The sequence below is a fragment of the Oncorhynchus nerka genome, linkage group LG3 (assembly GCF_034236695.1).
Source record: "Oncorhynchus nerka isolate Pitt River linkage group LG3, Oner_Uvic_2.0, whole genome shotgun sequence".
NCBI classification, from domain to species: domain Eukaryota; kingdom Metazoa; phylum Chordata; class Actinopteri; order Salmoniformes; family Salmonidae; genus Oncorhynchus; species Oncorhynchus nerka.
Genome location: NC_088398.1, coordinates 48,646,341 through 48,790,519, shown reverse-complemented (window position 1 = coordinate 48,790,519; position 144,179 = coordinate 48,646,341). Strand labels below are relative to the sequence as shown.

Below are 144,179 nucleotides of genomic sequence, written 5' to 3'. Positions count from 1 at the left end.
TCCAGGCAGGCCTAATTCAAATGCAAATTGTCACCTATCCCCATAATTATAATAGTTATAATCAGACTGTGCTGCCTCAAAACCAGAAGAATGAATCATGCAATCATCCGTGGATTAATGAAAGCACTTTTACCTCATTCTGAGAGGTAGCCTAATGTAGAGCTGTGAAACATGCTGGATGCGAGCCAAACCAGGACACGGTAACAGCGATATGGGCCATGATGATAAAATGTGTTGGCTGAAGTGGAGCAAGATAAATAATTCAGATACTAGTACCAGAACTAACACCATTCTAATCAGAATGCCATTAAAACAACTGCTGGTTTGAAGTGTGCGATATAAAGCATTATGCATTGATTAATAATGCGTTATACATGGTTAGTTCATAGAAAAGATTCCAAAGACACGTATTTTCCATGCATCTCATTCTTACTCTTTTTAATCATGACGGAGTTCCCCGCCAAAGCAACTCCAAAGACAGACTGTAACGCCTAAAGGATATCTGTATCGACATTGTAATTTTGAAGTGAAAACAATTATCACAAACAAATGCATGATTGTGTTTTGTTAAGCACCAACAGCAATGTGGTTTCCAACTGTCCTCTTCCCCCATTGTACGTTCAATGATTGCTATTCAGAATGACAGCCATATGGCATATGGTGGTTTGGTTATCCCACCCCTATTGGTGGTAATGTCAACTTCAAGGAAAAGTAGTCACTTGTCAAAACAAGCCTTTCATTATATGGTTAATGGAATTGCTATTTCATATTCTGCACTTTAAAACAAAGAAGACATCTCTTTAAGAATAATTACTATTATCTGATAAAATCTGTTTGTGATCATTAACTTGTGAAGTTAATCAGCTCACACTGTTCGTTGCGATAAATCTTCCATTGTGTTCTCATGGGAAGTAGACAGCCCTAATTGTCATTGTCACAGTAGGTGTCTAGCCCCACACTTTCCTCCCAGTCCTTGGCCACACTATTCTTCTTGTTCCTCTACACCGTGATAATGGCAGCTACCATGGTGATCACCACGGTGACCATTAAAATTAGCACCATCACGGTCTCCCCGACACACAGCTCATCATCCACCTCTCACGTGGACCTGCTTTTTAGCTCAACGGAATCGCTGCACTTCAGCTCCTGTAATCACCCAGGAAGATCCTGTGGATGATGCACATATTCCTGAACACCCTCTGCAGTTTGCAGTCACAGTGCCAGGGGTTCCCCTCTAGCAGGACGTGGAAGCTGGGAGTGTGGATGATCAGCAGGGTCCTGTAGCCCAGGGTACCCAGGTGGTTGTGGGCCAGGTCCAGCAGGTTTAGGGAAGACATAGGGGAGAAGACCCATGGCTCAGTGGAACTGATCAGGTTTCCCCGAAGGCACAGCACCACCAGGGAGCGCAGCGTCGTGAAGCGGCCCGAGCCCAGGGAAGTAAGAGGTTTTCCCTCCAGGTTGAGCTGGCGCAGGTCTGTCAGGTAACCTAGGGCTCGGGGTTTTACTATGGAGATGAGGTTGCTGCTCAGGTTCAACTTCTGGAGGCTGTCCAGGCTCTTGAAAGTCCCGCTCTCCAGGACTGTGAGATGGTTGTGATCCAGCAGGAGCTCTGTAAGGGAGCCATGTAGCATCCGTCTGCACAGAGCCCAAACTGCCAATAGTTGAACAACACGGAGCAGACAGACCAGACAGCTGACCTGATCCGTCTGTCAGGCTGGAAGGGGTAGTTTTACATCCCCCCTCCCCTCCCCTCCCCTCCACCCCTCTACCTCCCCTCCACTCCCCTCTAGTGCACCTGTTGACAGGTGAGGGCCACTCTGACAATGGCAGTGTGAATAATTCACACAGAGGCAGGAAAAGAGATGACCTCCTGCCCATGCCTGGTCACGGTCACACACAGCACCCAGGGATATGGAAGTCATGGCAGCTGAGAGAAAGGAGGAAGCCTTGGCACCTCATCAATAAACAACACTTACGATACTAACCAGGAGTTACAGTACACCCAGGTCTATAGTAGACTAGGCAATGATAGAAACAGGAGCCGTCTGTTATCTCCAGCTACAACCGTCATTAAAGGGCAGTTGAAACAATAACCAAATTGTTACCCCGCCACATTTTTGGTAAACAGCAGAGTGATGAAGCTGTTAGCGAAATCACAGACTAGCTGTTCCCATAGACTTCCAGTCATTGAGCCAACAACTATCCATTGAAAAGCACGTCTCGTCATGAGCAGCTCTCCATACATCTCTTCTCCAAGTCAGTGGCTCGGACAGGGAACAGAAATAAATGGCTGAATGTTCATCTTGGTGGTTGGATCATGTCTGGTTGTTTCCCTCTTTTTTTTAAATGTCTTTGTTACGTTGTTGTTGCATGCTTGCATGCCGAGACCACGCACCTTTAAGTTTCTCCTCTCACCTTTAAGTACACCATATTGCTTAATTGCTGGACTGTTCTTACAAGAGAAGTTTCAATCATACCATTACATTCAGAGGTAATCATTTCTCATCTGATAGAACACATGTAAAGACTTCAACATAGGAATGACCAATATCAATATTCAGACTATGGTGTCAACGCAGAAGAATGAAAAGGAACGCTCTAAGTAACATCATACCAACGTTTGCAGTATGTTGAGCGCTGTCCCATATGGCACATAGCAAAGGAGTTCCACCTTTGATCATCATCTCAGAAATGTTCACAAGTTGTTCACTGTGTTCACAAGAGACAGACTGACACACCTTTTCTGTTTTAACTCTGTACATATCTACAAAAGTATGTGGACACCCCTTCAAATGAGTGTATTTGTGTCACGGGAGATTTCCTCCTCTTCCTCTGAAGAGGTGAAACAAGGATCGGACCAATACGCAGCGTGGTAGGTGTCCATGGTTTTTAATAAGAAAAACTAAACATGAACACAAATAATAACGTGAACTGGCAATGAAACAGTCCAGTGTGACACAAACACTAACACAGGAAACAATTACCCACAAAATACCCAAAGAATATGGCTGCCTAAATATGGTTCCCAATCAGAGACAACGATAGACAGCTGCCTCTAATTGAGAACCAATCTAGGCAACCATGGACATACAATTTATCTACACAGGACACAGCCCCATAAACATACAAACCCCTAGACAAGACAAACACATGAAACCCCCATGTCACACCCTGACCTAACCAAAATAATAAAGAAAACAAAGATAACTAAGGCCAGGGTGTGACAATTTGATTATTTCAACCACACCCGTTGCTGACAGGTGTATAAAATAAAGTACACAGCCATGCAATCTCCATACACATAGTTGGCAGTAAAATGGCCTTACTGAAGAGCTCAGTGATTTTCAACGTGGTACGGTCATAGAATGTCAACTTTCCAACAAGTCAGTTTGTCAAATTTCGCCCCTGCTAAAGCTCCCCTGATCAACTATAAGTGCTGTTATTGTGAAGTGGAAACATCTAGGAGCAACAACGGCTCAGCCGGGAAGTGGTAGGCCACACAAGATCAAAGAACGGGACTGGTGAGTGCTGAAACGCGGAACACGTAAAAATCATCTGTCATCGGTTGCAACACTCACTACTGAGTTCCAAACTGCCTCTGGAAGCAACGTCAGCAGAAGAACTGTTCGTCGGGAGCTTCATGAAATGGCTGAGCAGCCGCACAGAAGCCTAAGATCACCATGCACAATGCCAAGCATTTTGGCTGGAGTGGTGTAAAGCAGACTGACATTGGACTCTGGAGCAGTGGAAACGCATTCTCTGGAGTGAAGAATCACGCTTCACCATCTGACAGTCCGATGGACGAATCTGGGTTTGGCGGATGCCAGGAAAACGCTATCGGCTCAAACGCATAGAGGATAATAATGGTCTGGGGCTGGTTTTCATGTTTCGGGCTAGGCTCATTAGTTCCAGTGAAGGGAAATCTTAACGCTACAGCATACAATGACATTCTAGATGATCCTGTGCTGGGGAAGGCCCTTTCCTGTTTCAGCATGACAATGCCACCGTGCACAAAGCAAGGTCCATACAGAAATGGTTTGTCGAGATCGGTGTGGAAGTGTCACGGTTCATGAATCCACTGCCTCCTTTTCCTTTTCTCTCTCTCTCTCTCTCTCTCTCTCCCGTGTTTGTGTGGGCGTGGTTCCCAATCTCGGCCTGATTGTCTGCGCCAGCTGGAATCACTTATCTTCCCTTTATATGTTCTGTAACCAGTGTTTCTTGTTGTCAGATCGTTGTTACTTCCCTGAGGTTGTGTCGTGTGTCCGTGCTCATCTCTCGCCGCCCTTGTGTGGATTTTCTGCTGTGCTCCTTCCTACCCATCCGGACACTCTCCCCTGGGTTTCTCAGCACGCTCACATAGGAGGATGCGCCCTAGTCCCTGGGTCGGATTCCGTCTGAGTACAGTCTGTCTGTCCTGTTGCTGCTGTAACCTGTATTCATTAAACCATCGTTGCTTGCATCTTGCATCCGCCTCTGTATTGTTACAGGAAGAACTTGACTGGCCTGCACAGAACCCTGACCTCAACCACATCAAACACCTTTGGGGTGAATTGGAACGCCAACTGTGAGCCAGGCCTAATCTTCAAACATCAGTACCCGACCTCGATAATGCTCTTGTGGCTGAATGGAAGCAAGTCACCGCAGCAATGTTCCAACATCTAGTGGAAAGCCTTCCCAGAAGAGTGGAGGCTATTAAAGCAGTAAAGGGGGGACCAACTCCACATTGATGATTTTGGAATGAGATGTTTGACGAGCAGGTGTCCACATACAGGTGTCCACAAATAATCAAAGAGAAATGACAGTCCGTCATTACTTTAAGACATGAAGGTCAGTCAATAGGAAAAATTTCAAGAACTTTGAAAGTTTCTTCAAGTACAGTCGCAAAAACCACGAAGCGCTATGATGAAACTGGCTCTCATGAGGACCGCCACTGGAAAGGAAGACACAGTTCATTTTAAGTAAAAGACATATCTCAACATAAACTGTTCAGAGGAGATTGCGTGAATCAGGCCTTCATGGTTGAATTGCTGAAAATAAACCACTACTAAAGGACACCAATAATAAGAAGAGACTTTCTTGGGCCAAGAAACATGAGCAATGGTCATTAGAACGGTGGAAATCTGTCCTTTGGGTCTGATGAGTCCAAATTTGAGATTTTTGGTTCCAGCCGCTGTCTTTGTGAGATGCAGAGTAGGTGAACAGAAGATCTCTGCATGTGTGGTTCCCACCTTGAAGCATAGAGGAGGAGGTGTGATGGTGTGGGGATGCTTTGCTGGTGACACTGTCAGTGATTTATTTAGTATTCAAGGCACACTTAAACAGCGTGGCTACCACAGCATTCTACAGTGATACACCATCCAATCTGGTTTGCTCCTAATGGGACTATCATTTCTTGTTCAACAGGAAAATTACCCAACACACCTCCAGGCTGTGTAAGGGCTATTTGATAATGAAGGAGAGTGTTGGAGTGCTGCATCAGAAGACCTGACTTCAAACCCATTTGAGATGGTTTGGGATGAGTTGGACCGCAGAGTGAAGGAAAAACAGCCAACAAGTGCTCAGCATGTTGGAACTCCTTCAAGACTGTTTGAAAAGCATTCCAGGTGAAACTGGTTGAGAGAATGCCAATAATGTGCAAAGCTGTCATCAAGGCAAAGGGTGGCTACTTTAAAGAATGTCAAACCGAAAGTATATTTTGATTTGTTTATCACTTTTTTGCTTACTGCATGATTCCATATGTGTTGTTAGAAAATAGTAAAAAATAAAGAAAAACCCTTGAATGAGTAGGTGTATCCAACATTTTGACTGGTACTGTATATACTGATGATACATTAATATAGGGGAAACACTGGATAAACTATTATTCCACTCCTTATTGACTAGACCTTATTTCATTCCGTCTCATTCAAAAGTCACAGGCTTGATGTGTAAACCCAACAAGGATCAGTAGGATGCTACTACCGGCCTGGAGGTGTGGAGTCTGGAGTCTGCTGCTCCTCTGCTCATTAAAGATGTTTTGAGCTGCAGCCCCTCAGCTAAACCCAGCCCAGCTATCAAGAGGAGGAAACATGATTGGAAAAGAGGTTCATTACTCAATTGCTGTGAGCTGGGGCACAACACCATGTGAGCATGTAAGTTCTATGAAACAAGGAACTGTCAATGAGCGCATGCATTCTACCCAGGAAACTGCTACCTGTGTGATAAACAAGGATAAGGTGTAATTACACATTATTTAATCATGACATGTAACCCCTCTATCAAATTTCATTTGATGTCTTTTTTTTCAAACTGAAGGATTTTGTACTGGTTTACTGAGTGGGTCTCAATAAGAGACAAATACACCAGGTGGCAGCATTGTAGCATGTGATAGCACTTGATTTGCAGAGAGCAATGAGACAATGACAAAGCTAGGACAGATAAGCTATGGAAGACATTACTATGTCAATACATGTAGTACTTTTTGGAGGAATGTCAACTGTATATTGTCTAGATATGCAGCCATTGTCAATGGTAGAGGATGTCTGCTTCAAAACCCTAATGACATACAGTTGAAGTCGGAGGTTTACATACACTTAGGTTGGAGTCATTAAAACTCGTTTTTCAACCACTCCACACATTTCTTGTTCACAAACTATAGTTTTGGCAAGTCAGTTAGGACATCTACTTCGTGCATGACACAAGTAATTTTTCCAACAATTGTTTACAGACAGATTATTTAACTTATAAGTCACTGTATCACAATTCCGTTGGGTCAGAAGTTTACATACACTAAGATGACTGTGCCTTTAAACAGCTTGGAAATGTTCAGAAAATGATGTCATGGCTTTAGAAGCTTCTGATAGGCTAATTGACATAATTTCTGTCAATTGGAGGTGTACCTGTGGATGTATTTCAAGGCCTACCTTCAAACTCAGTGCCTCTTTGCTTGACATCATGGGGAAATCAAACGAAATCAGACAAGACCTTAAAATCAGTAGACGCGTTCTGTCTCCTTGAGATGACTGTACGTTGGTGCGAAAAGTGCAAATCAATCCAGGAACAACAGCAAAGGACCTTGTGAAGATGCTGTCGGAAACAAGTACAAAGTATCTATATCCACAGTAAAACGAGTCCTGTATCGACCTAACCTGAAAGTCCGCTCAGCAAGGAACAAGCCACTGCTCCAAAACCGCCGGTTTGCAACTGCACATGGGGACAAAGATCGTACTTTTTGGAGAAATGTCCTCTGGTCTGATGGAACAAAAATAGAACTGTTTGGCCATAATGACCATCGTTATGTTTTGAGGAAAAAGGGGGAGGCTTGCAAGCCAAAGAACACCATCCTAACCTTGAAGCACAGGGGTGGCAGCATCATGTTGTGGGTGTGCTTTGCTGCAGGAGGGACTGGTGCACTTTACAAAATGGATTGCATTATGAGAAAGGAAATTATGTGGATATATTGAAGCAACATCTCAAGACATAAGTCAGGAAGTTAAAGCTTGGTCGCAAATGGGTCTTCCAAATGGACAATGACCCCAAGCATACTTCCAAAATGGCTTAAGAACAACAAGTCAAGGTATTGGAGTGGCTATCACAAAGCCCTGACCTCAATCCTGTAGAAAATTTGTGGTCAGAGCTGAAAAAGTGTATGCGAGCAAGTAGGCCTACAAACCTGACTCAGTTACACCAGCTCTGTCAGGAGGAATGGGCCAAAATTCACCCAACTTATTGTGGGAAGCTTGTGGAAGGCTACCCGAAACGTTTGACCCAAGTTAAACAATTTAAAGACAGCGCTACCAAATACTAATTGAATGTATGTAAACTTCTGAAGCACTGGGAATGTGACAACATAAATAAAAGCTGAAATAAATCATTCTCTCTACTATTATTCTGACATTTCACATTCTTAAAATAAAGTGGTGATCCTAACTGACCTAAGACAGGGAATGTTTACTAGGATTAAATGTCAGGAATTGTGAAAAACTGAGTTTAAATGTATTTGGCTAAGGTGTATGTAAACCTCCGACTTCAAATGTAGCTCTATTCAAATAGTACTTCGTAGTAGCACCAGTACGCAAAGCACTGCCCCCTCCAAAAGGATTTATTTTGAGAAAGAGAATAACTGTTTGTTTCAGAACAACCTTTGATCCATGTACAGTGGTAGTTCTTCAGAAACAATAGTTACTCCTATATATTATTAAGCACGAGCCAGATGCACTAACAAAGGCTAATTATTATTAGTTTGTTATAATACCAATATAAAACAACTACTCTTACAACTGATGCCATCTTGTATTATGCAAACAGAAAACAGTATTGTTTTAATTCAATGTAATTCAAACTATTGCCACTGTCAAGGTTTAAATGGAAAAAGCATAGACCGTAAACTCGACAACCTGTTTTTTTCCGTTTTTGTGGTCTGACATGGGGATAGTGCTCTCTGTCATCTCCTTTGGCAGGTCATATAATAGCCTTATTGATAATCTGTCAGCACCGGCCTTTTGATCCTAGGCTCATATGATGTGTGAGTGATAAGGCCCTACTGGTCCTATGTCAGTATTCCTGTGTACTATGACATGCATCACATTATGTGGCAGGTTGGGTTTCAGTTAGCTTTTAGTTCCAAATAGACCTGTATTGTGTAAAATAGCTGTTCCGGGCACCTTGAGCTAAAAGCTAGGTTTTTGTTTTCATACTCAGAGAAACAACTGTGTCAAGAATCATACAGTAGCCTACACAGAACAAAACGTTTGGGAGTAAAATTGACATAATATTACATTAGTCGACCCTCACCAACACATTCAAATCAGTGAGGTAGCTGTAAGACAAGGCCAGGCAACATCAATAAAACCTGAGATTTGGGCAAAGTGGTATACATACAACACTTTAATCAGTTGATTATTAAATATGATAATTGCAAGGTGAACTGTGGGCAGTGGCTACAGTTGCTTCTTGGCATTCATTTAGTGATTTTCAAAGCTATAAGCACATATACTTTAGCTTTTACTTTCAGTAAAAATAACACAGAAAAAAAACAGAGCCACTGTGATCCTTTCTGACAGATATTATCTACCTTACAAAGTTTTATCAAATCCAGTTATTTACCATTAAAGTCTACTTTTCACTAAATCTATGATTTCGCATCATTGCAGCACCCTGTGTCATTGCAAGTGAAACAGGCCCATAATTGATTCAGAATTACAACACTTTTCTCTCTGTCTGTGCATTAGTTACTGACTGTGTGGAGGAAAAGATCCCTCTTGGTGGAGAGTGGAGTATATTCACCCAGCTCCGCTCTGCTCTGACTGCACTGGAGCCCGCGCAGGTTTGGGTATACTGTCTGTAGTCTGTGGGGAGGGATGATGATCGTGGCAGTTCTTTTGTGGAAAACACAGAATCGAAGAGAGAATGAGCTCTCCGTAGAGTGATGGAGTCTCATACCGGGATACAATGATTGTAGTCTCTCTTTGTCTGTTCAGACAGGAATCGGAGGCATTGGGACATTTTTCATCCCATTGCACATTTCAAAGGATGACTAATCAATATGATGTCTGGTCCTTTTTGGCAAGTGATGAGAATGGGAATGGATTTAGAGATACTTCATAATTCTACTGTTGGAGGAAAGAAGGTTAAGGTGCTGCTCATTATAGGAAATGATCCAGAATGTTTCAGGTTTGTTTACATGAACGGTGTTTGCCCTGAGAATAATCTTGAACATGTTTCATCCTTTCAGACGTACAGTGCCTTCGGAACTATTCAGACCCCTTGACTTTTTCCACAGTTTATTATGTTACAGCATCATTCTAAAATGGAATAAATGAATAAAAATCCTCAGTAATTAACATAATGACAAAGCGAAAGAGAGTTTTACGTGGTAAGTGCTTCTGCACTCGCCTGTCCTGTTTTGTGAGCTTGTGTGGCCTACCAATTCCCCAGTGAGCTTGTGTGGTCTACCACTTCCCGGCCGAGCCGTTGTTGCTCCTAGATGTTTCACAATAGCAGCACTTACAGTTGATCAGGGGAGCTCTAGCAGGGCAGAAATTTGGCGAAATGACTTGTTGGAAAGGTGGCATCCTATGACGGTGCCACGTTGAAAGTCACTGAGCTCTTCAGTAAGGGCATTCTACGGTCAACCATTGTCTATGGAGATTGCACGGCTGTGTGCTCGATTTTATACACCAGTCAGCAACTGCTGTGGTTGAAATAGTCAAATTCACCAATTTGAAGGGGTGTCCACATACCTTTGTATATATATATATACAGTGCATTCGGAAAGTATTCAGACCCCTTCCCTTTTTCCACATTTTGTTAAGTTACAGCCTTATTCTAAAATGGATTAAATAAAACATTTTCTACATCAATCTACACACAATACCCCATAATGACAAAGCGAAAATAGGTTTTCAGAATTATTAGCAAATTTGGGAGCAGGACCAGACGGAAACCACTCCTCAGCAAAAGGCACATGACAGCCCGCTTGGAGTTTGCCAAAAGGCACCTAAAGACTCTCAGACCATGAGAAACAAGATTCTCTGGTCTGATGAAACCAAGAATGAACTCTGGCCTGAATTCCAAGCGTCACATCTAGAGGAAACCTTGCACCATCCCTACGGTGAAGCATGGTCGTGGCAGCATCATGCTGTGGGGATGTTTTTCAGAGGCAGGAACTGGGAGACTAGTCAGGATCAAGGCAAATATGAATGAAGCAAAGTACAGAGAGATCCTTGATGAAAACCTGCTCCAGATCGCTCAGGACCTCAGACTGGGGGCGAAGGTTCACCTTCCAACAGGACACCGACCCTAAGCACCAAGCCAAACAATGCAGGAGTTACTTCGGGACAAATCTATGAATGTCCTTGAGTGGCCCAGCCAGAGCCTGGACTTGAACCCGATCTAACATTTTGGAGAGACCTGAAGCAATGCTCCCCATCCAACCTGACAGAGCTTGAGAGGATCTGCAGAAAATAATGGGAGAAACACCTCAAGTACAGGTGTGCCAAGCTTGTAGCGTCATTCCCAAGAAGACTCGAGGCTGTAATTGCGACGAAAGGTGCTTCAACAAAGTACTGAGTAAAGGGTCTGAATACTTATGTATATGTGATATTTCAGTTTTTTATTTTGATTAAATTAGCAAAAATGTTTTTTGCTTGTCATTGTATTTTTTGTGTGTAGATTGATGAGGAAAAACAATAACCTAACAAAATGTGAAAAAAGTCAAGGGGTTGAATACTTTCCGAAGGCACTGTAGATGTGCATGTGATCTAGATTTGAGTTTCAAGATTGACTCTTTAGTCAGACTTGCAAGTCTTAAACAATCCCTCCTTGATAATTTGATGTTAATTATGCACAGTTCAATCTTTAAACAGGGTTCATTTGCATTCCTAAATTCTTGATCAATCTGGATATGACAAGGATGAAAATGAATGGACCTTTTCCTTATTATCTTGTGACTGATATGAATGATCGCATTGGGCAAATGTAATTTCCCAGTTATTTTCCTTATCTTTTTTACCTTGTGTCTCACCCTCTTATATTAGTTCTCCTTATGCTGCAGGAGCAATAGCAGCATGAGATGAATGACGATAAAGCATCTCTTTCTTCTGATAATTGGGGCTGTGGGTGGATTTTTCATTTCCGCTCATCTGAGCTCTTAAACGAGGAACGATCTAACGCTGACTCCTCATTTGTTCTCAAGGACTTTAGAGGGACGTTTAAAAAAGTGCTTGCCTATTGAACGGCCCTCTGAAATACAGAGCCCTCTCGCATAGATAGAGAACAAAGCGTAGGCTGCTTCCTATGGAACATGAGTACTAAGCTCCATGACTGACAACGTACAGCACTTCTTTCAGCTCCCAAGCATCCTCTCCCAGCTCGTTTTCGCCCTTCCCGTGTTAGGCGTGAAATTATAATGCTGCCGCTATCATTAGACATGGGAAGAATGACGTGTGAGATTTGAGACTTTGTGCTGATGTGATTGAGGTGGAATATGGTAGTGTGCATATTTTGCATATACTGTATGTGTTTCACTTATTATGCAGTAAAGTGTATTTTTGCAACGTGTGACGTCAACTTTTGAAGTATGAGTCCCTTAGTGAGTTAGGATATCTATTTAACCTATTCTCTTATTAATTAAAATATGTATTTCACTTATTAAGTAAAAGTGTGAGGTGGGATTTCCATAGTACGTTACGATGACTTTATTTAAAATTCTAATTTATAATGATAAATACAATGCCAGAAAGTAGTATGAGAAATGTCAATCTGCTGAGTGGCACTGTGATATCTATAATGGATCAATTTGGCCCATTGCCATTCTATGATATCAAATAACTGAACGAAAAGAATGCAGTAGCATATATTGTGTTATCTTACATATCTTACATTATTTGACCTTCTCACCGATTTCCCGAGGAGGTTAGTGTGTCAATAAAAATGGCATCGATTGATGAGAAATATGTAAGGTGTGATATCCATCAGTGTACTTAATTAAAAACAATTCTAAACATATACATTGTTTGTCCTGCTTATTTTGACAAATGAGAGAAAGTAAACAATGTCAAACATTGATGGATTTGACATTACAAAGATGTAAAAAAGTATGTGTAGGAGAGATCAATATAGCAATAAGGAACAATAGATTGTGTACACTGTGTGCATTTCATCATAGCTGAAAGTTTAGTTTATCAAAGAAGGAAAATATATTTAATTCTCAATTTGTTTGTCTCACATTGTCTCAGCAAACTTTTATTTAATCAATAAAACATTAATTCAGTGTTCAAACTGACCTTTTCTGTCATTTTGAGGAGACCAGAGCAATGCGTCATACAGTACATTTAGTTGATAAACTCAACTGCATTTATTTTGTTTTATCTTCAGCAAACTTAACATGTGTAAATACTTGTATGAACATAACAAGATTCAACAACTGAGACATAAACTGAACAAGTTCCACAGACATGTGACTAACACAAATTGAATAATGTGTCCCTGAACAAAGGGCGGGGGGGTCAAAATCAAAAGTGGCCACCAGCTGCATTAACTACTGCAGTGCATCTCCTCCTCATGGACTGCACCAGATTTGCCAGTTCTTGCTGTGAGATGTTACCCCACTCTTCCACCAAGGCACCTGCAGGTTCCCGGATATTAGCCCTCACTTTTCGATCCAACAAGTCCCAGACGTGCTCAATTGGATTGAGATCCAGGCTCTTCACTGGCCATGGCAGAGCACTGACTTTCCTGTCCTGCAGGAAATCACGCACAGAATGAGCAGTATGGCTGGTGGGATTGTCATGCTGGAGGGTCATGTCAGGATGAGCCTGCAGAAAGGGTACCACATGAGGGAGGAGGATGTCTTCCCTGTAACACACCGCATTGAGATTGCCTGCAATGACAACAAGCTCAGTCCGATGATGCTGTGACACATTGCCCCAGACCATGACGGACCCTCCACCTCCAAATCGATCCCGCTCGAGATTACAGGCCTCAGTGTAATGCTCATTCCTTCAACGAGAAATGCGAATCCAACCATCACCCATGGTGAGACAAACCCACGACTCGTCAGTGAAGAGCACTTTTTGCCAGTCCTGTCTGGTCCAGCGATGGTGGGTTTGTGCCCATAGGCGACGTTGTTGCCAGTGATGTCTGGTGAGGATTTGCTATACAACAGGCCTACAAGCCCTCAGTCCAGCCTCTCTCAGCCTATTCTCCACCTGGCACATCCAGAAGAGGACTGGCCACCCCTCATAGCATGGTTCCTCTCTAGGTTTCTTCCTAGGTCCTAGCCACCATGCTTCTACACCTGCATTGCTTGCTGTTTGGGGTTTTAGGCTGGGTTTCTGTACAGCACTCTGAGATATCAGCTGATGTAAGAAGGGCTTTATAAATAAATTTCAATAAATGTGATATTGCGGACAGTCTGAGCACTGATGGAGGGATTGTGCATTCCTGGTGTAACTCAGGCAGTTGTTGTTGCCATCATGTACCTGTCCCGCAGGTGTGATGTTTGGATGTACCGATCCTGTGCAGGTGTTGTTACACGTGGTCTGCCACTGCAAGGACGATCTGCTATCCATCTTGTCTCCCTGTAGCACTGTCTTAGGCGTCTTACAGTATGGACATGGCAATTTATTGCCCTGGCCACATCTGCTGTCCTCATGCCTCCTTGCAGCATGCCTAAGGCATGTTCACACAGATGAGCAGGGACCTTGGGAATCTTTCTTTTGGTGTTTTTCAGAGTCAGTAGAAAGGCCTCTTTAGTGTCCTAAGCTTCCATAACTGTGACCTTAACTGCCTACTGTCTGTAAGCTGTTAGTGCCTTAATGACCGTTCCACAAGTTCATGTTCATTAACTGTTTATGGTTCATTGAACAAGCATGGGAAACAGTGTTTAAACTTTTACAATTAAGATCTGTGAAGTTATTTGGATTTTTACGAATTATCTTTGAAAGACAGGGTCCTGAAAAAGGGCTGTTTCTTTTTTTGCTGAGTTTAGTTTTATATATATATATATATATATATATATATATATATATATATATATATATATATATATATATGTATATATACAGTGCATTCGGAAAGTATTCAGACCCCTTCCTTTTTTCCACAATTTTGAAAATATTATAACAATTTTGACCGAAATGGCAACCAAATCACAGATTTTTGTTGATATTTTGATCCCTCGATTGAGAAGATCACATTTCAGCATGCTTCTAATGATTTCAAAACATTGATATCTGTGGATTAAAATGATATATAACATGTACCAAAACAGTCCTTGCATGTTACGTAATATTTGCCTTAGTATCATGTCCCATACATCACACTTAAAAAGGTAGAGTTTTATTGGATTGGCTTCTGTCCATGGATGCGGTAAAGGGGTCAGTGGCATGCAGGATTGACGCACATTCAACAAATCTGATCTAACTGTTTTTCAGATCTTTCATGATTTATATAATGTAGCAGGCCCACAATGTGTTTACTCTAAGTCTGATTCTGATATATTTGGCTGTTTCTGCTGCATAACATTTAGAAACTGCCATTTTCATGTGAAGCTAGCATACAGAAATCAGGGGTTGTAGTCAAAGTTGTTTTAGACTGTAATACAGTTGATTGGTGAAGATGACTTGAACATACTTTGTATATATAGTGTATGTGGAAATCCCTTCAAATTAGCTATTTAAGCCACACAATTGCTTCACCATAGGGATGGTGCTAGGTTTCCTCCAGATGTGATGCTTGGCATTCAGGCCAAAGAGTTCAATCACCTCACTGACCAAGGCCCTTCTCCCCCGATTTCTCAATTTGGCCGGGTGGCTAGGTCTAGGGAGAGTCTTGATGGTTCCAAACTTCTTCTGTTTAAGAATGATGGAGGCCACTGTGTTCTTGGGGACCTTCAATGCTGCAGAAATATTTTTGGACCCTTCCCCAGATCTGTGGCTCGACACAATCCTGTCTCGGAGCTCTACAGACAATTCCTTCGATCTCATTGCTTGGTTTTGCTCTGACATGCACTGTCAACCTTTGGACCTTAAATAAACAGGTTTGTACCTTTACAAATCATGTCCAATCAGTTGAATTTACCACAGGTGGACTCCAATCAAGTTGAAGAACCATCTCAAGAATGATCAATGGAAAGAGGATTCACCTGAGCTCGATTTCGAGTCTCATAGCAAAGGGTCTGAATTCTTATGTAGATATGGTATTTCTGTTTTTTTTATTTGATCAATTAGAAAATATTTCTAAGAAACCTGTTTTTGTTTTGTCATTGTGGGGTATTGTGTAGATTGCTGAGGAAAATGTTTCATTTCATCCATTTTCAAATTATTCTGTAACATAACCAAAATGTGTAAAAAGTCAAGGCGTCTGAATACTTTACGAAGGCACTGTATATGGCATACCTGGGTCATTTTATTGTGTTTGCCACACCACCTTGGACATTTTAAGCCATCTTTGGGCTGTAGCAATTATTTATTGAGATATGATCATGTGAATCATGTCCAATTAGAACCAATGCAGCTGGTTGGCGGTCAATTTGGAAAACTGGTCTATTAGAATATAATAGGTTAAATCTGCAATGTAATTTATTTATTTAGACTTTTACTTACTTTGTTTGAAGGCTGAAAGGTCTCATCATAAAAGCATTTGGTTAAAATGGGTTACCTGTCTCTCTGCTGGACATAATTCAGTCCTATGGGATTTCACTTAAAGTGACGTGTATAGGGAAGGTTTCCTCTCACATTTCTTAAAATTGACACAAAACAGAACATCATGTTATGTACACTATTACATGTACAGTATTGGAACTAGCATTGAAAACATTCACAAAAAACAATAATTTACATTTAGATGGGATATTTGGCACATTTTATTGTGTTTTCCAGACCCCCTTGAAGATTTTAAGCCATCATTGGGCTGTATGTACCAATTATTTATGGAGATGTAGCCATGTAAATCATGTTCAATATGGCCTCATGCAGCTGGTTGATGGCCATATTGGAAATGGCCTTCGGTGGGGTAACGGACAAAATCTGCAATGGCACTATAGCCAAAGAAAACATATTTATAATGCCCTAGTTGTGTGTGAAATTTCTTGGCTCTATCACAAATTCCCAAAAACTTTTGCGTAGCCTCTGGACTATGGTCAAAATGATCTCAATATGACCCCATGAACATCTTATTAGTACTTTATGATTAGTATGATTGTCTATATTATCTGTGGGGTTTATTTATTGGGTAGATAACATTACAAAATCATTTTGATATTGTTTGATTTTACCCGCTTTTCTTCTAACAGGAAATTGAATTAAAATGGCTGCCCTGGTTGACTGACAGCCTTCCCAGACTGCCTCCAATCTTTAAAATGTTCCTTAATGTATGTAATATTAGTGTACCAAGTTTGATAATTGTATCATAAAATGCACGATCTTGAGTATATTTTGTTTTTATCTGCTGGACTTATGAGGCCCTTGTAAAGGTCAAAGGCATCATGAAATTTACAGTGTACAATGATATTTTAGCCAAAAACCTGCATGCCTCTGCCAGAAGGCTGAAACTTGGCCGCAACTGGATCTTCCAGCCAGATAATAACTTGAAGCACACATCACAATCCTCAAAGAAATGGTTTAATAGAACATAATAAAAAAATCTCAGTCTCCAGACTTGAAACCCTGTGGTTTAAATTGAAGAGGCCGTCCACAAGTGCAGATGAAGGATATGAAGGATCTGTAAGGATTCTGTATGGAGGAATGGTCTCAGATACCTCCCAATGTGTTGTCCAACTCATAAAATATTTGAGAAAAGCCTCAGTGCTGTTATTTACGCAAGATGAGTTATTGAAAACAGGATGTCAATCATTTTGACCCCTACCTTTTTTAGAGGATTTTTTTATTACTTAGTAAATCTGTTTCTCTGAGCAATTGCATTAATATAAAATAATACAATTTCCCAATGTTTTGGACTGTACAATATACAGTACATAGCCAGAAGTATGTGGACACCCGTCCAAATGAATGGGTTCAGCTATTTCAGCCACACCAGTTACTGACAGGTGTATAAAATTGAGCACACAGCCATGCAATCTCCATAGAGAAACACTGGAAGTAGAATGGCCCATACTGAAGTGCTCAGTGACTTTCAAAGTAGTACCGTCATAGGATGCCAACTTCCCAACAAGTCAGCTCATCAAATATCTGTCCTGCTAGAGCTACCCCGGTCGACTGTAAGTGCTGTTATTGTGAAGTGGAAACATCTAGGAGTAACAACGGCTCAGCTGCAAAGTGGTAGGCCACACAAGTTTAAAGAACGTGACCGCCGAGTCCTGAAGCGCGTAGCACGTAAAGATCTGTCCTCGGTTGCATCACTCACTAGCGAGTTCCAAACTGCCTCTGGAAGCAACGTCAGCAGAATAACTGTTTGTTGGGAGCTTTGTGAAATGGGTTTCCGTGGCCGAGCAGCCGCACACAAGCCTAAGATCACATTGCGCAATGCCAAGCGGCGAATGGAGTGGTTTGAAGCTCGATGCCATTGGACTCACTGGAAATACGTTCTCTGGAGTAATCACACTTCACCATCTGGCAGTCCGTTGGCCGAATCTGGGTTTGGCTACCTGCCCCAATGCATAGTGCAAACTGTAAAGTTTGGTGGATGAGGAATAATGGTCTAGGGCTGTTTTTTATTGTTTGGACTAGGCCCTTTGGTTGCAAGGATGGGAAATCTTAATCTTCCAACTTTGTGGCAACAGTTTGGGGAAGGCCCTTTCCTGTTTTAGCATGACAATGCCCCCAAGTGAGGTCCATACAGAAATGGTTTGTTGAGATCGGTCTGGAAGAACTTGACTGGCCTAACCTCAACCCCATGAAACACTTTTGGGATGAATTGGAATGTCGACTGCGAGCCAGGCCTAATCGCCCAACATCTTTGCCCGTCCTCACTAATGCTCTTGTGGGTGAATGGAAGCAAGTCCCCGCAACAATGTTCCAACATCTAGTGGAAATCCTTCCCAGAAGAGTGGAGGCTGTTATCGCAGCAAAGGGGGATCAACTCCATATTAATGCCCATGGTTTTTGAATGAGATGTTCGACAAGCAGGTGTCCACATACTTTTGCCCATGTAGTGTAGATTTTAATTATTTATTTTATGTAGTCTTTATTGCTCATCTTTATCAAGGGTGTCAATCATTTCAAACACCACTGTACATATAAATATTTCAAGAGATATTTTTTTAATAAAAATAAATATAGTAATAATAATTTGATAATCTAAAACAAATGTAAAATGAAACAAAATATACACAAAAAGAAGATACACTGTGATCCAACATTATTAGCCCTTGATCATCATAAGCAAGTAAAACTGTATAAAATAATTAATACATATACTGAGCTATATTGTTGTGATTTTATACTAATAAAATTGCTCAGAGTAAGATATTTTGTTTAATTATCAAGAAATTAAAAACTATACAAAAAATTTTTGTTCAAAACGATTCTCAGCACTGTTTTCAGTACTCCAGCACACTCCCCTTTCAAGGATAACAGCCTTTTTCTAAAATATTTAATGAGATATGTCGGTACAATGAGATCATGCCGTGTACTGTATACAGCTGCAGGTATAAGTGTAACAACATTGAATATGTATTATGACATACAATGTAGGTGTGCATGCAGATGTCAGGAGTGTATATGTGTATGTGTGTGTGTGTGTGTTACATGTTTTTTGATGTATAATTTCATATGTTTTTAGAGTGTATACATGAGGTGTGGACACAAAACCAAAACAAACACAACGAAATAAAACAAAAACACTAACAAACGCAAAGTCTGTCCCATCTCTCTGGTTGTGGCAAAGGGTAACACATTTAGCTGCCAGCTATCTCTCTCACACACACACCCTGGCTATCAGCAGGCACACAATCACACATATATAAACATGAACCATCCGCTTCTCCTTCTTGGCCTCTATAAGTACATTTATATATATTTCTGACAATGACAGGATATGAAATTATGACCCAAGGTATAATTACTTTACATCTTCAATATCGCTCGGCCTCTTTCCATCCTTAGTAAAAGCCTTTTTATTTCAAATCAAATGAACCTGTTGAAAATGATAAACAATGCAATGATGCTGAACTTCAACTTGATGAATATCCCTGCAATCTTCCCTGCTTTAATGGCTCTCAGCTTTAATCAGATACGATTTTAAAACACCAAAGTGCAAAAACAATTAGGACCAGACCCCAATGAAAAAGGGAAAACAACTGATACCCCTTGTCTTCTAGAAGCCCTTTAGCCTACCCTGTGCATTACAGATTGTAGCCTACCCTGTGTATTACAGATTGTAGCCTACCCTGTGAATTACAGATTGTAGATTACCCTGTGCAATACAGATTGTAGCCTACCCTGTGCATTACAGATTGTAGCCACCCTGTGCATTACAGATTGTAGCCTACCCTGTGCATTACAGATTGTAGTTTACCCTGTGTATTACAGATTGCAGCCTACCCTGTGAATTACAGATTGTAGCCTACCCTGTGATTTACAGATTGTAGCCTACCCTGTGAATTACAGATTGTAGCCTACCCTGTGCATTACAGATTGTAGCCACCCTGTGCATTACAGATTGTAGCCTACCCTGTGCATTACAGATTGTAGCTTACCCTGTGCATTACAGATTGTAGTTTACCCTGTGCATTACAGATTGTAGCTTACCCTGTGCATTACAGATTGTAGCCTACCCTGTGCATTACAGATTGTAGCTTACAATGTGCATTACAGATTGTAGCCTACCCTCTGCATTACAGATTGTGGCCTACCCTGTGATTTACAGATTGTAGCCTACCCTGTGCATTACAGATTGCAGCCTACCCTGTGAATTACAGATTGTAGCCTACCCTGTGTATTACAGATTGTAGCAGATTGTAGCCTACCCTGTAGTATATGCAGTTCTGACTATGGATTGACTTAACCTATATGAATTTTCACATAACCTTTCAATAGACAACATGCCCTTTCTGTCTGACGGTTTGTTAGTTGTCACAGCCTGTTGTAGCATGTTTTGTATAGCGGAAACCAAAGTACAGTGCATTCGGAAAGTATTCAGACACCTTCCCTCTTTCCACATTTCTAAAATTGATTACATGATTTTCCCCCTCATCAATCTACACACAATACCGCATAATTACAGAGCAAAAACCGGGTTTTAGCATTTTTTGAAAATATATTACAAAAACAAACAGAAATACCTTATTTACATAAGTATGCCGATCCTTTGCTATGGGACTCGAAAATGAGCTCAGGTGAATACAGTTTCCATTGATCATTCTTGAGATGTTTCTACAACATGATTCGAGTCCACCTGTGGTAAATTCAATTGATTGGAGATGATTTGAAAAGGCACACACCTTTTCGAAGGAATTGTTCGTAGAGCTCCGAGACAGGATTGTGTCGAGGCACAGATCTGCAGAAGGGTACAAAAATATTTATGTAGCATTGAAGATCCCCAAGAAGACAGTGGCTTCCATCATTCTTAAAAGGAAGTTGTTTGGAACCACCAAGACTCTTCCTAGAGCTGGCCGCCAGAACAAACTGCCAAGCGTCACATTTGGAGGAAACCTGACACCATCCCTATGGTGAAGCATAGCGGTGGCAGCATCATGCTGTGGTGATCGATTTCAGGGACTGGGAGAAAGATGAACGGAGCAAAGTACAGAGAAATACTTGATGAAAACCTGCTGCAGAGCGCTCAGGACCTCATACTAGGGTGAAGGTTCACCTTTCAACAGGACAACAACCCTTAGCACACAGCCAAGACAACGCAGAAGTGGCTTCGGGACAAGTCTCCGAATGTCCTTAAGTGGCCTAGCCAGAGCCCGAACTTAAACCTGATCAAACATCTCTGGAGAGAAAAAGCTGTGCAGCAACGTTCCCAGTCCAACCTGACAGAGCGGATCTGTAGAGAAGAATGGGAGAAACTCCCCAAATACAGGTGTGCCAAGCTTTTAGCGTCACACCCAAGAAGACTCGAGGCTGTAATCGTTGCCAAAGGGTCTCAAACCTTACAGTATGTAAATGTGATATTTCAGTTTTTGTAATTGTTTTGGTGCACATTTATCTAAAAATCTGTTTTTGCTTCGTAATTATGGAGTATTGCGTGCAGATTGATTGAGGCAAAAAACACTGAAATTAATTTGAGAATAATTGTTTTATTTCATCCATTTTCAATTAGGGTGTAACGTAACAAACTCTGAAAAAAGTCAAGGGCTCTGAATACTTTATGAATGCACTGTAGGTCTTACTCTAGTAAGATGCTGTTGGTGTCCTTATACCAATACAACCAACAGATGAACACTAATGCATTGGATTAACTTGGCTTCCATGCATATAACAAACATCCACGTTTTTGGCTGTAGCATTTTTAACCAGCTATAGCGTTGATGCAGTCTCCTTATAAATTAGACTGACGCTTGTTTATTATAAAAAGAGTGCTATATTCCCAAGGCCAGCAGGCCCAGACAGACCTCTGATTGACTTTCTCAGAGGAATACACACACACACACACACACACACACACACACACACACACACACACACACACACACACACACACACACACACACACACACACACACACACACACACACACACACACACACACACACACACACACACACACACACACACACACACAGGAATCAATCAGAGGTAAATTGTGCAAACCTGATCCAACTATAGCTGTAATTACTACCATTATGGCAATGGAGTTGGAGTAAATGTGTTGATACACTGTGTGATACACTGTGTGTGCTTTTGGGGTAGGAGGGAGGGGGGGGGGAAGGGGGGTGCGGTGTGCATGCGTGCGATATTTCATTATATGTTTGTCACCCATGTACACCACTAAATACAGTTGAAGTCGGAAGTTTACATACACTTAGGTTTGGAGTCATTAAAACTTGTTTTTCAACCACTCCACAAATGTCTTGTTAACAAACTACAGTTTTGGCAAGTCGGTTAGGAAATCTACGTTGTGCAGGAAACAAGTAATTTTTCCAACAATTGTTTACAGACAGATTATTTCACTTATAAATCACTGTATCACAATTCCAGTGGGTCAGAAGTTTATAAACACTGAGTTAACTGTGCCTTTAAACAGCTTGGAAAAATCCAGAAAATTATGTCATGGCTTTAGAAGCTTCTGATAGGCTAATTGACATAATTTGAGTCAATTGGAGGTGTACCTGTAGATGTATTTCAAGGCCTACCTTCAAAATCAGTGCCACTTTGCTTGACATCATGGAAAAATCTAAATAAATCAGCCAGACCTCCAAATTGTAGACTTCCACAACTCTGGTTCATCCTTGGGAGCAATTTCCAAATGCCTGAAGGTACCACGTTCATCTGTACAAACAATGTTACACAAGTATAAACACCATGGGACCACGCAGCCATCATACCGCTCAGGAAGGAGACGCATTCTGTCTCCTAGAGATGAACATACTTTGGTGTGCAAAGTGCAAATCAATCCCAGAACAACAAAGGACCTTGTGAAGATGCTGGAGGAAACAGGTACAAAAGTATCTATATCCACAGGAAAACTAGTCGTGTATTGACATAACCTTAAAAGGCCGCTCAGCAAGAAAGAAACCAGTGCCACAAAAAAGCCATAAAAAGCCAGACTACGGTTTGCAACTGCACATGGGGACAAAGATCATACTTTTTGGAGAAATGTCCTCTGGTCTGATGAAAAAAATATATATAACTGTTTGGCCATAACGACCATCGTTATGTTTGGAGGAAAAAGGGCATGCTTGCAAGCCGAAAAACACCATCCCAACCGTGACGCACGGGAGTGGCAGCATCATATTGTGGGGGTTCTTTGCTGCAGGAGGGACTGGTGTACTTCACAAAATAGATGGCATCATGAGGGAGTGAAATAATGTGGATATATTGAAACAACATCTCAAGACATCAGCCAGGAAGTTAAAGCTTGGTCGCAAATGGATCTTCTAAATGGACAACGACCCCAAGCATACTTCCAAAGTGGTGGAAAAATGGCTTAAGGACAACACAGCCAAGATATTAGAGTGGCCATCACAAAGCCCTGACCTCAATCCTATAGAAAATGTGTGGGAAGAACTGAAAAAATGTGTGCGAGCAAGGAGGCCTACAAACCTGACTCAGTTACACCAGCTCAGTCAGGAGGAATGGGCCAAAATTCACCCAACTTATTGTGGGAAGCTTGTGGAAGGCTACCCGAAACATTTGACCCAAGTTAAGCAATTTAGAGGCAATGCTACCAAATATTAACCGAGTGTATGTAAACTTCTGACCCACTGGGAATGTGATGAAAGAATTTAAAGCTGAAATAAATAATTATTTCTGCTATTATTCTGACATTTCACATTCTTAAAATAAAGTGGTGATCAACTTTTTACAAGGATTAAATGTCAGGAATTGTGAAAAAACTGAGTTTAAATGTATTTGGCTAAGGTGTATGTAAACTTCAGAATTCAACTGTATATTATTGATGCAAATTCTAAATTAACTGCAGGTTATGGTCGTAGCTTAGAGTTATTATATGTTTACAGTTACCAAATAGCTGAAATCATTGTGCAGAAAACTAAGCTTATTTCTGTTTTGTACACGGTCATACGATACATGGTATAGAAAAGTAGAGTACAAATTGAAGACACAGTCCCTCTAAATGCCTAGAATCCACGCCCTAGATAAACTGCTTTTTGATTCAATAAGGGGACCTGCTTCCACAAAAGTTTCACATGTGCACGTTTTACATAGATATGTCACATTATTTGTTCTTTTTTATTTTTAAGATAAGCAGTACAGGGTTATTTCAGGATTTCATTATAAAATGTAAAACCATGCAGCATTTCTGTCAGAGCTCAAAAAGTAGTTGTTATAGTATTGTGACTTTTTCAATTCTTTGTAACCCATATAGTCAATAAAACAAAAAATGATATAAAACAAAAAATCCCAATCAAAATCTATCAAAATCATCAAAATCCGCCGGTGTCTCACTTCCGCATCTGCGGTGAAATGTCTGTAGCTTCCGAACGGTTTGACCTACAAACTATTATGACCACTCTATGGAACGGGGAGACTCTCACAAACACTATGGTGTTCTCTGTATCACGGGACTCGTCTCAAGGTAACCGGTACCGTTTAAAAAAATAACTAATGGAAGGCAACACTTCAAATCTTTTTTTTCTTTTGGGGGGGGCTTTTCTTTTTGCCATTGATAAATGTTTTATTCAATGCATTTCTATGGACTTTTTTTTATACCTAAAGGGGTCCTAAAATGCCACATCAAATAGCTAAATGAGCTGTAGTAAGACCATTTTAAAACAATTCCGTATTTCAGTTTAGCACCCCCCCTAAAGAATTAAGTACATTTTCAGTCCCTGAAATTTGATTACATCAACCTTATGTGAAATATACTTACACTAAGAAACTCCAAGCAGATTTTTTTTAACTGGCCTCGCAGGGAGCTATTTGAACCATAGCTCATTAGTCGGGATGTTTTGGAAAAACTTTGCTTCTAAGTGTTCATAAGGCAGTAAAATAACGAGATGAGCAGTGTCCCCCAAAGTTACAATGGATGGCCCTGAAGTCATTAAGTAATTGCTGAATCTAATAAATAAGCAAAGAAAGTGATTTTAATCACTCCATTTCATCCCTCTGGTTTCATGGATACAAGTTTACTGTGTGTGTGTGTGTGTGTGTGTGTGTGTGTGTGTGTGTGTGTGTGTGTGTGTGTGTGTGTGTGTGTGTGTGTGTGTGTGTGTGTGTGTGTGTGTGTGTGTGTGTGTGTGTGTGAGTGTGTGTGTGTGTGTGTGTGTGTGTGTGTGTGTGTGTGTGTGTGTGTGAGTGTGTGTGTGTGTGTGTGTGTGTGTGTGTGTGTGTGTGTGTGTGTGTGTGTGTGTGTGTGTGTGTGTGTGTGTGTGTGTGTGTGTGTGTGTGAAACAAAGTTCAATATACATACAGTGCCTTCTGAGAATATTCGCACTCCCTGGGTTTGTCCAAATTTTGTTGTGTTACAGCCTGAATTTCAAATGTATCAACATGAGTGTTTTGTCACTAGCCTACACACAATAACCCATAAAGCCAAAGTGGAATTTTGTTTTTCAAATTTTATACAAAATAATAAAAAATACAAAGTTGAAATGTCTTCAGTCAATAAGTATTCAACCCCATTGTTATGGCAAGCCTAAATAAGTTCACGAGTAAAAATATGCATGGACTCAATCTGTGTGCAGTAATAGTGACTTAACATGATTTTTAAAAGACCTACTGTAGCTCTGCTGGAGTTACTTTAATTGATAACTTTAACACCTTCTGGAAACAGAAGATAATCTACAGGAATGATCCATCCAAATCATCTTGGCTCCTGGACTGTTGCGTTGAAACAATGACTGGTAAATGATCCAAGACCAGCTCAGTTAATCCCTACCATAGTGACAATGAGTTGTCATAATGCTGTATCAAATGTACATGATCTTAGGGGCATTGGCAAACACAATGTCAGTAATTTAAGTTATTTACCCCTAATTTCACAGAATACATCTGTTTATACTACTACAGCACTTGTAAGCAGTAATCATGAGCCTATAAACCAGAGTTACACTGTTATCACTGAGGCAGTGTGCAATACCATCAAGACCACTTTATGCAGCTCACCCTGCACTATCAGCTCCAATGTAAATAACAAGAGTCAGTCTACCTCTGATAAGCTTCCCAGTAAAGCATTAAAAACAATCAAGCAACCCAGAAAAGTACTAAAAATATCCCATATTAACGTACGTAGCCTAAGAAAGCCACATTTTTACTAATGCTACAGATATTTGCTTTAATGAAGTATCCAAATCCATAGGATGTAGTGATCACAATTTAATAGCCATATCTATGAACACCAAAGTTCCAAAGGCTGGGCCTTTGGTGTATAAGAGGTCATACAAGATGTTTTGTAGTGATTGATATGTTGATGATGTAAAGAATATTTGCTGGTCTGTAGTGTGTAATGAGGAGCAACCAGACGCTGCACATGACGCATTTATGACACTACTTATTCCAGTTACTAATAAGCACACACCCATTAAGAACATTACTGTAAAAACTGTTAAATCCCCTCATCAATCCATGATTGGGAATTAAAACATTGTATGGTTGAGAGTGATGAGGCAAAAGTTATGGCAATTAAGTCTGGCAGCCCAAGTGATTGGCAAACATACTGCAAATTAAGAAATCATATGACTAAACTAAATAAAAATAAAAATAAACTCCACTATTAAACAAAGATAAATTATATAAAGAATGATAGTAAAAAGCTTTGGGGCACCTTAAAAGAAATTGTGGAAAAAAAGCCAACTCAGCTCCTTCATTTATTGAATCAGATGGCTCATTCATCAAAGACCACTGATATTGCAAACTACTTTAATGACTTTTTCATTGGCAAGATAAGCAAACGTAGGGATGACATGCCAGCATCAAATGCTGACCCTACACATCCAAGTATATCGGACCAAATTACGAAAGACAAGGATTGTACTTTTGAATTCCATGAAGTCAGTGTGGAAGAGGTGAAAAATTAAAAAATCTATCAACAATGCAAGCCACCAGGGTCTGACAATCTAGATGGAAAATTACTGAGGATAATAGCAGACGATATTGCCACTCCTATTTTCCACATCTTCAATTTAAGCATACTAGAGAGCGTATGCCCTCAGGCCTGGAGGGAAGCTAAAGTCATTCCGCTACCCAAAAATAGTAAAGCCCCCTTTACTGGCTCAAATAGTTGACCAATCAGCCTGTTACCAAACCTTAGTAAACCTTAGTAAAAAATGTGTTTGACCAGTTACAATGCTATTTTACAGTAAACAAATTGACAAGAGAATTTCAGCATGCTTATAGGGAAGGACACTCAACAAGCATAGCACTTACACAAATTACTGATGATTGGCTGAGAGAACAATATAAATGATGATGATTAAATGACTGTGGGGACTGTCATGTTACATGCTGACCAGACCGGACACTTCGCGTGCGTGAGTGTTGCAAAATAAATGTAGAAATCCATGTTATTCAATTATTACACCAACAATGCTCGCGTGCGCCAACGAAAATCTGCGTTGCCAAGGGCTAAAATAGAAGTCCTTTCTATTTCTGATGCAGATCGTGCTGAAAGTCTTGCCTCTCCCATCTCCTTATTGGTTTATAGAAGCAGGTACCCGTGATTGAAAGATTAAATGTTTTGCCGGTTGCCGTGGTAAAAGTGTAGATGCCATTCACCATATAAGTTAAAAGATGAAAAAGCCTGGAAGGAGGAGCCATGACTAGAAACGATTCGGTTGGCCGTTTTATGTGTGGATTAATTGTCAGAATAGAAGACCTTGTGCATTTCAGGTAAAATAACAATTCAATGTTTATATCCCAGGACAAATTAGCTAGCAACAGCAAGCTAGCAAAATAGGACAAATTAGCTAGCAAGTGCAAGCTAACTAGCTAAATTGCCATACTTGTTTAATGCTTTTCGACCTGTTCCCAAATGAATGTTTCTTTTGATATTTTAACCTGCGTGTCGTGATCGCGTTTGGTGTAGGGGGACAAAATACATTTATGCAGGACAGCGCACGATGGCGATGGTGCACGATAGAGCAGCCGGTTTGGGTTCCGTGTTAGACTTCAGTGCAGCTTTTGACATTATTGATCATAGTCTGCTGCTGGAAAAACGTATGTGTTATGGCTTTACACCCCCTGCTAATGTGGATAAAGAGTTACTTGTCTAACAGAACACAGAGGGTGTTTTTTAATGGAAGCCTATCAAATATGATCCAGTTGTTTAGGCCCGTTGCTTTTTTCATTTTTTACTAATGACATGCCACTGACTTTGAGTAAAGCCAGAGTTTCTATGTATGCGGATGACAACACTATACACGTCAGCTACAACACTCAACAAAGAGCAGCAATTAGTTTCAGAGTGGATGGCAAGGACTAAGTTATCCCTATATATCTCTAAAACTAAAAGCACTGTATTTGGAACAAAACACTCACTAAACCATAAATCTTGTAATAAATAATGTGGAAATTGAGCAAGTTGAGATGACTAAACTGCTTGGAGTAACACTAGACTGTAAACTGTCATGGTCAAAACATATTGATGTAGTAGTAGCTAAGATGGGGAGAAGTCCGTCTATAATATAGCGGAGTTCTGCCTTCTTAACAACACTATCAACAAGGCAGGTCCTACAGGCCCTAGTTTTGTCGCACCTTGTTCAGTCGTGTGGTAAGGTGCCACAAAAAATGACTTTTTTGTTGCTATTGGTTCAGAACAGAGCAGCACGGCTGACCCTTGGATGTACACAGAGAGCTAATATTAATAATATGCATGTCAATCTCTCCTGGCTGAAAGTGGAGGAGAGATTGACTTCATCACTACTTTTATTTATGAGAGGTATTGACATGTTGAATGCTGTCTGTCTGAACTAGCTGGCACACAGCTAGGACACCCACGCATACCCCACAAGGCATGCCACAAGAGGTCTCTTCACAGTCCCCAAGCCCAGACTATGGGAGGCACACAGTACTACATGGAGCCATGACTACATGGAACTCTATTCCACATCAAGTAACTGACGCAAACAGTAAAATTAGATTAAAAAAACAGAAGAAACACCTTATGGACTATGAAGCAACACAAACATTGGCACAGACACACACACCCCCCCTCACACACACACACACACACGCACTATACATACACATGGATTTAGTAATATAGATATGTGGTAGTGGTGGAGTAGGGGCCTGAGGGCACATGGTGTGTTGTGAAATCTGTGAATGTACTGTAATGTTTTAAAATTGTATAAATTGCCTTAATTTCGCTGGACCCCAGGAATAGTGGCTGCTGCTATGGGGATCCATAATAAATACAAATACAAACCACTCAGGGATTTCACCATGAGAGGCCAATGGTGACTTTAAAACAGTTAGAGTTTAATGGATGTGATAGGAGAACATTGAAATTGGATCAACAACATTTTAGTTACTCCACAATACTAACCTAATTGACAGAGTGAAAAAAAGAAACCTATGAAGAAAATAAATATATGGCAAAACATGCATCCTGTTTGCAACAAGGCACTGAATTAATACTGCGAAAAATGTGGCACAGCAAATCATTTCTTCTCCTGAATACAAAGTGTTATATTTGGGGCAAATCCAATACAACACATTACTGAATACCACTCTCTATAATTTTCAAGCATAGTGGTGGCTGCACCATGTTATGAGTATGCTTGTAATTGTTAAGGACTGGGGAGTTTCAGGATAAAAAAATAAATGGAATGGAGCTAAGCACAGGCAAAATCCTAGAGGAAAACCTGGTTCAGTCTGCTTTCCACCAGACACTGGGAGATGAATTCACCTTTCAGCGGGACAATAAACACAAGGCCAAATCTACACCAGAGATGTTTACCAAGAAGACATTGTGGCTGTGTTACCGTTTTGACTGAAATCTATTTGAAAATCTATGGCAAGACCTGCAAATGCTAGTTTAGCAATGATCAACAACCAATTTGACATTGCTTGAAGCATTTTGAAAAGAATAATGGGGAAATGTTGCACAATCCAGTTGTGGAAAGCTCTCAGAGACTTACCCAGAAATACTCACAACTGTAATCTCTGCCAATGGTGCTTCTAGAAAGTATTGACTCAGGGGTGTAAATGCTTATGTAAATTAGATATTTCTGTATTTCATTTTCAATAAATTTGCTGCAATTTCTAAAAACAAGTTTTTACTTTGTCATTATGGAGTATTGTGTGTAGATGGCTGATTAAAACCTAAATGTAATGCATTCTTGAATTCAATCTGTAACACACCAAAATATGGAGTAATTCAAGGGGTATGAATATTTTCTGAAGGCACCGTATACAGTATGTATATATACTGCGTACAGGGAATGTACAGGGAATGTGTCAACTGAAAGCGTCTAGTATACTTCTAAAATGATTGTCTTAGTGTGATTTATGGCCTACACCATATAACAAATATTTCCAATGCAATCCATAACATATTGTTATTTAGACAGTCATGTTATGTGTTTTGTGGCCTACACAAGATAACAAATCTTACCATTGCAATCAATATCATATTGTTATTAAGACAGACAAGTTATACATAACAAAGATTGTCCTCATACAGAAATGTAATCAAATGTCCGATCAAATCAAATTGTATTTGTCACATGCGCCGACCTTACAGTGAAATGCTTACTTACAAGCAATGCAGTTCTTAACCAACAATGCAGTTCAGTTATGCCTTGAAGGTTGGGCAAAAATCACAGTGGCTAGATGTGCCAAGCTTAAAGAGACAAAGACCCAAGGGACTTGAAGCTGTAGTTGCTACAAAAGGTGTCTCTACAAAGTATTGAATTTGGGGGTGGGTGGGGGGTAGTTATTTATTGTTTGTTTCGCAATAAAAAACATGTTTCATCTTCAAAGTGGTAGGCATTTTGGGTAAATTTAATCATACAAATCCCCCAAAAATCAATTTGAATTCCAATTTGTAAAGCAACAAAACAGAAAAAATGCCAAGGGGGGGTGAATACTTTCGCAAGCCACTGTACACCCACACAGTTGTGAAGATGGCACGACAGCACCCCTTCCCCCTCGGAAGTCTGAAAAGATTTGGCATGGGCCCTCAGATCCTCAAAAGGTTCTACAGCTGCACCATTGACAGCATCTTGATTGGCTCCATCAGTGCTTGGTATGGCAACGACAATGCACCCAACCTCACGGAGCTACAGAGGGTGAGTACAGCCCAGTACATCACTGGGGCTGAGCTCCCTGCCATCTAGGACCTCTATTCCAGGCAGTGTCAGAAGAAGGCCCCAAAAATTGTCAAGGACACTAGCCACCCAAGCCATAGACTGTTCTCTCTGCTACCACACAGCAAGTGCTACCAGTTCACAAATTCTGGAACCAACAGGACACTGGACAGCTTCTACCCCCAAGCCAATAAGACTGCTAAACAAGGCTGATGAAAATCTAATCAAATGGCTACCTGGACTACCTGCATTGATCCTTTTTGAACTAACTCTCTTGCACTGACTCTATGCACACACACTGAACTCTACCCACACACTCACACGTACAGTACCAGTCAAAGGTTTGGACACACCTACTCATTCAAAGGGTTTTCTTTCTTTTTTTTACTATTTTCTACATTGTAGAATAATGGTGAAGACATCAACTATGAAATATCACATATGGAATCACGTAGTAACAAATAAAGTGTTAAACAAATCAACATCTATTTTATATTTGAGATTCTTCAAATTAGCCACCCTTTGCCTTGATGAAAACTTTTTGCACACTCTTGGCATTCCTCATTCCTCAACCAGCTTCATGAGGTAGTCACCTGGAAAAGCATTTCCATTAACAGGTGTGCCTTGTTAAAAGTTAATTTGTGGAATTTCTTTCCTTCTTGATGCGTTTGAGCCAAGCAGTTGTGTTGTGACAAGGTAGGGGTGATATACAGAAGATGGCCCTATTTGGTAAAAGACCAAGTCCATATTAAGGCAAGAACAGCTCAAATAGGCAAAGAGAAACGACATGTCTTCACTACTATTCTACAATGTAGAAAATAGTAAAAATAAAGAAAAACCCTGGAATGAGTAGGTGTGTCCAAACGTTTGACTGGTAATGTACTTACACTGACACCCCAACACATGCACATACAGTACACACGCTCACACACACAACATATGCACACATGCATATTGATTCCACACGCATAAACACACATGGACCAAAAACGCTTCTGCTACTGCTCTACATACGATGCTGCTACAGCTCAGTCTATTATCTATCCTGTTGCCTAGTCACTTTACCCCTACTTATATCTACATAGCTACCTCAATAACCTCATACCCCTGTACATCGACTCGTTACTAGTACTCCCTGTATAAGGAAAGGTTATTTTTTACTCAGTTATTGTTATTCAATGTGTATTTATTCTTCATGTCACTATTTCTATTTGTATTTAATCATTTTGTATCTTTAAGTGTTGTTTTCAAAGCATGTGATGAATACAATGTAATTTGATTTGATTTCACACCACCCTCTGTCTGTAACGATTGTCGTCGGGAGAAGGAGAAGAGGACCAAGGTGCAGCGTGGTAAGTATTCATAATGCGTTTTATAAATTCGAACACTTGAACAAAAATCAACAAACGAACAGTTCTGTAAGGTGCAATACAGAAAACACCTACCCACTAACACAGGTGGGAACAGGCTACCTAAGTATGGTTCTCAATCAGAGACAACGATTGACAGCTGCCTCTGATTGGGAACCATACCAGGCCAAACACATAGAAATACAACACACAGAACAAAACAGAATAAAAAACATAGAATGCCCACCCCAACTCACGCCCTGACCAAACCAAAATAGAGACATAAAAAAGGAACTAAGGTCAGGATGTGACACTGTCTGAAGACTGATTGAGAGAACCCCAGGTACACAGAACTGCATAGGCCAAACAGAGATGCTGTGGTCTGGATGGTATCATTGGGATCAATGTTAGCATAACCAGGCATACCGTAAATATAAGAGTAATTATTAACAGACCATGGTGGAAAAACAGCACTGCCTGAGCTAATCCTGTAAAATGACCCTCAACTGGCTCTGTAGCTGGGAGAAAAGGGCCACTGCTCTCCTCCATCCTCTTCATGTTCTTTCAGAAGTAGACATAGGTTCTGCTCCAAGACAGAACCATAGTACAAGAAGATATTAGTAGATGGAAGATATATATTGTGGTGCATATTTTCCCCAGATAGAAAAATATATACCTATCGCTGCCTAATTCTGTAATGGCTTGAAATAGATATGAATTCAAGGGTTGTTCTTCTGGGTCAAGTATAGACACGTAGTCCAAATACCCCTGCAATTAGAACAATAGCACTGTCCGCAACAAGAACAAAGTACACCACGTTCTTGATGTCTCTTTATCCACACGAAAAGCTGTCGATTGTTGGGCACAATGTTGATGGTGATCCAGGTCACTGAAGAAAGGTTGACCACATTGATGAAGTAAATGGCTTCAGGGTCAAATAAAGTCCTTTAACAAAAGGACTGAGGGCAAAATGGTGGATAAAAACTAAACACCACCATAGAAATCAGTAGGACTTTAAGAGGCTGCTGAACATTTACCCCCTGCCCATTTGGAGGACACAGGAGACAAAATGCAAAGACAATACCTATATTTAATGTGATTAAAGTTCAACGATATATTTTGCTTCAGCAGACACTAATCCAACTCAATGAATTGTAGTTGTACTTTGTTTTACTTTGAGCCTGCTTGAATTTCCACCAAACTCCTATTTATCACTAGAACACAGCAGATCTATGTAGCTAGCTAAAGAGAGCATGTAACTACTGCAATATAATTACCCTCTAAGTTAAAAACAGTTGGCCTAATATGAGTATTTACTGGACATCTACTACACTCTTGATCACAAGTGTCAAACATACAGCACATACAGCCCACAAAGGATTTCAGACTCAAATAAAATATGTTGAACACTTAGCCATTACATTAGAAACTCTCTCATTACATTGATTAAAAACTCCCTTAAAGACACCACCTTCTGTCTTAAGACAGTTTGGGAGAGCCCCAGACACAAAGAGCTGCATAAGCCAAACAAATAGGAAACTGTGACCTGGATAAAACCATGGGGATCGAAGTCCTCATATATTGCCAGACTGACAAGAAACATCACACTCATTGTCCATAAACAGCAGGCCAAATACAGAACAGCCTGGACTAAACCTGTAACAGTCACCCTCATCTGGCTCTGTAGCTGTGGCTGGGAGAAAGGGCCACTGCTCTCCTCCATCTTCTTCATGTGTCTTCGCAGGTGCTGCTCCAAGACAGATTCATAGTCCTAAAGCAGAGGATTAAGAAAACATTGGTGCCTAATTCTGCAGTGATGTTGAAGTAGGATGATGAAGTGATGATGTCTCCAGGTTCCCTCGGAGAGTTCATCAATGAGCTTGATGCCTTGATAAGCTCCTTTCCTGAGGACGGCTCACCTCTCACAGTTCTGGGCGACTTTAACCTCCCCACGTCTACCTTTGACTCATTCCTCTCTGCCTCCTTCTTTCCACTCCTCTCCTCTTTTGACCTCACCCTCTCACCTTCCCCCTCTACTCACAAGGCAGGCAATATGCTCGACCTCATCTTTACTAGATGCTGTTCTTCCACTAACCTCACTGCAACTCCTCTCCAAGTCTCCGACCACTACCTTGTATCCTTTTCCCTCTTGCTCTCATCCAACACTTCCCACACTGCCCCTACTCGGATGGTATCGCGCCGTCCCAATCTTCGCTCTCTCTCCCCCGCTACTCTCTCCTCTTCCATCCTATCATCTCTTCCCTCTGCTCAAACCTTCTCCAACCTATCTCCTGATTCTGCCTCCTCAACCCTCCTCTCCTCCCTTTCTGCATCCCTTGATTCTCTATGTCCCCTATCCTCCAGGCCGGCTCGGTCCTCCCCTCCTGCTCCGTGGCTCGACGACTCATTGCGAGCTCACAGAACAGGGCTCCGGGCAGCCGAGCGGAAATGGAGGAAAACTCGCCTCCCTGCGGACCTGGCATCCTTTCACTCCCTCCTCTCTACATTTTCCTCTTCTGTCTCTGCTGCTAAAGCCACTTTCTACCACTCTAAAGTCCAAGCATCTGCCTCTAACCCTAGGAAGCTCTTTGCCACCTTCTCCTCCCTCCTGAATCCTCCTCCCCTCCCCCTCCTCCCTCTCTGCAGATGACTTCGTCAACCATTTTGAAAAGAAGGTCGACGACATCCGATCCTCGTTTGCTAAGTCAAACGACACCGCTGGTTCTGCTCACACTGCCCTACCCTGTGCTCTGACTTCTTTCTCCCCTCTCTCTCCAGATGAAATCTCGCGTCTTGTGACGGCCGGCCGCCCAACAACCTGCCCGCTTGACCCTATTCCCTCCTCTCTTCTCCAGACCATTTCCGGAGACCTTCTCCCTTACCTCACCTCGCTCATCAACTCATCCCTGACCGCTGGCTACGTCCCTTCTGTCTTCAAGAGAGCGAGAGTTGCACCCTTCTGAAAAAACCTACACTCGATCCCTCCGATGTCAACAACTACAGACCAGTATCCCTTCTTTCTTTTCTCTCCAAAACTCTTGAACGTGCCGTCCTTGGCCAGCTCTCCCGCTATCTCTCTCAGAATGACCTTCTTGATCCAAATCAGTCAGGTTTCAAGACTAGTCATTCAACTGAGACTGCTCTTCTCTGTATCACGGAGGCCCTCCGCACTGCTAAAGCTAACTCTCTCTCCTCTGCTCTCATCCTTCTAGACCTATCGGCTGCCTTCGATACTGTGAACCATCAGATCCTCCTCTCCACCCTCTCCGAGTTGGGCATCTCCGGCGCGGCCCATGCTTGGATTGCGTCCTACCTGACAGGTCGCTCCTACCAGGTGACGTGGCGAGAATCTGTCTCCTCACCACGCGCTCTCACCACTGGCGTCCCCCAGGGCTCTGTTCTAGGCCCTCTCCTATTCTCGCTATACACCAAGTCACTTGGCTCTGTCATAACCTCACATGGTCTCTCCTATCATTGCTATGCAGACGACACACAATTAATCTTCTCCTTTCCCCCTTCTGATGACCAGGTGGCGAATCGCATCTCTGCATGTCTGGCAGACATATCAGTGTGGATGACGGATCACCACCTCAAGCTGAACCTCGGCAAGACGGAGCTGCTCTTCCTCCCGGGGAAGGACTGCCCGTTCCATGATCTCGCCATCACGGTTGACAACTCCATTGTGTCCTCCTCCCAGAGCGCTAAGAACCTTGGCGTGATCCTGGACAACACCCTGTCGTTCTCAACTAACATCAAGGCGGTGGCCCGTTCTTGTAGGTTCATGCTCTACAACATCCGCAGAGTACGACCCTGCCTCACACAGGAAGCAGCGCAGGTCCTAATCCAGGCACTTGTCATCTCCCGTCTGGATTACTGCAACTCACGGTTGGCTGGGCTCCCTGCCTGTGCCATTAAACCCCTACAACTCATCCAGAACGCCGCAGCCTGTCTGGTGTTCAACCTTCCCAAGTTCTCTCACGTCACCCCGCTCCTCCGCTCTCTCCACTGGCTTCCAGTTGAAGCTCGCATCCGCTACAAGACCATGGTGCTTGCCTACGGAGCTGTGAGGGGAACGGCACCTCAGTACCTCCAGGCTCTGATCAGGCCCTACACCCAAACAAGGGCACTGCGTTCATCCACCTCTGGCCTGCTCGCCTCCCTACCACTGAGGAAGTACAGTTCCCGCGCAGCCCAGTCAAAACTGTTCGCTGCTCTGGCCCCCCAATGGTGGAACAAACTCCCTCACGACGCCAGGACAGCGGAGTCAATCACCACCTTCCGGAGACACCTGAAACCCCACCTCTTTCAGGAATACCTAGGATAGGATAAAGTAATCCTTCTCACCCCCCCTTAAAAGATTTAGATGCACTATTGTAAAGTGGCTGTTCCACTGGATGTCTTAAGGTGAACGCACCAATTTGTAAGTCGCTCTGGATAAGAGCGTCTGCTAAATGACTTAAATGTAAATGTAAATGATGAGTATAGCCAGCTGACTGCCAAGAAGCACAATTCTTGTCCAAAATGAGACCAATGTATAACACATTCTTGATGTGTCTCTTCAGCCAGACAAAAAAAATTCCGTTGTTGAGCCGATGTTGATGTAGTAGACGTTCACTGAAGATAGATTCACCACACTGGTGAAGTTATAGATCTGATGAAGGATCTCATCCAGTTCAGCCATTGAAGGGATGATAACCTCACAAACAAAGAGCATTATTGTGATTTGGTGGAGAAAAACAGACAAAAACACCATAGAAATCAGGAGGATGTTCAGAGACTGAAGTTTCGCCGCCTGCCCACTCTGGAGACATAGCAGACAAAGGTAAATACCATGTTCAGCACAGCTGTTTTCTTGAGATGTCTCTTCAACAACTCAATCAGTGAATGAATGACAGATCTGTCAGTTTATCATCTCAACAGCCCAACCCTTGTCTAGATAAGATTGGATTTGATTTAACTTATTTTACATCTGCAGTGTCAACAGACATCTTTTTTTAGGCAGCTCATGGCCTTGTTGTTCTTTGTCAATGTAAAGTGGGGAGTGTTTGTATCTATTTGCCTGGAAGATCACAAGAGGTTAGATGAGGATTCAGAGAATTTGAAGCAGATGATCCTATGATCTTGCAATTGCCATTGATTTTTACAATCAATATTTCATTGTAAATTACTACAGTTCGGAAAGTTTCGGATTGACTTGCAAATCCTCCCCACTGGGAATTGACCCTACCAGGTTTTCACATTTTGTCTGCAGTTTTTTTTTTTTACTTTTGAAGTGGGTTCTACACTTTACTCATCTTTCCATTTACAGCAAAATGCTCCCATCTGAGCATAATCCATCATTTATGTAAGGGATATACACTGATGTTCTGTACATTACCTTGGAAATAATGGATGAGCATGAAGATGAGTGCGGTTGAATTTATCCAAGGTAAAGTACATAACGGAGGTGTTTATACCGCTTATACCACCGTTGCCAAACAAAACAATACTAAAGCACACATTTACCCATAGAAACTACATGCTTTATTTATTTTATTATAGTTTTTCTATTATAGAATATGAAAACATTCAATCTACCTGCAGTGAAGCCGCAGAACATTTACATTACATTCAGTCATCTAACAGATTCCCATCCAGAGTGACCGACAGGAGTAGCCAGGGTCTAGCAACCCGCCCAAGGGCACGTCGACAGATTTCCCATCAAGTCAAAACGGGGACCCGAACCAGCGACCTATTGTCCACCGGCCCAAGGTCCCAACTGCCAGGTCACCAACCATCCAAGATCCCCCAACAGTTCCGAGAGCTGCCCCTCCCCCCCCCAATGCACCAACAACCAAAAATAAAAATGCATATGTGTGCGTTTGAATGCGTTTGTGTGTATATGCATGTGTACACGCGAACAAGCACCTGTGCTGCATCAGCCTCAGGCAAACAGGTATTGGATGTAACAGGCATTGGATTGTTCATGCTTTTTATTCGGTTTCCATGCTGTTTGGCAACATTCTTATTCGTTGCTTGCTTGCTAGCTAGTCAGCTAAGGCTAACACAGTCATGTCAACCTCTGCAGCCAGAATAACAGCAAAACGGGGGTCAATGCAAATCGTTCGTTTTTTGGGGCGGGGTTAAGTATCTAATAGTCTTATGGCTTGGGGGGGGGGGGGGGGTAGAAGCTGTTCAGGGTCCTGTTGGTTCCAGACTTGCATCGGTACCGCTTGCTATGTGGTAGCAGAGAGAACATTCTATGACTTGGGTGGCTGGAGTCTCAGAAAATGTTTAGCACCTTCGTCTGAAACCCCCTGCTATAGAGGTCCTGGATGGCAGGCAGCTTGGCCCCAGTGATGTACTGGGCCATATGTAGCGTCTTGCTACAGAGGGTAGTGCAGTCGGAGGCCGAGCAGTTGCCATACCAGGCGGTGATGCAACCAGTCAAGATGCTCTCAATGGTGCAGCTGTAGAACTGTTTGAGAATCTGAGGGCCCATACCAAATCTTTTCAACCATCAGATACGTCATCAGGGCGTGCAACAGAACACTGTACTGTCTACACTAAGTTTGTTTATATTAAAACATTTTCATTAAATCGATTTTATCCCGAACTAAACTTTTGTTGCTAAGGATTCCACAACGTGGTTAGCCTTTACGGCTGGGACTGCAAGTTCGTGTTCCTTTTTTTGCATGGATTCCACGAGTGCTAGCTGGCTGTACTACAGACACCTGTCGTCGTCGTGGGAAAGACTCATTATCTTTCATAAAACAACTGGTTGCAGTAAAGAGCCATTCTGGAAACTAAGGAGATCCTGAGGGAAATCGATGAGTACCAACAGCTTTACGCTATGGAGGAACAACATACTCCATCATGGAAAGATCCGACCACTTCACAAAATAACTTTAACCCGACAAAAAAAAGAAAAACAGATGATTCTACAGACATGGACGATTTACTTACCATTGAGGTAGAGGCTAGTGCTCTGGCTGGAATCCATATAACACTGGAAAAGTTGTTTGAGGAGGTAGCAGGGCTGAGGGGGAGTTTGGAGTTCAGACAGAGTGAAATTCTCATGCTCCAAAGAGAAAACAAGGCACTCGCAGCCAAAGTAAAAATCCACGATTCCAACATGGATTGCCTACTCAGGGAAAATAGGGTGAAGAAGGAGTCGCTACTAGACATACAAAGTCGTAGCATGCATGACATTTTTTTTTCTGGGATTCCTGAAGACGCATCCAATAATCCAGAGGGCGCGATCAGAGAATTCATGCAATCCGCCTTGAAACTTCCCATAGAGACTGTAAACAAAGTGGCTTTCCACCGAGTACACAGATTTGGAGCTCGGAGCCACAAGACGAAGGGTCCCCGACTGATCATTGCAAAATTTGAACACTACCAACAAAAGGAGCGGACCAAAAGCAGGGGAAGGGAGCTTAAAGGGACCGAATTCGGTCGCATTTTCACATTTGGATGAAAAGCGTGGCCCTGAATTTGGATAGAGACCACCCTGCAGTTTCTAAAACTGTTTGAATGATGTCTGTGAGTATAACAGAACTCATATGGCAGGCAAAAACCTGAGAAATATCCAACCAGGAAGTGGGAAATCTGAGGTTTGTAGTTTTGCAACTCTTGGCCTATCGAATACACAGTGTCTATGTGGTCAAATTGCAATTGCTAAGGCTTCCACTAGATGTCAACAGTCTTTAGAACCTTGTTTGACGCTTCTACTGTGAAGGAGGGGGGAATGAGGGCTCTTTGAGTCAGTGGTCTGGTAGACGCGCGTTCACGTGATAGTTAGCTTGAGTTCCATTGCATTTCTGAAGACAAAGAAATTCTCCGGTTCGAACATTATTGAAGATTTATGTTAAACACATCCTAAAGATTGATTCTATACTTCTTTGACATGTTTCTACGGACTGTAACGGAACTTTTTGACTTTTCGTCTGCTAGTGATCATGAATTTGGATCACTGGGCTGAACGCACTAACAAAAAGGAGGTATTTGGACATAAAGATTAACTTTATCGAACAAATCAAACATTTATTGTGGAACTGGTATTCCTGGGAGTGCATTCTGATGAAAATCATCAAAGGTAAGTGAATATTTATAATGCTATTTCTGACTTCTGTTGACTCCAATATGGCAGATATCTGTGCGGCTTGATTTGTTGTCTGAGCGCCATACTCAGATTATTGCATGGTTTGCTTTTTCCGTAAAGGGTTTTTGAAATCTGACACAGCGGTTGCATTAATGTGTTTGTTTGTCTTTTTTATGTATTCGTCTACAAGTTTATATATGTTTACAACAAGCAAGGGGAAGATATCAGAATATGGGCATTAGGGAATAATAACATATTGTACGGACTACATTTGTACTGTAGTGAAGCCGTCTCTAGAATAATGCAAGGTCTCTTTCATGATCATGTGAAACATCAATTGCTATGGAAATGCTGGGATGTGTTTATCAATTATGTTAAAGGTAATTATTATGCAACTATCATGGTGATACGATATGGATTACAATTATCATCGTGAATATTACGGCTAGACGCACTACATGTTACACACATAGACACTCACCCATGAAAAGTTATTATTTATTTGGACATCACACATTATAGTCTTACTCTTATGCAGACATCGTGCACACTCTCACTATGTCACATCCAATATCATACACATCAACCACATCAACCGATTTGCTACACACATAATATCTTCTCTCAATTCTCTAACATCTGTGGCAAACAGGCAAGGGAATAAAACAAATATTGCTAGAACCTATTTCTTGAATTCTAAATATCAGACTTGAAAGATGTGAAAGCTTTGACCTTCATAATACCTCTGATGGCAGTAACTTTACAAGCACGAATTATGGTCAATTTAGACTGAGAATAGTATCTAGGGGTGAAATAAGCACAGCCAGTTATAATTGTAACGGTTTAGCAAATAAAAAAAAGAGGAAGATCAGCCTTTACATGGCTAAAAGAAAAGGAATGTAACATATACTGTTTACATGAAACTCACTCTACATCCTTAGATGAAGTTGCATGGAAAAAGGAATGGGGCGGTGGAATCATTTTCTGTCATAGACAAAGGAACTCAAAGGATGTGATGATATTAATTAACACACATTTCGATCTGAATTGTCAAATAGGTGGGAATGATTCGCAAGGAAGGTGGATCCTTCTGAATATGAAAGTGGACGAAAAAGAGCTTTGGTTTATTAATCTATATGATCCAAATCAGGATGATCCACACTTCTTTGAAAACATTTATACCAATTTATTGAACTTACAGGCAACAAATGATCTAATCATTATGGTAGGAGACTATAACACGGTGTTAAGTACCTCAAAGGACCTTGAAGGTAATCACTCTACAAACTATCAACACCATGCCCTTAAGGAAATATTATGGACTCATTAGAAATAGTTGATATTTGGAGACTAAAAAAACCCCGACCTAGTGAGATATACGTACACGCAGAAGACTTAATCAAGCTAGTCGTCTTGACTACATTCTTGTCTCTTTCTCTCTTGCATCAAAAGTTTTAATAGGAGACAGAATGCGATCGGATCATCATCTAATTGGCATTCACTTAACTCTTATAGATTTTCCACGTGGACGGGGTTATTGTAAATTTAATCAAAGTTTACTGGAGGACAACTTATTTTGAACTAATACAAAATAATTCATAACTTAATTTTCCAGTATAATATAGGTTCAGCAAATCCCCTTATTGTTCGGGATACCTTTAAAACGTACCTTCAGGGGTCATTCAATTCAATATTCATCAATAATAACAAAGCAGTTTCTGGTTAAAGAGACAAGACTAACAAGGGAACTAATAGTACAGGTAGATAGCAATAAAAGTGATACTACAGAGATACAAAATAATTTAGAGGAAAAACAAAAAGATCTTGAGGAACTTATTCAAGAACGATCTAATGTAATCTATTACAAAAATATAGCAAACTGGATGGAATAGGGAGAAAAATGCACAAAATCCTTACTGAATATCCAATACAGGAACGCTAACGAAATGAATTTGCAGAAACTCATTACTGAAGATGGAGTCATCTATGATTCTCCGAATGATATTTTAAAAGCTAATTATTTTAGGCAGATGTTCTAATTATTTTAGGCAGATGTTCTCTTTTCCATCTCATCCTTTCCCACTGAATGAAGATTATGGTAAGGAATTCTTTCCAAATAATATAAAAAACGGAAAATTAACAAATGTACAGAAAGATCAGTGCAAAGGCAAATTACGGAGGAATAATTTTTTGAGGCTATTAAATCCTTTCAGTCTGTAAAAACCCCAGGGCTTAATGGCATACCGGTAGAGGTATATCAAGTATTTTTTGATATACTAAAAGCTCCATTGTTAGATTGTTTTAACTTATTTCCCCTCTGTTTCCCCTCTCTCCACTGGGATACTCTGCCTCTACAGTGGGGCAAAAAAATATTTAGTCAACCACCAATTGTGCAAGTTCTCCCACTTAAAAAGATGAGAGAGGCCTGTCATTTTCATCATAGGTACACTTCAACTATGACAGACAAAATGAAGAAAAAAAATCCAGAAAATCACATTGTAGAATTTTTATGAATTTATTTGCAAATTATGGTGGAAAATAAGTATTTGGTCACCTACAAACAAGCAAGATTTCTGGCTTTCACAGACCTGTAACTTCTTCTTCAAGAGCCTCCTCTGTCCTCCACTCGTTACCTGTATTAATGGCACCTGTTTGAACTTGTTATCAGTATAAAAGACACCTGTCCACAACCTAAAACAGTCACACTCCAAACTCCACTACGGCCAAGACCAAAGAGCTGTCAAAGGACACCAGAAACAAAATTGTAGACCTGCACCAGCCTGGGAAGATTGAATTTGCAATAGGTAAGCAGCTTGGTTTGAAGAAATCAACTGTGGGAGCAATTATTAGGAAATGGAAGACATACAAGACCACTGATAATCTCCCTCGATCTGGGGCTCCACGCAAGATCTCACCCCGTGGGGTCAAAATGATCACAAGAACCGTGAGCAAAAATCCCAGAACCACGCGGGGGGACCTAGTGAATGACCTGCAGAGAGCTGGGACCAAAGTAACAAAGTCTACCATCAGTAACACACTACGTCGCCAGGGACTCAAATCCTGCAGTGCCAGACGTGTCCCCCTGCTTAAGCCAGTACATCCCCAGGCCCGTCTGAAGTTTGCTAGAGAGCATTTGGATGATCCAGAAGAAGATTGGGAGAATGTCATATGGTCAGGTGAAATCAAAATATAACTTTTTGGTAAAACTCAACTCGTCGTGTTTGGAGGACAAAGATTGCTGAGTTGCATCCAAAGAACACCATACCTACTGTGAAGCATGGGGGTGGAAACATCATGCTTTGGGGCTGTTTTTCTGCAAAGGGACCAGGACGACTGATCCGTGTAAAGGAAAGAATGAATGGGGCCATGTATTGTGAGATTTTGAGTGAAAACCTCCTTCCATCAGCAAGGGCATTGAAGATGAAACGTGGCTGGGTCTTTCAGCATGACAATGATCCCAAACACACCGCCCGGGCAACGAAGGAGTGGCTTCGTAAGAAGCATTTCACCCCTCATAGCCTGGTTCCTCTCTAGGTTTCTTCCAAGCTTCTGGCCATTCTAGGGAGTTTTTCCAAGCCACCGTGCTTCTACACCTACATTTCTTGTTGTTTGGGGTTTTAGGCTGGGTTTCTGTACAGCACTTTGTGACATCAGCTGATGTAAGAAGGGCTTTATAAATACATTTGATTGATATAGAAATGGTAGTCTGTCAGGTACTCAGCAGGAATGTCTGATTTCTCTATTTTTAAAAGAAGACCCAGATGGCAAATATAAAGACCCAGTCTATCTAAAAAACTGGAGGCCCCTTACACTTCAATGTTGTGATGCAAAAATACTAGCAAAATGCATAGCACTCAGAATTAAAAAGGGTTTTACCAGGTATTGTTCTGTCACGCCCTGACCTGAGTATTCTTTGTTTTCTTTATATATTTTGGTTAGGCTCAGGGTGTGACATGGGTGATGTATATGTTTTTGGACTGTCTAGGGGTTTTGTAGGTTTATGGGGTTGTTTACCATCTAGGTGTTTATGTATGTCTATGGTTTTTTATTTTATTTTATTTCACCTTTATTTAACCAGGTAGGCTAGTTGAGAACAAGTTCTCATTTGCAACTGCGACCTGGCCAAGATAAAGCATAGCAGTGTGAACAGACAACACAGAGTTACACATGGAGTAAACAATTAACAAGTCAATAACACAGTAGAAAGAAAAAAAGGGGGGAGTCTATATACAATGTGTGCAAAAGGCATGAGGTAGGCGAATAATTACAATTTTGCAGATTAACACTGGAGTGATAAATGATCAGATGGTCATGTACAGGTAGAGATATTGGTGTGCAAAAGAGCAGAAAAGTAAATAAATAAAAACAGTATGGGGATGAGGTAGGTGAAAATGGGTGGGCTATTTACCAATAGACTATGTACAGCTGCAGCGATCGGTTAGCTGCTCAGATAGCTGATGTTTGAAGTTGGTGAGGGAGATAAAAGTCTCCAACTTCAGCTATTTTTGCAATTCGTTCCAGTCACAGGCAGCAGAGTACTGGAACGAAAGGCGGCCGAATGAGGTGTTGGCTTTAGGGATGATCAATGAGATACACCTGCTGGAGCGTGTGCTACGGATGGGTGTTGCCATCGTGACCAGTGAACTGAGATAAGGCGGAGCTTTACCTAGCATGGACTTGTAGATGACCTGGAGCCAGTGGGTCTGGCGACGAATATGTAGCGAGGGCCAGCCGACTAGAGCATACAAGTCGCAGTGGTGGGTGGTATAAGGTGCTTTAGTGACAAAGCGGATGGCACTGTGATAGACTGCATCCAGTTTGCTGAGTAGAGTGTTGGAAGCCATTTTGTAGATGACATCGCCGAAGTAGGTTGCCTAGATTGGTTCTCAATTAGAGGCAGCTGTTTATCGTTGTCTCTGATTGGGAACCATATTTAGGCAGCCATCTTCTTTGGGTATTTTGTGGGTTATTGTCTATGTGATGTTGCATGTTTGCAATCAGTTTTGATAGCGGTCATGTTCATCTTGTTATTTTGTTTGTTTGTTTGTTTGTTTAGTGTACTTCGTGTTTTCCGTCTTTCATAAAAAATATGTATTCACATCACGCTGCACTTTGGTCTCCTCACTACGACGATCGTGACATGTTCATCCTGTTCAGACAGGTTTTTTACACGGACGATACATTGGAGATAATATATTACATTTACATTTAAGTCATTTAGCAGACGCTCTTATCCAGAGCGACTTACAAATTGGTGCGTTCACCTTAAGACATCCAGTGGAACAGCCACTTTACAATAGTGCATCTAAATCTTTTAAGGGGGGGGGGGGGTGAGAAGGATTACTTTATCCTATCCTAGGTATTCCTGAAAGAGGTGGGGTTTCAGGTGTCTCCGGAAGGTGGTGATTGACTCCGCTGTCCTGGCGTCGTGAGGGAGTTTGTTCCACAATTGGGGGGCCAGAGCAGCGAACAGTTTTGACTGGGCTGCGCGGGAACTGTACTTCCTCAGTGGTAGGGAGGCGAGCAGGCCAGAGGTGGATGAACGCAGTGCCCTTGTTTGGGTGTAGGGCCTGATCAGAGCCTGGAGGTACTGAGGTGCCGTTCCCCTCACAGCTCCGTAGGCAAGCACCATGGTCTTGTAGCGGATATATGACAACTACTAGAAATAATAGTAACATAATAAAACGTATAAGAAGCCAGGAATGGTATTTATATTGTATTTTAAAAATGAATTTGATAAAGTAAGACAGATTTTATTTATAAATGCCTGGATTTCTTCAATTTCGGCAATTCTCTTATAAAATGGGTAAAAATAATGTTTAGCAACCCTAGGTGTAAAATAGTAAATAACGGCTACTTCTCAGAGAGATTTGAATTGTCGAAAGGAATTAAACCAGGGTGTCCGCTGTCACCATATCTATTCGTTATGGCCCTCGAAATGCTAGCTATTAAAATCAGATCCAATAACAACATTAGAGGATTAGAAATCCAAGGCTTAATAACAAAGGTGTCCATGTATGCTGATGACTCAAGTTTTATATTAAGTCCGCACGCTAGATCCCTGCAATGTCTCATTGAAGATCTAGATAACTTTTCTGTACTCTCTGTAAAATAATCAAATTATGATAAGTGTACAATATTACATTTTGGATCCTTAAAAAATACAACTTTTACATTACCCAGCAGTTTACCTATAGAATGGGCTGATAGTGAATCAGACATACTCTGTATTCATATCACAAAATATATAAATAAGCTCTCCACAATGAATTTCAATCGAAAACTTGTAAAACGTGCCAATCTATATAATTAATATGAATTGGGTGGGTTGAGATTTTAAATATAAAAGGACTTATCCTCTTGAACCTCTGGGGGCAGTATTTCATTTTTGGATGAAAAACGTTCTCGTTTTAAACAAGATATTTTGTCACGAAAAGATGCTCGACTATGCATATCATTGACAGCTTTGGAAAGGAAACACTCTGACGTTTCCAAAACTGCAAAGATATTGTCTGTGAGTGCCACAGAACTAATGCTACAGGCGAAACCAAGATGAAACTTCAAACAGGAAGTGAGCCAGATTTTTGAGGCGCTGTGTTCCAATGTCTCCTTATATGGCTGTGAATGCGCCAGGAACGAGCCTACACTTTCTGTCGTTTCCCCAATGTGTCTGCAGCATTGTGACGTATTTGTAGGCATATCATTGGAAGATTGACCATAAGAGACTACATTTACCAGGTGTCCGCCTGGTGTCGTCTGTCGAAATTGGTGCGTAATCTCCAGCTGCATGTATTTTTCCATGTGATTCAGAGGAGAAACCAAACTGCCACGAATGACTTATCATCGAATAGATATGTGAAAAACACCTTGAGGATTGATTCTAAACAATGTTTGCCATGTTTCTGTCGATATTATGGAGTTAATTTGGAAAAAAGTTTGGCGTTTTGATGACTGAATTTTCGGGTTTTTTTCTTAGCCAAACGTGATGAACAAAACGGAGCGATTTCTCCTACACAAATAATCTTTTTGGAAAAACTGAACATTTGCTATCTAACTGAGAGTCTCCTCATTGAAAACATCCAAAGTTCTTCAAAGGTAAATTATTTTATTTGAATGCTTTTCTTGTTTTTGTGAAAATGTTGCCTGCTGAATGCTAGGCTTAATGCTATGCTAGCTATCAATACTCTTACACAAATGCTTGTTTAGCTATGGTTGAAAAGCATATTTTGAAAATCTGAGATGACAGTGTTGTTAACAAAAGGCTAAGCTTGAGAGCCAATATATTTATTTCATTTCATTTGCGATTTTCATGAATAGTTAACGTTGCGTTATGGTAATGAGCTTGAGGCTATAATTACACTCCCGGATACGCGTTTTTTTTCTTAGCCAAACGTGATGAACAAAACGGAGCGATTTCTCCTACACATATAATCTTTTTGGAAAAACTGAACATTTGCTATCTAACTGAGAGTCTCCTCATTGAAAACATCCAAAGTTCTTCAAAGGTAAATTATTTTATTTGAATGCTTTTCTTGTTTTTGTGAAAATGTTGCCTGCTGAATGCTAGGCTTAATGCTATGCTAGCTATCAATACTCTTACACAAATGCTTGTTTTGCTATGGTTGAAAAGCATATTTTGAAAATCTGAGATGACAGTGTTGTTAACAAAAGACTAAGCTTGAGAGCCAATATATTTATTTCATTTCATTTGCGATTTTCATGAATAGTTAACGTTGCGTTATGGTAATGAGCTTGAGGCTATAATTACGATCCCGGATACGGGATTGCTCGTCGCAACAGGTTAACCTCTCTCTAAAAGCTTCACTCATTCAAAAGTTTTATTTGATTCCTAAATGGTTGTCAAGTAGATACACTAAGAAAAGTTCATCCATTGTTTAAAATGTGCCTTTTTGCATGTGTGCAGATTGCCATGTCTCATTTTTGATTAATTGAAAATAGTATCTCTCTTTTTCAAACAAGCATTGAAGAGCTGGCTACAATTTCAATTTCATCCCCCTGAAAAGATAGAACAAATATTGCAACTAATATTATGGCTGAACTCAAATATGTTGGTTGATAAAATGCCTGTATTTATTGGAAAGATGTTTGAAAGGGGTATTTTTGTCTTAACCTCATAGTCCGCCCCCCCCCGCATGCGGTAGCGTAAATACAGCCTCAAGCTCATTACCATAACGCAACGTTAGCGATTTCTAAAAATCGCAAATGAAATGAAATAAATATGCCTGTTCTCAAGCTTATCCTTTTCTTAACAATCCTGTCGTCTCAGATTTTCAAAATATGCTTTAGAACCAGAGAAAATCACTAATTTGTGTAAGAGTGGTGATAGTTAGCTTAGCATTAGCGTTAGCATTTAGCACGCAACATATTCACAAAAACCAGCCAAGGAATCAAGTAAAATAATTTACCTTTGAAGAACTTCAGATGTTTCAATGAGGAGACTCTCAGTTACATAGCAGATGTCCAGTTTTTCCTGAAAGATTCTTGTGTAGGACACATCGTTCCGTTTGTTACTATGCATTTGGCTACCGAAACTAACCGAAAATTCAGTCACCTACATGTCGAACTTTTTCCGAATTAACTCCATAATATCGACTGAAACATGGAAAACGTTGTTTGAATCAATCCTGAAGGTGGTTTGTCATATTTCTCTCCATTGAAAGCACCGTCCTTGTAGCCTGGTTTGTTCTGAGATTTGAATGGAAAAATACCGGGACCTGACTTTTGCGCACCAATTGCCACACAGACACCAAGGGGGACACTTGGCAATTGTAGTCTCTTATGGTCAATCTTCCAATGATATGCCTACAAATACGTCACAATGCTGCAAAGACCTTGGGGAAACAAGAGAAAGAGTCCGTTCATTCCTGTCGCATTCACAGCCATATAAGGCGATCATGGAAAACGTAGCCTCAGAAATCCTGTGCATTTCCTGGTCGGTCATACATCTTGGTTTTGCCCGAAGCATTTGTTCTAAGGGACTCACAGTGAAAATCTTTGCATTTCTGGAAACGTAAGACTGTCTTCTTTCCAAAACTATCAATTCCAAGCATATTCGAGCATCTTTTCGTGACAAAATATTGCGCTTAAAACGGGCACGTCTTTTTATCCAAAAATGAAATACTGCCCCTAGAGTCTTAACAGGTTAAATGATATTGTACATTGGAATGGTAGAGTTATGTCCTTCATGTAGTTATCAGAATTGTACAGAAAGGTCTGTTCAATCCAAGAGTACAACCAATTGATTACAGCGTTACCCCAAAAATGGAGGAGGCAGGTGGCAGCGGGAGGAGGTAGGGAACTGGCAGCGGGAGGAGGTAGGGAACTGGTCTGTCTGCCCAATATAAAGGATCAAAACTGGCGGAGGAATAAAAATAGCATGAATAGGAAAGCATGGTGTAATCGTGCCAGGCATGCACACAAACATATACAGTTGGCATTGCTGTTATGATTTTAGCTGTCCTTGATGTCATTTGTTTTAAATTAATTTTTTTGCATTGTTGTTTTCGGTTTTCCTCTGTCTTTTACTTTTTTCTCTTTAGTTCATTCTCTTGGTTGTATAGCATTGGGGGGTTCTTGGGGGTGGGGAATGGAATAAATTGTATTTTTCATTTTTCTTCCTGGGGGGACTGTGGGAGGGGTCTTGCATGGTTGAAGGACAGCTATTGGGGAACTGTGGGGAGATCTTGGAGGGTTCGGGTTCACGGTTTTTTGGCCTGGTGGTAGATTGGTCAACATGCCCTTGATCAGGGCATTGACCCTGGATGCTTCTGTGTAAAGAATAAAAATTAAAAATAGTTGTAAAAAATATTTCCAACCTCCTGATGGGAAAGAGGCGTTGTCATGACTTCAACAGTGTTGCTGTGTTTGAACCATGTTAATTCCTTAGTGATGTTGACACCATAGAACTTGAAGCTATCGACCCGCTCCACTACAGGATGTGGATCGGCCCATGCTCGGCCCTCTGTTTCCTGTAGTTCACAATCAGCTGACATTGAGGGAGAGGTTGATGTCCTGGCACCACACTGCCAGGTAATTAACCTACTCCCAGTATGCTTTTTCATCGTATTCAGTGATCAGGCCTACCATCGTCGTGTTGTCAGCAAACGTAATTATGGTGTTGGAGTCATGCACGGTCACACAGTCGTGGGTGAACCGAGAGTACAGGAGTTGAGTAAGCACCCACCCCTGAGGGGCCCCCGTGTTGAGGTTCAATGTTGCGGATATATATATACTTCCTCCGAAGTCGGTCCCTCTCCTTGTTTGGGCGACGTTCGGCGGTCGACGTCACCGGTCTTCTAGCCATCGTCTATCCACCTTTCATTTTCCATTTGTTTTGTATCGTCTTCCCACACACCTGGTTTCAATTCCATCAATTACATGTTGTGTATTTAACCCTCTGTTCCCCACATGTCCTTGTCCAGTATTGTTTATTGTAAGTGCTTGTGAACGTTATGTCTGGGGTTTTCGTCCCATTGTATATATTGTTTTTGTTAACTGTGATTTTTATCATTAACTGCGCCTGACTTCTCTACCGCCAGTACGCACGCCTTACATTAACCTTTGTCTTGATAAATTTTTATTTGATTTAACTTATTTTACATATACACTGTCAGAGATATATTTTTTAAGCGGCTCATGCCCTAGTTGTTTTATTTCAAACTGACTGTATCAACCCTCCATTGAGCATGTAAAGTGGGGAGTGTTTGTATCTATTTGCCTGGAAGATCACAAGAGGTTAGATAAGGATTTGGGGAATATTACATGATCCTATAATCATGCATTTCATATTATATTTCAATCAACATATTTTAATGTAGGTTACTACATTTCTGAAGATCGGATTGACTTGCAAATCCACATAATTTTAATTGAATATGACAGTCAACTGAACTATTCCAAGGGATGTAAGAAGGGAATAAGGTACATTACAATATATCATTAAGAATGTCTTCCATTTATTAATAAATATACATCTATACAATATACCTGTACAACTGCAACTATACAAATCATAAAGAAGAAAAGGTAAATAAATGACAAATGTTGTAATAAAACAATGAGTAAAATCTCATTGTTAGTGGTTAGTAAAGTTTTTCTATAGAGACATCTGATCATTTCTTGTCTTGAGACAACTTCGTGACTTGAATCTTCGCACAACCATGCATTGATTTGAATGGCAAACTTGTTGGTAAATTCCAGTCACAGGGATGTCTCTAAATGATCTGGGCCAGCACAACTTTTGAAGTGGAACATATACTGTAGTTATCAATCCATCTGATAGCAAAATACTCCCCATAATGCATCATTTAAACATAAATTACAGCATTGTATAATTACAACAAAATACACCTTTCATTTGTTATAGGTTCGAACAGAGGGTGTTTTTACAGTACAGGTGGGTCATGTTCAGATGTGTGATTGATTCCCTTATACAACATTCAAAACACAAGTTAACACTAATGAGTTGAAACCAAGTTGTAAAGGGTTGTTAAAAAAAATGGTTAAAACAATATGAAGAGGCACTCTTACAGAAGGCAGTATAGGCCCCTTGCCACACTGGAATGTTCACAGTTGGCGTCACTTACAGACCTACAGTACGTTCGTATCTTTCACATGTAATTTAGGACGCTCCACAGAACTCTGTGGGAAATCTTGAAGAATTATTGGGGGTTACAAGAATAATGATGTCTTCGGGAATTTGTACACATTCAGTAGGTGTGGCAGGTGACATTCACTTATGTTTCCCTTCCTTCTTTATCTCAGTTCTTACTTCTGCTGGTTGAGAAATGCTTCACAATCACACCTGCATATTCACTCCTTATTGTTTAACAGTTCCACCAACCACATAATACACTTACAGCCCTAAAGATTGGCTAAACTCGCTGTCCACTACCTACATGTTTTGTAACAATCAGACATTGGCCCTGGCAGAATCCCTGTGAATGGGTATTGGGCTTGGGCTCTGGGTTCTTTTGTTTGTCCGGAATGTTGTCCATGATTCTGCAGCAACATCTCCACTTCCAAATCCACTAACAGAGAAGAGGCCTTCCCTGATGACCAAGGGTACTGGAACACTGGTGTTCAGATGTAGTACTCCCTGTTGTCCCTGAGGGTGGAGCTGTGGTGGAGGTGGAGCTCTGTTCGGTAGGCTGATTCTGCCTGGTAGGCTGCTTCTCTCCGGTAGGCTGTTTCAAGGTTGTGTCGGTGCTCCTTCTCCTTGATGCTGGCATCTCTCTGGGCTTCCCGGTGTTGGTACAGGAAACGGGTCATCACCGCCACCACACACAGAGTGATGAAGACCACCGCAGACACTACTCCTGTGGGGGAGAAATAGCAGTCATCTTTAGTGGATCCTCTATTAGGATACTTGTTTTTCTATGTCTATATTATATCTATTAAGTCATTTCTCTCTCTCTGCATTGTTGGGAAGGCCCCGTAAGCATTTCCACTGTTGTTCTACACCTGTTGATTACGAAGCATGTGAAAAATAACATTTGACTTGATGGCAATTTGGCTGTTTAGGCTAAGCAAAATGACCTTCCATATCTTTTAAACTTCAGTGGCACAGATAATTGTTTGAACTTAAAATCCCTTGACAAAAATGTCTCTCACTAGGAATTTACTCAGGAATATATATATATATATATATATATATTTAGATCAGTCAATCCATTAACTCCATGGCATACAATCATATCTGACTGAAAGTCAATTTACAAGACCTTTTACTTTACAGTTCAAATAACATCGCTTCTGGGTAATTACTTTGGAAGTCTCTCCTGTGCTGGAAATGCCTTAAACTGTGGCATGTTATCCTATCTTGACAGACACACATTATTCAGAGAAAACGTCTGATGAGAGAGGCAGAGATCGCTGGGGCTCATTTCACATCACACTGACTTTGGCAATTGAGCACTTTAACAACTCTGAATTGGAAAACTCACCTCCAATTACCACTGAGTTGTTTTTTGAAGCCTTCCTTAATGGCCCCTTGCCTCTGCTGACTGTCTCTGAATGATCTACCGGAGGAGGGAAGAGAGAGCAGTGAGGAATGGATTAGATTATTGATCTGTCATTTATATGACCGAAGGATATAGATGAAAAACAAACATAAAAGGAAAAGCAACATTCACTTGGGTACCATCATTGTGACAATGTAAGAATCTGACAGACTGAAAACTCTATCCTTGTGTTGACAAGATTGAAATGTTAAAGTAACTGTGTCCGGTGAAAATCACACTTTTGAAGGCTGATAACTTTACACAAATAATGTTGACTCTTCCTATACTCACACATGTGGCCAAAGCATAAATAAGACCAAAAATTATTGAAAAAAATCCCACCTCAAACTTATCTTAGACTGATAAAAAAATGCTTGCTATTTCCACATTTATCATGACAAAACGCTGGCTCAGTGGCTGAGCTGCCCAATCAGCCTGATTTAGATATGTTTCTCCTTATAATTTCCAACATTTTGGTAAGATATTTGTGAGTCAACTTGTCTATAAGCTCCCGAGCGGCACATCAGTCTAAGGCACTGCATCTCAGTGCAAGAGGCATCACTACAGTCCCTTGTTCGAATCCAGGCTGTTTTACATCCGGCCGTGATTGGGCGGCGCACAATTGGCCCAGCGTCGTCCGGGTTTGGCCGGGGTAGGCCTTCAGAGTAAATAAGAATTTGTTCTTAACTAACTTGCCTAGTTAAATAAAATATATATAATAATAATAATAATATACATGCAGCTTCTATCCTGTCATTATATGTTGCCCTAGAAGAAAAATTAACCCTTGCTCATGAGAATAATGTAATAAATCGATAGAATTAATACTTCTATCTAATTGACATTAGTACCGTTTTCTCGGTCATCTCAGCTTCTTTGGTGGAGATGTTTAGGCACCGGGTGAAAATGCAAAAAAAAATAAAAAATTCCACGGCAACAATTTTCTGTGCAAAATGTCCCAATGACATCGGTTTGACCGGTTGTAAGGAACTAGAAAGTAATACTATCAGCTTTTATGATACTGATAAAGACAATACCTCTACAGATTGTATCTAACTGCACATTCACATTCTCTGAAGATGCTGAAAGAAAGAAATCACATTTCTGCACTGTTCCATTGTCAAAATATTAAGGCTATGTGAGAGGTTACAGACCTACAGTCAGTGTCTAGATTTCAGGTTCCATTTAACCCATCTGAACAGTAGGCTACAATAGGCCTATTTGAGGTCCCTGTCTTGTGACTGTCAAATTTGCATAGGGCCTCATAATCATCACACATAACATAGCCGGCACTGCTATCATCTTTCTGTACCACTTCACCAACTCTTTCCCAAACATGAGCTTTCAGGCCCTCCCTTCTCTTTATTTCCAACTCTCCATTTCACAGCTTTTTGCTTCCGTGGATCAAAGTTAACTTTTTCTGACTGTTCCTAAATGTATTTGGCGATTGGCGTATAGGCTATTTCTCACACATAGTCAGGCTCTGAAGCTTAGGCTTACGCACTAATGCCAGATAGCCTAAAATAATGAAAGAAAACCCTCAATGTAGCCTATAGACATAAATTGCACAATAAATATACATTTATGGATTTTTGAAGGTATTGCCCCCCCCCCCCCCCCCCCCCACCCGCCTTTCATCCACACAATAATTCATGACCCTAAACCCGCCTGCCCCGCGGATATAATCAAGGGGACTGCGGGTTACTAGTGAACCCGCGCATCACTAACACCCACACCATTCTGTTATTGGGGTAGGCCCACACCATTCTGTTATTGGGGTAGGCCCACACCATTCAAACACAGAAAAGCAGCTTTTTAACATACTGTACTTAATTACAATTTTTGTGAAGAAAACATTTGGAAGGAAAAACCATTTCACTCATATTGTAATGAATTATAGCTCATATTTCATAAAAATCTGGAAACACTGGACAGTTACTTTAAATGACATTTTCCATAGTTAAAACTCTACAAGTTAAATACAGCTAATCTTTGTACCCCACGTCTTCCAAAATGGCAGAAATACATTACATTTTGAATACATCACACAATACCTGATTGAGAGTGCAATATTGTCAAGTCAGCCAACGTCCCACAGTTAGACTCCACCAAGTGACCCCGGACAGTGACCAATGAGCTGCCACGATTTAGTAGCACTGCCTTCAGTGGAGCCATGTGATTAAACTGGACTGATGACAGACAGCCAATGAAGCCCTTAGATCCTGCCCGCATCACTTCCTCATCCACAGCATCCACTCCTGTAAACAATAAGTAAGGTACTCACTTATTTGTCGATTCATCTGGATGTTCATAAAACATTCAAACATCCACGACTGTCACCATTACAACAGCATCCAACTTTGAATAATAAGTAATATAATATATGCCATTTAACAGACACTTCTATCAAAAGTGACGTACAGTCATGCATGCAAACATTTGACTAATGAGCATGTTGTATAGTATCCCTTATAACAATATCTCTTTGTCAATGTGAGATATGACCCATTGAGCAGGCTCTCTTGAGACTGTATGAAAATTGTCCCTGCTTGTCGTGTTCAACGGGAGAGTCTGTAATTGCATAGGAAATGTATGCAAATGCAATTAGAGCTCCACCATACGTTTATTTAAAGATTCCTCGTCATTTGCAGGAAAGTAATCAATAACGACTGCCACATATGCAGCTAGCATCATGGCTGCTTAAAGCACTTGAATATCACTCATCAGCAATAGGAGAGCTGAGATGCAATTTACGGTTTTGATTTGTGTTAAGGACAAGAGTAGATGGGAATTTAAGATACAACAGAGATGGGAGTGTGCCTGTCATTCCATTACAGATGTACTATTGTCTTCTTCCTATACAGTACTTTCTATAGTTAAACCATGGAGCTAATCAGACTGGGTGAACATTCAACAGCATCTTCCCTTTAAAATAATATTCTAATCTATAATTACCAGCATACTTCTCATGGGGGACACATTTATTGTAGAGGAAGTAGTTGGCCCAAAGAAGTTGTACAATGATCATCGCCACAATGGTCTATCATTGATTTTTGTTTGTGGCGCTGCAGCATTCATTTTGACTTAATAGATCCCTGGGAGACATAACCCAGCCAAGAAGGTAAATGTCTTTCTTTTGGTCCTTTGGAGAACAAGTGGATGCTGTTGTGCTGTGCTGAAGTCATATGAATACAATGTGGCTGAGAGTGAGAAACAGCATACCTTAGAGGGAATGTTATGTCCTATATAGTAAAAGCCCCGATTTGGCATACATAAAGGAGATTTGATTTTGTCTGTTTAACTCTACTCTCATGATTTTTCTTGAGTTTGATGAAAAAGTTGGAAATACAGCAATTACCATTAGAATGATTAAGGCTTACAGGCCTATGTTGAATCGTTTTTTGTTGACCGGCTCTAAATATCTTATACATTGCCAATGACCAATGTCCAAAAAATAATGTTACTCCTAAAATCTCTATATAAAATGTATTCATCCGTGGGGATCTGTGGTACCTTAATGATAAGATGAATACATTTGTTTTGAAATGCAAATTGTGTTGTCAATTAGCATAGATTTGCTAGTTCCCCAAGCTATTGAGAATCTTTGTTAGACAAATTAGGCTTGATTTACATAAGAGTTCCATTTAGCTTCTGACTAATGCTCAAAGTGATAAGCTTGAGTGCAATACTCCCAAGATTTGCCGTGCGTGCAACATGTGAGACTGATTATTAGACAGATACAATGTCTTGGTGGGGTGATGATGAGAGTGGCTCACACCCCTCCCCATCTGTTCGTCAGTTCTACAGCAGATGCGAGAAGTGATTAAGATATTTGACCAAATCTCATTTGTAGAATGCCTATATCACATGTGATATCACTGACATGTCTCTTCTATCTCTTCCAGCTTACAAGCTTTGCTTTTATTGCAGACGGATTCTTCTAATCCCTGCCATCATGTCCTAGGCTGTTAATTTCCTCCATGTAGAACAAAAAAAACATTGACAGTAGCACCCAGTCATGTTGTCATTTCAAACCACATTGACCAACAGGTCCTCATTTCTATGGTGGGCTCACCTGTGACTTTCCCCAAAGTCAGCGATTTGATGGAGATTAACTCTGCGTCTGATGACAGGCTGTACTTTAGGTTCATGTCCTTGTCAATCTAGTGGAGTGGGAGAGGGAAAAAGGACAAGGAGGCGTGAAGAACACATTCAACCACATACAGTATACTTGGTTAATCCAACACATTGGCTAGTGTTAGCTACCGTAAAAACATTTTTCCCAACAAGGTTTTTGCTCATGGTGACCAAGTACAGTGTAGTTCCTCTCTCTGCTCACGTCATCTTTTTATATAGCCCCAACTGTTTGAATACAACTTGTACACATCCTCTCTACTCCCCTGCTCCTCACTCTGTTCACTCCCCTGCTCCTCACTCTGTTCACTCCCCTGCTCCTCACTCCCCTGTGCCTCACTCTCTTCACTCCCCTGCTCCTCACTCTCTTCACTCCCCTGCTCCTCACTCTCTTCACTCCCCTGCTCCTCACTCTCTTCACTCCCCTGCTCCTCACTCTCTTCACTCCCCTGCTCCTCACTCTCTTCACTCCCCTGCTCCTCACTCTCTTCACTCCCCTGCTCCTCACTCTCTTCACTCCCCTGCTCCTCACTCTCTTCACTCCCCTGCTCCTCACTCTCTTCACTCCCCTGCTCCTCACTCTGTTCACTCCCCTGCTCCTCACTCTCTTCACTCCCCTGCTCCTCACTCTCTTCACTCCCCTGCTCCTCACTCTCTTCACTCCCCTGCTCCTCACTCTCTTCACTCCCCTGCTCCTCACTCTGTTCACTCCCCTGCTCCTCACTCTCTTCACTCCCCTGCTCCTCACTCCCCTGTTCCTCACTCTCTTCACTCCCCTGCTCCTCAATCTCTTCACTCCCCTGCTCCTCACTCTGTTCACTCCCCTGCTCCTCAATCTCTTCACTCCCCTGTTCCTCACTCTGTTCACTCCCCTGCTCCTCACTCTGTTCACTCCCCTACTCCTCACTCTGTTCACTCCCCTGCTCATCACTCTGTTCACTCCCCTGCTCATCACTCTGTTCACTCCCCTGCTCCTCACTCTGTTCACTCCCCTGCTCCCCACTCTCTTCACTCCCCTGCTCCTCACTCTCTTCACTCCCCTGCTCCTCACTCTCTTCACTCCCCTGCTCCTCACTCTGTTCACTCCCCTGCTCCCCACTCTCTTCACTCCCCTGCTCCTCACTCTCTTCACTCCCCTGCATCTACATTTCCCTTTGACTCATGCAAATATTAACATCCCATATGTTTATACATCCCCTTCTTTCACCTGTAGGTAGACATCTTTCCCCTGACGGTGGATTCTGATACGGTGGAGGCGTCTATCTGCCAGGCTGCTGGGGCTGGGGCTGAACACATCTGGCTTCCTGTCCACATGGATACTGTACCAGATCTGGAGACTCCCTGTTGATCACAACACAAACTGGGTTAAACTGTCAATTCAGTGGTAAGAATCCTACCTTGATAATCCTATTTATTGTCGTGAAAAATGAGTAGAGGGGTCCATACCGTTGCGTGCCAGGATGACTGCTATGTACTGCTGGCTGAAGGTGTTGACAGTGAGCAGCATGGCAGGGCTTTGTGTGGTCATGAAGCTGAAAGCTATGTTCTCTCTGGCCCTGCTGCTCTCTCTGTAGTCACTGGAGGTCTTGGAGCTCCTGTTCTGCATCACAGAGAAAGGCTCCTGGAAGGTGTAGGTTACTGACGATTCTCTGTCAAATGAAACAGACACCTCTGCATGGACACAGAGAGAGAAGATGGGTTAGGTACTGCATTATATCATGGTGATAGTCCAGCACAATGTGGTCACCTTTTACTTGAGGATAGCCTCAGCCCCAGGGCCAGCAGCATTTATAATATCTGCCGTTCGGTTAATATGAAATAAGTCCCCCCCCCCCCCACTCCATGGAAGTGGGAATGAATCAAAGTGGGACTACTGTAATTCAGACCAGTGGAATATTTCAGGCGGGTCTGCTCCATGATAATGGAGGCATAGATTAGTGTGAATGTGAGAGCCGGATCCTCTCAGACAGACCAGAGACAGCAGAGCAGTCATCTCATCCTCTCCGTCTTTGATCTATTTTCCAATCTGCACTCTGAATGCCACTGATCTCAGCACCTCTACTCCAAAACTTCAAGAGCAAGTGAACATCATCAGGACTGAAGCAGCCTAAGATCTTTGCTGTAGTTGAATATTTCACTAGAAAACACAAAAAAATGTAATGTTTTCACCTCTGTCCAATCAAAAACGCATATTTTTGACCAATGGGTAAAATTATACAGTATGTTTAATTGTATGGATACTCCTCGACAGAAACCAATGGTCCAAACCTTGTGTTTCTATCATAACCCGTTAAAGCGTTTTTGGAGTTTTTACCGTTGTAGGACGGCCAAGATTAGAATGCCTAAATCAATGGATCCCATGTGGTAAAACATCTGGAAAATACCATTGAGTCAGCTAGACTGGATGCTGTGAGAGAATTAAGGCAAACTTACAGGCTCACCATTGAACTCGTCATCTTTCTTCTCGAAACCGGAGGACATAAAACAATATAGAGACAAGACAGATATCGAATTTGAGACATGACATTTCCTATTTTAGTGTACACTTTTCATATTAATGCGAAATTCCTGTTTAAAAAATATATATTTCTCAGAAAAACAAGCATATCTCTCCTGTCATGTTAATGTTGCTTTTTGTGACCCGCGATAACAACTTTGCAGAAGACCACCACAACATGTAAAATCTTCAAAAGTCGCTGGGAGAAGTGGCACTACTCTGTCAACAGACCTCGGTGCTTATTATTGGAAGTATTAGCTTACGATTCATAACATGAAGAATCATATTTGTCTTGGTACTCTGAGCGATGTTAGATTTCTGTTAATGTAACACAATATTTTGCAACAGATGGCTGTTGTGACATCTTACAGCTCTATGCTAATCAACTTCCCCTGATTGCAGCCGATTGCACTTCACTAGGGAACTTTTACACCCACGTGTTAAAAATGATACTTTACAAACAGTGCATGTTTTGTGTGTATACTTGAAGTTACATGTTGCATGTTAGAATCATAGATTCGGTGTCCAAACAGCATCAGAATGATTAGATGAAAGTACGTTACAGCTAAATTAACCCCAAGGCTTAATCTCTATGATGAAGTCACTATAAGATTCACACCTTCCTTGCAGGAGGGTCCTCCGTAAGCAGACTGGGAGCAGTCACAGACGTAGCCGCTGTTCTTCTCGATGCACCTCCCTCTGTTGTGGCAGAGACTGCTGGAGCCGCTGCAGTGGCCGGGGCAGCCTGCACTTACGCCCGGGGTCATTTTAGCCCGCTCCTCCAGGTTAAAGGTCACACTGTTTATAGTCAGAGTTCTGATGCATCCCAGGAAGCCACTCTGCCTGGCCGCTGTTCCCCCTGGAGGAGGGACCACAGGTAATAACAAATTAATATGGCATTTTTGTGTTCTAATATGTACAACCAGCTGACTGGTGTGTTTACGGACATATTCAATCAATCCCTATCCCAGTCTGCTGTTCCCACATGCTTCAAGAGGGCCACCATTGTTTCTGTTCCTAAGAAAGCTAAGGTAACTGGCACTCACCTCCATCATCATGAAGTGCTTTGAGAGACTAGTCAAGAATCATATCACCTCCACCCTACCCGACACCCTAGACCCACTACAATTTGCTTACCACCCCAATAGGTCCACAGACGATGCAATCGCAATCACACTGCACACTGCCCTAACCCATCTGGACAAGAGGGAATACCTATGTAAGAATTCTGTTCATCGACTACAGCTCAGCATTTAACACCATGGTACCCTCCAAACTCGTCATAAAGCATGAGACCCTGGGTCTCAACCTCGCCCTGTTTAACTGGGTCCTGGACTTTCTGACAGGCCGCCCCCAGGTGGTGAGGGTAGGAAACAACATCTCCACCCCGCTGATCCTCAACACTGGGGCCCTACAAGGGTGCGTTCTCAGCCCTCCCCTGTACTCCCTTTTCACCCACGACCGCGTGGCCATGCACGCCTCCAACTCAGTTTGCAGTTTGAGATGAAACTACAGTGGTAGGCTTGATTACCAACAACAACGAGACGACCTACAGGGAGGAGGTGAGGGCCCTCGGAGTGTGGTGTCGGGAAAACAACCTCACACTCAACGTCAACAAAACAAAGGAGATGATTGTGAACTTCAAGAAACAGCAGAGGGAGCACCCCCCTTCCACATCAACGGGACAGTAGTGGAGAAGGTGGAAAGTTTTAAGTTCCTCGGCATACACATCACGGACAAACTGAAATGGTCCACCCACACAGACAGCGTGGTGAAGAAGGCGCAACAGCGAGGCTGAAGAAATTTGGCTTGCCACCAAAAACACTCACAAACTTTTACAGATGCACAATCGAGAGCATCCTGTTGGGCTGTATCACCGCCTGGTATAGCAACTGCTCAGCCCACAACCGCAAGGCTCTCCAGAGGGTAGTGAGGTCTGCCCAATGCATCACTGGGGGCAAACTACCTGCCCTCCAAGACACCTACACCACCCAATGTCACAGGAAGGCCAAAAAGATCATCAAGGACAACAACCACATGAGCCACTGCCTGTTCACCCCGCTATCATCCAGAAGGCGAGGTAAGTACAGGTGCATCAAAGTTGGGACCGAGAGACTGAAAAACAGCTTCTATCTCAAGGCCATCAGACTGTTAAACAGCCATCACTAATATTGAGTGGCTGCTGCAAACATACTGACTCAAATCTCTAGCCACTTTAATAATTAAAAATTGGATGTAATAAATGTATCACTAGTCACTTTAAACAATGCCACTTTATATAATGTTTACATACCCTACATTACTCATCTCATATGTATATACTGTACTCTATACCATCTACTGCATCTTGCCTATGCCGTTCAGGCCATCGCTCATCCATATATTTATATGTACATATTCTTATTCCTTCCTTTACTCTTGTGAGTATAAGGTAGTTGTTGTGAAATTGTTAGAATACTTGTTAGATATTACTGCATGGTCGGAACTAGATGCACAAGCATTTCGCTACACTCGCATTAACATCTGCTATCCATGTGTATGTGACCAATACAATTGATTTGATTTGATTTATAACTGCTCTATGTACATATTAATCCACAGAAGGGCTGTTCACCCTATCCCTACCCACAAACAGCTGGCTGTTGAGCCGGAGGCGGAGGTGTCTGTCAGACGGGGCTTCCAGGAAGCGCAGGGGCAGCTGGTCCACGTGTAGAGAAGCCTCCTTCACGCTGCGCTCCGCTCTCAGATAGTGCCACTGCCTGTCATTCAGGGGCACGTGGGACTTAACGGCCAAGACCACTGGCCCGTTTCCCACATCAAAGGAGAACGTCACCACAGAGGGAGCTGAGAAAACAAATTGGGACACAAGCTAACAGTCAGTCAGGTTAGCATTGAATCTGAGACTCCTCTTTTATATGATACACAATTTCGTTTTATGTCGATGGCATGCAATGTGATGTATTGAGACTTGGAAGGCTTTGATGACCTGTATGGTTTTATGTAGGGCAGTGTTGACAGCTTGTCAATATTTGTAAATGCGCCTCACATTTCAGACACTGCAGTTTTTTCAGTGCTGCAAATGTCCTGTGAGAGAATGGACTCTTACAAAAGACCTAAAGAGAAGCTTTTTTCAGATGCATTTTGAGCCCAACAACTAAGTTGTCCTCCTCTTTATTCATTTTAGTACATTCACAATGCAGTTTGACCATTATTTTCTTCAGCAGTTATTTCTATATTCAGTGAGGATATTTAGATTTTATGGTTACCGCAGCAAGTGCTATTATAGGTTAATTTGACAGCTTGATATTAGAGCACTGTGTGTGTCATTAGGATTACATTATGCAGTGCAGGTCAGATCAGGAGTGACATGTTTCAACTGCATGTCAAATGTAGGCTACTGTAGCTGGGAAGTGCTTTCATCAGAAAATATAATCTTGATGATTTCACACTGCTGGTCTCCTCCAAATGGATTTTGTGTGTGTGTGTGTGTGTGTGTGTGTGTGTGTGTGTGTGTGTGTGTGTGGGGCCTACAGACTCACAGCTGAGCTCTAGCCTGATGAAGTGCTTGAGGCCCAGGTTCTCCAGAAAGACTCCTGATGGGACGCTGGTCTTGAAGTAGAAGGAGATGTCAGCACTGAGCTCTGCCTGGAGGGTCGGGAAGTGCAGGTATGATGACTCCTGGTAGAAGGACGCCGCATTCCACACAGACTCTAGAAAACAGGAAACAGTCATTTCTTCTTAGAGGAAAGTCTTGACTCACATAATAAGGATACAGAGATGAGTGAAAAAGGGTTTATGTCTTGGAACTAAGTGGAGCGTTTGAACATACTCAATATTTAATCATTGGCCTGGAAAAGGATGCCCAAAAGGATGCCCTTACAAAACAGGAGAGTTCACCTACTGTCACCATAACAACGCAGTGGGCCGATTCTGTAGAGTGCCTCAGAGCCTGTTCTGTTGGTGTCTCCAATCACGATCTCACTCACTGGTAAGTGCTCTTTGTAGGAGAGGACTCCTGTGTCATTAGCCCTGCAATACAGAGAGAGAGAGAAGCCTCTTCATTTCACAACAGATAAACTAATCCATTCCTCAGTCAGCATTGCCTGGAACTTTAGAGTAAACACTATAAAGATGGGGTGATCTATCAAGGTGTGGGACGGGTGCCTCAGGAGATATGCAAATGAGGTTCCCCAAATGCAAAATTGCACAGGGACACACTGGATGAGAATAAATGTAGACAACGTAATTCAAGTTAAAGATAAAGTATGTAATAAAGGATATCATGATAAGATCGGCAGTTGAAGCCTAATATGTTTTTGATAGTAATTTACACCTTCATATAGTCATTTTTGCATTTCAGCTGTTGAATTGTGATAGAAATATCCCTGTATTCAAAGTTTTATATAAATATATATTTTTTTAGATAATAATGGTCACTAGACAAACCCAAAGGCCTGTCGAGCATATTCATTAATGAACAGCCCAGAGATACACGAGACATATTTGCATTGTTACCATGAGTCTGTGTCGGCATCGCAGTTGCAGAAGTAGTTCATGTCCATGCAGTTTTCCTCCAGGCTGCAGGAGCACTGCTGAACCCCCGGCAGGAAGCCTCCCCAGTAAGTCCGTCTCTCTCCACCCTGGTCCACCCACCAGGACAATGGGGTACCATCTACAGCAGAGCACAACATAATTCATACAAAAAGAAGCAATTATAGCAATGCAGTAAATGAAAAATACATATAAATATAGGAAATATGCAACTAAGAGAAACAGCTTTACAGTAGCTAGTTATACAGTTAGTTCAAAAGCATAACTACTGGATCAGATAGACTAGCCAGATGCTTAGACAAATTGCCAACATTTTAGCAATGAAATCCTTGGAATACACAATCTCATCCGTATTCAAATATTCCAATACCCTGCTGGTCAGTGAGACTCGGACAAATCCTATTAGAGACTAGCTAATAATCCAGGGGTTATCTCTGCAGTATGGCTATCTGCACAGTGACTGTGATTAGAGCCATTGGCATCTGTTGGCATCCCATGGCATTGTGTCAATGAACCCTCAGTGATGCCAGTCAGACAGGCAGGGCTCATTTCCTGGAGCATCTGTAAGTGGCCCTGCTACAGCCATCCGTCAGACAATATGACTCTGCATTAGAGACACTGCAGGCCTGTAGAGAGCAGCCCCTCAGCTCTCAGCAGAGCTATAGGCTACTATCAACACATCTGCATTGTGCATTGCGGATTCGTGATGTTGCATGCTAAACCTGCATACATTATATACACCCTCTCATTGAACTTAATCTGCAAGAGGTCTTGAAATAAACTGCAGTACAATATTGACAGTAACAGTGTCTCTTATGGCACAAGTGTTGGTTGCTTATTTAGTCAGAATAGGTCCCAGTGTTGGGCAAGCATTTGAAAGCATATCAATACTAGACAAATTAGTTGTTGTTTATTGTTTTGTTCTTGTGGTCATGACAAAGAATGTGCAAATGTGAATCCTTAGTATTCAAACTGCACGTTGACTGATAATGAAACGGTAATATGAAAAGAGAAGACGAGTTAAAATGACATTGTCATCGTGGATGGTAATTGGTATTTTCTTGTCATATTACAAGCTGCAGCTGTTGTCTGTGCCGAACACTACAGCCACATAATGAAACAAATGAAAATGACAATTAAACAAATTAATAACAATAATCAAACATATTCAACTAAAGGGAACCATATTCCATGAATGAGTGTAGGTTACGCATGCATGACGTTGTGGTGTCTGAGTTCACAAAAAGCCGGATTTACATAATCCATGGGCCAACTTGGTCTAATAATAAACAATTAGTGAATTGCTATTCATTGAACAGCTGAGAGACATGGTGTGTATGACAGAGGGGCTGAACATCATTCATCTTCTATAGAGTATATCTGTGTTCAAGCAGCAGAAACAACCTATTGATGTTACATCTGACACTGTTCATATATAGCCCATACAATAACTTTTTTATTTTCTCTTTTGGATCCACTGTGATAATGAACTTGTTTGTTTGCACGCACATGACAGCCGGGGAATCAGGGAATTCAGCACTTCATGAATGTTTCATGATTTAGACGCAAATGTGGGATGTCTGGGAGACCGTTTGCTCCCAAAGCAATTGAAGATGAATGCTCAGAGACATGCTCGGCGGTAGCCTTTGAAGTTATTGCAAGATAACGGGAGAAATGGTTGAAGATGTACTGTATATTCACACGCTCAGGTCAGAGTCAGGTTCATTCTCAGAATACTAACCATTTATATTAGGAAAAAGGTCTGTCTGGGACCATGTCTAAGTTTGACGTCATAGGATGAACAGGGTGCTATCCCAACTCACCTCTAGTGTTGAAGAGGCGGGATTTCCTGCAGCCGTACATCACTTCCTGTCGACACTGCACTGACCCCGCCACAAGGGCCATCAGTTGTTCAGGTGAGGCGCTGTAGTTGAACTTCATAATGTAGGGCTTTTGGAGAGTAGAACCCTGGACCCTGACTGGATCTGTGCTGTTGTGGGTCACCACAGTCCACACCTTGTCTTCTACAAACAACATGGAACAAAACAAACCTTAAGACATTTTGACGTGTAACTTGCTGTACGGGCCTGAATACTCTCCGAATGCACTGTAATTCGCACTCTGGATGGCACTTTTAAGTGAATTTTCTGCTGTATGCTAACACCCTTATATAAAATCCCGATCTTCAATGCAAACACTTTTGTAATTGATTTATGATTTATTTGAAAAGGGAAATGTATCAATCAAAGCTGACGCATTTAATGTGTTGAAACATCATAATTATATTGAAAAAAATCCACCTTGCATTGATTAAGGCTCAAAATGTTATGGCCCCCCTAAACTGGATCTGTGCTCCACCTTGGTCACCCCATTCAACATTTTATGGACACGCTACTGCAGTAATCCACAGATTTCCTGTGGGCTCTCTAACCAAGGGTTAATAGCTTGTGAGATTAATTGAGGTGAGGACTCCAATTCATTTCCATCCCCCCATTTGATGTATTATGGGGAATTCGGTGTTTACCTTGCCTGAGAGGAAATCCTATTCCACTTTGTGATTATTCACATCCCAGTTTGTCAAGCTGAGAGTTATTTACATCTCTAATGGATTCTTTAATTGAGGTCAACCTGAGGCAGCTCCATGTAAAATGATTAGGATTTGTGGCATAATAAAAGGAAAATATATTGTGATCCTGAGCCAGACTATCAACAGTCAGCAGCAGCCAGCCACCTCCGTAATGACTTAAATGTTGCATTAACCTCCGGAAAGGTCAGAGCTGTAAGCTCATGACAGCAAGGTGATGGATATTGTCTTGTGTGCCAGCATCCTGGCATCGAGCTCTAATTCCTTTACTCTTGTCTGTGAAAAGTCTGAGCCCTGAAGGTGAAGACATGACACAGACTTGAATCAGAGCTCTCATTCCTTTACTCTTGTCTGTGAAAAGTCTGAGCCCTGAAGGTGAAGACATGACACAGACTTGAATCAGAGCTCTCATTCCTTTACTCTTGTCTGTGAAAAGTCTGAGCCCTGAAGGTGAAGACATGACACAGACTTGAATCAGAGCTCTCATTCCTTTACTCTTGTCTGTGAAAAGTCTGAGCCCTGAAGGTGAAGACATGACACAGACTTGAATCAGAGCTCTCATTCCTTTACTCTTGTCTGTGAAAAGTCTGAGCCCTGAAGGTGAAGACATGACACAGACTTGAATCAGAGCTCTGGTATTTTTTTAATGTGCGTTCACTTTTGCGATTGTGTCATTTTGCACAAATAATGTATTATTTACAGCAGACATTTTGACAAATCTGTATTTGGAGCTATCATTGTAACCAGGGGCTGGTTCCATATCAAGTAACCCTAATGATTTTCCACTTGATAGCTTGGCTGTCAGTCATCAGTTGTGCTGTGGGCCAATGCAATGTGTCTGTAAGTGACTGAATCAGATCTTGTTTACTCTGCCTCTCCTCTGCCACGACCTCAGAGGTCTTGCGCGTTTCAGGGGAGTGCAGAGAGGTGACGACTGGGCGGTGTGCCCCCAGTGGCAGTTTACCTGTCATGTTGCAGTAGACCTGTGTCGGCCCCAGAGGTCCACTGCCGTCTGGATCAACAGAGAAGAAGCCTGAGGAGCTGCCAGTCAGCCTGTAGGCCTCACATGATGCCTCATAGATGGCTACAGACAAACACAGATATACTGTACATAATGCTCTAAAATGGCTGACAGAAATCTCAGTGAGGAAGTTAACTAATTTAATGGGTAGCATGTACATTATTGCACAGTGGCTGGTAAACATTTAGCAATAGCACTGAGTGATCAAGCTCTAAAACACAAAGACACGCACCTTCACAAAATATTCATATAATATGTGGTATATTAATATACATAAGTGACATACTTCATACAATTTGACCTTTTAATACTAATGTTGTAGCCTCCCCTACTTTTCCCCATATTGCATATTTTAAATTGGACACATATGCATAACTTACTGTAGAAAAGGTAGCAAGCTAGACACCATTATGCATATAAAGACGATGTTCAAAGTAAGTGGCCACATTTTCATTCATGTGGTGCATATTCATGTCAAGGTACACTCCAACATGCAAGGACAACTGCATCCGCTGGCAAGTAAACAAGAAATCAGTATTCAGGAGCAGAGGGTTCTCGCACAAGGATTCTGAGCGCGCTCAGTGGTGAATATCAAAGGGGAGTCTGTGCATGTCTGGAGACGACAGATGAGAGGTGAAACTTCCATATTTTAAACTGAGGCTCTTGACATATAGCGAACAGGGTTTACCAGATTCCCAGGTAGCTATGCCAGGCAGAATACCAGGGGATTGATTACTATAAGGTCACTCTGGTATTGAACCATTGATGTTGTTACCAACCCTTTTGAATTGCACTTTACAATGATGGAACCACAGGGATAACTGTTCTATGTGATTGTGAGATTGTGTGCTGCATTTAAATACATTATATATCCTGGCTTGGGTTGGATTGTGCAGTATCATTGAGAACAAGTTTGAGAAACGTGTGGGAAGTGTATAGTATACTGTAGGTATATAAGTTGGAAATCTAGATAACTCACAGTTGTGGCATGTGGCTCCAGTGTATCCTGTTCCAGAGCAGTCACAGTAGAAGGTGTTCCAGGACTGGGAACACTGCCCTCCATGTTCACAGAAGTTGGGCAGACATCTGGAGAGACAGCAGCAATATACACTATATATACAAAAGTATGTGGACACCCATTAAAATGAGTGGATTTGGCTATTTCAGCCACACCCGTTGCTGACAGGTGTATAAAATTGAGCACACAGCCATGCAATCTCCATAGACAAACATTGGCAGTAGAATGGCCTTACTGAAGAGCTCTGTGACTTTCAACGTGGAACAGTCATAGGATGCCACCATCCCAACAAGTCAGTTCATCAAATTTCGGCATTGCTAGAGTTGCCCCGGTCAACTGTAAGTACTGTTATTGTGAAGTGGAAACGTCTAGGAGAAACAACGGCTCAGTTGTGAAGTGGTAGGCCTCACAAGCTCACAAAATGGGAAAAATTGTCTGTCCTCGGTTGCAACACTCACTATCGAGTTCCAAACTACCTATGGAAGCAACTTCAGCACAATAACTGTTTGTCAGGAGCTTCTTGAAATGGGTTTCCATGGCCTAGCAACCGTACACAAGCCTAAAATCACCATGCACAATGCCAAGTGTCGTCTGGAGTTGAGTAAAGCTCGCTGCCATTGGACAGTGGAAACGTGTCCATCTGGCAGTCTGATGGATGAATCTGGGTTTGGCGGATGCCAGGAAAGCGCTACCTGCCCCAATGCATAGCGCCTACTGTAAAGTATGGTGGAGGAGGAATAATGATGTGGGGCTGTTTTTCATGGTAAAGGCTAGGCCCCTTAGTTCCAGTGAAGGCACATCTTAATACTTCCACATACAACGATATTCTGTGCTTCAAACTTTGTTGAAACAGTATGGGGAAGGCCCTTTCCCTGCTTTAGCATTACAATGGCACCATGCACTAAGCGAGGTTTATACAGAAAGGGTTTGTCAAGATCGGTGTGGAAGAACTTGACTGGCCTGCATAGAGCCCTGACCTCAACTTCATTGAACACCTTTGGGATGAATTGGAACGCTGTCTGCGTGCCAGGCCTAATCACCCACCATCAGTGCCGTCTTCACTAATGCTCTTGTGGCTGAATGGAAGCAAGTCCCTGCAGCAATGTTCCAACATCTAGTGGAAAGCCTTCCCCATATCAGTGGAGGAGGTTATAGTAGCAAAGGGGGGAATAGCTCCATATTAATGCCCATGACTTTGAAATGAGATGTTCGACGAGCAGGTGTGCACATACTTTTGATCAGGTATGTACAGTGCATTCAGAAAGTATTCATACCCCTTGACTTATTTAACAATTTGTTGTGTTACAGCCTGAATTCAAAATGTATCAAATATATTTTTTGCTTGACTATATTACTCACGATACCCCATTTCAAAGTGAAATACAGAAATATCTCATTTACATAAATATTCACACCCCTTTGCCCTTACACTCCAAATTGAGCTCAGGTGCATCTAATTTCCTTTGATCATCCTTAAAACATCGCTACAACTTGATTGGAGTCTACCTGTGACCCAATTCAATAGTTTGGATATGATTTAAAAAGAAACTCACCTGTCTATATATGGTTCCACAGTTGACAGTGCATGTCAGAGTAGAAACTATACCATAAAGTTCAAGGAACTGCCTGCAGATCTCCAAGATATAATTGTGATGATGTATATTTCTGGGTACGGGAAATAAAATTATTTCTAGAGTGTTGAAACTTTTCAAGAGCACAGTTGTCTTCATCATTGGGAAATTAAAAAAAATATGGAACTATCCAGACTCTGCCCAAAGCTGGCCATCTGACCAAACTGAGCAACCGGGTAAGTAGGACATTGGTCAGGGAGATGGCCAAGAACCCAATAACCACTCTGACAGAACTACAGAGTTTCTTGGCTGAGATGGGAGAACCTGATAGAAGAACAGCTGTCTCTACAGCATTTCACCAATCTGGGCTTTATAGGAAAGTGGCCAGGCGGAACTCCTGAGAAAAAGGCACATGACAGCATGCCTGGAGATTGCAAAAAGGCACGTGAAATATTTTTTTTGTATTTTATTAGGAGTCCCATTAGCTGTTGCAAAAGCAGCAGCTACTCTTCCTGGGATCCACACAAAACATTAAACATGACATACTGTATTACAGAACATTAACAGACAAGAACAGCGCAATGAAAGAACTACATAAATAAATAAAAATGGCACACAGCCTATATATTATTACATACACTCAAACTATCTAGGTCAAATAGGTGAGAGGCGTTGTGCCGTGAGGTGTTGCTTTATCTGTTTTTTGAAACCGGTTTGCTGTTCATTTTAGCAATATGATATGGAAGGGAGTTCCATGCAATAATGGCTCTATATAATTCTGCACGCTTTCCTGAATTTGTTCTGGATTTGGGGACTGTGAAAACACACCTGGTGGCATGTCTGATGGGGAAAGTTACTGTGTCAGAGCTGTGCGTATGTTGACTATGCAAACAATTTGTAATGTATAGTATTTTTACTGGACAATAATCAAAATAAGACAAAACTAGAGCCTGCAGGACTTTCTTTTGGAGTGTGGTGTCAAAAAAGCAGAGAATCTCTTCATTATTGTCAGACCTCTTCCCCATCTTTACAACAATTTAATCAATATGTTTTGACCATGACAGTTTAGAATCTAAGGAAATATAATTTAGCCTCCTCAACTTGTTCAACAGCCACACCATTCATTACCAGATTCATCTGAGGTCTAGAGCTTAGGGAATGTATTGTACCAAATACAATGCTCTTAGTTTTAGAGATGTTCTGGACCAGTTTACTACTGGCCAACAATTCCAAAACTGACTGTACCTCCTCGTTAAGAATGTCAGTGACTTCATTAGCTGCGGTTGCTGACATGTATATGGTTGAATCATCAGCATACATGGTCACACAGGCTTTGTTAAATGCCAGTGGCAGGTCATTGGTAAAAATATAAAAGAGTAGAGGGCCTAGATAGCTGCCCTGTGGTACATCACACCCTACAACCCTCGGAGTTCTATTAGATAGATACTGAAGTTCTGAATACACAATGGCAGAGGTTAAAAAGCCATAAAAAAATAAGTTCTCAACAGCAGGTTATGGTCAATAATATCGACTTAACTGAAATCTAACAGTACAGCTCCCACAATCTTCTTCCTTGCTGAGCGGCCTTTCAGGTTATGTCGATATAGGACTTGTTTTTACTGTGGATATAGATACTTTTGTACTTGTTTCCTCCAGCATCTTCACAAGGTCCTTTGCTGTTGTTCTGGGATTGATTTGCACTTTTCACACCAAAGTGCGTTCATCTTTAGGAGACAGAAGGCGTCTCCTTCCTGAGCGGTATGACGGCTGCGTGGTCCCATGGTGTTTATACTTGCGTACTATTGTTTGTACAGATGAACGTGGTACCTTCAGGCATTTGGAAATTGCTCCCAAGGATGAACCAGACTTGTGGAGATCTGCAATTGTTTCTGAGGTCTTAGCTGATTTCTTTTGATTTTCCCATGATGTCAAGCAAAGAGGCACTGAGTTTGAAGGTAGGCCTTCAAATACATCCACATGTACACCTCCAATTGACTCAAATGATGTCAATTATCCTAACAGAAGCTTCTAAAGCCATGACATCATTTTCTGGAATTGTCCAAGCTGTTTAAGGCACAGTCAACTTTGTGTATGTAAACTTCTGACCCACTGGAATTGTGATGCAGTGAATTATAAGTGAAATAATCTGTCTGTAAATAATTGTTGGGAACATTTCTTGTGTCATGCTCGAAGTAGATGTCCTAACCAACTTGCCAATACTATAGATATAAAATGAGTGACTCCAACCTAAGTGTGTGTAAACTTCCGACTTCAACTGTATATGTATAGCAACACCTCCCACATAAGCATTATTGTCTCTTCTATAGATGTATTGCTACTGCTGTATCATCGTAGGAATGATCGAAGTGAGTCTCAGAAATGGCTAATATTGGCTAATTCATTATGTTATTTGATGTTAGAAAGGTATTGATTTCATTAACCTTATTTCTGTGGCTAAATATATTAACATGGCCATGTTCAGCCATTTCCTGGGTAGCTTCTCAGAGATAAACATAACATGAAAAATAACAAAAAACGCAAAAGAAAAACACAAACATTCAGAGATCGTAAGTCAAAAGATTATGTGGTCTGATGAGACAAACATTTTACTCTTACCCGCGGATGCCTTGTTCATCTTGCCCGGGCAGAGACTGAAGTGTGAGCTTGTTTTCCCCAGTTATTTTTACATTTTGTTCACGCCTACATGAATAATAATTCTATTTTTATTTTTATTTTAAAGCATTGTAAACTTTATTTTTGGTCAAGTGGATGGTCGGTCTGTGGCCATGACTGTCTGTGAGTGGTTGCATTTCTCCACCCTTATCCGTTGACTGTTTAAAGGAACAATGGTGAGGTGTTTGCTCTGTCCCTGTACTATAGATTGCCCTTTAACCTTTGTAGCCTTCTGCCTGGTGTGTTTAACTTGTCTAAAGTATGGTATCTTTAAAGCTATTTTTTTATTTGTATTTTTATTTGTATTTTTTTTCTAGTTGAGTATATTATTTATATTGCTTTGTGTTGTCTTGTGTGTAAAACTTAATAAACAGTTACATTTAAAAAAAATGTTTTACTCTTTGGTCTGAATACAAAGTGATATGTCTTGAGAAAACCAGGCACAGCTCATCACCTGTCTAACACCATCTCTACTGTGAAGCATGGTATTTGGCTATGGGGATGTTTTCAGCAGCAGGGACTGGGAAACTGGCAAGGATAGAGGGAACAATGAATACAGGCAAATCATTGATGAGAACATGCTTCAGAGTGCAAATGACAATGACCACACGCATACAGCCAAAGCAATGCTGGAATGGCTTCAGAACAAGAATATGAAACAGCTCAAAATCCGGTGTTTATGTCAAACGGTTTTGTTATATTACAGTCTTCTGTGATGTACACTGAGTGTAAAAAACATTAAGAACAACTTTCTAATATTGAGTTGCACTAACCCTAACCCTTTTTGCCCTCTGAACAGCCTCAATTCGTCAGGGCATGGACTCTACAAGGTGTCGGAAGCGTTCCACAGAGATGCTGGCCCATGTTGACTCCAATGCTTCCCACAGTTGTGTCAAGTTGGCTGGATGTCCTTTGAGTGATGGACCATCATTGATACACACGGGAAACGGTTGAGTGCGAAAAATCCAGCAGCATTGCAGTTCTTGGCACCTACTTCTATACCCCGTTCAAAGGCATTTAAATATTTTTACTTCCCCATTCACCCTCTGAATGGCACACATACACAATCCGTCTCAATTGTCTCAAGGCTTAAAAATCCTTATTTAATATAAGAAATTTGAAATGATTTATACTTTTACTTTTGATATAGCTTAAAGTTTGGCAATTACATTTACTTTTGATACATACTTGAGTACATTTAAAACCAAATAATTTTTGACTTTTAGTCAAGTAGTGTTTTACTGGGAGTCTTTTTTTATATTAAGTATGACAATTGGGCACTTGTTCCACCACTTTTCAGTGTATACAAAGTGTAATATTGGGATGCAAACTCAAAATGTATTACATTTCAATTTGACATGGTACAGGTGTCTTCTTTTTTAAGCCTATAAAAATGTGTGTGAGGTGTACTGTGTACTATAAACACTCTGTGAGACCCTGATTTAGCCCACAGCAGTAAATGGTTAACAGAGTTTGACAGAATCCGCAAGGAAGAATGGGAGAGCAAATTAGCAAAGCTAATACGGACATACCTAAGATGACTCAAAGCTGTAATCGGCGTCAAAGATATTGACTCAGGGGTGTGAATACTTATGTCAATTATACATTTCTGGATTTCTTTTTCAATACATTTGCAAAAAATTCTAAAAACATGTTTTCACTTTGTCATTAAGGGGTATTGTGTGTAGATGGGTGAGAGAGAAAAACATATGATTTAATCCATTTTGAATTCAGACTGTAACACAACAAAATGTGGAATAAGTCAAGGGGTATTAATACTTTCTGAAGGCCCTGTATATTACATTACTATGTATATACATATCTTTACTATGCATTAGCAAATGTCAGGGTATTCACAGTGACAAAAGCAAACATACATACATTTGAAAAGATGAACATTGATAAGGTAGAAGAAACATTGATGATATATACTAGTTCTTTGTTTTTTAAATGAAAGACTTTTGTGCAGTGATAAACAGAAACAATCTCACAACATGATTGTGGAAATATCAAAGAAGGATAAAATGAGATTTGTTGGTAAAATAATTAAAGTTTTTAAAAAGCATAAAGACATATCTGTCAGATTTGCCAAGCCTTTTGTAGGGTAAAAAGGGAAAAAACAAGGTTTGTCTTCGTGTCAAAGCCTACTATCCTCAGCCTTTCATTATCTGTTAAGCAGACTCCCCTTTTCATTTCCTTGCCATTATCAAGGCACGGTCTGGCACCCGAGTACTCAAGAGGCGAGGCAAACACAGTTTGTGCATTTCCTTTGCCGTTGTTTATTTACGATTTACAAGGCCGCTCAGTAAATCCCAAATGAATTGAGTACCATTCCAACTCAAATTGTTGAGGCAAATGGTAAACAAACACTTGCCAGTACTGTGTTGTTGTGTGTTTAAAAAAAGAAGAAGCAGCAGCATCAAGTCAAACCCAGAGCACGTATTTACAGGTTTTGAACACCCAGCGCTTCATGGAAATCCCTCTCCTAACCACGCTTTCCTGATTAATAGTACCTTCCTCAAGCCTCCTTCAGTTTCACATAATTGCCCGGGTTTCAAGCGTGCATCTATAATTTCATACATTTTCATCTCTCTCCCATTAATTGCCATGGAGCAGAGTGACTGTGGCGTGGATAAGGTTGCAGGCCATGGTTTAATTACCGTAGAGCTATTTCTATTGATGTGTTCACGGCTGCCCTCACAGGTCATGAAATTACAGAAGCCGTGGCACAGAAGTGCACACTTGCAAAAAATGTAGTCATGGAGTTTGATTGGACACAAAGAAAAGTAGATTAACACTCGTAAAGGTTAATCTTCCAATCCTTTAATGAAGCATAGTTCTGGTCGTTACACAAAGACATGGCTCTGCGATGGACAATGAATTACAGTCCAATGAAGAGATTTATAGAACGGAGAACAATACTGAGCATAAACCTCGCCTATAAAATGAGGGATAAGGGGTAATATTGCATGGTAGTGAAATATACAAAACATTCTCTCGGCGTACATCCCTTTGTGGAAGGCTCATCGAGAGGCAGCCAATATAGGGCACACAGACAGCTGTCACCTGTTTTGTTTTCATGCGAACCATCACATTCCGTCTTTTTACACATTTCCCATATTTCATGTCTTTTACTAACAGCCCTGTAGGGCTTATTCATCTGTTGTGTTCCACACACTCCAACAGCCTTTACATCTGCCGGTTAGCATTCTAAACCGAAGAATCAGGTGTAGCTGCGATCTGACATCAGAGTAGTAGGATTCCCCTCAGGGTGAATACAAGAAGAAGCACCAACTCACCAAGTTCTTTGTTTGTCTCCTCCCTGTATATGTGTTTCAGGTTTCCTCAACTTTGCCATGAGATATATTTAGCGTGTACTAATCCCACCCATCGGTTCCACAATCAGAGCGGGGTAATGAGGGACAGATAGGACGCCACACGCCACACAGGTAGCAACTTGTTAGGGGGGCCCTGAGCCAGGATGATAGTGCAACAGTACCAGACTCCATTGCATGATCTCAATGGCAGATCCAGTCTGTTAGCTGACTTGTCAGCGATACTAAAGCATGGGCTGTGTTGGACAGAATAACCTCATCAACAAATAAAGACAGAACCGTTTAAATCTGTTTAGTTCGTCATCCAAACACATTTTGGGATTGGAGCCCCAACTAAAGGCTTACCTGTCATGGATGCCACATGTGTCAAACTGCAGCTCCTTGTAGTTTCCCAGCCGTCCTTGTTGCACCCGGTTCAGGTCCATGGGCTGGCTGTTGATGGAGATGAGACGCATGCACCCCTGGAACGCCAACGTGGGGTTCTTACAGCCTGAGATGTTCAGAGATGGACAACCTGTGACACAGATTGAAGAAATGTTGCTAAATAGTTGCATTTTCATCATTCAACATGTCCTGTATACATCTTCAGATAATGTCTTCAGATGCTGCAACAAGACCTGACCATCAAGTCCTGGTTTCATGAGTGTGACAATATTGCGTTAGGAGGTAGGTGAAGGAGTCAGGCGCAGGAGAGCAGAGATGTCCGAGATGCGTAATTTTAATGGGCAAGTAAACCAAATACAGGTAAGGCACAATACAAAAATCAGACGCCCTCGACAACAGAGAAACCCATTAATCACGAAAGGAGGAACAAACAAAGCTCCTCAATTTATACACACAGTATGAATGCGTGAAACAAAAATGGGCACAACCTAACCGAGCAACCTCACAATAAAATAACCCCGCACAAACCTAGGCAGGCAACAGGGTAAATTATACACACAGAAATTAAGGCAACTGAAGCCAGGTGTGAAAGAACCAAAGACAAAACCAACAGAAAAGGAAAAAGGGATCGGTGATGACTAGTAGGCCGGCGACGCCGACCGCCGCCCGAACAGGGAGAGGAACTACCTTCGGTGGAAGTCATGACAGTACCCCCTCCCCTGACGCGTGGCTCCCGCAGCGCACCGACGCCGGCCTCGAGGACGACCCGGAGGACGAGGCGCAGGGCGATCTGGGTGGAGGCGGTGAAACTCCCTCAGCATAGATGGGTCTAATACGTCCTCCACCGGCACCCGGTATCTCTCCTCCGGACCGTACCCCTCCCAATCCACGAGGTACTGAAGGCCCCTCACCCGACGCCCGAACTGCATACGCAGGCGCCCCCTCGAAGTCCAGGGGGATGGAAGGGACCTCCCGCACCTCAGCTTCTTGAAGCGGACCAGCCACCACCGGCCTGAGGAGAGACACATAAAACGAGGGGTTAATATGGTAGTAAGGGGGAAGCTGTAACCTATAACACACCTCGTTTATTCTCCTCAGGACTTTAAACGGCCCCACAAACCGCGGACGCAGCTTCCGGCAGGGCAGGCGGAGGGGCAGGTTTCGGGTCGAGATCCAGACCCGGTCCCCCGGTGCGAACACCGGGGCCTCACTGCGGTCTCCGGCGGCAATACAACTGCAGAATCCTACCCACATCCTGGTTCACTCTCTCCACATGCCCATTACTCTCGGGGTGAAAACACGAGGTAAGGCTGACCGAGACCCCCAAACGTTCCATGAACGCCTTCCACACCCTAGACGTGAACTGGGGACTCCGATCAGAAACAATGTCCTCAGGTACCCCGTATTGCAGGAAGATGTGAGTAAACAGGGCCTCCGCAGTCTGTAGATCCGTAGGGAGACCGGGCAAAGGGAGGAGACGACAGGACTTAGAAAACCTATCCACAACGACCAGGATCGTGGTGTTGCCCTGTGACAGAGGCAGATCGGTCAGGAAGTCAACCGACAGGTGTGACCAAGGCCGCTGTGGAACGGGAAGGGGTTATAACTTCCCTCTGGGCAGGTGCCTAGGAGCCTTGCACTGATCGCACACCGAGCAGGAGGACACATAAACCCTCACGTCCTTGGTCAAAGTGGACCACCAGTACTTCCCACTAAGACATCGCACCGTCCTACCGATGCCCGGATGACCAGAGGAGGACGTGTGAGCCCACCAGATCAGCCCGTCACGAACCTCCAGCGGAACGTACGCCCATTCAGCTGGACACTGTGGTGGAGTAGGCTCTACACGGGATGCTCGCTCGATTGTTGCGTCCACCTCCCATCGGGGAGTAGGATCGATGAACCGCTCCTCCATTTGATACAGTCGGGACAGTGCGTCTGCCTTAGTGTTCTGGGAACCTGGTCTATATGAGATAGTAAACCGAAATTGGGTGAAAAACATAGCCCACCTTGCCTGATGAGGGTTCAGTCTCCTCGCCGCCCGGAAGTACTCCAGATTACGGTGGTCAGTCCAGATGAGAAAAGGGTGTTGAGCCCCCTCAAGCCAATGTCTCCACACCTTCAGAGCTCTGACGGCAGCCAACAACTCCCAATCCCCCACGTCATAGTTTTGCTCTGCCGGGCTGAGCTTCCTCGAAAAGAAAGCACAAGGGCAGAGTTTCGATGGCGTACCCGAACGCTGTGAGAGCACGGCTCCAATCCCAGCCTCAGACGCGTCCACCTCCACAATTAATGCCAAAGAGGGATCCGGATGCACCCGCACGGGAGCCGAAGTAAACAGAGCCTTCAGGCGACCAAAAGCTCTGTCCGCCTCAGCCGACCACCCCAGATGCACCGGCCCCACCCCTTCAGCAGTGACGTAATGGGAGCAGCCACCTGCCCAAACCTCCGGTAGTAGTTGGCAAACCCAAAAAACCAATGCACCTCCTTTACCCTGGTTGGAGGGGGCCAATTACGCACGGCTACAATGCGGTCACACTCCATCACCAACCCTGCTGTGGAAATGCGATACCCTAGGAAGGAGACGGCCTGTTTGAAGAACAAGCATTTCTCAGCCTTGACGTACAGGTCATGCTCCATCAGTCGCCCAAGTACCTTGCGCACCAGAGACACATGCGCGGTGCGTGTAGCGGAATAGACCAGAATGTCATCGATATAAACCACCACATCCTGCCCGTGCAGGTCCCTGAGAATCTCGTCTATAAAAGATTGGAAGACTGCTGGAGCATTCTTCAACCCGTACGGCATGACGAGGTACTCATAATGGCCGGATGTGGTACTAAACGCTATCTTCCACTCATCTCCCTCCCGGATACGCACCAAGTTATACACGCTCCTGAGATCCAGTTTTGTGAAAAAGCATGCCCCGTGAAATGACTAAATCGCCGTGGCAATGAGGTAGCGGGTAACTGTACCCCACCGTGATGGAATTTAGACCTCTATAGTCAATGCACGGACACAGACCTCCCTCCTTCTTCACAAAAAAGAAACTCGAGGAGGCAGGTGATGTGGAGAGCCTAATGTACCCCTGCCCCAGAGATTCAGAGACATTTGTCTCCATAGCCACCGTCTCCTCGTGTGACAGGGGATACACGTGACTCCTGGGAAGTGCAGCGTCTACCAGGAGATTTATCTCACAAACCCCTCGTTGATGAGGTGGTAATTGGGTAGCCTTCTTTTTACAGAAGGTGATAGCCAAATCTGCATATTCTGAGGGATTGTGCACGGTGGAGATTTGGTCTGGACTTTCCACCGTCATTGCACCGATGGAAACCCCTACACACCTGCCTGAGCACTCCTCTGACCACCCCTTTAGAGCCGACTGTTGCCACGAAATCTTGGGGTTGTGACGGGCCAACCAGGGGATCCCCAGCACCACCGGAAATGCAGGAGAATCAATGAGGAAGAGACTAATTATCTCCTCATGACCCTCCTGCGTAACCATGCCCAGTGGAGCCGTGGCCTCTCTGACTATCCCTGACCCTAATGGTCGGCTATCTAAGGTGTGCACTGGGAAGGGTTTATCAATCTGAACAAGGGGGACCCCTAAACAATGCACAAAACCGCGGTCAATAAAATTGCCGGCTGCGCCTGAATCTACTTGCGCCTTATGCTGGGAATGAGGGGAAAATTCAGGAAAATAAATGAACACATACATGTGACCAACAGGGGGCTCTGGGTGAGCCTGGTGCCGACTCACCTGAGGTGTCCGAGCAGTGCTCGGCCTGGCGTCTCGACTCCCAGAAGGACCCCTCTAGCACCGGTCAGTAGTGTGCCCTCTACGACCACAGCTGGTACAGGAAAGGGCTCCTCCTCCGGTTGCCCTCGCTGCAGCACCTCCTAGCTCCATGGGCGTTGGAGTGGAGGGGCTGGGGGATAAAACTGACAGGGCCCGATCCGGATGTCCGCGGGTCTCCAGCAAGTTGTCCAACCGAATGGACATGTCTATCAGCTGGTCCAAGGAGAGGGTGGTGTCTCTACAGGCTAGCTCCCTACGGACGTCCTCGTGCAAACTGCACATATAGTGATCAATCAGGGCCCTGTCGTTCCATCCCGCGCTAGCAGCCAAGGTCCGGAACTCTAGGGTGAAGTCCTGTGCGCTCCTCTTCTCCTGCCTTAGATGGAACAGACGTTCACCCGTCTGGGTAGTGGTCCCTCGCCGAGTCTGGATCGTTCCATACGGATCGTTCCATTCCAGGGCTTTGCCTGAGAGGCAGGAGACGAGGGCGTTCACGCTCTCACCTCCCGAAGGAGCCGGATGAACGGTTGCCAGGTATAGCTCCATCTGGAGTAAGAACCCCTGGCACCCGGCCGCCGTCCCATCGTACTCCCTCGGGAGTCGAATAACACTGGGACCAGGCAACGAAGGAGAGGGTTGTGGTACTGGTTGGAGTGTGGCTGGTGGAGGTGTAGGAAGGCCACCTCTCTCCCATATTTCCATCGTCGCCATCACCTGATCCATCGTGGTCCCTAGCCGGTGTAACACTGCCGTGTGGTGTTGAACGTGCTCCTCCATAGATGTTGGTGCAGGATTCTGTGACAATATTGCGTTTGGAGGTAGGTGAAGGAGTCAGGTGCAGGAGAGCAGAGATGTCCGAGATGCGTACTTATAATGGACAAGTCCACCAAATACAGGTAAGGCACAATACAATAATCAGACGCCCACGACAACAGAGAAACCCGTTAATCACGAAAGGAGGAACAAACAAAGCTCCTCAATTTATACACACTCAGTATGAATGCGTGAAACAAAAATGGGCACAACCTAACCGAGCAACCTCACAATAAAATAATCCTGCACAAATGTAGGCAGGCAACAGGGTAAATTATACACACAGAAATTAAGGCAACTGAAACCAGGTGTGAAAGAACCAAAGACAAAACAAACAGAAAAGTAAAAAGGGATCGGTGATGACTAGTAGGCAGGCGACGCCGACCACCGAGCGCTGCCCGAACAGGGAGAGGAACTACCTTCGGTGGAAGTTGTGACAATGAGATAGTGATGCAGACAACAAGACTCATTGTGTGTGGTCTTACCTCCGAAGAAGAGGCTGTTTCCTGCCTCCATGTGGTCCCCCAGCTCGATGGTTGAGGACGGCTCATTGTCCAGGGTCGTGGTGACTTGAAGACCTTGAGAGCTGAGACTCACAGAGTGCCACAGTCCATCGTTCACTCTGTGACCTGTGGAGACAGCAGGGTGTGTTTTCTGTGTGAGACTTTTACAGGCTCATCAAACATCAACTACACGTTAATTCAGGGATTACTGGGATTGGGATCTCCAACATACTGTAGGTACTAGGCTACATATTACATTATAACTCATAGCTTATCAATCGCTGTGTAAGCTACAGTATGGTCACATGGTGTGTCTTAATAACTGTCCTACATTTCTAAACAAGAATGGAAGATGACATGGAAATGAAAATGAACGACAAGTGTGGCTGGTCAGATTGAAGCTAAATCGTTGCCAGAGGACAGAACGTAATGGTTATTATTGGATGAAACATTCATTTGACCGTAGAGTTCAAGCTTCAAACAGACATAGCAGATTGTGGTATATCCATTTTGATTGTCCTTTACAGTGAAGGGCTTCCAAGCTGTAATGGTCTTTCTGTGTGTCTATAATTCCCTCTGTGCCTGCCATCTGCTGAAAGTCTGGGCTCTGCAATCCAACGTAATTATACATGTTATTTCTCTCTGACTGCAATCCTATAGCGCTCACGTCCAAAATACAAGGATGACATTTTTCCTCAAGCCATTCCAAGAAGATTAAATGTGCTTTGAGTTTCTCGGGGGCAAAAGGTCATATAAATGATGTTGATGTAATGATGTGCAAAACCAAACACAGACAGTCTCCCTCTGGATGATGGATTAACTTTTCACTGTCGGTCTACTTCACTGGAATAAAGACTGTTTTATATTTTCTGTCTCCCTGGGTGTACACTGATTCCAACCCATAGTGTGGGACAGCTAGGCTAGAGGCTGTTGATCTGGCCCTCACCGGTGGAGACCTCTTCTTTCTGCTGGGCTGACGTGTGATGGGTCAAGCGCAGCCGGCTGTTGCTTATCTGCAGCTCCAGTCGCTGGAGCTCCAGGGCCAGTTGGGTGAAGAGCAGTAGCCCGTCTGGGTTCCATGTTCTGAACTGGAAACGCACCGCGAAGCCTCCTGAAGCAGACGGCGTGGCCGGGAGCGACAGGAAGCTGCTGCTGGAGCTCAGGAAAGTGGTGGATACCAGCTGGGGCTCCGAGCATGAGAAGGTCACGTTGCCCTGGTGACACACATGGAAAACACAGATAATGGAATTATTCACTCATACCATCAACATGTTGGATTTACTGTACTTTTACTGTACCATTCATCTGAGCAGAATAAAATACAGTGAGCTGATAAAGAGATTTACTGAAAATTATATTTAGAAAACTAACTCGCCTGCAAGAATCACACATTTCCTTGATAACGCCATATAAAGCTGAATGACTATCTTGAATTCAAAAGGTGCAGTACAAAAGGACTACAGGCAGAAGTGTCATATAATATCAAACTATAAAATTCTGAGTTTCTCCCCTCCAATCTAGGTTAGCCGTCAGGTGGGCAGAGAAAGAACACACCTTAATTCCAAGTGATCCAGAGGCCTTGTGAGGTACATGGACCAAAAGAGCAGCTATGTCAATTGAGGTCAGCGGCCCATCAATCCCAGTGCCTCAGAGGCAGAGAAGAGCAATCGGCAGCACTTTGACTCTCATTGTGATCCCTTACCAGATAGTATTCCACATTGAAATTCCATTACGGATTCCATCATCGCAGTCACTCTCTCACTTGTAAGTAAAGGCCTTTTAACATAGCAATCAGATTTCAGAGGGGAATAGGGTGTCTGTGATGCAATGTAACGCTTTGGCTTCTGTCTGATTTGATTGGGGGGAGGGTGTCCAAATTATAGGGTGTGCCTACGGCTGAATCTATTCATGAATTTAGACTTAATGACACAGTCGTGAGGATCAGATAGAACTACATTTTCTTTCTCTACGGACAGTGTCTCTACCCTGGATCTCATACAGTTTGAGGGACCATGGAGAAGGCTATGTGACTAACTCAAATACAAATGTGATTAAACAGAATCACATTGTAGCAAAATGTGAAATCTCACAGCAACAGTACAATTAAAACAGACTGTCTGTGACCTTTAATAGGCATTGGTTGACTAACTACTTTGTCCCCATACTATTTTAAGGATGTACTAATAATCTATGGTACGGTAGATGAGAATAGTTGTCTTACCACACTGTAGATCTGAGGTTTGCGTCGCTTGGCTAGGTCGATGATGTTGATCCCGTTGTAGTAGAGGTTCTCGATGCAGCCATGGAAGTTCTTCCTCAGGAAGGTACCAGGTTTACCTGGCAGTGGGATGCCTCCGAAGCTGAGCTTTGATGAGGAAAAAGGGTGAAATGACAACATCCTCTTAGAGTAAGATAACTTGGTTGAACTATTTACTTGGTCTGAATAAGTATCTGACTATTCTACAGTATATGTTAGCATAAACACACCTCATAGTCCACCTCCAGAGAGTCTCCTTCCCCCTTGGTCCTGAAGTGCTGTGTGTGGGTGTCCATGGTGAGGTTGACCTGCTTGTTGAAGCGCTCGATGAGGACAGAGTGCCAGTGCTGGTCATCCAGAAGACTGCCCAAAGTGACCGCAACACGACCACTGCTGAACCGCAACCGGGTGTCATCTGAAGACAAAGAAACAGAGAACAGATCATATGGTTACTTTAATATTGATATAGATATTGATCATAAAACAGGACGGTTTATCGAGGAAGAGGGAGCTCTTATAGACATTCTGAAAACAAACTACTTCAGAATGGTCTTCCCCAGACTCAGCTCTACACAATGTGGATCCTTAACAGTCTGAGTCCAGCTAGTAAATGGAGCTCAGGTGCAGTGGTAATTGGAAGGGCAGCAGAACACAAACATTCAGTTACCCTCCCAGACTGCTCCCCAGGCTCATTTTAAATGGTTCAAAAGACTCCTTCATCTGTACCCAGAGTCCCTTGTGTCCTGTTACCCATTACCTCTGCCCCTTGACCTTTCTGATGACCTCTCCCAGGTTGAGGTAAAGAGCCAGCCTGCCAGGTCTGTGCACATTATTTTCCAGTCAAAGTTTATGAGAAATTTGCTTGTTTGATGCACAATTCATAACATTTAGATGTACAATACAAAAGAGAAAATAGACTTAAAATATGTAAAATATATATTTTTAAATGCCACCAATCAAAAAGGGCACATTCTTCCTAGGAGAGCAAACAGGCAGGTGGTCCAGCACCACTAGAGCCTTATCTGTGCACGTGCCTTGCAGCCTGCCCCGATGTGACAAACTCACCCATGTTGAGGAAGAGGGCCAGCCTGCCCCGGTGTGACAAACTCACCCAGGTTGAGATAGAGGGCCAGCCTGCCCCGGTGTGACAAACTCACCCAGGTTGAGATAGAGGGCCAGCCTGCCCCGGTGTGACAAACTCACCCAGGTTGAGATAGAGGGCCAGCCTGCCCGGTGTGACAAACTCACCCAGGTTGAGATAGAGGGCCAGCCTGCCCGGTGTGACAAACTCACCCAGGTTGAGATTGAGGGCCAGCCTGCCCCGGTGTGACAAACTCACCCAGGTTGAGGTAGAGGGCCAGCCTGCCCCGGTGTGACAAACTCACCCAGGTTGAGATAGAGGGCCAGCCTGCCCCGGTGTGACAAACTCACCCAGGTTGAGGAAGAGGGCCAGCCTGCCCGGTGTGACAAACTCACCCAGGTTGAGGAAGAGGGCCAGCCTGCCCCGGTGTGACAAACTCACCCAGGTTGAGGTAGAGGGCCAGCTTGCCCCGGTGTGACAAACTCACCCAGGTTGAGGTAGAGGGCCAGCCTGCCCCGGTGCAGCTCCAGAGTGATGTAGTCACCCCTCTGACCCTCTCCGTGGAGCAGCACCCCCTCAGCCTGGTGGCTCTTGAAGCGCAGCGAGATCACATCCTTCACCGTGCTCATGGACTTCTGGTTAAACCGGTAGAGCAGGGAGCTTCTGCCATCAAAGTCTGCCACGTCTGACTCTGAAGGCAATCAACAGACAGTGAAATGGGTTGTCATTGGGATACTTGTCCCCTGTCACTGTGAGCTTCATACCTGTTATGGTAATGTGGCTATATCAGTGATGGCATTGAAATGTATTATGCTGGAAGCCATTTCCATGTGTAACTGGATGGGAACAATCTCTGACATACACCTGTTATTTTAATAATTACTGCACATGCTCTAGTGCTCACCCCTTTCGGTCATACTACAAAATTGATTCCTGTAAGTCCTCAAGAATGCAAGTTATGAATTTGTCATGGGGGCATTTTCAGATTTTCCAATGTAATTTAGTCATTGGAAGACCTAGAGGACTCATGCATAGATACATGAATCTGTAACACCAGTATTGTAATGACATTGCATAGCAAGTCTCTCTCTTCTCATCTCTCTCTCTTCTATTCTCTTTCTATCTCTGCTCTCTGTATCGTGAATTGATCAACCTGTTTTATAGTTTGAATTGAGATGTGTATGGTCTCTCCTCGTTGAGGTGCATGTCACACAGCATTTATTAGCAGAGCACACATTCATCCAACATTAATACAGGGATCATGCTGTGGAACAGTTCGGCATTATGAAAGTGCTCACTCAGAGTTAAATACAACTGTCTTTCACAAAGCAGTAATTCACTGGCTGATCCAGTTAATGCTGCTTCAGAATGTGTGTGAGAGGCGTCCCAGTGTCCCTTTTATTTATACAGAACAAAAATATAAATGCAACATGCAACAATTTCAAAGATTTGACTGAGTTACAGTTCACATAAGGAAATCAGTCAATTGAAATAAATAAATTAGGCCCTAGTCTGGATTTCACATGACTGGGCAGGTGTGCAGCCATGGAGTGGCATATTCTCACCCACTTGGAAGCCAGGCCCACCCACTGGGGAGCCAGGCCCAGCCAATCAGAGTTTTTCCCCACAAAAGGGCATTATTACAGACAGAAATACTACTTAGCACACCCACACCCCTCAGACCATCCCACAGGTGAAGAAGCAGGATGTGGAGGTCCTGGGTTAGCATGGTTATGTGTGGTCTGCAGTTGTGAGGCCGGTTGGATGATGTTGTTAGAGAAATTAACATTAAATGATCTGGAAACAGCTCTGGTGGACATTCCTACAGTCAGCATGCCAATTGCACGTTCCCTCAAAACTTGAGACATCTGTGGCATTGTGTTGTGTTACAAAACTGCACATTTTAGAGTGGCCTTTTATTGTCCCCAGCCCAAGGTGCACCTGTGTAATGAGCATTCTGTTCAATCAGCTTCTTGATATGCCATACCTGTCAGGTGGATGGATTATATTGGCAAAGGAGAGGGATATAAACAAATTGTGCACAACATTTTAGAGAAATATACTTTTTGTGCGTATGAAAAATGCCTGGGATCTTTTATTTCAGCTCACGACACTTTACATGTTGCATTCATAGTTTTGTTCAGTGCATTTAGCATTACCCAGGCAGAGACTGGCTCTCAACTGTCATGCCTGCCTGGCAGTCACTGTTTGTCTCTGTTAGCTGGTGGGAACATTTGTGATAAATGAGAGAAGAGCATCAATATCAAAATACTCGCTATCTCTATTTCTGCACTTGTCCTCAAACGTCCTGCTTTCATCAAAGGGTATACACAAAAGTAGGGTGTTCTGGATGTAAGGGGTGTTCTGGTCACTCACTGTGGCATTATGATATTAGCTGAATGTGTATGGTCTGTGTGTAAGGCCTGGTGGTCCCTTTATTGCAGGCACACCCTAATGTGTATGGTCTGTATGTTAGAGGTAGGGGTGGTCTGGTCACTCACTGTAGGCACAGCCGTACACCTCCACTCTGAGTCCCACCCAGCCACTGGGGTTCCAGTCAAGCGGGACAAAGCGCAGGAAGCGGCTTCTGATAGAGTGGGACAACTTGTGGTGAATGACACTGTCAGCATTCACGTTCCCCACAAACCTCTGGAGACACACAGCAGAGAGAGAGGAAGGGAGAAAAGGCAGAAGAGTTAGATGCAATGCCAAGTGTTAATATACAGGGGCGGGGTATTCTTGAGGGAACTGTATTCATCAAACAAAACCAGAAATTACAGCTCCGTTATTAAGGGAGTCACTGTTAACCAAGCATGGCTCTCTGAACTGACCTTGTATCTTGCAGAGGAATTAAATAATTAAAAAGGGTTTTGTGTCGTCTAGGACTTAATGTTTTGGATCATAACATTAAAGAGGGTTAGTTTCCAAGAACTGTTAAAGATACTGTATTAGTATTCTGCAACAAAACAAAACTTGTGCCATATGTTTCTCTTTAACTGACCCTACTTTTAGATAAAACATATAAAATGTGTTGCCTGGGTTGGGGATCCTGGGAGGATCCTGGGAGGATGTCCTCCACTGCACTAACACACACTTCTGTGGATGGGAAGTAGATGGGAAAAAACAATTGGTATCATATTGTCTGCTCCCAGGCAGATAACAATGAATATCTCTCACTGAAACTGTGAGATGTCATTATTCTTCGTAATTTCCATCCCCCTGTCCCCCTACCCTCCACTGCATTAATAATCTGCACCATGGAGGCTTAGGGGGGTGAACAGAGAGAGAGAGAGAGAGAGAGAGAGAGAGAGAGAGAGAGAGAGAGAGAGAGAGAGAGGAAACTCAGATGACTGATCACAAGCAGCCGTCATAACGAATTCGAGGCAGGTGACGAGCTAAATCGATAATGATGTGTATCACAGAGTAAAGGAAAGATGGATTGTTGACACCGGAGCTCCAGGCTCAACAGAGTCAAGAAATGCCATTAATTCACTTCTCCCTGCAGCTGAAAACACAATAGCAGATGGGGGAAGTAGTAGAAGAAGCACAAATTACACACACATGGAGTATGGTGTTACCTCTCTGAGGGATAGACTCTACAGAGATTGGTCTCTGTAGATAATGAAGATAATGAAGAAGAGGCAGTCTTACAAGGTAACTATTTAGGCTATTATTTTGATTTATACCCATGTGTTTTTTATTGTGAGTCCATTTAAGTGGAGCCTGGTGACTGTATTTTAGAAGAGGTGCACAAGCTAAGCAATTACAAATGTAACTCATGTCTGTGCAAGATAAGCATTTGCAAACTCACTGGGGTTTACTCATCCACTCAGACCATGCAGGCTATTGTAATGCATATCCTCCACAATGTAAAGTAACTTATTTAGCAAATACAATTTGATAAGCGTTTGCTTCACCAAAATGTGGCATACATATTCATTACTGAGAAAAAGCTATCCATACCACCAGTAGCAGTGTGTGGGTAAAATCCCTGGGGAAGCCAAGCCAAGTCAGGAAAATATCCATATTGCAATCTATGTTGTGATAATTGCATTGTTTGTTCTATAACCTATTTGTTCATACACCATCATGATATACACTAAGGCAGACACAACAAAACGACAGCCGTCACACAGTGGTGGAAAAAATTCAATCACATATGCATTTGTTACATCCCAAAGCCGGAGAGCAACATCTGTCTATGTGAAATCCACAAAGCAAATATTTCATGTAACAAACAGTTAAATAGTGGAGAGCAGGGATGGGCAACTCCAGTAGTGTCACACTTTTCTCCCCATCCCTAGCAAACACAGCTGATTCAACTAATTGCATTCTAAACTGAAGATCATGATTAGTTGATTATTGGAGACAGCTGGGGCTGGGGTAAAAGTGACACCAATCAGGCCCCCAAGGACTGGATTTGCCAATCCCTGGTGTAAAGCATGTTCAAGCACGTTAATGCTTCTGACAGTTTACTAAACAACTACTGATTTGGACCAATGGAGAGTTAACGCAAGGCAGCACAAAGAAAACAGAAGCACTGCCTCCGCTATTCCAGCACCATTTCAACTTAAACATTTCAACGTCATTAAATCAACTAGGCTATATACACTTTGTCTAATACAGTGAAAACAAATGTAAAGACACCAAACGATTTAGCCCAATCAATGTTGTTAAATTGATAAAGTGACCTTCGTTAGGAAAACAAAACAATCCATGACCAGATTCAGAATGTCTTTTTTTTATGATTTTTTAAGAGTTTGGGATTATGATGATTCCATGTTTATTAGTGTTTTAATTTTGGTACTGATTTCTCTGTGTGTGTGTGTGTGTGTGTGTGTGTGTGTGTGTGTGTGTGTGTGTGTGTGTGTGCGCGTGTGTGTGTGTGCGTGTGTGCGTGCAAGTAGAAAGAACATGTTGACTCACCCTACTTGTAGACTGGTTGGACACCAATGCCATCCTCCTCTCTTTCATGTTGGCAGAATGGTCCACGACTCTGTAAACACTTTTAGTTTTTGTTGTCTTAGGCTACCTAACTAAAATGCTTGACAGCCTAATTTCCTCACATGAGCAAAAATTAACCAGCTAAGTTATCTTGCTTGTTAACGTGAACTTACTAGGCAACATCTAAGCTAAGAGCATTGGGCCAGTAACCGAAAGGTCACTGGTTTGAATCCCTGAGCCAACTAGGTGAAAAATCTGTCAGTGCCCATGAGCAAGGCACTTAACCCTAATTGCTCATGTAAGTCGTTCTATATAAGAGTGCCTGCTAAATGACTCAAATGTAAATATTGACTTCACCTTGGGCTTTGAACAGGGCACCTGGCTCACGCATGGGAGGCAGCACCGGTTCTAAAACTGGAATGCGATCAACTTTCACCCAGTGCAAAACGAGCCTAATCAGATCTATATTATTTGCATTCTGTTTACCAAAGTAGTTATAAAGGAGATATAGCACAAGAGCAACTTAATCTTAAAGAGATGCCCAAAAGTTTACTTCACTTTTGTTCATCAACACCAACCTAATGTTCGACACAAACCTAAACACCACAAACACTTCTGCAAACACAGCTAACAGGCATGTCAATCCTTGATTAAACACCCTTAGCACCCTCTTCCTGACGGATTGAAGAGGAGCTATCTGAATATGTTTCTATTCTGTCATTACTGTAGTCTACAGTTTTTTCAACAAACCTTAAATTGTGTTTTGCACACTGTTTCACCGGGGTAGAGGCTTTTGCTAATTGACGGAAAATACAACTTCCTTAATAAGCACAGAGGGGTTTACATGAAAATACCGAAACATTGGAACTGAAATTTCTTTATGATGTGTATTTGGACCAGAGAGCATCAATCTTCTCAAACGAACTGATGGAAACATAAATACCAAAGTAAACAAAGTTCCAATAAACAATGGTACAAAAAAAGAACAACATTGTTAGACTATATGCACAAAATAATACAACATTTCATAGCTTAATAGCTAGCTGGTCACCCACAAACATGAGTCATTCCTTTCTTTCTCTCTGGCTTTGTCTAATTGGATGATTAACAACTGTTTCATGAGTGTCATCCTGTTGTTCCCAACATGGCCTATACTCCCTGTTGTTCCCAACATGGCTTTATACTCCCTGTTGTTCCCAACATGGCTTTATACTCCCTGTTGTTCCCAACATGGCTTTATACTCCCTGTTGTTCCCAACATGGCTTTATACTCCCTGTTGTTCCCAACATGGCCTATACTCCCTGTTGTTCCCAACATGGCCTATACTCCCTGTTGTTCCCAACATGGCCTTATACTCCCTGTTGTTCCCAACATGGCCTATACTCCCTGTTGTTCCCAACATGGCCTATACTCCCTGTTGTTCCCAACATGGCTTTATACTCCCTGTTGTTCCCAACATGGCCTATACTCCCTGTTGTTCCCAACATGGCTTTATACTCCCTGTTGTGTCGTTGCAGTGCTGGCCTTGCTATGTGACTCCTAAGAGACAAAGACTGAGGAGATTTCCAAGAATAGATAATCATGTTGCCATTGTGACCTGGTCTGGCACAGAGCAGAGATAAAAGGACTGCAGCTCTGGCTGTGTCTTGTGGCTGCGGGTGTCGGTGTGTGTGTCTCTTTGTGTGTGTGTCTCTCTGTGCGCGCGTGTGTGTGTGTGTGTGTGTGTGTGTGTGTGTGTGTGTGTGTGTGTGTGTGTGCGTGTGTGTGTGTGTGTGCGTGCAAGTAGAAAGAACATGTTGACTCACCCTACTTGTAGACTGGTTGGACACCAATGCCATCCTCCTCTCTTTCATGTTGGCAGAATGGTCCACGACTCTGTAAACACTTTTAGTTTTTGTTGTCTTAGGCTACCTAACTAAAATGCTTGACAGCCTAATTTCCTCACATGAGCAAAAATTTACCAGCTAAGTTATCTTGCTTGTTAACGTGAACTTACTAGGCAACATCTAAGCTAAGAGCATTGGGCCAGTAACCGAAAGGTCACTGGTTTGAATCCCTGAGCCAACTAGGTGAAAAATCTGTCAGTGCCCATGAGCAAGGCACTTAACCCTAATTGCTCATGTAAGTCGTTCTATATAAGAGTGCCTGCTAAATGACTCAAATGTAAATATTGACTTCACCTTGGGCTTTGAACAGGGCACCTGGCTCACGCATGGGAGGCAGCACCGGTTCTAAAACTGGAATGCGATCAACTTTCACCCAGTGCAAAACGAGCCTAATCAGATATATATTATTTGCATTCTGTTTACCAAAGTAGTTATAAAGGAGATATAGCACAAGAGCAACTTAATCTTAAAGAGATGCCCAAAAGTTTACTTCACTTTTGTTCATCAACACCAACCTAATGTTCGACACAAACCTAAACACCACAAACACTTCTGCAAACACAGCTAACAGGCATGTCAATCCTTGATTAAACACCCTTAGCACCCTCTTCCTGACGGATTGAAGAGGAGCTATCTGAATATGTTTCTATTCTGTCATTACTGTAGTCTACAGTTTTTTCAACAAACCTTAAATTGTGTTTTGCACACTGTTTCACTCCGGGGGTAGAGGCTTTTGCTAATTGACGGAAAATACAACTTCCTTAATAAGCACAGAGGGGTTTACATGAAAATACCGAAACATTGGAACTGAAATTTCTTTATGATGTGTATTTGGACCAGAGAGCATCAATCTTCTCAAACGAACTGATGGAAACATAAATACCAAAGTAAACAAAGTTCCAATAAACAATGGTACAAAAAAAGAACAACATTGTTAGACTATATGCACAAAATAATACAACATTTCATAGCTTAATAGCTAGCTGGTCACCCACAAACATGAGTCATTCCTTTCTTTCTCTCTGGCTTTGTCTAATTGGATGATTAACAACTGTTTCATGAGTGTCATCCTGTTGTTCCCAACATGGCCTATACTCCCTGTTGTTCCCAACATGGCTTTATACTCCCTGTTGTTCCCAACATGGCTTTATACTCCCTGTTGTTCCCAACATGGCTTTATACTCCCTGTTGTTCCCAACATGGCTTTATACTCCCTGTTGTTCCCAACATGGCCTATACTCCCTGTTGTTCCCAACATGGCCTATACTCCCTGTTGTTCCCAACATGGCCTTATTATACTGGCCCTGTTGTTCCCAACATGGCCTATACTCCCTGTTGTTCCCAACATGGCCTATACTCCCTGTTGTTCCCAACATGGCTTTATACTCCCTGTTGTTCCCAACATGGCCTATACTCCCTGTTGTTCCCAACATGGCTTTATACTCCCTGTTGTGTCGTTGCAGTGCTGGCCTTGCTATGTGACTCCTAAGAGACAAAGACTGAGGAGATTTCCAAGAATAGATAATCATGTTGCCATTGTGACCTGGTCTGGCACAGAGCAGAGATAAAAGGACTGCAGCTCTGGCTGTGTCTTGTGGCTGCGGGTGTCGGTGTGTGTGTCTCTTTGTGTGTGTGTCTCTCTGTGCGCGTGTGTGTGTGTGTGTGTGTGTGTGTGTGTGTGTGTGTGTGTGTGTGTGTGTGTGTGTGTAAGTGTAAGTGTAAGTGTGTCATTGAAAGTGAGAGAAAGCAGGAGAGGGAGAGTGGGTGTGTTAGAGAACGTGCCTTTGCCTATGTGTGTATCTTAAGTGCTATAAAACCACTCTTTTCATACACAGCACATAATAATGGCTAACCTTACAGGTGCAGAGTTGCTGCAACCTGGCAGACGCAGGCAGCTGGTGTTCTCTCATTAGCCTTCTCAGCCTGCACCGCCGTCAGCAGGCCATTACCTTTGAACTTCCCTTGTTAAAATGCCAGACTGACGTCAATTCATATCTCCGTGTGGCGTGCAGGTTCAAATTGGTCGCCCACCTTTGGAGTGCCTTCATTAGGGGAGTCTCACTAACTAGCTGCCACTCATCCAATTGATCCCACCGTTTCTGTTTCTTCAGGCATGGATCAAAACCAAATGACACCTACTATCTTCTCACATGGACAGAAGAAATGTTATGACTATTTAACAGGTTAGTTAGATGTAGTATTCTGTGTGTCATTGATTGATTGACAAAAAAACAACTGGAATGTTCTTCGTTTTTAAAATTAATTAACTGAGGATTGATGAGTCTCAACTTCGGTTATATGACTTGAAATACAGTTGCGGCCTAATACTGTGAGCTCCAAAAGTCAAATCAAATCAAATTGTATTAGTCACATCCGCCGAATACAGTGAAGTGCTTACTTAGAAGCCCCCAACCAACAATGCAGATTCAAAAAAATACGGACAAGAATGAGAGATAAAAGTAACAAGTTATTTAAGAGAAGCAGGGAAAAATAACAATATATACAGGGGGGTGCAGGTACAGAGTCAATGTGCGGGGGCACCGGTTAGTTGAGGTAGTATGTACATGTAGGTAGAGTTATTATAGTGACTATGCATAGATGATAACAACAGAGAGTAGCAGCCGTGTAAAAGAGGGGTGGGGGGCAATGCAAATAGTCTGGGTAGCCATTTGATTAGGTGTTCAGGAGTCTTATAGCTTGAGGGTGGAAGTTGTTTAGAAGCCCATTGGACCTAGACTTCGCGCTCTGGTACCGCTTGCCGTGCGGTAGCAGAGAGAACACTATGAGTAGGGTGGCTAGAGTCTTTTTAGGGCCTTCCTCTGTCACCGCCTGGTATAGAGGTTCTGGATGGCAGGAAGCTTTGTGATAGTGATTTTATTGGGACAGTGATTCTTTTGTTGTTGTTTTGGCTCTGTACTCCAGCACTTTGAAATGATACAATGACTATGCGGTTAAAGTGCACTGTCAGCTTTAATTTGAGGGTGTTTTAATCAATATCATGTGAACCGTTTAGAAATTACAGTACCTTTTGTAGATAGTCCCCCCATTTTAGGGGACCAAAACTATTGGGACAAATTCACTTATATGTATGTTTATTAAAGTAGTCCAATGTTTAGTATTTTGTCCCATATTCCTAGCGCACAATGATTACATCAAGCTTTTGACTCCACAAACTTGTTGGATGCATTCGCTGTTTGTTTTGGTTGTGTTTCAGATTATTTTATGCCTAATGGAAATGAATGGTCAATAATGTCTTATGTCATTTTGTCCCTTTTATTGTAAACAAGAATATGTTTCTAAACACTTCTACATTAATGTCTATGCTACCATGATTACAGATAGTCCTGAATGAATCGTAAATAATGATGAGTGAGAAAGTTCCAGACGCAGAAATATCACACCCCAAAGACATCCTAACCTACAATAAGAGAGGAGTTTAGCATTTTATGGGTGGGTATGATATTTACGGCTCTGTAATTTTGTCACTCATCATTATTCAAGATTAATTCCGGATGATCCATAACCATGGTAGCATCCACATTAACGTAGAAGTGTTTAAAAACATATTCTATTGTTATTTACAATAACGTTGACTACAAAATGACACAGTACATTCTGTACCATTAATTTCTATAGGGCACAAAATAATCTGAAACAAAACCAAAACAAGTTGAGCAAATGAATCCACGAGTCACACGCTTGGCACTCTTGCACCTCCCTTGATTAATTCCCAATTTTTCTTTAAATAAATAAAACATTTGTTTATTCTCCACATGTTGTTATTGGATTGTCAACATTGGAGAACCCATTTTATTTTTGTAAACTTTTTTTATTGAGAAAATAAAGACAAATGGCATGGACACAATTATTGGCACTTAGGAATTAGCACAGCCTTTGGCCAAGATAAGTTCCATCAAATGCTTCTTGGAGCCACCAATGAGCTTGCTGCACATTCCTACTGCAACTTCTCAGTAGCAAACTGCTCTAATTCTTCAATGTTTGAGGGGTACCCTCCACCAACTGCTGCTTTCAGCTCTCGACATTGGTTATGGATGTGATTCATATCTACACTCTTCTCTGGCCACTCCAGAACAATATTTTTGTCCATTGAATTTGTCTTTATTTTTTCAATTAAAATGGTAAACTTAAGTTGGTTGTGCATTTGGTTCTGCAATGTTAAAAATAGAATAACTAGGTGTGGGGACCAAACACTTTTTTTCTTCAATTTGAACTTTTTTTTTTAAGAAATAGGGAATTATTTTAGAAAAGTGTAGGGGTCCCAATATATTTGGCCACAACTGTATCATCTAAACTACTTGACTGATTTCAAAGCACTGCATGGCATTTATACCAAGCGTAGAGGGAGGGGGGGGGGGGGTGATAGCTTAAAAGCCATAGGCTGCTTATTCTCATCTCTCATTCTAATTCTATGGGCTCTACATCCGCTTACTTTAACTCACTGAAGAACGAATCAAATTAACACCACACGCTCATTCCTTGCTTTAATTCTTAATAAAAACCCATATTAATTACATAGACTAGAGTGTAGCCAGCCACTAAACTGTGGGCTGCCATAGTGTCTTCGTAATAGGAGACTGCTGAGAAAACAAGCTGCTGAGAACACTATGTGATTTACAGTTAGAAGCTTGTGGTTAGTGAAAGGTATTGACAGACCAGAGGTTGAACCAGAGCCACAGAGAGGGTTTATTTGCTTGGAAATCAACGATGGAGTGAGATGCATTTACAACTGTCTGGTACAGCTTATTTATTAAGTACATTTCCAATCAAAAAGCATACGTTACATTTTCTTTGAGTTAATAGTGAAGACGTGTCAGGTATCTACGACAGGATATATAAAGTAATGGGGTCACTTTCCTGTGTATCATATAAGCTCATTAAATAATTATTGGATATATAGACAGTTCATAAGGATGACCTCAAATTCAACTATACCAGCAATTTCAATATTTACATAAATATGTTTCCTCAATCTGACTTGGTAACTCAAAGAAATCCCTGGTGTAAAATGCTGTCCAAATAAATATAATTATATTCTGGAAAACAAATACTCTTGGTCTGACTGCAGCAAAGCCATGGGACTATTCTAAGATCCATTTATAAATAAATACATGAAACGGACACATTACATTTACATAAGTATTCAGACCCTTTACTCTATACTTTGTTCAAGTACATTTGGCAGTGATTACAACCTAGAGTCTTCTTGGGTATGACACACCTGTATTTGGCGAGTTTCTCCCATTCCTCTCCGCAGATCCTCTCAAGCTCTGTCAGGTTGGATGGGGAGCATAGCTGCACAGCTATTTTCAGGTCTATCCAGAGATATTAGATCGGGTTCAAGTCCAGGCTCTGGCTGGGCCAGTCAAAGACGTGTCTCGAAGCCACTCCTGCAATGTCTTGGCTGTGTGCGTAGGGTCATTGTCCTGTTGGAAGGAGAACCTCTGCCCCAGTCTGAGGTTCTAAACTCTGTAGAGCAGGTTTTCATCAAGGATCTCTCTGTACTTTTCTCTGTTCATATTTTCCTCGATCCTAAATAGTCTCCCAGTCCCTGTAGCTGGAAATCATCCCCACAGCATGATGCTGCCACCACTATACTCCACCGTAGGGATAGGGACAGGTTTAATCCAGATATGACGCTTGACATTCTGGCCAAATAGTTCAATCTTGGTTTCAGCAGACCAGATAATCTTGTTTCTCATGGTCTGAGAGTCCTTTAGGTGCCTTTTGGCAAACTCCAAGCAGGCTGTCATGTGCCTTTTAATGAGGAGTGGCTTCCGTCGGGGCACTCTACCATAAAGGGCTGATTGGTGGAGTGCTGCAGAGATGGTTGTCCTTCTGGAAGGTTTTCCAATCTCCACAGAGGCCCTTCTCCCCTGATTGCTCAGTTTGGCCGGACGGCCAGCTCTAGGAAGTCTTTGTGGTTCCAAACTTCTTCCATTTAAGATTGATGGAGGCCACTTCAATTCTGCAAACCTTTTTTGGTACCCTTCCCCAGATCTGTGCCTCGACGCAATCCTGTTCCGGAGCTCTATGGACAATTCCTTCAACCTCATGGCTTAGTTTTTGCTCTGACATACATTGTTAACTGTGGGACCTTATATACAGTATACAGGTGTGAGCCTTTCCAAATCATGTCCAATCAATTGAATTTACCACAGGTGAACCCCAATCAAGTAGTAGAAACATCTCAGGGATGGTTAATGGAAACAGGATGCACCTGAGCTCAATTTTGAGTTTAATAGCAAAGGGTCGGAAAACGTATGTAAATAAGGTATTTCTGTTAGAATTTTTTAATACAATTGTAGAAATGTCTAAAAACCTGTTATCGCTATGTCATTGTGGGGTATGGTGTGTAGACTGATGAGGAATTCGTTTTATTTAATCCATTTTAGAATAAGGCTGTAACGTAACAAAATGTGGAAAAAGTCAAGGGGCCTAAATACTTTCTGAATGCACTGTAGATCCCAATTATTGTTAAGTCCCTGGCAATCATTGAAAACAATTTCAAACCACGTCTCCCAGGGTTTATCCACTACACCAGCATCTCTACACCATGCCACATTCCCATACTGGAGTGTAAAACAATGATTTTTTTTAAGTCGAAGAAGAGAATAAATAATAGAAGACAGGCTGCTGTAGCGTACTGGACACGCTGTTTGTACTTGTAAGCCCAACTACTATTCATTATCCACCATGAGAGAGAAACTTGTTCAGAAAAAAAATGGTAGGAATGTTGAGTTCTCTCCATTTTCTCTCCTCATTCTTTTTCAGTGCTTCCAATTTAAGATTTCCGTCACGCAATTTGACATAACTGGGGCGAGCACAATGGCTTATAAAGAATGTATGTGCACACCAACATCATGAGGTACAAACAGGCATTTTTTTTTTAGATGTTAACTCAATTATGCACACATGCTAGCCAAGTACTAGCTATAAAATCATAGTAGAGGAGGAGTAGGATATATGTGGAGTGAGCCAGACGTGTGTAGTGTACATCCACACAGTTCATCCCAGACTATTGTCAGACTTAACAAAATGTTTCCTTCACAAGGATGTGAAACAATGAGATAAAAATTGAGTTACAGAGTCTGAATTCTCCTAATCGTTTTCCCACAAAGCATGGTACCTCTGGGGAGAGCAAAACAAAGACAGAGATGTTTAGCTATCTACTCTCTCTCACACACCAGAGGTGGAGGACACTAACTCAAGTACAAGAGAGGGACGTAATGTCTTATTTTATGAGGTGTACCCTTGGAGCTCTGACCTACTCTGAGTTACAGCTCAATACACAGCTACTCACTCATCCTAGTGAGCCAAGTGAAAAGAAAAGTCAAAACTTAGATTATTATTTTCAAATCAATGTGACCGACTGGGTTGAAACCCGTATTAGCCCATTGAGCTAAAGCCAAGGCAATACCTCAGTGAATAGCACATCAGTGAAGTCTTCACAATGGCAACAGTAAATCTGCAGTATGATACAACTCACCCTCACCCCGTCCTCCTGTCGGTACTGCTTCCAGGCTTGGCCTGTGTCACTGAACAGCAGCAGGTAGCCGCTGACCCAGTCTGAGCTGCCGTAGCGCCCCTGTGTGGCGACGGCCGTCACCTCCATCCTGTCCCTGAGGTCCAGCTGCAGCCATGGCTGGCTGTCTGTCACCTGGGGAGACCAGCCTCCAGCTTCTTGGGAGACCAGAGAGAGAAAATATCATTTTTTAGCATTCTGTCGCTGCACAGTTTGGATCGAATTGTGGTCGGTGTTTTGTCCAGTAACCCTTAACCTGTGGGCCTTGCCTGCATGGAACTGATGCTGAACTCTTGCATTTCTGTCTGCATGGGGAGTCCTGTGAAAGCTAGATTCCTCTGTAATATTAACTAACCCCCTCTATCATGCTGTCTAATAACCCCCTTCTATCATGCTGTATGAAATGGAGTGTGAAAACACTATTTTGTTTAAATAACACTCCAGCCACCCTAGTCATAGACTGTGCTCGTTGACACCGCACAGCAAGCGGTACCGACGCACCAAAAATGGAATCAACAAGACGCTGAACAGCTTTTACCCCCAAGCCATAAGACTGCTAAATAGTTAGTTAAATAGTTAACCAATAGCTTCCCGGACTATCGGCATTTACCCTTTTTTGTTTTTAGCTCTTTTGACACGCTGCTGCTACGGTTTATTATCAAATCAAATTGTATTGGTCACATACACATGGTTAGCAGATGTTAAACCGAGTGTAGCGAAGTGTTTGTGCTTCTAGTTCCGACAGTGCAGTAATATCTAACAAGTAATCGAATGTTTCCCCAACAACTACCTAATACACACAAATCTAAAGGGGTGAATGAGAATATGTCCATATAAGTATATGGATGCGCAATGGCCGAGCGGCATAGGCAAGGTGCAGTAGATGGTATAAAATACAGTATATACGTACATGTGATATGAGTAATGTAAGACATGTAAACATTATTCAAGTGGCATTATTTAAAGTGGCATTGTTTAAAGTGACTAGTGATCGATTTATTAAAGTGTCCAGTGATTGGGTCTCAATGTAGGCTGCAGCCTCTCTGAGTTAGTGATTGCTGTTTAGCAGTCTGATGGCCTTGAGATAGAAGCTGTTTTTCAATCTCTCGGTCCCAGCTTTGAATGCACCTATACTGACCTCGCCTTGTGGATGATAGCGGTGTTAACAAGCAGTGGCTCAGGTGGTTTTGGTCCTTGATGATCTTTTGGCCTTCCTGTGACATCGAGTGCTGTAGATGTCTTGGAGGGCAGGTAGTTTGCCCCCGGTGATGTGTTGTGCAGACCACACCACCCTTGCAGTTAACCTTACAGTTGTGGATCTGTAAATGTTTGCCAGGGTTTTGGGGGATATGCCAAATTTCTTCAGCCTCCTGAGGTTGAAGAGGTGATGTTGCGCCTTCTTCACCACACTGTCTGTGTGGGTTGACCATTTCAGTTTGTCTGTGATGTGTACACCCAGGAACTTAAAATTTCCCACCCTCTCCAATGCTGTCCCTTCGATGTGGATAGGGGGGTGCTCCCTCTTCTGTTTCCTGAAGTCCACGATTGATTTGCGACTCCACCTTGTCCCTGTGCCGACAATTCGCTTGTTTGATTGCCTTTTGGAGGGAATAACCACACTGTTTATATTCAGCCATATTTCGAGACCTCTTTCCATTGTTAAATGCAGGGGATTGTGCATTCACTTTTGCACAAATGCCGCCATCCATCCACGGTTTCTGGATAGGGTAGGTTTTAATAGTCACAGTGGGTACAACATCTCCAATGCACTTCTTTATAAATGCATTTACCGAGTCAGCGTATATTCCTGTCCACGTGATCAAAACAATCTTGTTGTGTGGCTTCCGATTGGTCAGACCAGCGTTGACTGGTTCTCGTCACTGGTACATCCTGTTTGAGTTCCTGCCTATAAGACGGTTCGAGCAAGATGGCGTCATGGTCGGATTTGCTGACCACTATGCATATCGTTAGTAGATTTGGATAGAAAACACTCTGAGTGTTTCTAAAACTGTTTGAATCATGTATGTGAGTATAACAGAACTTGTTTGGCAGGCGAAACCCCGAGGACAAACCATTCAGATATTTATTTGGAGGTCACTCTCTTTTCAATGGGTTTTCATTGGGAATTCAGATTTCTAAGGGACCTTCTTTCAGTTCCTACCACTTCCACTGGATGTCAACTGTCTTTAGAAATTGGTTGAGGTTTTTCCTTTGAGAAATGAAGAATAACACTGTTCCGAATGAGGCTCGAGGGAAGTGTACTCTTTGTTAGAGGCGCGTGACCTGAAAGCACGCTCCACTTTGTTTTCCTCCGGTATTGAACACAGATCATTCCGTCTTCAATTCTATTGATTATTTACGTAAAAAAATACCTAAAGTTGTGTTACAAAAGTAGTTGGAAATGTTTGGACAATGCTTACAGGTAACTTTTGAGATATTTTGTAGTCATGTTGCGCAAGTTGGAACCGGTGTTTTTCTGGATCAAGCGCACCAAATAAATGGACATTTTGGATATATATCGACAGAATTAATCAAACAAAAGGACCATTTGTGATGTTTATGGGACATACTGGAGTGCCAACAGAAGAATCTCGTCAAAGGTAAGGCATGAATTATATTTATATTTCTGTGTTTTGTGTCGCGCCTGCATGGTTGAAATATGCTCTTCTCTCTTTGTTTACTGGGGTGCTTTCCTCAGATAATAGCATTGTTTCCTTTCACCGTAAAGCATTTTTGAAATCTGACACGTTGGCTGGATTCACAACAAGTGTAGCTTTAATTTGGTATATTGAATTTGTGATTTCATCAAAGTTAAATTTTTATAGTAATTTATTTGAATTTGCCGCTGCATTTTCACTGGATGTTGGCCAGGTGGGACGCTACCGTCCCACATATCCCAGAGAGGTTAAAATCCCCAGCTGCAATAAATGTAGCCTCTGGATATATAGTTTCCAGTTTACATAGATTCCAGTGAAGTTCCTTGAGGGCCGTCTTGGTGTTCTCTTGAGGGGGAATGTACACAGCTGTGAATATAACTGACAAGAATTATCTTGGTAGGTAAAATGGCAGGCGTTTGATTGTAAGGTATTCTAGGTCGGGTGAGCAGAAGGACTTGAGTTCCTGTATGTTGTTATGATTACACCATGAGTCATTAATCATAAAGCACACACCTCTGCACTTCCTCTTCCCAGAGAGGTGTTTATCTCTGCCGGCGTGAATCATGGAGAAGCCCGGATGCTGAACCGATTCCGACAACATATCCCGAGAGAGCCATGTTTCCGTGAAACAGGGAATGTTACAATCTCTAATGTCTCTCTGGAAGTTAACCCTTGCTCGAATTTTGTCAAGAGACTGGATATTGGCTAGTAGTATACTCGGAAGTGGTGAGTGACGTCTACGGAGCCTGACCAGGAGGCCGCTCCATCTGCCCCTTCTGTGGCACCGTTGTTTCTGGTAGCCTTCTGGAATTAGATCCATTGACCTAGGTGGTGGTTTCACTGTTAGTGTACACCTGTTGTTTATGAAGCATGTGACAAATAACATTTGATTTTATTTGAAATGTATCAGTGTACTTGATATATTCGAAGGGCCACCCACCAAAAAAGGCTTCAGAAAAGGCATTCTGTGACCCGGGAAACAACACTGCAAAGTTTCAACATCCTTACGTAGATCATTTTACGTATATGAACACTGTGTGGTTAAACAGTTTGAAAAGTTGCACATTAATGAAATATTATAAATCAAAGGTACGATTTTGAAATCATAGCACATTTCGGGTAATTTCCCCTAGCAACACTATGAGGTTGCGGTGTCACACCTTGGTTACAATTGTTACACAAGTTCTGTTGTCCATACTTGCAGATAGCAACATACTGTATGTACCGGACCAGAGGAAATAATACGAGATAAGAAGCTGTTGAAAGGTGCTAAATAAATTTGTCTCAGATGCCAGAACATCGCCGATGTAGCTGTCAGTACCTTGAATGTTTTGAGAGCTGTGTTATCTAACAAACATTGTGCTGTCTTTAGTTTGGCTAGCAGGCAAAAGAAATGAGGTCCCTTGTCGGCTAAATTCTACTGTTAAAATGTCTTATATTAACTACGAAAACCACCGTACAGGTACATGTTTAAAAACTATTTCCTCATTTCGGGGTTCATCTGGATAAGTCAAAGACCGATAACCTGTTGCTTGAGCTTATGCAAGGGCAAACAACAAACGCACAAATAGATCTGTGTTCTGTGCACCAGTGTGCAACAAAAGGAAAGAAGGTGAAACATAGCAGCAAATTACCCAAGATTACCCCCCCAAAAATCATAACTTTTGCAAACAATAACATGGATATGCAACTTACAAGTTACAAGTTTTGAACCACAATGTGCTCATATTCATAACATTATCTATATAATGTTGTTGAAATTTTGCCGTTTTGTTTCCTGGGTCACGGAACAAAACATTTTTGGTGGATGGCCCTTGGACTAATATGATAAATACACTGGTGAATAATAACCTCAGTATCTACATCCAAACATTCATGTGAAAGTGTGATATGGCGGTGCAGTGTACAATTAGTAGATTCAGACCCCACAAGCCGCCCAGCTATCAGACAGAAGAAACAGGTCAGTTCATGTTCATTACTCAGCTGCTGTGGGCTGGGACACAACACCATGGGAGCAGATGAGTTCTGAATATTAAACCAGAGTCTCAGTCACAGAGGAAGCATCATTTACGGAGCCCCCCCCCCCCCCCAGGATAATTTTGGTTGTTACAGACTCACATACTGTTACAGAGGTAAAACATGACATGGGGTCAGTCGGGTTAGGCTAGGTGTTCACCCTAATATCCCAAGTCATTGAGAATCATTATCTAGTTTCAGACAGTAGACTCATTTATATATCAATTTATTGATCTGTGACCCTTGTTGTTATGGCTAAGAGCAACATTTTAAATTGGCTAAACAGTGCTGACGTGTACAATGAGTACTGTATCAGGGATATATATTTAAGAGGCTCATGAGGTGAATCTTAATGCAATAATACGCATAATGCTATTTCAAACTAATACTGGATAAGATTTGTATTTATTTTTCATGATATCCTAATATTACAGTCCATAAGAGCTGTTTAGCAAACTAAAACACCTTCCTTTTACCTTAGATAAAGTATTATTGATTGTCTCTAGGTATTGTTCAGAAATTTTAAATAAAAAAATATAACTTTCCATTGTAACTCACCATCTCTTCTGTTGATCTTGGCAAAGTGTGGAGCGTTACTGACAGAGGACTGTGAGGAGCTCTCTAAAGAAGCTGGGGGCAGCATGGATACCAATGGGCCATTACAAATATCTGTAAGAGTAAAACAGAGAGTATGCTGTATGAAGTTCATGGTTGGGTACAATATATAGAGCTTTAGCACCATCATTATCTACTAGAGCAGGGGTGTCAAACATACATAATAAAATAATATTAATAATAAAAACATACACTGCTCAAAAAAATAAAGGGAACACTAAAATAACACATCCTAGATCTGAATGAATGAAATATTCTTATTAAATAATTTTGTCTTTACATAGTTGAATGTGCTGACAACAAAATCACACAAAAATGATCAATGGAAATCAAATTGATCAACCCATGGAGGTCTGGATTTGGAGTCACACTCAAAATTAAAGTGGAAAACCACACTACAGGCTGATCCAACTTTGATGTAATGTCCTTAAAACAAGTCAAAATGAGGCTCAGTAGTGTGTGTGGCCTCCACGTGCCTGTATGACCTCCCTACAACGCCTGGGCATGCTCCTGATGAGGTGGCAGATGGTCTCCTGAGGGATCTCCTCCCAGACCTGGACTAAAGCATCCGCCAACTCCTGGACAGTCTGTGGTGCAACGTGGCGTTGGTGGATGGAGCGAGACATGATGTCCCAGATGTGCTCAATTGGATTCAGGTCTGGGGAACGGGCGGGCCAGTCCATAGCATCAATGCCTTCCTCTTGCAGGAACTGCTGACACACTCCAGCCACATGAGGTCTAGCATGGTCTTGCATTAGGAGGAACCCAGGGCCAACCGCACCAGCATATGGTCTAACAAGGGGTCTGAGGATCTCATCTCGGTACCTAATAGCAGTCAGGCTACCTCTGGCGAGCACATGGAGGGCTGTGCGGCCCCCCAAAGAAATGCCACCCCACACCATGACTGACCCACCGCCAAAACCGGCCATGATGGAGGATGTTGCAGGCAGCAGAACGTTCTCCACGGCGTCTCCAGACTCTGTCACCTCTGTCACATGTGCTCAGTGTGAACCTGCTTTCATCTGTGAAGAGCACAGGGCGCCAGTGGCGAATTTCCCAATCTTGGTGTTCTCTGGCAAATGCCAAACGTCCTGCACGGTGTTGGGCTGTTAGCACAACCCCCACCTGTGGACGTCGGGCCCTCATACCGCCCTCATGGAGTCTGTTTCTGACCTTTTGAGCAGACACATGCACATTTGTGGCCTGCTGGAGGTCATTTTGCAGGGCTCTGGCAGTCCTCCTCCTGCTCCTCCTTGCACAAAGTCGGAGGTAGCGGTCCTGCTGCTGGGTTGTTGCCCTCCTACGGCCTCCTCCACGTCTCCTGAAGTACTGGCCTGTCTCCTGGTAGCGCCTCCATGCTCTGGACACTACACTGACAGACACAGCAAACCTTCTTGACACAGCTCGCATTGATGTGCCATCCTGGATGAGCTGCACTACCTGAGCCACTTGTGTGGGTTGTAGACTCTGTCTCATGCTACCACTAGAGTGGAAGCACCACCAGCATTCAAAAGTGACCAAAACATCAGCCAGGAAGCATAGGAACTGAGAAGTGGTCTGTGGTCACCACCTGCAGAACCACTCCTTTATTGGGGGTGTCTTGCTAATTGCCTATAATTTCCACCTGTTGTCTATTCCATTTGCACAACAGCATGTGAAATGTATTGTCAATCAGTGTTGCTTCCTAAGTGGACAGTTTGATTTCACAGAAGTGTGATTGACTTGGAGTTACATTGTGTTGTTTAAGTATTCCCTTATTTTTTTATGCAGTGTATATTTATATATATACACAGTGGGGAGAACAAGTATTTGATACACTGCTGATTTTGCAGGTTTTCCTACTTACAAACATGTAGAGGTCTGTAATTTTTATCATAGGTACACTTCAACTGTGAGAGACGGAATCTAAAACAAAAATCCAGAAAATCACATTGTATGAATTTTAAGTAATACATTTGCATTTTATTGCATGACATAAGTATTTGATACATCAGAAAAGCAGAATTTAATATTTGGTACAGAAACCTTTGTTTGCAATTACAGAGATCATACGTTTCCTGTAGTTCTTGACCAGGTTTGCACACACTGCAGCAGGGATTTTGTCCCAATCCTCCATACATACCTTCTCCAGATCCTTCAGGTTTCGGGGCTGTCGCTGGGCAATACGGACTTACAGCTCCCTCCAAAGATTTTCTATTGGGTTCAGGTCTGGAGACTGGCTAGGCCACTCCAGGACCTTGAGATGCTTTTTACGGAGCCACTCCTTAGTTGCCCTGGCTGTGTGTTTCGGGTCGTTGTCATGCTGGAAACCCAGCCACTACCCATCTTCAATGCTCTTACTGAGGGAAGGAGGTTGTTGGCCAATACATGGCCCCATCCATCCTCCCGTCAATACGGTGCAGTCGTCCTGTCCCCTTTGCAGAATAGCATCCCCAAAGAATGATGTATCCACCTCCATGCTTCACGGTTGGGATGGTATTCTTGGGGTTGTACTCATCCTTCTTCTTCCTCCTAACACGGCGAGTGGAGTTTAGATCAAAAAGCTCTATTTTCCTCCTCTGGATCCTCCAGATGGTCATTGGCAAACTTCAGATGGGCCTGGACATGCGCTGGCTTGAGCAGGGGGACCTTGCGTGCGCTGCAGGATTTTAATCCATGATGGCGTAGTGTGTTACTAATGGTTTTCTTTGAGACTGTGGTCCCAGCTCTCTTCAGGTCATTGACCAGGTCCTGCCGTGTAGTTCTGGGCTGATCCCTCACCTTCCTCATGATCATTGATGCCCCACGAGGTGAGACCTTGCATGGATCACCTAACCGAGGTTGATTGACCGTCATCTTAAACTTCTCCCATTTTCTAATAATTGCGCCAACAGAAGTTGCCTTCTCACCAAGCTGCTTGCCTATTGTCCTGTAGCCAATCCCAGCCTTGTGCAGGTCTACAATTTTATCCCTGATGTCCTTACACAGCTCTCTGGTCTTGGCCATTGTGGAGAGGTTGGAGGCTGTTTGATTGAGTGTGTGGACAGGTGTCTTTTATACAGGTAACGAGTTCAAACAGGTGCAGTTAATACAGGTAATGAGTGGAGAACAGGAGGGCTTCTTAAAGAAAAACTAACAGGTCTGTGAGAGCCGGAATTCTTACTGGTTGGTAGGTGATCAAATACTTATGTCATGCAATAAAATGCTAATTAATTACTTAAAAATCATACATGTGATTTTCTGGATTTTTGTTTAGATTCCATCTCTCACAGTTGAAATGTACCTATGATAAAAAATTACAGACCTCTACATGCTTTGTAAGTCGGAAAACCTGCAAAATCGGCAGTGTATCAAATACTTGTTTCCCCCACTGTATATATATATATGTGTATATATATATATATATATATATATATATATATATATATATATATATATGTATATGTGTGTATATATATATATATATATATATATATATATATATATATATATATATATATATATATACAGTATACACTGAGTGTACAAAACATTAGGTTGACAGACTGACCAGGTGAAACCAGGTGAAATATGATCACTTATTGTTCGCAATTATATGGAAAATTATGTTTGTGTCTGCAAGCGCAGCACGGTATGGGGTCTAAATGCAAGTACTGCTAAAATAGCGGGGCTGCCTCACTTAACCACTCCACAAATCTCTCCCCATCTCTCCCCAGCAGTCCATTAACTCAAGCAGTGACCCCTAAAAAGAGGACAGTAGAATCCACAGTACCCTAGGCAGCCCTATGTGTTTGTATGTGTGTGTGTGTGTGTGTGTGTGTGTGTGTGTGTGTGTGTGTGTGTGTGTGTGTGTGTGTGTGTGTGTGTGTGTGTGTGTGTGTGTGCACGTGCGAGTGTCAGTAGTGTTCCTCCTAATCCATCAGATTAGATCACTTCCACCAGGCAGAAGGAGATTAAGAGGTCAGTGATCTGAACTTGTCGGCCTCATCTTCCACTGATCCAGCCCTGCCTGCCAGGCCCCAATAAGAGCAGTGAGTGGGGTGGAGCTCATTCACTTAGCTAGTTACTGCACCACAACTCTCCTTTGTTGTCTCCACTGAGCAGTGTGGCTTCTGGAGCATCACTGTGTGGCTGCTAAAGAGGATCCCAGGACATAAAAATAACTGGCAACAGCTTGATTACAATGATCACTGTACTCTCTCCATCAGTGACTCATTCATCGATTTCTCTCTTTACATCATTTTCTTTTGGATTCCATCCACTCCATGTTGAATTTATCCTGGAAACATCTGCAGTAACTAATGAACATTCATCTGGTAGACAACAACTTCATGTTGAAAATGACAGCAGGAGCCTGTTTGCGACACTTTGGAAGTATCTTTGAGGACAGACAGCCCACCACATTTCAGCTGACCTGAATTGACTGCACTTATATCACTTGCCAGCAGATGTCTCTAAATGTTGATTTACAGATTGACTCAAGTGGATCAAGCTGTTTTTTTTTAAAGGATATAGATATAATTTTAAAAAAACAGCTTATATATACATGCAGCAATATAGCCACAGATGCCCAACTTTTGAGAAAAATCCCATCATTTCACAAGGAATCATATGTTTTTATCCTAATGTTATTAAACATTGTGTGGCAAATATGTTTTCTGTTTCTAGTGAAAATCCTTACATTACATTGTAGCCATTTCCTGCAGTCAAATGACCAAATCACCTCTAATGGCCTCATGGGTGGGATGTAATTCCTATTGTTCCTAATTTCATAAAGAATAAACATAATTTCAAAAAAACTTGGTCAGATGGTTATGTTATATTTCATTATTTTGTGACGTGTATAAAGTGTAATATTGCGATGCAACCTCAACATGTAATACATTACATCTCTGATTTAGCCCAGTGTAGTAAAATGTTTTAATCATCCCTGCCCACTACTTAAGCACTCTAAGCATGACTCTGTCTATCTCTTTCTATTTATATCTATCCATCTCTCCCATCTCTCACACAACCCATCAGACTCTGGGGATCATGCAACCACTTTGAAACAAAGCAAGCACCTTTGATCCTGACGGCCTTCTCACAAACATCTTCATCAATGTCAGGTTAGTCTTTCACTTCTGTAAAAGTACCTGCTCCATTTCATCTGATGGTTACACCAAATCTTAACACACCTATGAGACCTTTGTACAGTGGAAAGGGTACACCAATCATATGTTTGTGTCACAGCAGCATATAACGTAAAGCAATCGGCAAGGACATAACTCTAAGAGGCCCCTGAATACAAAGACAATTACGGTAGCTCACTTATAAAATGTGTGTTTTATGAACAGTGTTTTTGTTTATAGCCTCCATCTAGTTATTTGGCACCGAGCCAATAGCTGGGCTGTCAATCAGGAAGAATTATGGGTAGAGGATGATTTGCCTGCAAAGCTGTACTGCTCTGCTCAGTGCCTCCTTGCCTTGGGATAATTGAAAATCTATCCTAGCTATGAATGTGATCGTGCCACGGCACACTCGCTATGCAAAGTGCTTGGGCTTAAATCTTAAACACTCACTCCCATAAGCAGACACACACACACACACGCACACACACTCTCACACACACACACAGAGATGAACAGAAACAAACACAAACAAAGTTGGAAAAGAAAGCTGAACCAGGAGCCAGCCCTTTCTATAAACTCATAGCTTGTACAGTAGATCCTGACAGGGTATAGCGACACTGTGATTTTAGTATCCACACCATTGAGAGACATCTTGACACCTCCAGGCTAGTAGAACATAGCTGGGGTTATCAGTGATTGTGTTTGGGATTTAAAAAAAGAAAAGAAGCTGCACTCCCTTTCACTTCCCTCTGTTCCCCAAGGTGTGCCATCATCCAGTGATGCATGGGAAGATAGATGGCTGTGAACACATTTAGATGCACACTGTGAGCTCTCTTTTTTTCTCCTTGGCCTATACACTTCCTCAAGGCCCATAAAGAACATATTTTTGTCATGTAACACAATGACCCATACTTCATTTAGTGGGAAGACTATTCAAGTGGAAGGAAGTTAGGCTATTTTGAGGTTGAAAACATCAATATGACTGCACATTAGAGTACAAAACCAAACGTAATTTGTGAGTTTTATTGTCAGTTTTGGAAAAACAACCACATTATCCAGTCAAATTTGATGGCCAGATTTAGCTCATTCAAATCCACAAAATACTGCCCTTGATTCTGCTTTTCACACTATATTTATTCAAGCTTTTTGCTAGATCTCAAACGTGACTTTCAAACCCAATCTACTTCACCTAACTTGCTCTCTTCAAAATGTGCAACAACTTTTTACAACACAAAGGCCCCTGAGTTGACTTCCATCCCTCACACTGCTCATTAGCCAGCATCCCCTCCTAGTCTTTGTGCTAAACAAACAGCTCTCCACAAAGAAATCAAGCTCAATTACGCCAACAAACTGCCTTTTGTAGTGTATGCGTCTGGAATATTTTTAGCTCCGTTTCAGGCCCCAGCGCACCTGCCGATGACTAGCAGCATGGTCAGAGCAGAAGTTGTGGAGCTGTTTCAATTCTGAGACTAAACGGAAGATAAAACTGCTTTTGCAACAGCTAATGGCTATCCAAATAAGATCCTTAAATCCTAAATCCATTATTATCTCTATGGAACTATATGGAGAGACTTGAAGAAGACAAAGATGCTCAAATGAGCTTCCTGTGTGCTAGGCACAGCAGGCAGCGTCTACCGCCCTGTCTACCCACGATGCATCACTCCAAAAGGATCCAGAGGAACAATGACATGATCCAGTAAAGAATGGATGTATACCTCCGGGTAGTATCGATAAAGCAGAATACGATACCTCACATGTATTTATAGACTGGTCCCATCTCATCTCTGTTCAGGCAGAAGCATTGAGTATGGCTGAGGTATCGTTTGACAATTAGCTACAGACGCAGGCTGAATTTGAGGAAGTGCCGGTCGATACGTGTGATTGAGAAACACAGCACTGTACTGTAGCACTTAATTTCCAATAATGTGTCTGATAGAGTGAGCAGCAAAACATAGTTTAGAGAGAAAGTGTTGATAACTGATCTGATGGCTGATATGTTTAGGTTTACTTGCAGACCGAGCGATCACGTGACTATCACTCACTTCATAAATTCAAGAGATTTTACACTGCTGGTGAGAATTCTCAATCAAGGCACAAAGGAGAAGTAACACATACTGTGAAACATTGTCAACAACTCTGTTCATTTTTCATATCATTATCAAGTTGGCATAGATGGCGGTGCAGCTGCTCTTTTGATACATATCACTTTCTGATTAGTCTTTCTGGTTGTGTCACCTCTGTGTGATACACTACCCCACACTGAACTCACCATTAGCCAACACTATGTGACACTATGCAAAGAAACCATAGGTTACTGGCTGATTAGCCCCTGGTGAATACTAGATTGGAAAAGAGAGACTCCCATTGGACAAAAATGACAGCTTGGCTTCCATATCCAAGCAACCCCAGATGGTGGTCCTGATACGGCCATCCTCTCGCCTGCCTGTGGAAATGTCACCAAGCCCGCTTACATTTAAATACATGCAGATTAAGTGTTGAAGGCTCACCTTCATTAGAACTGGGAAATAACTCATACAATACTTTCTGGAGAAATTCATTTAAAAGCAAAATAAAGACAGCCGGTTTCAGATTAGATAAATGTTTGACTGTTCGCTTTCAGAACATCAATTCCCAAACCCAGATGTACTCATTTGGTCATATTGTTACAGAAGCTATGCTGCAATAGCTATCCGTCTGGCTCAATCATGAGTCCTGCTCAAAACGTTTGCAGGATCCACCTGTATCATCAAGCCCTGGATCATCAATTGAAAACTGTGTGTATGAGATTCCTTCTCACAGAAATGAGGAGTTACAGAGTAATAGCTACTGACAGAAAATGTCTGGCGGTATTCCCAAGTTTAAACTGTGCTTCCTGTCTGCTCAGTCTACTTTGGAGATGGAAAGTACGGAAACATTACCTGGTTATTCTTATCACGCAGTCAAAGCCCTGCATAGCACCAGTATTCTCTTATCGGCACGGTCAATAGTAAGTGGTCACTTGTAATCCTTAGCAATCCTTTGCCAGTAACACCAGAAATAAATAGAAAATGGAACTTACGGACTATACAGCTATTTGTAGCATATTCATTGCACTCTATAGATCGGGAATGGTGTACCATCAGTGTGAGAGCGATACGATTGGAAATGCAAAGGCCTCCACCGGCGCCACATTCATCAAATAGATTTTTTCTCTCCCAGGGGGGCCAATATATTATTGCTCTAAATAGCCTAATATCATATATTGTTAGTTTTTTGGGGGGTTTGGTTTTAGCATTGCACAATACCAGTTAGCTCTCCTCTGTCCAGACCAAATATATGTATCATAAACAACCCTAAGATAATACAATTGTTGCACATCCTGGTCACATGATTTTAGGTGAACACACAGGCTGCAGAACAACTTTGGAGATGCATTCAAGATGCAAATACCTTGGTATTTTGACTGACAATGATTTATTGTTTAAAAAAAAACATGACTGAGCTTGTTAAGAATTGCATTTTTTATTTAAATAGATCTTGTCTCTCTCCAGTCAACAGGAAGCAGGTTGGGCAGTCAACCCACCTGTTCTTTATTATGGTGATACTATTTATCAAAGTGCAGCTGCCTCTACTCTTAAAACCTCGGATTACGTTTTTTTATAGTGCCCTTCGTTTTATCACAGGAGACAGTTTTATTAGTCATTTCTGTATTCTTTACCAAAAGGTTGACTGGACTTCTTTGAAGTCACGTAGATCACATCATTACGGTCTTTTTTGTTTACAAAGCCCTGCTCCTCAAACTTCCAACTTACTTAACATCACTGTTAAGACTTAAAATGACATGTTATCAAACCCGGTCACAAGGTTGGTTAACTCTGGAGACTCCTTGGTGTCTCACGAGTTAGGTAAAATAGCCTATAATTTCCTTGGACCTTACGTGTGGAATGATCTACAATACACTTTCAATTTGGAGGAATTGGTGCCTCTAGCGTAATTACGACAGTTGTTAGGGGACCTTTTTTATTGAGAAATGCTTCTGTTTCTTGGTATATTGTTGTGTATAGTAACATATATTTTATTGTGTATATGAATGTGCATTTTGAAGTGTATTGTGGTGCTATACAGGGCTCATCTGGAAAAGAGACCTTGGTCTCAGCACTGACTCCTTGTCAAAATAAAGGTTAAATACAGTGATACAATAGGCTTCGTTCCCCCTACGGTATTCAGCACATACAGTATATTATGTGTGGCCGTGGTGCGATAACATGAACAAGCACAAGTGTATGGTAGGGGAGCAAAAAACAACACCTTACAAAGATACTTTTACATAATGGGTTGTACCATAGCAACAACTAGGGAGATATTCCAACATACAGTAAGTATATCATTGGTTTAATACTGCCATAACCCTTTCTTCATTCATTAGCTTAACAAGGCATACTCCTCGACCATACTATCTCTAAATACATTAGGCTACATTCAAGGGTGAGTTAACTGTTGACTCCTGTACCAAACGTAACCCCCCCCCCCCTCCCGTCTATAGCACAAGCCGGAGGTTGCCAAGAACTGCATTCTAATGTGATGATCGTCAACACCTTGAAAGAACCACAGTCTTTTTTCTTGGCATTTCAAATGAACAACATGCTCCTCGAAGTCACACATGAAAGGAAGTGCAAAACAGCCCCATCCATCCACATCCAGCCATCCACACTAAATAGAACAAAAGACAGAGAAACATGTTTCACTTAATTAACCATGTAGTAATTGAACTCTAACTTCTGGGAAACATGTAGGAATCTCTATGAATAAGGCGTCCTGAAAAGAAAATCTATTATAATCAACCTGATTCATAGACGTCATATTGTCTATGTGATTCTTGGCTGTGTGTGTAGATCCACACAATGAACAAAGCAGAACATGGATGAGAGCACCTTTGCCTTTAGGACTGTACCAGCCCCAAGTCACACATTCAATAACCCTATCATCAGAGTAGCTCATAAGATGCTGCTGTCTTTATCAGTGGGTGCCCTTTCATTTGGGTATTTTGTTGAATGTCAATCTGTTTTGCTGTATGCCATCCACCATACCACTGGGGAGATAGACTAATGTTATCTTTCCATATTTAACTGCACGTGTGCTGTCCATCTCTGATCCACTACCAGCAACAGTAATGACAGCACTATACTGTCTAATAAATTACCATAATTGGACCATTACGCAAAGTCAGATATGTTAAGGAAATCCAGAACCGTTATCGAGAAGGGAAAACATTTTATTGGATAATTATGTGTAGTGACTAACATCTCATTTTACTTCTACTATGTGCCATGGCCTTTCCATGTTATTACATACAGTATGCACTATACATCGACCCATTCATGTGATGTACTTTCGAACACTCATTGCCTCTGCCGGTTTGGATGTCCCAGGCTCTAGCTAGCTGAGCTCTTTCTCCATACTGACTTGCCTAGTTAAATAAAGGTTTACAATTTATTAGATTTTTTTATACAAATACTGGAGACTTCAGTCTACACATTGGAGGAAGTGGGAGCTCCCTACTGCGGTGTTCTGCCTCATTTATCTCTCGATGAATACATCACCCTTTTATGAATCTCTACAACAGTAGGAGTTCCTTCCATTCTAGAGACTGAGTGAGTGCCTGCTTTGCATTAATCAGCTAGTAGAATATGGTGAGGACTCAGGACTGCTTTTACACATGCATGCATCAATATGAAGCTGTAATCTTTGCTGCAATGTGGGATGGTACAGTACTTTACCAAATGTACTTCAGTAAGTGCCTCTGCTATGGGATATATGTAATTTCCTCTGAAAGGTCTGCTCAAAAAGATAATACAATCAGAAACCGAACGGAAAATCCAAGCAAATAAAAGATAGTATGGTGTTGTCCGTGTGACTGTTTATACTGTTAGCAATATAAGTATGTGCATAATATTGTGGGCTATAGTAGCTGTGATAGTATTACTGTAAACCTGGAGCAATATTCCACCCACAGAGGCATGGTGAAGTGAGTGATGTCAAGAGACAGCTCTGGCAATGAAAGCCCCCGCTGTTTTCATCCAAAGGCAACTTTCAAAATCATAATTTCACTCCCAGCTGGAAACTTTCCCTTTCAAGCACCACACTTTGGCCTTTATGAAAATAAGATAAGGCAAATGATAAAGCAAGTCTAACCACCTGCTGAACTTCACTGTGAACCATTTGAATAGCACTAAGATTATAGGCCCACGGGCCCAGCAGCATATGCTGGAAATCATTGGATGAAATAGGTTATTTAGTAGATGTTCAGTATCAATTATGAATATTTGCAAGCAACGGATCCGGTAGCCTTCATAGGACACCAGACCTAGGAGCATGAGGACATGCTCCTCTGGGAGGATGTGGCTGCCATTATCTCTGTCACCTGACACAGGGGCTACACAAACCACCCATGATGGATATTGGGCTTCTCCTTTTGTTTCTCAAAGGTAAATATGAGAACGGCCATTTGCTTGTCCTCTAGGAGAATCTAGCCATTTCATCTCTGAGCAGCATGTCAATTCTGATCACTGGATACATTTGAGTGACCACAAGAAGGTCATAAATGAATAATCTAGCTGTCAGTTTAGCTCAGTTCACTGGGTTACATCACTAGAATAAACTGCTTTTAAGCCTATCTCACAGGTACCAGGTCTCAAAGCCACCCATCAACTCTATGTTTTGGATAACAATTAGTATTTTAAGTTAATTTCCTTCAATAACTTAATGAATCATGCACGAATCAATGATATAGTTGTTTAACATGTTTGATGTGGAGTTATAACAAATCGTTACCGATTTTGCACAATACACCCCTTATCCTCCACCTAAAAACTCAGGTGAGGAAGGACGACCACTAGTGACAACAACATCAAAACAACTGGACTAAACAGATGCTGGCACAACAAATCAAAGACAATTGAATGTTAATTTAATACGACATATCAGAGATAGCAACCAATGCCAACGATGCTGGGGTGAATATAATGTCCACCAAATTATGTTACTGCTAATTATGCTGCAATTATAGGTTATAGAATATAATTTACTGATATTTCAATAGCCAAATCAAAAAAGTGTCATCTTAAGCTACACTAGAAAGACAAGGAATCCAATGTTTCACGTTATAGTTGCAACACACGGCCCTACACCTATACATTTACTTGTAAAAAGAAACATAGCTATAACGTTATTATCTAGGCTTTTGCTTCTTCGGGATTTTCAGCATACATCTATGTTTTCACCCATATGAGTCATAAGACTACAGCAAAAAGCATGTCACAAAACGCGCGCGGTTTCATTTCCAAAACCAGTGGTACTGGTAAGCAACTTCTGATACTCACAGTGACTGGCGGCGGACGCAGAGCTGGAGGCACTCAAAAGACAGACAATGAAGATGTATAACCGAGACAGCTTACGCAATTCCATTCTCCCTACTGTGATATATCCTTATGTTGTAGGAAGAGAGTAAATCTCATGAAAGCGATGCCTTCAAATGTCCCTAGCGCGGACGGAATCATGCAGTGTGTTTGAAGCCCAGTGGAAAAGTAAACCACTCCCCCATCAGCAGTCCTTCACAGATGCTCAGCCCGTAGAATCTCTCTCTCGTGCTCTCTCCTTCTCTTTCTCTCCTCTCTCAACGTATCTCTCTAGTATTTCATGAGTTGGTTTAAAGTCATGGCAGTTCTAGTATTTTTCTTGAAGTATGTGCGCGCGTGTGTGTGTGGTTTTGTAAAGTAGTGTAACTAGTTTTGCTGCTCCTCTTGCTGCGCTCTAGACCGTTTCAGCAACAAAGTAGCTGGACAGCTACAACAGGAGGAGGCTCGAGTCAAAATGAGTGAATGTTCATTTCGACAAGAGTATGCCAACATTAAAATGTATGTAAGAGGCTATGAGGGGAGAAAAATATTGTTTTTGATGCAATCCGTTTAAAATATATCTGTGTATGGTAAAATAAGATGAGGAAATTACATTAAGGAATTTAGGATGAAGTTAAGTTTTATGGATAATTCTCTCTCCTCCCGGTAGCAGATAGGCTGTATGTTAATGCTTTTTTTTGTCATCATTGAAAGCCTGCCACACAATACATTTATTTAACATAAGAATTAGTGTGTGTTTTTGTCCCAACCTAGCTCGTGGAAGTGACAAAGAGCTCTTATAGAACCAGGGCACAAATAACAATATAATAATAATCAATAATGTTGCTCTTTATTTAACTTAAATATAAAACCTTATTTGTTCATTGAACATTGTGAATAACTCACCACAGGTTAATGAGAGGGTGTGCTTGAAAGGATGCACATAACTCTGCAATGTTGGGTTGTATTGGAGAGAGTCTTAGTCTTAAATCCTTTTCCGAATCCTTTTCTGTGCCTGTATTTCGTTTTCATGCTAGTAAGGGCCGAGAATCCACTCTCACATATGTACGTGGTTGCAAAGGGCATCAGTGTCTTAACATCACAATTTGCCAAGGCAGGATACTCTGAACGCACCACAATCCAGAAATCTGGCAGTGGCTTCTGATTAAATACAATTTTCCCAGAAACGCTTGTTGCAATTTCGATGAGGCTCTCTTGTTCAAATATCCGTAAGTGGACTGGAGGCGGGGCATGAATGGGATAACGAATCCAGTTGATTGTGTCATCCTTTTGGGGAAAGTACCTGCTGAATTGCGCACCCAACTCACTCAGGTGCTTCGCTATATCACCTCTGACATTGTCCGTAAGCTTGAGTTCATTTGCACACAAAAAAAATCATACAATAATTGAAAGACTTGTGTGTTGTCCTTGTTATTAATGCAGACAGAGAAGAGCTCCAATTATAGCCTCAATTCTGTCCCCCACATTGAATATAGTTGCGGAGAGTCCCTGTAATCCTAGATTCAGATCATTTAGGTGAGAAAAAACATCACCCAGATAGGCCAGTCATGAGAGAAACTCGTCATCATGCAAGTGTTGAGACAAGTGCAAATTATGGTCAGAAAAGAAAACTTTAAACTCGTCTCTCAATTCAAAAAAACGTGTCAATACTTTGCCCCTTGATAACCAGCACACCTATGTTGTAAAAGCGTTACATGGTCGCTGCCCATATCATTGCATAGTGCAGAAAATACACAAGCGTTCGGGGACCTTGCTTATGAAAGTGAACCACTTTCACCGTACGGTAGTGTCCAAAACATCTTTCAATATATATATATAGTGGCGTACAGCAGGTCAGCCACCAGGGGGAGACTCGTCAAGGCCTGGTGACAGACGGAGTATACATCACGAGGCGATGGCTCCATCTGCTGGACGTGCAAGGTCTCAACGGGCTCTCCGGCCAGGACTAATTGGGGCTGATTGGGGATTGGTGAGTAATCAAGAGCTGATTGCTCAACAGCTGTACAAGTCCCATAAAGCTGCCAGAAAGGCAGCGCACAGGAGAGAGACTGGGGGAGGAAAGGACTCCCGTATAGTTGGGGACGGTACCAGAGGTAACAGGAGGGAGTTCAGTTTTTGATCCCCACAGGATACAGCAAGACCCAGAGCCCAGAAGACGTTATCCCAGAGATTCTTTTCTTTTGGACTATTATTTTAATAAACACCTTTGAAACTGAGCTAATCCTACTCTTTCCGTGTCTGATCTGTGTAAACGTTTTGACCCAACCTCCTGGTCTGCCACAAGTGGTGAAGAATGCGGGCGTTCTGATAACGTGGTCAGATCAGGGTTGACATGGACGAGTTGATAGCTCAGTTCATCCGGGCCAACAAGCCCAACAGGTGGTTCAGGAACGAACGCTGGAGCAACAGCGGCTACAAAATGTCCTCCTCATTGAGGCAATCAGGAAGCTACAAGGAGGAGTGACTACTGAAGCACATCCAAACAAGTTTTTAATCAAGCTAACAGAAGATGACGACACCGTAACCTACCTCTGTACGTTTGACTGGACAGCACTACGGGAATGATGGCCAAGGCAGAAGTGGGCCAGTCTGCTGGCCCAGTTCCTCTCTGGGAATGCCCAAAAGGCATATTGGGACTTGAATGATGAACAGGCAGCTAACTACAACAGACTCAAATGGAAGATACTCAGCCGCTACAGGTACAGCCTGCCCCACCGGGCTCAACTATTCCACAACTGGAGGTTCATAGCTGACGCATCCCCACGAGCCCAGATGAGCGACCTACTGCACGTCACCAGGGGATGGCTCCTAACCGATGTATCCACCCTATCCATCTTAGACAAAGTGGTCCTGGATCGCTTCCTACGGGCACTACTCCACGACATGAACAGGGCAGCGAGTCATTGCATGCCCCAGACCTTGGAGGGCCTCCTGGAAGCAGTGGAGACAAATCAGAACACTCAGGCCCTGCTGAGTAGGAGCCGGGCCGAGTCGGCGACCCGTTCGAGGAGTCGGAAGGATAGCCCCACTGCTGTGTACACCGAACCGACAGTCGGCAGGGCCAAAGGACCGCAAAACCATGAGAGATGGCTGGGGTAGGGCCGACCCGTTACCGATGACCCCAGGTAGATGGAGACCAAAGGAGGTGTTTTGAGTGTGGCGCCCAGGGGCACATTGCCTGGAAATGCCCGGCTCGAGTGGAGTCGATGCCATCAGCAAGCCGGGAGGCGAGGTGGGTCATGCAGTGAACTACATTCCCTTCTGTTGGGCACAACACGAATCAACTGCACCAATGGTTCCGGTGAAGGTTGATGGACACGACACGGAAGCTCTATTAGACTCTGGAAGTATGGTTACCCTCTTAACCATGAGCCTGCTGAACCAGGATACCGAACATGGTAGGGAGATGTGTCCATTTCCTGTGTTCACGGGGACACAAATCAGTATCCAACCGTATGGGTCAACATTGTGACACCACAAGGGAACTGCCAGATAATGGTGGGTGCAGTACCAGAGTTGCCGGTACCTCTCCTAATGAGACAAGATTGTCCGCTGTTCGCGGCCTTGTGGGGGCACGAGCTGAGGAAGAAGGTAAGAGCCGGCAGAAGATGAGAGCAAGGACGACCCATCGCCTGTGCGGCCCGGAAGCAAACGGTTGAACGATCTGTATCTAAGGGTCCGGAGTCGGAGTCAGAGGGGGTGCCGGAACCCGACCACCCTGGGGAACCACGAGAGGAAGAGCCCAGCCTTCCCCTCCTCGATTTCGAGGGGCCAGTCGAGACAGACCCTGGGGGCCAACTGAAGGGACAATTCGGGATGGCCCAGTGGGGGGATCCTAACTTGAAAGCTGCCGCAGCCCAAGTGATAGCGGTGGATGAACAGCTACTTCCGGGGGTTAGTGACTGGCGATACCCCCATTTCCAAATCAAGAATACATTTTTGTATCAGGTGTCGCGCCAAAAGGGGGAACTTCGAGAGGTATTGTTGTTTCCCCGACGGTACGTGGGAACCGTTCTTCAGCTGGCCCACACCCACCTGTTGGGGGTGCACCTGGGAATGGAGAAGACCCGGGAATGGATTGACTATGCCACCTGGTATCCCGAGGCCATTCCCCTACGGGCGGCGCTCGGGAGCTGTTCCACCTTTTTAGCCTGGTGGACATCCCGAACGAGATCCTGACAGACCAAGGTACTGAGTTTATGTCCCGCCTAATGAAAGATTTGTGTGCTCTCCTGCAGATCAAGCAGATCTGGACCTCTGTCTTCCACCCACAGACGGATGGGCTCATCGAGCGGTTCAATAAAACACTCAAACAAATGCTGCGGAACGTCATCGAGCAGGACGGGAATAACTGGGACCAGCTATTTCCCCACCTAATGTTTTCAATCCGAGAAGTACCCCAGTCCTCCACTGGGTTGTCCCCTTTCAAACTCCTCTGCAAGAGGAGGTCACAAGGCCGACTGGACCTCGCCAAGGAGGTGTGGGAAGCCCAACTGATCCCCTTACGCAACGTGGTAGAGCACGTGGAGACGATGAGGGAGCGGATGACAGCCATATGGGCAGTCATGAGGGAACATATGGAGAATGCCTGACGTGCCCAAGCCCAGGTCTACAATCGAGGAGCCCAGCCCAGAGAATTCCAGGTGGGGGACAGGTTGTTGGTCTTAATCCCCATGGCCGAAAGTAAGTTCCTGGCAACAAGGCACAGCCATACGAGGTGATCAAGAAGCTGGGACTTGTCAATTACCGAGTATGGCAGCCAGGGAGACGGAAACCCCAACAGATTTACCACGTGCACCTGTTGAAGAAGTGGCACAAGAGGACAGCCTTGGCCATGTTATGGTAGGGACCCAGGACGCCAATGGTACCAGTGGTGGTCCTGAGCAATGAGGACCTCGACCCAGTCCAGAAGCAAGAGCTTAGCTCTGTCAGGGAGGGGAATGTCATCAGTGCGACGTATGTCTCCCTTCTCGACAACAGCCAGTGAAATTGCAGGGCGCCAAATTCAAACAACAGAAATCTCATAATTTAAATTCCTCAAACATACAAGCATTACACACAATTTTAAAGAAAACCTTGTCAATCCAACCACAGTGTCCGATTTCAAAAAGGCTTTACGGCGACAGCACGACATGCGATTATGTTAGGACAGTGCCTAGCCACAAAAAACCATACAGTCATTTTCCAGCCAAGGAGAAAGCTCACAAAAGTCGGAAATAGCGATTCAATTAATCAATAACCTTTGATGATCTTCATCAGGACTCCGGGATGCTGGCCTTGTAGGCAGAGTTGCAAAGAAAAATCCATATCTCAGACTGGTCAATAAAAATAATAGATTAAGATGGGCAAAAGAACACAGACACTGGATAGAGGAACTCTGCCTAGAAGGCCAGCATCCCGGAGTCGCCTCTTCACTGTTGACGTTGAGACTTGTGTTTTGCGGGTACTATTTAATGAAGCTGTCAGTTGAGGACATGTGAGGTGTCTATTTCTCAAACTAGACTCTCTAATGTACTTTTTCTCTTGCTCATTTGTGCATCGGGGCCTCCCACATCTCTTTCTATTCTGGTTAGAGCCAGTTTGCGCTGTTCTGTAAAGGGAGTTGTACACAGTGTTGTACGAGATCGTTTATTCTTCTAAGAAATGGGCAAAACACCCAAACAATGATCAATGTCTGAAAAGCAGAAACTTATGTTTGGCATGCGTTTATGAACATTTGCAATCCCCCTGTGCTGGCTCTCAGTAACTAATGACCAGGTTAGCCACTACTAAAGTAAAAATGTACCTCTCGAGGATATTGGATTAGTTAATGGACATCGGATGGAATCGTTTTCCTCCAACAGATTACAATGTAATAAAGTTTGAAGATGCTTCTGAATGGTAGTGTGCCTATATAGTGTACATGTGACCAGTGACCCATGACCCAAATGGAATGAATATACTTAGACAGACAAACTATACACTACTCAATGCAACAACCACATATAAGTAGGCAAACATGGCTCTGACAATTGCATATGTGATTGTGTTTCACTGTGTTGCGTCTTAGTTTGTAAAATGGTTGTACCCTATCTCTTGTGAAATATATATTCTACTCCATTCGTTCTTGAGATTGAACGTGCTTTACAAAAGTTTGGCTAATGTAAATGTTATTGAAACTCCCTCCCATTGTAACATTCATGCTGTACTTCAACAGAGGAAGAAGACTAGAGCTAATTTGAAAAGGCTAATACAGCCATGATTGGATGACAAATCTGCCATCCTTCTCTAGGTAATACAAAAGAGGAGCACGGATATAGGCAATTCCACTGTAACAGAATGACAGTGAGACTCAGATTTTTCTCTTTAAAAGTATGCCAAACAAAAACCATTGATTGCAAAGTAAAAATTCTTTAAACAATTTCCACAGAAAATGTTACACAAACACAGTGCAGATGTAAATTATATATATACTGTGTATACTATATATATATATATATATATATATATATATATATATATATATATAGTATACAGAGTATATATATATAAATGCAACACATATATAAAACAATAAAACATGTATTATTTATTTTCCTACAACCTGTTTTTACAGATATTTTGCTACGTACATTTCACATACTGTACATAGCACAATTCTATATACACACCACACAAAATGGCCTTCAGACATATGCAGCATACATGATACAATGTTCTCTTGGCCCCAGCCACTACAGATCATGAGCTTTTAATCCCACCCCTTAGCTACTCTCAGCCCATCCCACATACTTTATCTCCATAGACCACCCTCTCTTGATTTTCATGTGCCATACTGTATATTTTTTTGTATCATTATGTACTATACAGAAATATATAATTCTGAATAGGTACGTAAAGGTAGAACATGTAATATCCTCCTTTGCATGTTTGGTAATGGGTATTATTTTACACACTGGCTGTTGTTCAATTCAAATCAAATGAAATAAAATTGTATTGGTCACATACACATGGTTAGCAGATGTTATTGCGAGTGTAGCGAAATGCTTGTTGTTCCGACAATGCAGCAATATCTAACATGTAATCTAACAATTGCACAAGAACTACCTGATACACACAAATCTAAGTAAAGGAATGGAATAAGAATATATATAAATATATGTATGAGCAATGAAAGAGCGGCATAGGCAAGATGCAAAAGATTGTGTAAAATATCATGTGAGATGAGTAATGCAAGACATGTAAACATTATTAAAGTGGCATTATTAAAGTGACTTGTGATCCACTTATTAAAGTGGCCAATGATTTCAAGTCTGTATGTAGGCAGCAGCCTCTCTGTGTTAGTGTTGGCTGTTTAACAGTCTGATGGCCTCGAGATAGAAGATGTTTTTCAGTCTCTCGGTCCCAGGTTTGATGCACCTGTATTGACCTCGCTTTCTGGATGGTAACGGGGTGAACAGCACTGGCTCGGGTGGTTGTTGTCCTTAATGATCTTTTTGACCTTCTGGTGACATTGAGTGCTGTCGGTGATGCATTGTGCAGACCACACCACACTCTGGAGAGCCTTGGGGTTGTGGGCAGTGCTGTTGCCATCCCAGGCGGTGATACACCCCAACAGGATGCTCTCAATTGTGCATCTGTAAAGGTTTGTGAGGGTTTTAGGTGACAAGCCTAATTTTTTCAGTCTCCTGAAGTTGAAGAGGTGCTGTTGTGCCTTCTTCACCACACCGTCTGTGCGCGTGGACCATTTCAGTTTGTCCGTGATGTGTACGCCGAGGAACATAAAACTTTCCACCTTCTCCACTGCTGTCCCGATGTGGATAGGGGGGTGCTCCCTCTGCTGTTTCCTGAAGTCCACGATCATCTCCTTTGTTTTGTTGATGCTGAATGAGAGGTTGTTTTGCAAAAAAGGTGCTATCTACAACCTTAAAGGGTTCTTTGTGTGTCCCCATAGGAGGATTTTACCTGGAACCAAAAAGGGTTCTCCTATGGGAACAGCCAAAGAACCCTCTTGGAACCCTTTTTTCTAAAAGTATAATGAGTTCTGCCCCCAAACAAGACTGAATTTTGTTGATCCGGACCGGACCAAATCTGTACCAATCATAGACGTCTATTTTTCACAACTTTGGATATCAATATACAGCACAGTAGAGTCAGTCAGTGCTTAATTTGATCACTGACTTGAGACCAACGTGTAGCCTTGGCTGTGTGAGAAGCACGCCTGTATCTCTCACAGAACTAGAATACAGCCCCACTGTGGAGGTATCATAATACCCATAAAACCTAGTTCCAATCGTTTATCCATCATACATTTTTTCAATAGGGGATTTTAGAAACACTTAAAACAAGGGCTGTGTTTCGTTTAGGTTTACCCTGGCGTGACGTTTTGATAACCATGTAAATCTCTCTCAGACAAGGTTACTTTTATCAATATATTCAGCTCCATTTACTCTCAGGTTCAAAAATGCTAAGCATCAAAGTAGAAATCATGCAAAATGACAAATCCCTGCAAGCTCGTGCATGTCATCTCTAGCTGACACCTTTGCTAACAGGTACAGTATTTTGTCAATTTAAAACTTGCACAAAACAGTTCACAAAATTGTCCATTTAAATAAATGTAGCCAATTTATTCATAATTACATTTAGCTAACATTAGATAGTTAATCCAGAGATTCTTACCTTTTCCTCGGTTTGGCAGTCTCGTCCAGATCATCATGACGTTTGTAGTTCTTTATGATAGCCACATTAGCAGCTAATTAGCATTTAATTTTTTTTTTTTGGGGGGGGGTAAATAGAGGCAAATATATTGATGTAAACGGTTACCAAAATGACATGCCAGGGTAAGCCTACTTGAAACACAGACCTTATTTTAAGGGTTTCTAAAGTCCCCTATGGGGAAAATCAATGGTGGACTAACAGTTGGAACTATTTCCCTGTTTGGCCTCTAGGTTTTATGTGCATTGTGACCCATACTGATCTCTCCCTCTCTCTGCTCTGATAGACATGATCCTGTAACTCTGAGCTCTCCAGCGTTGCACTTAATCTTTTATTTCCTTATAGAATCATAGACACGCGAAGGGTTCTGGAGGAGCTGCAATACCCCTGATGAATTTAAATCAATTTGCCAAAGCTATAGAATTTCTTCTGTCTGTTCAGAAAGAAATGAAATAATTCAGAATAGCTAACTACACCATGAGAAGGCCGATAATTTTGCCACAGAGGATGAATAGCTTTTTTATTTTTTTTATTGCCTAGTTGTGGATTGTATGTAGCCAGGTCGTATGTAGCAAAGCCTATAGTCGAGAACACTGCAAATCTGTCAGTGAACAGCATGCAGAAAAAACAGGCATTTCACAATATTTCAAATACAATCGCGGGAAAACACTAGTTGGAAAGCAAGTGGCTCCTGCTGAAAAGAGAAGACTCTAATCTGTCTGCTGAAGGCTACCAAAATATTTGATCAACTTCCAAATATTGTTTTACAAAGTACAACAAGAGAGAGATAGGCTTTTTGGCAGGAACACATCAGCCATCACCGGTGATTGAGCTGCGCATCATTAAGTGGGGTCAGTGAAACTGGAAAGCATTTTTAGAACTATAATTTCCACCTTATATTGTAGCCTACAGTATGTGTCTCTCCACACATGTAGGCCTAGGCTATTGATGGTTTCAAGACAAAGTATTTTTTATTGATCTCAGATTTTCAGTTTGTCAGTGTCAAAGTAGCCTGTCATTTTGATCATTTGTGCTGTATTAAAAAGATTCTGCGAAGACTCCAGTCATGTAAAATTACACAGAAATGCATGAAATGCGTTTATTGAAGACCCAATTGTTTCCGAACACTAGGCTACTAAGAATGTTTCCCTATGTAAGCAATTTTTGTAAGTGCCCTTTACTCTACTGCTCTATGCTAATACGTAAATGTGATGATAAGCATGCAATGCTTTATTATAAAGGTGATTTTTTTTTTCAGGTACCTCAGAGCTCCCTATGGTAGGTCACCCCCTCTCATGCTCACTTTTTGTTCTGGCACCTCCCCATTGACAAACTAAGCACTGAGCACAGCACAGTCAGCACAGCACAGCAGAGTACAGTATAGTAGAGTTCAGTACACTACAGTACAGCACGGTACAGTACAGCATAGTAGAGTATAGTACAGTACAGTTGAGGGTAGTACAGTATAGTAAATTATACGGTACTCTACTGTGTGCAACTGTACTGTATTGTACTTACTCTACTCTACTTTTCTTTGTTGTACTCTACTGTACTGTACTGTGATGTCAAAACTTTTAAAACAGATCAGATTTGGACTGATCAAATTTCAAGTACTTTTCAATGTCCATGGATGTCTAGTGTCAGTCGGTGGGTGAGAGGGCTGGTTACAGAAGATGGAAAGAGAGGGGCCTCATGGGTCAGTAAGAGCTGGGATAGGTGACATTAACTGGAGAGAGTGAGACGAGAGACAGGGAGAAAGAGAGGGAGGGGTTGTCCTGGGTTGACTGTTTTCACAATCTTGCTATGACTACCACATGACAGAAGGAGAAAGAAAACAGTTATAGCTGAACATCACAGTATGCCAGTGGAAGGGAGAAAGAGTAGCAGGTGACCCAACTGTGGTTTGTGACACCCATGAATTCCCATACTAGACAATTCCATTGCATTCATTCTGTTAGAGATTTTGGGATAATTCTGTTACCGATTTGGTAACAGAATGACACATTTTAATCACTTAATGAATCATATATGAAATTGTTATCAGTAAGTCTCCCTTTACTTGTTACTTTTGTAAACTTTCATTATCTCCCCTCCTCATGAGGCAGGGAAATGATAAAATATCTTAAATATATTCCGGTTTTTGGTAACAGAATGACAAGACACTAGGAAATATTTCTTCAACTTACAGAAGGCAAATTGTTTCTGCAAAACTAAACATAAATGTTGATATTAGTCAGCAGGGGTCTTAACTTAAACATCAGTTTTATTTATTTCTAATACCTTTTAAGACTTTGTCTGCTAGATGTTTTCTAACATCCCTTTTCCATCTGTTTGACCAGATATCAAAGCCTTCGCTAATTCCTACTTTTCAGGAGTGAAAATGCTTGAAAAAGTGTATATACTGAATGCCTTAATTCAAAACATGTAGACTCTTCTGACACCAAAGGTGCTCTTATGAACTTCACATGTTAGCACTTATTTGGCTTTTTATATGGAAATGCCAATATTGCTTCAAGATCCCCGCAATACATCAGACAAAAAGAAAACAAGGCTTTATTTTCAATTGCTACCAAGTAAACAATATAACTTTATGATCAAAATACATTTATTAGCTCACTGAAAAAAAAACAAAGAGAGTCTAATCAGTTTAGCAGGATGTAAAAGACAGACAGCAGTGTATCTGCTTGATGGATTAAGCTGAGGTTTAGGTTAATTACATGACAAAAATTGTGTAATCAAGAAAGAATACAATAATGTGAGCTGTTTGTATAATTAACCTTTCACACTAACAAATTATAATCCTAAAAAATATAGCACATATGCCAGAAAAACATAGAAATACTTATTTCGACTATGTAAACTTCTAAAATGGTACCCTCATCCAGAGACATAAAATGATGTTTTCTGCTTGCTTGGGTCTTGTGATTGTGTGAGAGAACAATCTTTCAAGGGAGTCGTCATCAGAATAACTTAAATATGAGAGTGTTTTGCATCTGAGATCTCAGCCTCATCTATCATCCATATGAGTGAAACTATGGGCATCCTTTCTGTTTCCCAAATTAAATTCTCCACAGTAGCTGCATATGAGGATGTTCACAGAAGAGTAATGTGATGGAGAGGAGAACCTGAGAATGCAGCAATCAGTGAGGTGTCTGAGATCTAGGTGATCTGTGAGACCTGAACCCAGAGGCCATCTTGCCTGCTGTTCTTCTCAGGTAGCGAAAGTATTTCACACGTGACAACCTCACACGAACCTCACACAATCCCAAGATTCGTATGTTGGGCATGATTTCATGCATATTTCCCATCTAGCACTAGGTTTTTGTGCCACAGTGCAAGCAGAACACTATCTCCAATGTGATTGTAATTGTCTACACTCTGTCCCACTTACCATACTAGATTACATTGCAGTGTTTTTCTGGACCATGCAACACAGCAGCCACTCCGATATCAAAGGAAACAGTTGCTGGAGGATTCTTCCAAGAGAAGTGCTGCAGTAGCACAACGGAAAAAGCTAACTGTCATTGTCAGCCATTTCATTTTAATTGCATGGATTATGGAGCTCGTTTCTAAAGATAATGTTTCTTGTTTCATTGACTTTATAAGTCCCACCCTGCTTTATTGCTCTCTCACAGCTTTTCTTCCCAGTGAAAAGCCTATTCATTTCATCCTCACTTTCATCTGAATCATTTAATCCCAGGCAAATGCCCAAATGGGAAATCCGGAAGTGCTTATCATCACTGAGTAGAATATGTTATGAGAAAACTGGGAGAAGTCAACGACAAGTGTATTTTCATTAAAGGTCCAATACAGTCATTTTTATTTCTGGGTAACAATTAAGTACTCTACTAGCTAGGTTTCCATCCAATTGGCGACAGATTTTCATGTGAATATTAAAAAATCTGCATAAAAACTATTTGCGCATTTTACCACCAGAGATGTGTTTCCATCCAATTGACCTGTTGCGGATAAAAGGCTGTGCATGATAATGGAGTGCACCAAAATATATTTAGCAGTTCAATTCCCATGTACTGAATAAAGAACACAAGTTAAATGGGTTTCCATCGCATTTTCAACTCTACTGACGGTTTTGTCAAAAAAAAAAAAAAAAGTTAACATGCCCAAGCTGGTCTTGGCACATGCGTTCTATAGACAACAGCTCGCAGATACAGTGCAGGGGTGGGGTGGGGGTGGGGTGGGGGTGCATCAGTGCATTTGTGGCTATCTTCAGATATTTTGCCTTGATTGGGGGGGCTGATGTATATAATGACCATATAATGAAAACATTGCAACTCATCATGTTGCTGAATCAGAGGAGCCCTGAGCTTGTTTCCCAGCAACAAGACGGTCCCATCTAGGGTTGATTGGAGACAGTGCCATGTTCCTTATGTCCAGTCTACTCCGTAATTTCGTTTTTGTGGCCGTCATTGCGGAAAACCCTACTTCGCAGAGATAGGATGTTGGAAATGGAAGCAATGTTTTCAGTGCATTTGTGGCTATGTCAGGATATTCAGCCTTGATTTTAATCCAGAAGGTCGGCAGAGATGAAGTTATCTCAAACATACTTTTAAGGCCACCATCATTTGCATCCTCAAGGAGTTGATCTTCTTCCTGCACGGACATGGACGCTTCACCTGGGACGTTCACAAATGGGTCGCGGATCCATTCCTTCGCACTTCGTGGTTCTTTGGCGGATGGAAAGTAAAGCTAGAACTCCATTGACAGCAAAGCTAGGTGATTGCGCTGCAGCTGGGAGAAATACGGCCCAGTCTCAGTCTCTCCCAACATCCCTGCTAATGTTTGGAACATGTCAAATACGCCCCTGTCCACTTGCCGTCCCCACAGTTCCTGTTTGGCTTTGAATGCAGCCACTTTATCTGCCAACTTAATTAAAGACAGTTGTCATTCTCCCCTGAAGTGACAGATTGAGTTTGTTGAGTAGGTTGAATGTGTCGCACAGGTAAGCGGGTTATGTGACCCATTCCCATCATTGAAATGTGCTGCCAGTGGTGACTTTTTTTCTGAAAGAAATCTCTGTAGCGGCTCTCGTCACTCAAACACTCTGGCAAGTGATCTCCCCCTGGACAGCCTTGTTAGATTGCCTATCTCCACATACAATGCACCAGGGGCTTGAAGCATGAGAGTCACCTGTCTCAATAAAGCCATATTTTAGGAAGGACATCGTATTTTCCATTGATTGAGGATGTTGTTGTTTTTTGCAGTCTCGGGCTCTGCTGTCTTTGCATTATCGACATCGTCGTTATCTCCCTTACCCCTTCCGAAGAAGCTCTCCAGCGACGTTTGTTTGTTTTTATTCATGTCAGCTAACGTAGCTAGCTAGTACAAAGTTGCCAGGCAACACAGCTCACGCAGACCGTGATGAACTCGCGGCACGAGCTTGACTGAAGTTCAAAATGTGAAACTGTTCTGGGTGTGACAGAGAAATTAGAGTGGTAAGAAAATGATATAATTATTATTTTATTTTACAGATTTAAAAAATATATATATATATATTTTATCCTTTCCGTGTGGCCCGGTAGCGAATGTGTCGGTACCGGTCCAAGGCCTGGTGGTTGGGGACCGCTGACCTACATGATGAGATTATTATGGACAAATGAGCAAGATTATTTTCATTTGTCAAATGGCAGCCAAGCATCGATCATCATGTCTCCAGAATAAGACTCTCGATATTTATTGGAAATCACCGTACTTTCACCAACTTGTAAATCCATCATTACAGTCTAATAAACCACATTCTTTCCCAAGTCGTAGTTGGAGGACCACACAACATATCATCGCGTGACTCCAAGTTTACTTCAATATAATGGTTATTATATAAATATTTGCGGTTAAAAGGCATTTCCATCAGCATATCTCGCATAATTAATTTTACCAACACAAAAAGATCCCACCTTGTCTAGCATATTTTATTTTGTCTAAATTTGTAAGTTTACAGAGAACTTAGCTGTTTCCATCAGGCCGGTAGGGACATTTTTAAAATCCTTTTATACTTTACTCACATGAAAAGGTTGGAAGGAAAACTGGTTAGTGTGATTTCTCAAGCAAGAATTTTGTCTCAGAGTGGTCTGATTGGGGAAGGAACATCTAAGAATGAGCTGTTATTTTCAGAGAGGTTGTGAACTCTCTTTTTAATTGGTATATTAACTACCTACTGGACACAGACATCAGTTCACCAACTAGTTTAGATTTACATTTGGTTAAATTGTCAACTAACATGAATTCAATGGGAAATCAACAAAATATTTCACCATGCCATTGGATTTATGTTCAAAGTTGTCACACCCTGATCTGTTTCACCTGTCTTTGTGCTTGTCTCCACACCCCTCCAGGCGTTGCCTACCTGCCCCATTATGACCCTGTCTATTTATACCTGTGTTCTCTGTTTCTCTGTTTCCAGTTCTTCTTGTCTTGTCAGGTCTTACCAGCGTGCTTTCCTGCCTTCCTGTTTCTCAAGTTCTGTTTCCTTGTTTTTCCCGGTTCTGACCATTCTGCCTGCCCTGACCCCAAGCCTGCCTGCCGTCCTGTACCTGCCTGACTCTGACCTGATCACAAACCTCTGCCTGTCCTCAACCTACCCTTTGCCTGCACCGTGTTTATAATAAATGATCTGAGAACTGTACTATCCGCCTCCTGTGTCTGCATCTGGGTCATATCCTGAGTTGTGATCAAAGTTGGGTGAACAAAAATACTAAATTCCCTCATATTGATAACTTTTTTTCAAATCCAATCAGTTTTCCATGTTGAGTCATTGTGATCACAAATACGTTTTGAGTTAAAATGACGTGGAAACAACATTGATTGAACCAGTGTTTGCCCAGTGAGTAATTTACCAACTGGTGATGTCACCAGGCAGGTCAAACTCCATCCTTCCAAAACAGGCTTCATTTCAGGTGGTCTTTTCAAACAGCTCTTACATTAAAAGGGCATTACCATAATTTTCACAATTTCACAGTATTATTCCAACTTCATAGTTTGGAAATATATATATAAAACACAAGAGAAATCAAGTTTTTGGCTGCACTGGGCCTTTAATAAGGCAGTTATATATTGAGCATTAAGGATATCATTGACTGGATTGTTATCTTCAGGATTGTATATCTGCTTGCTTTATAATTAGAGTTAGCCGTACAGCATAATTGAGAGGAGGTCAAATATTTTTTATAGTATGTTTTATGGAAAATCTCAAGCTCACTCTTGGTGATCGAGGAGAAAATTCTAATTACAGGTTACACAGACGATAGGCCTTTCCTGTAGGGGTGTAATTCCAAGAGCCATTGAGACACTGCATAAAAGTCTTCATTGAAAAGACAACATGACATGTTTATAAGCTCCAAACATCCTTGTGTGGCTGTGTGTTGAGGTCTTACCAGACTTTGAATCAACATGGACATATAATTTCAAATCAACATATCATCTAAAATGATATTGAGGGTGGTATTAAGATTACGATTAAGATAACTTTATTTGTCAATTTGACAAAATGTCTAACTGTAATTTTACTTGTGTTTTATTCCAACCCCTCTGAAAGACACATTTTATTGGTCACATACACATGGTTAGCAGATGTTAATGCGAGTGCAGTGAAATGCTTGTGCTTCTAGTTCCAACAGTGCAGTAACATCTAACAGGTAATCTAACAATTCCCAACAACTAACTAATACACACAAATCTACTGTAACAAGTAATCTAACAATTCTACAAGAACTACCTAATACACACAAATCTAAAGGGGTGAATAAGAATATGTGCATATAAGTATATGGATGAGCGATGGCCGAGTGGCATAGGCAAGGTGCAGTAGACGGAATAAAATACAATAAAATACAGTATATACATGTGATATTAGTAATGTAAGACATGTAAACATTATTAACTTCTTCGAGATAGGGGGCGCTCTTTTAATTTTTGGATAAAAAACGTTCCCGTTTTAAACAAGATATTTTGTCACGAAAAGATGCTCGACTATGCATGTAATTGACGGCTTTGGAAAGAAAAACCTCTGACGTTTCCAAAACTGCAAAGATATTATCTGTGAGTGCCCCAGAACTAATGCTACAGGCGAAACCAAGATGACATTTCATACAGGAAATGGTCCAGATTTTGAATGCCCTGTGTTCCAATGTCTCCTTATATGGCTGTGAATGCGCCAGGAATGAGCCTGCACTTTCTGTCGTTTCCCCAAGGTGTCTGCAGCATTGTGACGTATTTGTCAGGCATATCATTGGAAGATTGACCATAAGAAACTACATTTACCAGGTGTCCGCCCAGTGTCCTCCGTCGAAATTATTGCGTAATCTCCAGGTCCATGCGCGTTCCATTTTCTTCAGAAGAGAAACCAAACTGCCACGAATGATTTATCGTCGATAGATATGTGAAAAACACCTTGAGGATTGATTCTAAACAACATTTGCCATGTTTCTGTCGATATTATGGAGTTAATTTCGAAAAAAGTTTGCGTTGTAATGACTTAATTTTCGGGGTTTTTCTTACCCAAACGTGATGAACAAAACGGAGCGATTTGTCTTACACAAATAATCTTTTTGGAAAAACTGAACATTTGCTATCTAACTGAGAGTCTCCTCATTGAAAACATCTGAAGTTCTTCAAAGGTAAATGATTTTATTTGAATGCTTTTCTTGTTTTTGTGAAAATGTTGCATGCTGAATGCTAAGGTTAAATGCTATGCTAGGCTATCAATACTCTTACACAAATGCTTGTTTAGCTATGGTTCAAAAGCATATTTTGAAAATCTGAGATGACAGTGTTGTTAACAAAAGGCTAAGCTTGAGAGCTAATATATTTATTTCATTTCATTTGCGATTTTCATGAATAGTTAACGTTGCGTTATGGTAATGAGCTTGAGGCTATAAATAGGATCCCGGATACGGGATTGCTCGTCGCAACAGGTTAAAGTGGCATTATTTAAAGTGGCATTGTTGAAAGTGACTAGTGATCGATTTATTCAAGTGTCCAGTGATTGGGTCTCAATGTAGGCAGCAGCCTCTCTGAGTTAGGGATTGCAGTTTAGCAGTCTGATGGCCTTGAGATAGAAGCTGTTTTTCAATCTCCCGGTCCCAGCTTTGATGCACCTGTACTGACCTCGCCTTGTGGATGATAGCGGTGTGAACAGGCAGTGGCTCGGGTGGTTGTTGTCCTTGATGATCTTTTTGGCCTTTCTGTGACATTGGGTGGTGTAGGTGTCATGGAGGGCAGGTAGTTTGCACCCGGTGATGCGTTGTGTAGCCTTGCTAGGGGGATGCTCCCTCTGCTGTTTCCTGAAGTCCACGACACCACACTCCGAGTGCCCTCACCCCCTCCCTGTAGGCTGTCTCGTCATTGTTGGTGAACAAGCCCACTACGGTTGTGTTGTCTGCAAACTTGATGATTGAGTTGGAGGAATGCATGGCCACATAGTCGTGGGTGAACAGGGAGTACAGGAGAGAGCTGAGCACACACCCTTGTGGGGCCCCAGTGTTGAGGGTCAGTGAAGTGGAGAGTTTCCTACCTTCACCACCTGGGGACAGCCCGTACATACAGTCAAGTCCAATATTATTGGCACCCTTGAGAAAGATGAGCAAAAAAGACTGCATAAAAGAAATAATACAAATATTGAGCTATATTGTTTGCTCCCAAAAATTGGGAAATTATATTATTCTGTACTAATAAAATTGCTCAGAGAAAGAGATTTTGTTTAACAAGATATACTTTTTTTCTCAAAAAGATAAGGTTCAAAATGTTTGCCATCCCTAACTATTCTTACAAGCAAAATCAAACAAAATCAAACCTGAAACCTCTCATTTTAAGGAACTGTATTGTGTCCTTCCATGGCTTCCTCTTTCACTGGGGTATGAAAATGACATAACACACATGTAAAATCACTTTGTCATCTGTCAGCATGGGAAAAGGCAAAGACGAAAAAGAGAAAAATTTAGTTTACAAAGGTTCAATCAGTAAGGCTGGTCTGAATGCTCATTTAACTTTATTCACTAAGCGTAACATAATTCACTTTTGTTTCCTAATCTACTGGCATAGTGGGAATGACAAACGTATCATAGCATAGCATAGCATCTTGTTTCTTCTCCTCTTTCCTATTAGCCATGTGTAGAATGTCATTCACATATTCACCTTATAGCCTATAAGCACGGAACACTATTGCACATTCCTCAAACTTGCTGTTTAACCTTTGGGCTCACTTTTGCAATGATCGTTCCTCTCTCTCAACCAATGGACGTAAATCTTGGGAAGTATTTATGTCAATTTACCTTCGTTCTCTTACTTGCTGTTTTTCAGCAACAGTTTCCGACAACCATCCACCTCCACACCACCAGCAACTGTAATAACCTTAAGGCCTGTCATTGGAACTCCTTTCACCCAGCGGGTGGTTTTGATGCCAGCAGTCCCGCATAGGGCTACCTGCCATGACATCATCTGTCTCTGAGGATCTTCCCTCTGAGATGAGCCCATTCCCCAAACTACACTGCTCAAAAAATAAAGTGAACACTTAAACAACACAATGTATCTCCAAGTCAATCACACTTCTGTCAAATCAAACTGTCCACTTAGGAAGCAACACTGATTGACAATAAGTTTCACATGCTGTTGTGCAAATGGAATAGACAACAGGTGGAAATTATAGGCAATTAGCAAGACACCCCCAACAAAGGAGTGGTTCTGCAGGTGGTGACCACAGACCACTTCTCAGTTCCTATGCTTCCTGGCTGATGTTTTGGTCACTTTTGAATGCTGGCGGTGCTTTCACTCTTGTGGTAGCATGAGGCGGAGTCTATAACCCACACAAGTGGCTCAGGTAGTGCAGCTCAACCAGGATGGCGAGCTGTGGCAAGAAGGTTTGCTGTGTCTGTCAGCGTAGTGTCCAGAGCATGGAGGCGCTACCAGGAGACAGGCCAGTACACCAGGAGATGTGGAGGAGGCCGTAGGAGGGCAACAACCCAGCAGCAGGACCGCTACCTCCTCCTTTGTGCAAGGAGGAGCAGGAGGAGAATTGCCAGAGCCCTGCAAAATGACCTCCAGCAGGCCACAAACGTGCATGTGTCTGCTCAAACTCCATGAGGGTGGTATGAGGGCCCGACATCCACAGGTGGGGGTTGTGCTTACAGCCCAACACCGTGCAGGACGTTTGGCATTTGCCAGAGAACACCAAGACTGGCAAATTCGCCACTGGCGCCCTGTGCTCTTCACATATGAAAGCAGGTTCACACTGAGCACATGTGACAGACGTGACAGTCTGGAGACGCTGTGGAGAACGTTCTGCTGCCTGCAACATCCTCCAGCATGACCGGTTTGGTGGTGGGTCAGTCATGGTGTGGGGTGGCATTTCTTTGGGGGGCCGCACAGCCCTCCCTGTGCTCGCCAGAGGTAGCCTGACTGCAATTAGGTACCGAGATGAGATCCTCAGACCACTTGTGAGACCATATGCTGGTGCAGTTGGCCCTGGGTTCCTCCTAATGCAGGACAATGCTAGACCTCATGTGGCTGGAGTGTGTCAGCAGTTCCTGCAAGAGGAAGGCATTGATGCTATGGACTGGCTCGCCCGTTCCCCAGACCTGAATCCAATTGAGCACATCTGGGACATCATGTCTCGCTCCACCACAGACTGTCCAGGAGTTGGTGGATGCTTTAGTCCAGGTATGGGAGGAGATCCCTCAGGAGACCATCCGCCACCTCATCTGGAGCATGCCCAGGCATTGTAGGGAGGTCATACAGGCATGTGGAGGCCACACACACTACTGAGCCTCATTTTGACTTGTTTTAAGGACATTACATCAAAGTTGGATCAGCCTGTAGTGTGGTTTTCCACTTTAATTTGGAGTGTGACTCCAAATCCAGACCTCCATGGGTTGATACATTTGATTTCCATTGATCATTTTTGTGTGATTTTGTTGTCAGCACATTCAACTATGTAAAGAAAAAAGTATTTAATAAGAATATTTCATTCATTCAGATCTAGGATGTGTTATTTTAGTGTTCCCTTTATTTTTTTGAGCAGTGTATTTAATAAAATGTCAAATTGCATTCCGTCTTTGTTGTTCATTCAGTTAAACCTGTACCTTAAATCAGTCAATGGGTGTAAATAAATAAAAAGTCAACTACATTTAATATACCACTTACCAACATCATGGCAACAATTAAGAAGTTTAAAACCACTGCAACAGTGATAAACTTTCCTGGTAATGGACACAAGTGTATCCATACACACAGTGAGGAAGATGGTTTGAGAGGCAAAGAAAAATCCTAGTGCCCAAGTTATAGAACTTGGTTGCATCTTCAGGTCACCAAGTCTCCAAATCTACAATTAGACCCCACCTTCATGCCTATTTTGCTTCCGCTGGTCCTGGGGACCTTGTTAACCCCCATAGAGTCGATGTCCGCTCCCCTGCAGAAAATGTATTAGCATAATAAATATAAAAAAATCTCTTTTTTTTGCAAGGGCTGTTTCTCAATTCACCAGATCCGCCAATGTTGGTCTTCCCCATCTATGAGGCAGCTATTTATCCTTACCAGCTTGCGAGGAGCCTTTTATTATACACCAGCCTGCGAGACTGCTATTTCTCCTTACCAGCCTGCAAGGAGCGTTTTATTACACACCAGCCTGCAAGGATCCTTTTATTATACACCAGCCTGCGAGAAGACTTTTATTATACACCAGCCTGCGAGGAGACCCCCAATGGTGGAACAAACTCCCTCACGACGCCAGGACAGCGGAGTCAATCACCACCTTCCGGAGACACCTGAAACCCCACCTCCTTCAGGAATACCTAGGATAGGATAAAGTAATCCTTCTCACCCCCCTTAAAAGATTTAGATGCACTATTGTAAAGTGGCTGTTCCACTGGATGTCTTAAGGTGAACGCACCAATTTGTAAGTCGCTCTGGATAAGAGCGTCTGCTAAATGACTTAAATGTAAATGAGACTTTTATTATACACCAGCCTGCGAGGAGACTTTTATTATACACCAGCCTGCGAGGAGACTTTTATTATACACCAGCCTGCGAGGAGACTTTTATGATACACCAGCCTGCGAGGAGACTTTTATTATACACCAGCCTGCGAGGCAGCCATTTATCCTTAGGCCTAAAAGTCTTCGAGGAGCCTTTTAATATACACCAGCCTGCGAGGAGACTTTTATGATACACCAGCCTGCGAGGAGACTTTTATTATACACCAGCCTGCGAGGAGACTTTTATTATACACCAGCCTGCGAGGAGACTTTTATTATACACCAGCCTGCGAGGAGACTTTTATGATACACCAGCCTGCGAGGAGACTTTTATTATACACCAGCCTGCGAGGCAGCCATTTATCCTTAGGCCTAAAAGTCTTCGAGGAGCCTTTTAATATACACCAGCCTGCGAGGAGACTTTTATGATACACCAGCCTGCGAGGAGACTTTTATGATACACCAGCCTGCGAGGAGACTTTTATGATACACCAGCCTGCGAGGAGCCTTTTAATATACACCAGCCTGCGGGGAAGCTATTTATCCTTACTAGCTTGCGAGGAGCCTTTATAAAACAGAATGTGAGGAACCTATTATTATACACCAGCCTGCGAGGCAATTAGCTAGTTATCCTTACCAGCCTGTGAGTGTTAGTAAGAAGAAAATATATTTGTATACAGTACCAGTCAAAAGTTTTGATACTATGGGAAGAACAGCTCAAATAAGCAAAGAGAAAATACAGTCCATCATTACTTTACCCTTTTCACGTGTGAGTTCCAAATATCTAACTGTTTTTTCATGCGCATGAGGTCATGAGGTCAGAATGTCACGTTCTTTCAAAATCGAACCCAGAAGCAGACCGGGACAAGGAGAGTAGGAAGAAGGTGAGTATTTATTTACAAGTGAATGTGAATGGGTAGATATATCCAGGTGGCGTAGCGGGCAGCGGTGGTGAGTTGATGGGAGTAAATAGGTGGATCCAATGGGGTAGCGGAATCCTCCGATGACCAGGCGGGAATGGGGTAACTGATCCGGGTGAGTAACTGAAGACAGAACAAACTGAGGTAAGTTCAAGGCAAGCAAAACGTAAAAAACAACAAAACAAATTCTATCCAACTTGAGGCTGATACTATGACACAACATACTGTTCATGGCTAACGATCCAGCAGGGAATGGATGTCAGGTCAGAGCTTTTGAAGGGGAGAGGTGATGATCAGGACAGGTGTGCAGATTACTGATGGGATACAGGTGCGGGTGAACATCGATCTCCCAACAAGCTAATTCGCCCGGCAACCTGACAGGGTGCGTTCCAGGACACCGGAAACACACTCCAGGACAGAAACACAGGCAAACACAGACTCAGGAAGCGGGATTCGTGACACAGAATGCTTTCACTGTTCCAAAATGTGATTGTATTTTTTAAATGTAACCTTTATTTAACTAGGCAAGTCAGTTCTTATTTTACAATGACGGCCTACCCGGCCAAACCCTTCCCTAACCCAGACGACGCTGGGCCAATTGTGTGCCACCCTATGGGACCACGGCCAGCTGTGATACAGCCCGGGATCGAACCAGGGTCTGTAGTAAAACCTCTAGCACTGAGATGCAGTGCCTTTGACCGCTGCGCCACTCGGGAGCCCAATTGTTATGCAACAGGACAGTTACATGCACTGCCCTCAAATCAAGACACACCGCCTGCTCATTATCTATAGGTTATGTTTCAACTTGTCATTTTCAAATAATTTTCTAACAGGTTTTATAAACAACAGTTTGAAATGAGGTGTGTTCCGCCTCCTCGTTAATTCACATAAGAAGTAGCCCATTTCACTGTTGCAGACAAGTTATGTTTGAGGCTTTTATGAGCGGACAACTTCTCTCTTCAACTAGAGCCCAAGCACTTCCCCAGTGTTTCCCCAGATCAAGTATGAAGACATTGTGCATCTCTAGTCAGAACAGGCCTTGCTCAAACATTTTCCCCCAGCACATTTTCTGGTTGGCTCCCTTCATGCCTTCATGGTTGTTTTCCTTACAAATTGGACTTTGGACATGTGTGCGTTTCTATCAAAGTAAGATGCTTATTTTCTGTATATCTTGGTGTCATTTCTGCTGTAGCACACCATATGTTTGTATGGATCATAATGTATCTACCGTTTTATTCACGTTTTCAAGTTCTGGTGACAAATCATGCATTCCAATTCTTGCATAGATTGTAATAGCACATGTGATGTGTGTAAAATACTTTTTGGAATATTGTACTGATTATGATGAGCTAATGTTAAGCTATTTGTGGCTTTGTGTGGCACCATGTTTGTTGACATCATACAATGCATTCTGGTTGTCACGTAAGTGTCTGTCACACCAAAGATGTTGCTTTCACACCAAAGCTGGTGCTTTCAAGACAACTGTGAACTCTGATAAAATAATAGGTAAAATTATGATATCAATGATCTTCAGGTCGGAAGGTCGGAGCTCTGTAAAGAGGCCCGAGTTCCCGAGTTGGAATTCGGAGTTGGATGACTGTTCAAAACAATTTTTCCCAGTCGGAGCTTGTTTTTCCCGAGTTCCCAGTTGTATTGAACACACTAAAGTTGGAAGTCAGCAATTTCCCTGTTCCTAATTGTTTTGAACGTGGCATCAGATTGAAACTCAGAGTTGGCAACCCCCTTTCCAGGGATTTGTATTTTTATTTAGCGTATAAACTTCACTTGTGTTTGCCCCCCATTTATTGATAAATCCCCCATCATAGTAATATTTCCTGCATCATATCACCCCATACCTTCCCCCATTTATACCCCCCATGCACTTGAAAAAAAAACACAAACCCCCCTAAAATAGTTTCATCCCTGTTTAGCTTTCACGCTATGGTTAGGCCCGTTTGTCTCTGTTGCCAATGACTGGAACGAACTACAAGAATCTCTGAAACTGGAAACACTTATCTCCCTCACTAGCTTTAAGCACCAGCTGTCAGAGCAAATCACAGATTACTGCACCTGTACATAGCCCATCTATAATTTAGCCCAAACAACTACCTCTTCTCCTATTGTATTTATTTATTTATTTTGCTCCTTTGCACCCCATTATTTCTATATCTACTTTGCACATTCTTCCACTGCAAATCTACCATTCCAGTGTTTTACTTGCTATATTGTATTTACTCCACCACCATGGACTTTTTTTGCCTTTACCCGCCTTATCTCACCTCATTTGCTCACATTGTATATAGACTTATTTTTCTACTGTATGTTTGTTTTACTCCATGTGTAACTCTGTGTTGTTGTACGTGTCGAACTGCTTTGTTTTATCTTGGCCAGGTCGCAATTGTAAATGAGAACTTGTTCTCAACTTGCCTACCTGGTTAAATAAAGGTGAAAAAAATAAATAAAAAGGCTAGACGGTAGACTTGTATTGGGTGTGTTATTTGCTTTGTTATTTACTGTGTGATTTGTAAAAAAAAAATGGCAAACGACTTGTCAAGTCATGTGCTCCGGTTCTTGTATACAATGTAACAAGTACATGGATGAATTGTAATATGCTGAAAGTGGCTAAACTAAGTTAATATTTTTCAGGCAATGAGCACAGACAATTTTTACTTTGTTTATTTGCATCTTAAAGTGAATGGCATTCTGGGATTAGGGAGTTTTCGCAAAGTCAAACATAAACAAACATGGCTGCCATCATAAAGAATTTAGCTTCTGTTAGCTTAGCTGACACACATTTATTTTATACACAAAATGATATTAGTCTCTTGTGCCCACCAGAGATGTGGTACATTGTAAACTAGTCTAGCTGTTAGGTCGCTAATTTATGTTTTTTTTTTGTCAGTGCAACCTGTTATTTAGACTGGTTTATGGAATGAGTTTGGCTTTGAATGTGTTCCGTGTAATGCTTGGATGATGAAGATTGCATTTATCTTTTACAATAAAAGGTCAAATTGAGGAATACATTTTAAGACCTTTATTTTCTGTCAGTACAAAAAAAATATTTAGATGCTGTTCAGACAACAATGCTGTTTAGACGTGTTTGTTGCATCATACGTTCTGTTGCTACTGTCCCAATCACATATTTGAGACGGTACGCTGCAGGGCCCACTCAACAATGATCACAAATACGTGATCATATGCGTCAAAGGATTAAGACATGAAGGTCAGTCAATCTGGAAAATGTCAAGAACTTTGAACATTTCTTCAAGTGCTGTCGCAATAACCATCAAGTGCTATGATGAAATTGGCTCTCATGAGGACCGCCACAGGGAAGGAAGACCCAGAGTTACAGCATCTCTGCTGCAGAGGATAAGTTCATTAGTTACCAGCCTCAGATATTGCAGCCCAAATAAATGCTTCACAGAGTTCAAGTAACAGACACATTTCAA

General features: G+C 42.2%; 1 protein-coding gene and 1 pseudogene across 1 annotated transcript; both read right to left on the bottom strand.

The window, feature by feature from the left end:
- Positions 1 to 423: 423 nt before the first annotated feature.
- Positions 424 to 1,660, bottom strand: LOC135563500 (leucine-rich repeat-containing protein 26-like; annotated as a pseudogene).
- Positions 1,661 to 51,712: 50,052 nt separating this feature from the next.
- Positions 51,713 to 100,514, bottom strand: LOC115109884 (contactin-associated protein-like 5). The gene is made up of 22 exons (XM_029635135.2): positions 100,329 to 100,514; positions 88,492 to 88,639; positions 86,478 to 86,681; positions 85,140 to 85,324; positions 84,874 to 85,017; positions 83,599 to 83,866; positions 82,635 to 82,778; positions 77,499 to 77,667; positions 69,536 to 69,642; positions 68,500 to 68,619; positions 66,775 to 66,975; positions 64,916 to 65,072; positions 64,302 to 64,429; positions 63,940 to 64,110; positions 63,026 to 63,244; positions 61,020 to 61,259; positions 59,350 to 59,574; positions 59,111 to 59,244; positions 57,845 to 57,932; positions 55,824 to 56,027; positions 53,713 to 53,787; positions 51,713 to 53,085 (listed from the first exon to the last, which is right to left on the bottom strand). The coding sequence occupies exons 1-22, from the start codon at positions 100,452 to 100,454 to the stop codon at positions 52,850 to 52,852; spliced, it is 3,693 nt and encodes a 1,230-aa protein (XP_029490995.2). The 5' UTR covers positions 100,455 to 100,514; the 3' UTR covers positions 51,713 to 52,849.
- Between the last annotated feature and the right edge of the window lie 43,665 nt (positions 100,515 to 144,179).

What these genes read in the sequence shown, in the direction of transcription:
- LOC115109884 (XM_029635135.2), bottom strand. Translation starts at nt 100,454, where the DNA reads ATGGAGGTGACGGCCGTCGCCACACAGGGGCGCTACGGCAGCTCAGAC. An exon ending in AACCTCAGATCTACAGTGTG is followed by an intron (nt 83,867 to 84,873) that starts GTAAGACAACTA and finishes GTGTGTCACCAG; the next exon opens with GGCAACGTGACCTTCTCATG. An exon ending in AGGACCCTCCTGCAAGGAAG is followed by an intron (nt 59,575 to 61,019) that starts GTGTGAATCTTA and finishes GTGTCCATGCAG; the next exon opens with AGGTGTCTGTTTCATTTGAC.